Genomic DNA, 143,737 nt, shown 5'->3' with positions numbered 1-143,737 from the left:
GAAGAACAGGGCATAACTGATGGACTGAATTCCTTATACACTTAGTGGTCATAGTTTTGACTATCTGTGGCTGCTTTTATAGTTTTAAAGTTCCTCCCCTGTTAACAGATTATCATTTCACATTGAGAGTGCCTGCCAAAGGAGACACTTTCTTCCCTTTCCCTTCCAATATATAGCCAGCTGGCTGAAAAATCCAAATACACACCAGCCTGCGGGCTGACCCATCAGGTACAGTACATGACTTTCAGTGAGTTGGCTTGGAGACGTCTATTTTGATCCTCAGAGAAATTTTTTTCTGGTTCTAGTTTTATTGTACATCTTTACAACTGAGCTCTCCAACAACTTCACGTAAGTGAAATAGAGCTGTAATTTGTTGAAAAGATCATAACCACTAATTTTAAAACGTTTTTTTAATTTATCTTAATATAGGTGATTGGAGTTGTGCTTCAAAAATTTCAGCAGTTCTGCAGTATTTTATTTGCCAACCATAAGCTCTTTACTTGATTGCACCATGAAAAAGCTGCTAATGAGACTTGGTGAGCACAAAGACAGACTTGAAGAACCAAAAGCCATTGTTTTCAAATGAAGGATACTGAACAGTTTTAAGCCCCAATGCTTTATAATCACCACTGAGATTTTCCCCCCATAACATCAGAATGGCAAGCAGGCGAAAATCTACAACACCCTGCATGGTCCTTGCCAGTGAACAGGATCCAGACCTCGAGTTGGTATCAGATTTGGACGAAGGTCCGCCTGTACTTACACCTATAGAAAACACCAGAACAGAGAGTGTCTCAAGTGATGAAGAAGTTCATGAGTCTGTGGATTCTGACAATCAGCAAAATAAAAAAGTTGAAGGTGGCTATGAATGTAAATACTGTACTTTCCAAACTCCAGATCTAAATATGTTTACTTTCCATGTGGATTCAGAACATCCCAATGTTGTGCTAAATTCATCCTATGTTTGTGTTGAATGCAATTTTCTTACCAAAAGGTATGATGCACTTTCTGAGCATAATCTGAAATATCACCCAGGAGAAGAGAATTTTAAGTTGACTATGGTGAAACGAAATAACCAGACAATCTTTGAACAAACAATAAATGATCTGACTTTTGATGGTAGTTTTGTTAAGGAGGAGAATTCAGAGCAAGCTGAATCTATAGAAGTTTCTTCTTCAGGAATATCTATCAGTAAAACTCCTATCATGAAAATGATGAAAAATAAAGTGGAGAACAAACGGATTACAGTTCATCGTAATTCAGCTGAGGACGTTCCGGAAGAGAAGGAGAATGAAATCAAACCAGACCGTGAAGAAACTGTGGAAAATCCAAGCTCTTCAGCTTCTGAATCGAATGCAAGTACTTCTGTTGTGAACAGAATCCACCCACATGCCGCCAGCACGGTTGTGGCCCCGGCAGCAGTTCTTCCTGGGTTAGCACAGGTGATCACGGCAGTATCAGCTCAGCAGAATTCCAGTTTGATTCCCAAAGTCCTAATCCCTCTTAATAGCATTCCTACCTACAATGCTGCCTTGGATAACAACCCCCTTTTGCTTAACACCTACAACAAATTCCCTTATCCAACAATGTCAGAGATAACTGTTCTTTCTGCTCAAGCAAAATATACAGAGGAGCAGATCAAGATATGGTTTTCAGCCCAACGTCTAAAACATGGTGTTAGCTGGACTCCCGAGGAAGTAGAGGAGGCAAGAAGGAAACAATTCAACGGAACAGTACACACTGTACCTCAGACCATAACTGTCATTCCTACCCACATCTCCGCGGGGAGTAATGGTTTACCATCCATCTTACAGACGTGCCAAATAGTTGGCCAGCCAGGTCTGGTCCTCACACAAGTAGGTGGCACGAACACGTTGCCAGTAACGGCACCTATAGCCTTGACAGTGGCAGGGGTTCCAAATCAAACGAATGTTCAGAAAAGTCAGGTCCCCGCTACTCAGCCGACCGCAGAGACCAAGCCAGCAACAGCAGCAGTCCCATCCTCTCAGCTGGTCAAACATGAAGCCACGTTGGCAAACCCTGATTCATTTGGCATTCGGGCTAAAAAGACTAAAGAGCAGCTGGCAGAATTAAAAGTCAGCTACCTGAAGAATCAGTTTCCCCATGATGCTGAAATTATCAGACTGATGAAAATCACAGGATTGACCAAAGGAGAGATTAAAAAATGGTTTAGTGATACAAGGTACAACCAGAGAAATTCAAAGAGTAATCAGTGCTTACATCTCAACAATGACTCCTCTGCCACTATCATCATAGACTCGAGCGATGAAACCACAGAATCCCCAGCTGTTGTGACTTCACCGCAGAGACAGTCCTGGAATCCTTTTCCCGACTTTACTCCCCAGAAGTTTAAAGAGAAGACAGCGGAGCAGCTTCGTGCCCTTCAGGCAAGTTTTCTCAACAGCTCCGTACTTACAGAAGAAGAACTAAATAGGTTAAGAGCGCAAACCAAACTCACCAGAAGGGAAATTGATGCTTGGTTTACAGAGAAGAAGAAATCAAAAGCTTTAAAGGAAGAGAAAGTGGAAGTAGAGGAAAGCAATGCAGGTAGTTCCAAAGAAGAAGCTGGAGAAGCTTCTCCTGGAGATGAATCTAGTGCACCTAAGTCAGCGAGTACTGGCAAGATATGTAAAAAAACGCCCGAGCAGCTGCACATGCTTAAGAGTGCGTTTGTCCGGACACAGTGGCCGTCACCAGAAGAGTATGACAAGTTGGCTGAAGAAAGCGGGCTTGCTAGAACAGACATAGTTAGTTGGTTTGGGGACACCCGTTATGCTTGGAAAAATGGAAACTTAAAATGGTACTACTACTATCAAAGCGCCAATTCCAGTAGTATCAATGGTCTGTCTTCTCTTAGGAAAAGGGGGAGGGGGAGACCAAAAGGCAGGGGGAGAGGAAGACCTCGCGGGCGGCCCAGAGGAGGCAAGAGAATGAACAACTGGGACAGGGGGCCGTCCCTCATCAAATTTAAAACTGGAACTGCAATACTTAAGGATTATTACCTGAAGCACAAATTTCTTAATGAGCAAGACCTCGATGAACTTGTTAACAGATCACATATGGGTTATGAGCAGGTCCGAGAATGGTTTGCCGAAAGACAGAGAAGATCGGAGTTAGGTATAGAATTATTTGAGGAAAATGAGGAGGAGGATGAAGTTATTGATGATCAGGAGGAGGAAGAAGAAGAAACAGATGACAGTGACACTTGGGAACCCCCACGACACGTGAAGCGGAAGCTTTCTAAGTCAGATGACTGAAATGTAAGTTTTTAATCTGAGTGTATATTCACCGACCACATACATTTAGATCAGCTACCTTGTATCTGTCATCTTCACCTGACAGTGTTTTTTCTAAAATAGTTTCTCTGATGCCCAATAAGAGGACTAGGTGCCATGAGTGTAGCCCAAGAGATACATGATTATCATGTGTAGCCTGATTTTTATGTTGATTATGTTTATTATATAGAGTTTAATGTTGCCTGAATTATTTATTTTTTATGTGAAATGTTCTTTTGCTTTAAGGGAAAGTTACCCATTCTCCAAGAAGGAAGACTGGTGGCGGGTTGAAGATTAACACATACTAAAGATAACTAAAATGTACATATATCTTGCAACCCTCCTTCACTAACGCTTCACTTTTTGCTTATTTAAGGAAAGAATTTAAAAATGAAAACTAAAAAGAGGGGAGAAAGTATACTGAAGGAAAGACTTACCACAAGGGTGAGAATTGCTCAGTTTTAGGGAACTAAGTGAAAATGGGTATCTTTTTTAATGTTTTATTGCCCCCAAACTATCAGATTTTTAACTAGAGTTTAAAATGCTTTATGTGTTAAAATTACTCAACATTTTTCTATTAAAAGCCAAAGGTCTGTTTTAAGCAATATATAATTTCATATTCACTTAGGTGGCATCTGTCTTTGAAAACTGTGATATAAATTATTTCTGTTTTAGAGATCAGTGGTAAATAACAGATTTGATATTAACTCAGTTGCCTAAAATGTCTTTTCATTACTTAATATAAAACAAACCTGCCACCAGCAAAAACACATCAGTAAGTTAAAAATATCTCTCTGTAGGCATAGAAGTGCAAGTAAACGTGCCTTAAATTTGAAAGGTTTGGCACGTTCCTTGAGTCTTAATTCTGTTACAGATTGGAATAATTAAAATTTCACTGTAGTTGCAAATCAGATACCTGATTTGGAATTAGAACTTCAATTCTGAATACTTTCAGAATTCAGTAGCATAGTTTGTTTCTTTTCTGCTCTCTGATTTGGTGTGTTCTAGGATAAGTCTACTTCTTAAAAAATAGTGCAGTTGTCATGAAGTGTTTGTATCTGTCCATCAGTTGTTCAAAAGCATCTTGTTGACAGAAATCATTGCAGTATTTTCAAATATCAGGGGAGGGAAAAAAGACTTAGACCCTCCTCATATGAGCGTATTTACTTATTTCCATAGCTTTTTGCATCTCTACCCCATCCTCTACTTTTATGCTCTTATTCTGCACAAAATTTCCTTAATTTCCCCACACCTTCTTCCATGATTTTATTTATTTTAACAGTTACTTATAGAGAGCTTAATAAGTACCAGGCACTATTCTTATTGCTTAGCAATCATTCTCCAGATTTTCTTTCATTAATAGTTTTTTTTTTTTTTTCAGACAGAAAAATGCACACGTTTTAGAATGAATCTTATTCCAGGTTTTAGAGCATAAATGTATCCTTATGAGTCACAAGAAGTTAAGCAGTCTTGTGTGGCTATATCCTGAAACACCGACCTTCATTTCCTTATGTCAGAAACCTTCAGGACAGGCTTGCTTCTAACACAGATGCAGAAAATATTTTTAACAGGCTCTTTTTATTGCTAAACATAAGAATGTGCACTCAGCCAAGATTACATCAACAGATTTGTTGCTGCAGTGAATTGTTGTTGTTGTTGTGTTGTAGTAACCTCTGCGGTGATTTTGGAGGGAGTTAGAATCTTATTCTAAAAATAATGTGAACTTTTTTCTACAGCTTAGTTTGACCTTTTAAGTTTGTGGATGGTTCTTAAGTTATATATGAATATGTTAATGGACACTATGATCAGAAGATTCACACAAAGCCATGGTTTTCAAAAAAGTTGTATAATGTACATTTACCTGACTTTTGTGGTACATATATTGGCATGCTCTGCTTTTAAAGTATGCAGAAGTCTAAAACTATAAAACCCATTAATCAGCAAGTTATCATTGGCTTAACAAAATAATTTTTCATATTACGAAATGATACACCATAAATTTCATTTAAATACTTCTTCATTTAAGTATGGTTTATTTAGAAATAAAGGTAACCAAAAAAAAAAAAAAAGAAATGTAACCAAAACCTTACCAAAATAGTTACAGGAAAAAGTGATAAATATATATCTCTTTTGCACAAGCTAGCCCTGTATATAAATAGAAAAGAATGTAAGAGTCTTTAGATTTCGTAGTCTGTTTATTATAAATATAGTACTTATTTTACTAACTCTATAGTAAATAGGATTTACTATATATTATATCACATATATTACAATCCTATGAATTTTTTTTATAAATTATTACATGTAGGTGAAAAATGTCTATAAGCAAATCTGGTATGTGCAAAACATATACACTGAAGTTGCACAGAAAATCTACTGCATTATATGTTAATAAGATACATGTGGCAAGTGATCTCAGGATTAATAAGCAAATACAGAGGATGCATTTTAATGGCTAATTTATATCATTTTTGTTCCTAAAAGTGAAAAATGTTAAAATATGGTTATCTTAAAAAGTTTAGTTTTTATTATGTTTTTCTTTTATAGCTGCCTAAAACGTTGGAGGAGAATCATTCTTCAACTCCAGATGTCTGATTTACTGTGAATGGCCCAATCTTTGATGACATTGAAAACGTTTGGGGGCATATACAATCTCAAAAAATAGGATCCAATACCCAAAAGAAATGGAATTCAGTGTTGTGCCAAAGTAAACTACTGCAAATGGCAGAAGTCCTGCAATGTATATAGAACACTAATTAAAAAAACAACTTGTAAAAATTCAGATTTTAATACAGTACATTTTTATTCTGATATGATGGAGACATTCTGATTCTTAGACTTTCTGAGGGAGTTTAATGACCACTAGAGCTTGTCCTCATATTTTTTTCAGCTTAATAGTGTATGTCTCGTAAGATGGGCCTTATTGCCTGTATTCTTTGATACGTGATTAAGCCTATAGCTTTCAGTGACCAAACATTTTACAGAGTATAAAAATTGTTAGAAGCAGGAAAAAGAAAAATCTGATTTATTTCTATGTCTCATTTATCTGGCCCTGCACTAAGATTAAGAGTTGTGCATGGGTTTATATAATTTCAATGTAAGTAAAAAACTATTGACACATGTTGGAGCAAAGAGGTTTTGTGGTGTCATTGGCACTTAATGATTTGACCTTTCATTGAACACATTCATGGATACCACGATTACTATTTGTAATACTCCGTTACTATCTTTCATTAGAAACTGAATTAGCTTTTTTTTTAAACCGAGCATAATCAGTACTGAAGAAGGGAAAGAAACTGGCATAGGAATTTCAAGAGGGTGAAACTCTGAAATAAACGTTGTACCAAAAATGTGAAAAGGAATCATGTAGTAAGTGTTAACTTACTCTTTTCTTACAATCATAGAGAAATCAGAAATGTTTGTACAGGTGTCAAATCAGAGCTTTCAAAAATTATCTTTTGGTGAAATTCTACTTTGTGTAACAATTTCAGTGAATAAAGAAAAATAATTCTGAACTGATCAGAATGAGTTAAAACTTAGCTCTTCACTTATGAATTATGGGAGTGTTAACTGTTAACTCTTGCCATTTCAGGAGACTGAAAGTTCCTCCTAACTCATAAACTTTGTAAAGACCGGTGCTGTTCATTCGTGTTGAGAAGGATCCTTTTCTTTGTGACTATAGGACCATTTTTCAAAATGTGCTTTCTTCATAGAAGAAATGTTCAGTTTCATTAGCTTTGGATTTTAAGATGTTTTTCTGAATGACCAGATGTAGTGGGCTTGGCCAGTTTATTTTGTCTAATTTAATGAATAATAAATAGTAAGCTCTTGTTTTTACCTTAATGTTTTGTCAGCTAATGAAAATGTTATGAAAAAGCCTTGACTATGCATGCTGCTTTCATTTTTATAAACTTTTCATTTTTAACTATAGCTTTATTAGTAATTCCAAAATGCTGCAATTTAGCTGATTTCTTCACTCAGACAGCTGGCTTTGTGGGTGGCTTTTTCATACTACTGTTAACTTTTTAAAGAGAAGCAATGTAAAGACTGTAACAATTTAATGCACTAAACTGTTCTTTCTTTTACATGTTTAAAAACTTCTTAAAGCACTCTGTATTATAAAGATTAAATTGCTCCCTTTTTTAAACCATTGCCAATGTGGTCTGAGTTTTGTTTGACAATAATTTTAATGTTTTCATAATTTGAAATGTCAAGTATTGAAAATGAAACCTTTGAATATATTTATATTATGTTTCCCTTGCAATATGTTAATTTTGTATAGCTGTAAATAACTATTAGTAATTTTCCCCCTGTCTCTTTTATAGACTTGGCACTTTGCTCTGATGTTTGCTGGCTTTTAAATATATTTATTTGACAGAGCAAAGAACTTTTCTCTCCTGGTTGACTGTGTCCTTGAATACAAAATAAAAAATTAGCAGTGATTAGTAGTTTTCAGTGATTTTTTCATTTTTATTAACTGAATTTTTTAATGTGGTAAAATATAATAAAATTTGCCATTATATCCATTTATAAGTGTACAGTTCAGTGACATCAATTATCTACACAATGTTGGGCAACCGTTGCTACTATTTCCAGAACTTTTCATCATCCCAAACAGAACTCTGTAACCATTAAGCAATAACTTTCCATTGCCCCCCTCCCCATAACCCCTGGTAACCTTTAATCTACTTTCTAGATTATCTATGAATTTGCCTATTCTTGATATTTCAAATAAGTGGAGTCATACAATGCTTGTCCTTTTGTGTCTGAATTATTTCATTTAGCATAATGTTTTCAAAGTTCATTTGTATTTAGCATATATCAGAATTTCATTCCTTTTTAATGGTTGAATATGCACGCACATGTGTGTGTGTGTGTGTGTGTGTGTGTGTGTGTGTGTGTGTGTGTGTTCAGCTTGGGTTGTTTCCATTTTTGGCTAGAAAATTGCTTCAGTGAACATCAGCATACAACTCAGAAGACGAGTCCCTCTTTTTAGTTCTTTTGGGTATGTATCTAGGAGTGGAATTGCTGAATCTTATAGTAATTCATGTTTAACTTTTTGAGAAGCCATCAGAGTATTTTGTACAGTTGTCTGTAGCCATTTTACATTCCACCAGCAGTGTACAAGGGTTCTGATTTCTCACTATTCTCACCAACACCTTTTATTTTCAGTGTTGAAGATTATCGTTAGCACCATCTTAGTAGGTGTGAAGTGATACCTCACCTGTGGTTTTGATCTGCTTCTCTCTAATGACTATTGATACCGAGCATCTTTTATGTGGTCATTGATTATTTGTATATCTTCTTTGGAAAAATGTCTATTTGAGTCCTTGGCTAAGTTTTTAATTGGGCTGCCTTTTTGTTGTCGAGTTTTAGGAGTTTTTCATATATCTGGATGTTACACTCTTATCAGATACACAATTCATAAATACAGCCAATTCTCATTCACAGGTTCTGTATGTGCAAATTTGACTACTCATTAAAATGTAATTGTAACCCCCGAACCTATTCATGGCAGTTTTGTGCTCATTCATGTGCTTGCCCATAGTAGCAAAAAATTTGAGTTGTCCCATGTATATGTTTCCAGCTGAGGTCAAAAAAGGTAATGCTTTGCCTCTTATTTTAGCTGTCAGGCTGTAAAGAACCATCCTTTTTGAAATCTGTTTAGTGCCACTTTTAAAATAGTTTGTGTTTCTTTGTTGGTAATTTTGCTGTTTAAAATGACTCCCAAGTATAGTGCCAGAGTGTCTTCCAGCATTACCGAATGCAAGAAAAGTATGACATGCCTTGTGGAGAAGGCCTTGTGTTAGATAAGCCTCATCCAGACACAAGGAATATGCTGTTGAACGTTAATGAATAACCTATATATATATATGTCATATATATATAATATATAATAACCTATTTTATATATATATAAAATAAGGTGTCTAACATTAATGAATAACCAGTATATATCAATATGTATTAAATAAGGTGTCTTTAAGCAAAAACAGGTTTCTCAGGTGGCACAAGTAGTAAAGGATCCACTTGCCAATGCAAGAGACAGAAGAGGAGTGAGTTCAATCCCTGGGTTGGGAAGATCCCCTAGAGTAGGAAATGGCAGCCTACTCCAGTATTCTTGCCTGGAAAATTCCCTGGGCAGAGGAGCCTGGCGGCCTACAGTCCGTGGGGCCACAGAGAAATGACACAACTGAACGCGCACACACACATACACACACACACAAGCAAAAACACATAAAACAAGGTATATGTGTTGATTGATTGATGAAACTTATGACCAGAAGCTCCCAGGATCTTAACCCTACAAGCATTTGTTCAGTATCTGTGGTGACTTTATAGAATACAACTGCTGTGAGTAATGAGAATTGACTGTATTCCCTTCTGTGGGTTGTCTTTTCACTTTATTTATGATGCACACAAAAAAGATGCACACACAATTTTAATTTTGGTGAAGTCCAATTTATTTTTCTCTTTTTTTTGCTCATTCTGAGCAAATGTTTTATAGTTCTTATTGTATAAAAGAGTAAAATACCTATAAATAAATGCAACCAAGTCTTGCTTTCATCTCCGTGGTTGCATTTATTTATAGGTATTTTATTGTTTTAAGATGTTACTGATACTGGAATTGCTTTCTTAATTTCTTTTTCAGATTGTTCATTGCTGCTGTATAGAAGCACACAAAATTTTTGTTTGTTGATCTTTTAACCTGCAACTTTACTGAATTTGTTTACTAACCCTAGTAACTTTCATGTGGATTCTTTAGAATTTTCAATATGTAGCATCATGTTATCCATAAATAGATATAGTTCTACTCCTTTCCAATTTGAAGGCTCTTTTTCTCGTCTAATGGTTCTGGTTAGAACGTCTAGTACTGGGTTGAACAGCAGTGGTGACAGAGGCTTGTCTTGTTCTTGATCATAAGAGAAAACTTTCAGCCTCACATCAAATATGATGTTTCTGTGGGCTTTCATTAAATGCCTTTTATCATGTTAAGGAAGTTCTATTCCAAGTTTTCTAAGAGGTTTTATCATGAAAGAGTTTTGGCTTTTGCCAAATGCCTTCTCTGCATCAGTCGAAATGATCTTATTTTTACCCTTCATTCTATTAACATGATGTATTACATTGTTTAATTTTCTTTTGTTGATCCACTCTTACATTCCTAGGATAAATCCCACTTGATTATGGTGTGTCATACTTTTAATATTCTGTTGTCTCCCATTTGCTAGTATTTTGTTGAGGGTTTTTACACTTACATTCATAAAAGATATCGGTCTTGATGTATCTCTTCTTGTGATTTCTTTATGTCATATGATAAAAGTATGTGTAGTTTTGCAATATATTGCCAAATTATCCTCCAAAGTAGTTATACAATTTTACATTCCTACCAGCAGTGAATGAGATTTCCAGTTGTTCCATATTCTCACAAGCATTTGGTATTGTCAGTATTCTAGATTTGGGCCATTCTATTTTTTTTTTTGGCGGGGGGGGGGTATTCTAATAGTGAAGAAGGCTGAGCGCCAAAAAATTGATGCTTTTGAACTGTGGTGTTGGAGAAGACTCTTGAGAGTCCCTTGGACTGCAAGGAGATCCAACCAGTCCATCCTAAAGGAGATCAGTCCTGGGTATTCATTGGAAGGACTGATGCTGAAGCTGAAACTCCAGTACTTTGGCCATCTCATGTGAAGAGTTGACTCATTGGAAAAGACCCTGATGCTGGGAGGGATTGGGGGCAGGAGGAGAAGGGGACAACAGAGGATGAGATGGCTGGATGGCATCACCAACTCGATGGGCATGAGTTTGAGTAAACTCCGGGAGTTGGTGATGGACAGGGGGGCCTGACATGCTGCGATTCATGGGGTCACAAAGAGTCGGACATGACTGAGTGACTGAACTGAATAGTGTGTAGTGGGATATCACTGTTGTTTTAATTTACATTTCCTTGACTACATACTAATGTTGAACATCTTTTCATATGCTTTTTTGCCATCTGTATATCTTTTCTGGTGAAGTTTCTGTTAAGGTCTTTGACCTATTTTTTAAATTTATTTATTTTTAATTGAAGGATAATTGCTTTACAGTTTTGGGTTGGTTTCTACCAAAGAGCCACAGGTGAATCAGTTACAGATATACCCATGTCCCCGCCCACTTGAACATCCCTCCCACCTCCCTCCCTATTCCACCCCTTTAGGTTGTTACCAAGGGTCTTTGACCTATTTTTAAAATCAGGTTGTTTGTTTTCTTACTGAGTTTTAAGGGTTCTTTCTATATGTTAGATAACAGTCCTTTATCAGATTTGCCTTTTGTAAATATTTTCAGCTGAGCTATAGCTTGTCTTCTCATCCTTTTGAAACTGTCTTTTGTAGAGCAGAAGTTTTTGAATTTAATGAAGTCTAGTTTATCCATTATTTCTTTCATGGATAGTGCCTTTGGTGTTTTATCTAAAAAGTCATTGTCATCCTGAAGATCATCTAAGTTTTCCTGAGGTTATTTTCTAGGAGTTTTATAAAATGCATTTTACATTTTGCATTTATGGTCCACTTTGAGTTACTTTTTGTGAAGGGTGTAAGGTCTGTGTCTAGATTCTTTTTTCTAAAAAAAAAAAAAAAAATGTGGATGTCCAGTTAATCCAGCACCATGAAAAGATGATCTTTAAATATAAAGTACCTTAATGGAATTAAGTTCTCTTTCTTTTAGACTTCCTTTGCACTTTATATTTCTCTTAAGGGGTTCATTATTTTCTATCTTCAATCTTTTGTTCATTAATTGCATTTTTTTACACAGTAGGTACACAGCTGCTTTGACTGAAATAATGTTATTTAGTCACTAAGTCGTGTACAACTCTTTTCGAGCCCATAGACTGTAGCCCACCAGGCTCTTCCATCCATAGGATTTCCCAGGCAAGAATACTGGAGTGGATTGCCGTTTCCTTCTCCAGGGCATCTTCCTAACCCAGGGATTGAACTTGTATTCCTGCATTGGCAGGCTTATATGAATGTTATTCCTTCTCTCTGACTTGTCCTTCTGATGTCACCACCATAGTTGTTGCCTTGCCTCAAGGGCCTCCCTCATTCCTTTCCTGCTGTAGTCAGTACTAACTGCTTCCCCTGTGTCCACCCAACAGGTCTTGGTTGACTATGTACATCTATTTCATTAGCTTACAGCACTTTGAAGGCAGAAAACATTTTAAAAATTCTTTTTAAAGCTAACATTTGCTGAATACTATGTCAAGCACTAGAATGAGAGAGTTAAATGATCTATCTGAATCTCCATGGATGATGCATGAAGTTGCTCAGCTGCTAATTCCTGTCTGACTCTCTGTGACCCCCATGGACTGCAGCACACCAGGATTCCCTGTCCTTTACTATCTCCTGGAGATTGCTCACACTCATGTCCATTGAGTCGGTGATGCCATCCCACCGTCTCATCTTCTGATGCATGAAGTCGATACTATTATTACCCCCACAGTACAGATAAGGAAAGTGAGCCTCAGTTCAGTTGTCGCTCAGTTGTGTCCAACTCTTTGCGACCCCATGAACCGCAACATGCCAGGTCTCCCTGTCCATTACCAACTCCTGGAGTTCACCCAAACCCATATCCATCGAGTCAATGATGCCTTCCAACCATCTCATCCTCTGTCGTCCCCTTCTCCTTCGGCCTTCAATCATTCCCAGCATCAGTGTCTTTTCCAATGAGTCAGCTCTTCGCATCAGGTGGCCAAAGTACTAGAGTTCCAACTTCAACATCAGTCCTTCCAATGAATACCCAGGACTGATCTCCTTTAGGATGGACTGGTTGGATCTCCTTGCAGTCCGAGGGACTCTCAAGAGTCTTCTCCAATACCACAGTTCAAAAGCATCAATTCTTCAGCACTCGGCTTTCTTTATAGTCCAACTCTTGCATCCATACATGACCACTGGAAAAACCATAGCCTTGACTAGACAGACATTTGTTGGCAAAGTAATGTCTCTGCTTTTTAATATCCCATCTGGTGCCTCACACAGGTTCAAATTCACACACCTAGTAAGTGTTAGAGATGTCAAACTGTCTCCAGAGCTCTCACCCTTAACCACTGCCTCTAGTGCCTAGCCAGTGTCCTCACAAAGTTGTTCAGTAAATGTTCATCAAGTTGAACTGAAGATTACGAGTCCAGGAGCCAGGAGAGAAAAAAGCAATGCCGGCTGGTTGTGCCCATAGCTGGTGTTGGCAGGCAGTGTTTGTCTTTGGGACAACAGCCTGTGACACTGGAATGAAATAATCTCAGCAAGAGACAGTACACTCCACAAGCCCTGAGAAAATTTCATTTGGCTCAAGAGTTGCTGACCTGAATAAAAGGGCATGAAATTGAGTTTTGTAGCGGAAAAGAGCAAAGAGGCCAAAATTCAGCTACAAAGTCAGATCATATGACAACCACGGGGGTGATGGGAAAATCCTGTGACATCACGGGCACCAGGCACAGCAAATACAAGAAATACAGCCAAGAAGCTAGTAAGATACAGTCCTCGAAATCTGGGGTCGTTGGATCATCTGCTCATTCAGTAAATGTGTAAGGAGCACATGGTTTGCTCCTACCTGCTTCACTCTCCTGTCTCAGGCCACACACCAAGCTCTCCTGCGAGCTCACTTGGCCTCAGGACTGAGGCTCACTTCCCACTCCTCATTCTTGCCTTTCAGTTTTTCAGATGCTCTTGTTACAGATGTTCTCTTGGCCAGCTCCTTCTCTTCACTCCTGACTCAGCTCTTCAGAGGTACCTTTTCTGACTACCCAGTTACCTGAAGGAGTCCCTTATACATCATCCCTCAAATTTTCTTTGTAGAACTTACCATGGTCTAAAGGTACCTCTTTCATTTACTTGTTCATTATCTATCTACTCACTAGAACCAAAGTTCCATGACAGCAAGAATTTCATCTGTCTTATTTATCACTGTATCCTCGACTCAAAACAGTCCTTGCTTATAGTAGGTACTCAATAAGTTTTAGTTGAATCAGTGACTGTACCTCCTATAAAAATTTACAGAGACTTTCCTGACTGTCCAGTGGGTAAAACTCTGTGCTTCCACTGCAAGGGGGCATGGTTTCTATCCCTGGTTGGGAAACTAAGATCCTGCATGCCTCTTGGCATTGCCGATAAAAGAAAAAAGAATGCTAACTTTGGCAAAGGCTGTTACAAATATTCTTTCCTGGGTGCTAGATAAGTGCAAACTAAAGTCGCTTTGTCTCCTTTCCTGCCGTCCGAGTGTCTGTCATAGGCACTCCCTACCACCTGGCATTTCCTAGGTGTCTGAGGTGTGTTTAACAGTTCCAGAGCACTCTTATACTGGTTTGCACGCCTCTCTCTCTTTTTAAAAGGATTTATTTTAAAATATATTTTTGACTGCACTGGGTCTTCGCTGCTGCACTGGGCCTTTCTCTAGTTGTGGTGAGCAGAGGCTACTCTTTGTTGCAGTGCATGGGCTTCTCATTGCGGTGGCTTCTCTTGTTGTGGGGCATGCGCTCTAGAGCATGGGCTTCAGTAATTGTGATGCACGGGCTTAGTTGTTCTGTGGCATGTGGGATCTTCCCAGACCAGGGATCGAACCTGTGTCCCCTGTATTGGCAGGCAGATTCTTAACCACTCGACCACCAGGAAAGCCTTACTCTCCTCTTTTAAAATATTATTCCAGGGTCTATCAATTGAGGTAGTGGTTTACAACTTGGGTTACCAGACCCTGGGTCCTTGATAACAATCTTTGAGCTGTTTTCATTATTGTCAGTGACCTAACATCAATCTTTCCTCAAGCTTCCCAGGGTCCTTGGCAGTTACTTCTTTGCTTTCATGGAATCCTAACACGTAGTGGGGCAATGCTAAAGGAAAATGAAGCAATTGTTAGTTAGCATATGCAGTTTTATTGCATATGCAAATCCTCCATACTTTGGAGGAAAATAACTAAGAGGGTTCTTAGTGGTAAAAAGACTGGAGACCCCTTAGCTCAGGGAGCCTGAGTTCAAAGGGCAAAGAACTCTCCTTTACCTATAAACTGTCCTTCCATGACCTCCTGATCATTTCAGCAAAATATCTACCTCAGTTAGTTGTAGGGCCAGGAAAAGGATAGACTGGAGGCATCTCAGAACAGGGGAGAGTAGAAGTTCCAAAAGCCAAGCAGCCCTAAAAATGGGAAAGGTGGGGGGCGGGGGGGAAACCCTGCCTGCTTTGCTCTTTACACCTGGGACAGGAATTTTGAATGAACATGCATTACTCAGTTGCTATCCGACAGGCACCTTACCTGCACTCTTTTAATCAACGCCTACTTCACAGATCAGGTACACAGCCAGTGAATAGCTGAACCAGGATCATGAATCTAGACAAATCTGGCGCTTGAGGCCCTTTGACAACATACTGTACTGTCTTTGTTAGGACAGAGCATTTTAGAATTAGGGCAACTAGCTCTTCCTTCTTTTGACTCCATTGCTTCTGGGTGATAATATTATGGATCTCTTTTCTTTCACTTTTCTATAATTTCTAAATTTTTCCTAACTAGGACTTTCCCCTAAGGGTCCTTATATGAGTGAATTCATCAGTGGTTAATGTCTGTAGGCTGTTCTGGTGGAGATTTCCACCAAGGATACAGGAGCTGGTTCTAGATTTGGGGAATCATCAATAGAGAGATGGATTTTGAAAAACTGAGGAGTGAATTCGTTTCTCCTAGAGTTAATGTGTGGAGTAGAAATTTGGGTTGAGAAAAGAACCCTGGAAGAGAAAACCTCCATGTCTATGACCTGCTGTGTAATATGCTGCCATAATACTATGCTCAATACATCACAACTATTTTGTCAACAATTTGTACTTTTTTGTCTCAAGGAACAACTTGAAAGGGTAAGAATTCTAGTAAATGTTGTGTTTAGAGTTCTGGGATCTAGTGTTTTTCTGGGCAGAATTAATGCTCCCTGATTGAGTCCCCAGAAGAAATCTCCATGTCCCCTGTTTTACACGCCCTTGAATTACTGTGTTGTTGTTGTTCAGTCACTCAGTCAGGTCCAACTCTTGGTGACCCCATGGACTGCAGCACACCAGGCCTCCCTGTCCATCACCAACTCGTGAAGCTTGCTCAAACTCATGTCCATTTGAGTAGGTGATGCCATCTAACCATCTCATCCTCTGTTGTCCCCCTCTCCTCCTGCCTTCAATTTTACCCAGCATCAGGGTCTTTTCTAATGAGTCAGCTCTTTACATCAGGTGACCAAAGTATTGGAGTTTCAGTTTCAGCATCAGTCCTTCCAGTGAATACTCAGGATTGATTTTTAGGATTGACTGGCTTGATCTCCTTGCAGTCCAAGGGACTCTCAAGAGTCTTCTCCAACACCACAATTCAAAAACATCAATTCTTCGACACTCACCCTTCTTTATGGTCCAACTCTCACATTCATACACGACTACTGGAAAAAATCATAGCTTTGACTATACAGACCTTTCTTGGCAAAGTAATGTCTCTGCTTTTTAATACACTGTCTAGGTTTGTCATAACTTTTCTGAATTACTGTACCCCAATCTTTATTATTGGTGTGGCTCTTCCATGAAGACACACAGAGATTATTGACTCAATTCTTTATTTCCCAACTCTTAACGACATAATAGTTGATCCTGAGCAAATTACTTAACCTTTCTAAGGCCCCAATTTTTCATTTGAAAAATGAGAATCATTGTGTCTTTCAAAAGTTTTTAGAAAAGTTACAGTAAAATGAAAAAAAAAAAGCTTAGCACAGTTCCAAGAATACTGTCAACAGTGAAAAACTGGTTTTGAACAGCTACCCTGAGGTCAGTGCTTTTTGATGCGTACACGTAAGGATCGCTCTGTCCATCTTCAGAAACGGAGAAGCCAAGTTCTGTCTTCACCTTGTGAATTAGATAAAATCTCAGCTCAACAACTTGAAACTAGCCATGGGCCAAGTCGCGGTCTGGCCTCTGCCCCAAGACTACAAGTCCCAGCATGCCGCGCGCCGGATCTTGCCCGCCCCTTCCGCTCCAGGCACCACCTCCTCTCGATGCGCCGGTGTGGGGCGCGCAATGGAAACGGGATGCTGGCTGCTCGGGGGCGAGTTCGAGGACTCGGTGTTCGAGGAGAGGCGGGAGCGGCGGCCTGGACCACCCGAGTCGTACCGCGCCAAACGCTGCGAGCCGCAGGTGAGAGAGCGTCTGCCTCACCGCCGCCACCGGGCCTGGTGGTCCCGGCCCGACAGAGCTTCAGACGCCCTACGCCCGCGTAGCCTGTCCCCCGAACCCAGACTCTCTTGCCGCCCTGTGCTCACCTGGGTCTCCCTGCCATCCCTCACCCACCAGCCACACCGGCTGAGCCCGACATCCTCTGCCCCCGAGGGAATCCCCGCGCAGTCGGCCATCAATCTGGCGTTCGGCCGGTCTCACCGCGCCTCGCTGGCTTGACTCCCCTACTCTGACTTCCGCTGCTTCTGCAGCCGTACAGTCAGGGCCCCCAGAAGTTCAGCCACCGCCCTCTTTTCAGACCTCAGTGTTGTCTGCTCTCCGAACCGGGCCTGTCCTTGTTCACTGAGTTCCCCTTGCCCACGTTAACCACGCTCAGGTGGTCAAAAACGTTCAATTATATCCCTTTCTCAAGGTGCACCTTAAATTCCGCCTCCTCCAGAAAGTCTTTTCTAACTCCCCCTTCCAACCGCATTATTTTTGTCTTTGACTCCTTTCCCCTCTTTTACCTATTAACGCAGTTGTCAGTATCTCATAAAGCTCTTAAACCCAGAATGCTGGATGATCACAGGATCGTGCGTGCTTAACCTTACGTCCTCCACAGTGCCTACCAGTTCTTGTTCATAGTAGGAACTCTGAATATTTTGCGTAAGTAGAGTATTACCTTGGATTTTTTCTAGTCTGTAAATCTCATCTCACCAATAATAGTTCCTTTTTATTAAGTAGTATTCCAGGCACTGGGCATATATTGTCTCATTTTTCCTTAAAATCCCTATAACATACAGATGTCAGGCACTCTGAAATAACTGGATTGGATTGTATTTTTGTTTTATTTCACTTACATTTCCTCCTCGCCACGTGTAGTCTTTCAGAGTGGCCTACTTGATCCTGTAGACTAAAACCAGGAAACGGACTTTTGAAGTCCTGTGGTACCACATTAAAAAGCCACAGTTGTGAGATAGGACGCTTGGATTCTAGCATTGACTTTACGGGTCAGTAAATTGACTTTCAGAGAAATTGACTTTCAGAGTGTCAGTTCCTTATTTGTCATTTGAGAAAAAAATAAAATAATGTTTGTTGGCTCACAGGGTTATTGTGAGAGTGGAATGATATAATACTTTGCCAGGTGTGATGTGCTGTTTACTTATAAAGTAAAATCCCCCAAATCACTTGTCTTTAGAATTTATTTATTTGGCAAATGGTAACTCTCATAAATTCAGAGAGTTACCATTCACACCTCATTCAAGAAATGAATTCAGGCTTCATTCAAGTCCTGTTGGTTTTCCCAAGTATAAAACTAGGAGTTTGAGTTAGATTTGTTTTCCCTTACGGCTCGGTGTGGAATCAGGTGTTTGTCTTACCAGCACTTCACGTCCTAGTTTTCACCCTTGTTCACAGCTTTTCCCTCCTTTTCTTATCAGAATAGAGTATCAGGGTAGTTGTGATACCCATGCATCTCTCTTAGAAATAGAACCGAGAAAAAAAAAAAAAAAAAAGAAAGAAATAGAACCGAGAAAGTTTGACACCATGGTGAAACCATCACAAATGCAGTTACTTTTGAATTAATAATAACATTTAACTGGGGACAGACCTCATTCAACTTCAGTGTGTTTTACTCTGAGTAAAAGAGAGAACGAGATACTTCTTTGGAGCTGGAAAAACTGGCACACGGAGCACTTTTTGTCATCCCTGTTTTCTCATCTTAGCATTGTTTATTCAATAATTTAAAAAAAAATCTCAGTCTCACTTTTCTTTCTATCCATAGGGTTTAAAGCAGTAGAAAAGTGAATAAAATATTCCAGATGGACTTTTCCTGAAACTTTTCTCCTACAGTACGTTGGCATTTGATTGCATGGAAGCCTCCTTTCAGCCTTAATTTCTTTTCTTTGCTTGGATTCTACTTTTGGCTTTCACACTTTCATAATAGCACTATAATAGCAGTTCTTTCCTATGTCATCTCTGTAAAGAGTTGTCAATCCCAGTTCCATCCACTCTAAGAATTTCTCTGCAGGAAAACATATCTCAGTCTAAAGAACCACTGTGAACTGTGCTAGTTAAATGTAGATTCCCAGGCCCAAATGGAAATGCTATGGAAACGAAATACTTTCATGCTTGTTTAGTTGAGGTATCATATTATTGATATATTTATACTGGTGATAATTTTCATCACAACTGAATCACTATAAAAATTGTCATTCTTGGGACTTCCCTGGCGGTTCAGTGGTTAAGAATCTGCATTGCAATGCAAAAGACGTGAGTTCAACCCCTGGTCTGGAAACTGAGATCCCACATGCTTCAGGATAACCAAGCCTGACGGCTGCAACTGCTGAGTCCACTTGCTGCAATGAAGACCCAGTGCAGCAAAAACAAAACAAAAAACTACTTGTCATTCTTTGTCAGATATTTTCCTGAGTCTTATCCTGGAGAAGTATGTCTTTTTTGAGGTTTAATCAGTTATATATGGGAAATTGTCCCTGAGTCTGGGGTGGAAAGGGCTTCTTAGGTGGCACTTGTGGTAAAGAACCCAACTTCCAATGCAGGAGACAAAAGAGATGTGGGTTCAATCCTTGGGTTGGGACGATCCCCTGGAGGAGGACATGGCAACCCACTCCCGTATTCTTGCCTGGAGAATCCCATGGACAGAGGAGCCTGGAGAACTGTAGTCCATGGGGTTGCACGGAGTTACTTAGCACGCCTGCACATGGGGTGGAAAAACATAATCTCCTTCTCTATAATATGCTGTTTTCACAATTTCTAGTGGTTTTATGAAGAAACAGGGAGCAGCGATGATGTTGAAGCTCTGACTGTCCAGAAATTCAAAGGGGACCTGGCCTACAGACGGCAAGAGTATCAGGTAGAATTTAACATATAGAAGATTGTGCCACTTGAAATGTTCTCTTGTTGTCCGCTGCAGCATATTTAAGTAACAGCGTACTACTAACAAGTTATGAGTGTGTTGCTTTTGAAGGTGAATTTAATCTTCTGTGTGATGTGTTTGTTCTCTGAGAATCCTAAGCATCTGGCCTTCTCCACACAGCTCTGTATGCTTTGTTTTGTTTCCTGTCACTCCAGTATAGAGAGCTTATTTGGATCCTTGTTGATTCTTTATCTCCTCAGTATGCAGAAGCCTCTAGCTTGGATACCTCGTGGGGCCACAGGAGCAAGGCACCCCAAAATGTGTTTTAAAAAATAAGTGGGGGAAAGAACTAACAACTAGCTATCAGCTTGCTTTTTATATCGACTTCATGTCATCTTCACAAGGATCCTATTGTTGTTTTGCTCATGTGAAAAGTGTCTACAGCCAGTTAGTGACAAAACCAGGAGTCACATCCTGGTCTTTTGGGCTCCAGAATGTTTTAATTATATTCTGCAGCCATTTCTTCTCTACCTCTTAGAAAACTAGTACTGACTGAAATGCTCAAGTCTTCCTTTAGTTCACTGTAGAATCAGTTATAACATTACCTACTGCCTAGGAAACACATCACCCCCATGACTGGATTCTCTTTTCCAATTGTGTTTTCTGCCTTTCTCTTCATCCCTTTCCTTCATTTGCCTGTATCTAACAATTATGTGCCAGAAAGCACTGCAAGAGTATTCCAGTATCTCAGAAAAACTGCCATCTACAAATTTTGCCATGAAAAGGGATGTCCAGGAAGGCCAGGCTCGATGCCTTGTTCACCTGGGAAGGCACAAGGAAGCCCTGGAGATTGCCACAAACTTGGTGAGTGGTTTTTGTGCCCGTTTCCATTTGCTTTCTTAGGATGACTGAATAGTTTATTTTCTTTTTTTAAAAAAAAAAAAGGACAAAACAAAAAACAACTTTTTGCTGGCAGCAAAATCTGTGGGTTTGGATTAGCAGAAGGAAATTGTCAGTGGTGGAAGAACTTTATTATGATGAACAGTTTGGAGCTCCAGACATAATCATTTCCTTGTAATATTTTTTCCTATGTTATGCTCAAAATTCTTCATTGCCTGAAAACCTCACTTGCACAGGTTTTACTCTTGTTAGGAGTAAATAAATACTCAGTAAATTACCAGTGATCTTTTTTCTTCTTTAGGTGTTTTGTTGTTGTTTAGATTTTTATTTTCCGAAGTTTCCACAATGAATATGTATTACTTTTATAAACAGGAAAAAAAGGCTGCCAAAAATTGAATAAATATCATACTAAGCCAGGCTTAATCCTTTTTATTGCTGATGGAGCCTGCAGAATTTTTTTTAAGTAATAAAAAAGAGCACTGCTAGATTCTGCTTATTTTCGTTTTCAGATTAAAGCACCTGTAGGTTTTTTGTGAATATTTTATATGGGAGTGAGTTTGAGTCGACCAATCCTAGTTTATAGATGACCAGTTTTCTTCCTTAGAGGGACTTAATGAGGCACCAAGGCACTGATCTTGAATCCTTAGAATCTTGTTGGCCAGAGGTCAGCCTAAAGTATGCACGCAATTGAATTGTCCTCCTCTATCTCGTTAACTCAGAGAAATCCTTAATTTACTTGCCTGGGCTTCGTTTGATAGGACCTCAGCCTCTTGCCATGAGAGGAAACCTTGGCAGTAATATCCTTCAGAACATGGAAAACAGCTGTGTTTTGTTCTTTCCTTTTCTCCCCTCTACTAATTATGGGTTAATTCTGAAAACTGGAAGATAAGATTACCCTGTTAAGGAAGCACATGGCGTGAACACAGTGAACTTGGTGGGTTTTAACAGTGTTCAGCCTCCCTGGTCTGCAAATTAACAGCAACTTGGGTTCTTCCGGTTGCTTTTTGTAGACATCAGTCAGCCTTCCTGCCTTACCTGCCCTTACCTCCCTCTCCCTCTCATCTCCTGGTGTCACTGTTGTGCTTTGCCTTCCCCTGAGGGCCCCTGGAGGCAGCCAGAGTGATGTCAAGGCTGGGCTGTCTCTGGTTCCTTCTAGCTTAGTGAGTCTGTTTCTGTGTCTCAGAGAAAACTGTGTTGCCAGTCAGCAGATGCCATCTGGAGCGCGGGAGCCAGGCAGGAGGAGGGACCAGCTGAAGCCCTTCAGCTCCACTCTCAGGCCTTGGAGGACTGCCCCTTGGGCTCAGGGCACCCTGACAGGCAGGAGTCTTAGGGAGGAAATGGCACCAGAGGCTCGTGGGTCTCACCCCTTGCTTTGGGGTGAGATTGCTTCACATGATCTCAGTGAACCCTGCCTATTTGCATGGTTTTCTCATTTCCTGATACCCTGTGTTTTGTTTTCATTTTAAAAGTTTCTCCCTTCTTATAGACCCTCTTTTTTTTATTTGCTCTGGGTCATTTCTGGATTTTGTTCCAGCGGTTACTGTCCCCTCACACTCTTAGGGAACAGGTCAGCATTGAACAAAACAGACAGGAAGTCCTAGAGTGCCCAGCATGACATTAACTTTACTACTGAAGTTTATTCGTCTTTCTTCTTAATGATTTTTGAATAAAATTTGTAATAGAACTTATTTCTTAATTTAAATACCTTGTAGTCACTGGTAGGCTCATGTGATAAACTGTGGTAAGGAAACTGCTTTTTGATGGTTAATGACTTTTTTTTTCTCATCTGTCACTTCACAAACATTTCAGTCCTACCGTGTGCGCAGTTCTGGGTTCAACGCCAAGGAGAAAGAACCCTGTCCATACCCTGCGTTTACATCACTCACCTAGTAACTAATGGGAGACTCCTAAGCCCACTAACACGCATCGGCTCTTCTGAAGTACCTTTATTCTGTGACTTCTAGCAGGAACTGTTGTAGCTCCGCTACTTACTAGCTGTGTGACGGCAGGCAGCTTATCTAACTTCTCTGTTGTGACTTGGTTGCCTGATCTCCAAAATGGGAATAGCGATAATCTATTTTAAAGGATTGTCATGAGGATTCCATGAGTAAAGCAGTTAGAGTAGTGTCTGGCATATGGTGAGCTTTCTGTAAATGTTAGCAATCATCATCGTCATTGCATTACAGGGCTTGCCATATTCTGGGAAAAATCACACAAACTCATTTAAATGGAATTTAATTTCCAGAAAGTGCTTTACTAGTTGTACTCAGTCATGCTGACTCTTTGTGACCCTGTGGATTGTAGCGCGCCAGGCTCCTCTGTTCATGGGATTTTCCATGCAAAAAGACTGGAGTAGATTGCCATTTCCTTCTCTTCAGTAGTTAGGCCACCCAGAATCGGTGCATCCGAATCATGGTTTGTATGTTACAGACCCCAACACACACTTGTTTTCTCAATGTGAACATGTTTTTATTTGTATTTATTTAAAAATCTTTATTGAATTTGTTGCAGTATTACTTCTGTTTTATGTTTTGGGTTTTTTTGGCCACAAGGGATGTAGGATCTTAGCTCCCTGACCAGGGATTGAACCTCTGCCTCCTGCATTGGAAGGTGAAGTCTTATCCACTAGACCACCAGAGAAGTCCATGGAAATGTTTTTAAACAGTATAGAGCACTATGGACTGGTTGTAGAGGAAAGGTTGCATTTCCTGTAGACAGCCTGTACATGTTGCTTTTCTTACTATAAATAAGACACATGAAGACAACAGTTATTAGATATCTGCTATGTCTGAGATGGTGTGCTCTGTACTGGGAATTCAGCATTGAACAAAAACTCTTTTGGAACTTAATAGTCTGTGGGGGAAGACAGAATACTGAATGACAGTGATAGTGGAACCGGAGCAGTTCTGTCTTGGGAAGGTGTAGTATGACCTGATAGGTGACATGCGGCTTGAGCTCCTTTCTTTTCCCTCGGCATATGGCTATTCCGAGTCCTCCCCAAGCTTTCAGTCACTGCTGTGCCAGTTCCTCCCGGCTGCATGCTGGGTAGTTTTACTCTTATTTCTTGCTCAGTTCTGTGCAGGAGCTTGATCCAGAAACTAGTAGGCCAGATTTTCCTTAGACTTAAAGTCAACTGAATCTCTGCAGACTTTGACTTAGAAAAAGAAGCCCTCACCCACAGGGCTTTTGCCATATGTTAAGTTAGGCAAGAGGCGGTGCCTCAGGTTAAGTAGACTTGAAAAGGATTTTCTCATCAGAAGGAAACCAAGCAACCCCCTCTGGCCAAGAATAACTGGTCTTGATAATGGTTACCAGAGAAGGCATTTGGATTCAATTACGATGCATCATGAAACACTGAGAGCTTCAGGGCCATCCTGTTTAAGATGTCTAAGCCAAGTAGAATTTGGAAATAGAGTCCATTTGAATCCTCAAGGAAATTGCCATTTGGATTTTTAGAAAGCCTGGAATATTAAAATGGAACCATTAGCCCAGGGTATAAAAAAGTTGGCTTGGTTCTTTCAGATGTCTGGCTGAAGACAATTAAGATTATAATGCACAATTGAAAATAAACTGACGCAGAGGTTTTTGGTACTGAGCTTTGCCAAGCCACTTTCACCTGGATTATGTTACTGCTGTGACATTAGGGTGTTTGGGAAGGACTGGTGATTTTTTCTCGGCTAGTGTATATTGAGGAGCCTGACAGGATCAGGGAGTCACAAGAGAGTCGAAGGCGACTGAACACACACATACATTTCTCTAGGTTTATGGTTTCAAATGAGATCTAATGAAAAACACTTAGTTTGCTCTACTTGTGTGGCTAATGAAAGATACTTGTGATTTAGGACATGCACAACTTAGATTTTTAGGCATCTTCATTTTTATATGGGAAACATCCTGTAGTTTAAATGTTTTAACCTTTGTTTTTTCTCCTTAGGAAAATAAAGCAACTAACACAGACCATTTAACCACTGTACTCTACCTCCAGTTTACTATTTGTTCCAGTTTACAGAACTTGGAGAAAACCATTTTATGCCTACAGAAACTGATTTCTTTGCATCCCTTTAATCCTTGGAACTGGGGCAAATTGGGAGAGGCTTACCTGAACTTGGGGCCAGCACTCTCAGCATCACTTGCGTCATCTCAGAAAGAGAACAGTTTCACCTCAAGTGACACGGCTATCAAATCCTCCTTTCCCCGCTCAGGAAAAGACTATCTTTTGTGTTTCCCTGAAACTTTGCCTGAGAGCTCTGTGGAAGTAGGCAGTGGTAATAAGCAAATGAATGAGAAAGCTCTTAAAGATATTAAAAACCGTATGACAGAAGAGAGAGCAGCAGTGTTGCTGGAAACTCGGATGAAAGCCTGTGCCTCTTTTATACGAACCAGGTAAGCTAAGAGTGGATAAACACACATGGTACTAAGGTCAAAATAAGGATTTTATTTTTTCTGATTTTAAGCTTCTAAAAATTCTAGGCTAGACACCTGATATATGTTTTTGAGATTCTTCTCATGGTCTTGATGGGATCCTTTGAATGTGCCCTTTTAGTATGTAAGATTTAAAAAAAGAACTATGCTTGCTCAGGAATACAGCTCATATCACCACTCAAGATAAGAGATTAAGGTTGGCAGATGTTAAAATTGGGGGGAGGGAAATTAAATGTATAAAACATTGACGAAGGAGGAAGTGATATTTTAAGCAAGAGATTTTTCACTCAAGTTCCACAGAAAGCTACCAGAGAAGAAAATCAGATGACCCTGAAGAATCTACCTTGTGGGTGAGGGCGGCTGGTGGTGCCTCCCCTGAGACAGGACAGCAGTGGGCGAGCAGAACCGATTGAGGGTGGAAGTCCAGCTGGAGTCTTCCGTGAGGAGGTGGGGGGTAGAGCTAGAGGAGCTCCAGGAAGGATTAGCGATCAGAGGGAGTGTGAAGAGGCTTTGAAGGCAAGAGCTCTTGTGTGGCCTCTGAGAAGGCAGTTTCAGTCGCGGTGGTGACAGCAGACGGCAGAGGATGGAGGGGTAAATGGACGTGAAATGGAGGGAGCCAAGTGTAAGCCGTATTGTCCAGTAATTTCAAGAGCACAAGAGAGAAAGTGAGGCCGTAAAGGGGTCGTGTGTGTGAGTGTCTCCAGAGGCCAGCAGATGATCTGAACAGTCAGTGAAGGCCAGTCGGGTCGCGTGTTCTCTTGGAAAACTCCAGCAGCCTCCCGTTGCGCTGACTTAACGTGAGCTGGCCCTGCCTGTCTCTCTCACTCCAGTTTGTTTTCTTCCTGGCTGTATTTCGGTCACAGAGATCCTCCTGATTTTTGAACATTTGAAGCTAGTTTTTGTGGCCGGGCTGCCTTCCCCTGGCTAAGCCCCTTTCCCAGATGTTCCTATGGCTGCTTCCTCACTATCTGAGCCTTGGCATGAATGGTGGCTCAGAAAATCTTTCCGACACGGCACTGTCAGAGGTAGACGCCTCGTCCATCCTGTCTTGAATGTTTGCTTCCTGCCCTTCATCACTGCCTGAGGTTAGCTTATTTACCTGTGATCTTTCTCCTTCCGCTCCTTGAGGCAGAAACCTGTCTGTTTTCCTCACCAGTATCCTTCAGTGCCTGGAGGAGTATGTGCATTTCTGGAGGCAGGAAATGAGTTGAACAGGAGAGCTCTGCTTCCGGGTGTAACAGTGAGGCCGGAGGGACATTGGAACAATCTGCACACTCAGTGTTTTAGAAAACAGCAAAGAGAAAGAGCTGTGGGAGGAGACCAGGAGGAAGGAGAAGAGAGGGGACCAGGGCACGACCATAATGGGGAGGTCAGGGGTGAGCCTATTGCAAAGTGGTCATCAGAGGGTCGCTGAATGTTTGGCTCTGCTTCAAGTAATTGAAGCGTGCTGGAGAACCTCATTAGTCCTTGAGGTCGGGCTGCTGTGGCTTCAGGGAGACCGAAGGGTCACAGAGCACCGACTTCAAAGGGACTGCTCCTGGCACTTCTGGGGGAGGAGCTTCTGATGGGGAGACTTGTTCTCTTCACTCGAAATCGTTTGTGCTTTCAGTCACCCAACTTCTACAGGAAGCCCTTGCGAGGTCTTGCTCTCTAAAGGTTCCTTTGGAAGCTTGGTCTATGAATTTTAGAAAAGATGGTTCTCCAGTGTAAAGTTGTGCAATTCGTTGAGAGTAAAGAGCTTTAGGGATTCAGATGAAGGTGAGGACCTTCTTTGCCTAGAAGACTTGCTTCCAGCCCAGTGCCCATGCTGTGTGTGAACGTGTCCTCATCCTTCTCGGGTGCCTCCAGACTAGGACCTGCTGTTTTTCAGGCTTTTGCTTCAGCTTGCCCAATCTCAGCAAACATCGTTTGCTTTGGAGAGGAACTTAAGGACTCAGCAGGAAATTGAAGATAAAATGAAAAGGTTCAGCTTCAAAGAAGACACTTTGCTGTTGATAGCAGAGGTGAGTGTGTCCCCCAGGGTTTATGTGAAATGAAGCATCACAGATATTTTTCCTGGCTCCGAGACCATTTAAAGAAAAAAACAAAAAAACACAGGGCTAAATTGCATCTTCTAGAGGACTTCTGTCTCCCTTCTTCTCGTGCCTTTTGATCACTTAACTGCCGATAGTGGCCTCTTCCTCCTCTGTCCTGCAGCAAGCTCATTTACTTGTCAGTGCTTGTTAGCACCTGCCTGCTTGAACATCAGAAAGGCCCCGTAATTGTTTCATGAGTGCTGAATGAATGAATGTTGACATCTGGGCAGCTCTTTTGTCTGTCTTTCCCTCCATTTGTCCTCATAACAGCCTGTGGGAGAGGCTCACAGAGGCTGTGACTTGCCTAAAGTCAGATTTTAAGTGGCAGAACTAAATGGGAACCCCTCCAGCTTCAAGTCCATTTTCTTTCTGCTCCACCCTGTTATTACTTTGACAGTTGCAGAGAAACTCAAATGTCAATTTTGTTTAACTGATATTAGCTTTTTAAAAAATATGCTAATTGATAAGGATTTCTCTGGTGGTCCAGTGGTTAAGACTCCGAGCTTCCACACTGCAGGGGACCCGGATTTAATCTCTGCTGGGGAAACTAAGATACTGTATGTTTTGCTTTGTGGTCAAAAATTAAAAAAAAAAAAATGCTCTTTAAATTTCTAAACATGGCATTTGGAGATTTTATGTTATTCATGCTAATTCCTTTTAATATGTAATTGAAACTTGACAGCTCAAGCACTTTCCCAGAATAGCTCTTTATCCATATACCTCCTAATATCATTCTTTCAAGAACTGCTGATGGTCTGTCTGTCCTGTCTTCCTTCCCCAGACTAAGCTCTCAGCTGGACCCCTTTTCCCTCTTCTGGGGTCATCTCCCCCGTCTGTTCTCTCTGAGCCTTTTTTCTGCCTTCCCCTTCCATGGGCTCATTCCCTTGGACCCTCAGACATATACAGATAGACCATCTCTCCTGAGTTTACTGAGGTTGCTTTTCCTTCCTCTCTGCTTCCCCTCTTTCTTAGCATTCAGCGCCATTGACCACTCAGGTTTTGTTCCCTCTTCCTTTTGCTTCGGAGCAGCAAAACTGCTGAAAATACTCATCTATTTTTCTCCTTTATTTCTTACCTTTCCTCTGTTGTCTGGGACTCTGCTAGTTTCCTCTGTGTCTTAAGCAGTGACATTCTCTGAGCTTTCACTCAGGTTCTCTGTTCTGTCTCTTTCTCCCACACAGATCATAACCATGCTTGTAGTACCTGTTGTCACCTCTGGGTTGATGACCCTCCAGTCGTATCTCTGGCCCCATCTTTGGAACACTTGTCTCCCATCTCAGATCAGTGACTTATGGAGTCATTAATCCAAGGTGATTATTGATCTGTCACTTCAAGTACAAATGTAAAACGAGGCTACTTGGCAAAACCACCTTTAGTCAGTCTCTGGTCAGCGCCCAGCATGGACTTGGCCATCAGTAAGTACCCGCTGAGAGGAAGCAGAGGGGAGCTAGAGAGAGGCGTGTCTTTGTTCTAGACTTAGTTCCTTTCATCGATCCTACCCGTCTTTCTCCTTTCACCCAGGCCTGGACCGTCCCTCACCGTGGGCCTCTCCCCTCCAGTCTCACCTCCTGCGGGGCCCACCGCCAACACCCTAGTCCCATCGCCTCACGTCTGCTCTCATGGTGACCTCCCGCCTTGGCTCCTCGCTCTCCCTGCAGATCTGTCTTCAACTGTGCTGCTGGGCTCATCTTAAAACATGGCTTTGACCATGTTACCTGCTTACATTAAAAACTAAAATTCGATGTGTCATCATTACCTTAGAGATTGGGTCTAGTTCTGGTGCCTTGATATGATGTCTGAGGCCCTCCTGAGAGTAATCCCAGACTTAGGGCCTCGTTATTCCTTCCACAAACCTTTTGCTTCCACTGGACTAGTCTACCATGTGTCACACACCTGTCACGGGTACTAGTCTACCATGTGTCACACACCTGTCACGGGTTTTCCCACCTCCAGCTACTTACTCTTCTCACCCTCAGAGGCCCAGCCTGTGCTGCACATCCTCCAGGAACCTTCTCCTGAACATTCTGGTCTGTGGCAGTCTCTCCCTCCTCTGAGCTCGACAGAGTGATTGCTGAAATAGCTAGCTCTTTGGGCCGCTGAAAATACAGGAGTGTCTTACCTTTGCAGCTAGATTTCAAGTTCCTTGTAAGACATCCTCTGTTGTTGTTATCCAACTCTTGCGATCCCGTGGACTGTGTAGCCTGCCAGGCTCTTTGGTCTGTGGGATTTCCCAGGCAAGAATACTGGAGTGGGTTGCTATGTCCTTCTCCAGGGGATCTTCCCAACCCAGGAATCAAAACCGTGTCTCCTCCTTGGCAGGCAGATTCTTTACCACTGAGCTACCCAGGAAGCCCTGTTAGGCCTCCTTAGGAGATGTCTTAAACATCTTCGTGTTCTTCACCATGTGTGACAGATTGGAATAATAGTTCTCTGTCTATGAATTATGCACCTGCTGAGCTCTCTTTTTGGAATATTGCATTGCTTGAATATTGCTATTATTCCATTCTCTCTCGCTTTCTATTTTTTAATAAAAAAAATACACTTTTGGTGTTATATCTCAGATTTTAAAATACTACATTTTATTGAGTCCAAGCAGTCATCAGTTGTAAGACACTTCATTAGTTGATGTGCCACCAAAAGAAAAATAAGGTGCTTTTTACACTATGACACAGCAGTGGTTATAAGATACAACTTGGTTTTTAGAAATGTCAAGATAGAAAAATAGACACTGTCTTCGAATTGATGAAATTACCATGCTTTAATAAATCCTGACAGTTGCTACTCATCCTGTCAGCCTTTGCCTCAAACAGTCAGTAGTCTTTGAAGATTTAAAGCCAGTGGAACCCATTCTTTCAGTGGGTGTCTAATCCATTATGATTTGAGTATTCACAAACCCAGAAGACCTCAGGGTTTGTAGGAAACCTAGAGATCATCTAGTCCAAATCCAAGTGACTAGTTCCCTTTACCACATCCCTGCCAAGTGGCTCCCTGACTTTTCATGATGATTGGTGGGAAATGGGGTGGGAAATGTTCACTCTCCTTACCAAATGTGGTCCGATGGCATAGTGGGTTCAGATGCAAGCTTCCTGCAGACGTAGCTTTGTGGGTGTCTTGTCCAAGAGAAGCTCACACAGAATCTGGACCTGGTTCTCTCCAGTAGGGGGCAGTGTTGTGCCTTCAGAGAGCTGGCGTGCTCGAAGGTCTGGGGTTGCTGTGGTGACCATCCTGGAGGGTTGGAGTCTCTCTGGGTCAGGAAAGGGTGGACTCAGCTACTTGCTGCTCAGCTGTTGGCTGCCTTTGACGTCCCTGGAGAACGTCATAAGAAGGGGTCTGTGCTCTGCACAGTAGCAGTTATGTTCCGCCCAAGCCTACTCTTCTGTCACTTCTAAGGAGGAGGAACCCCTCACAGTTGCGTTCTTGCCCCCCGAAGATGCCCTGTGATATACGAAGGTCTGCGCAGCACTCCCTGTGGCCTGAGTGGTACTCCTGCCACATTTGTGCCTCCCTGATGTGTTCACTCAGGGAAATATGAGACTAGCAGTAGGATATTTACACATGTGGTCTTGGATCACTACCTCATAAGCATCTTTTCGTATGTTGAATTGTTAGAGTTGTCCCCTGACTGCTGAAAAAGTTCTGCTTTTGTGAGAAATCCTTTGCACTTGATGACCAGCATGGTCTTCCATTCTGTGTCTGCTGCACCTATTGGGAAAGAGTTTTATCTTTCTTCCCCCCCCCCCCCATTGCAGGTTATGGGCGAAGATATCGTCCCAGAAAAACTCAGAGACGAGGTTCACACAGAGGTCAAGTGTGTTGGCCCCGCGGCCCTGACTACCTTGGTGATCGGGTCTTCGAAAGAGTTTGAAGACAAGTGGTTCAGAAAAATCAAAGACCACGTCCATCCCTTTGAAAATCGGTTCCACACAGAGATACAGATCTTGCCTTAGTGGTCCCTATAAAAACAAAACAAAGAACATCTTATACTCTATTAAGTGTTCTGGTTTACTTCAGACAGAATCCTCTGCTAATCATGGAATATACTGAATTAAAAACAATCACCTATGTTTTATAAAAATGGCTTCTCTCCCAGATAATTTCTACTGTGTTCAGTTTCTTGATTTTTTTGTTTTCTTTTTAGATTTCTGTCATTCACTCGTGTGAGGCCTGCTGCCCCTTTAGAAGATACCTGTTGGAAAAGTGTTTAAAGGGACTTTTAGGAACTTTCCTGGCAGTCTGGTGGTTAAGACTCTGCCTTCCAGTGTAGGGGATGCAGGTTCAGTCCCTGATGGGGCAGCTAGGGTCCCACATGTTGTAGGTGCAGCCAAAAATTAAAAATAAATACATTATAAATTAGCTATGCTTCAATTTAAATGAATTTTTTAAAATAAAAGAGACTTTTAGATTTTATAATCTTTTAAAAACAGTTACTGTGTTAGCAGTGTAAGTATCCATGTTATTTTGGTAAATTCATCCTGAGTGTCCAGGAATGCTGAAATGTGATAGGAAACCATTTCTAGGAAGGGTGCATTGAAGACTGAGATTTACCACACCTCTAAGCCTGCACATTAACCTGCCAGTGTCAGGGAGGCTGCAGAAGACTTGATTACTTGTGGCCCAGGGAACAGGATTTATTATTGTTGTTCGTTGCTCAGTCATGTCCGACTCTTTGCGACCCCATGGATTGTAGCATGCTAGGCTTCCCCGTCCATCACCATCTTCCAGAGTTTGTTCACACTCATGTCCATTGAGTCCATGATATCATCCAACCATCTCCTCCTCTGTCGTCCCCTTCTCCTGCCTTCATTCTTTCCCAACATCAGGGTCTTTTCCAGTGAGTCGGTTCTTCGCATTAGGTGGCCAAAGTATTGGAGCTTCAGCATCAGTCCTTCCAATGAATATCCAGGGTTGATATCCTTGCAGTCCAAGGGACTCAGGATAAGCTTCAGCCTATTTGTGTCCATTCCTTTGCCTCCAAGTCCCAAGGCAGGTGACATACGGGCCCAGACGAATGAGTGTATGTGCGGCGAGGTGTGTTAGCGGAAGCCTGCGCTTAGGAGAGTCGGCTCCTTTGTGACGAGCAGTAAGCAGGCCTACCCTGTGCTCCAAGGTAGGACAGTCTTTTCTAAGGTTGTTTGCTTCACGTGCATCTCTGAGAAGGTAATCTGGAATGAAGGGCCGTAAGTGCCTTGCTCACAGGCTGTATAGAAACGTGAGACCCGTGGAGCTCTGTCCCAGGTGATTATCCTCTCTCTTCAGCCACACAAACTACACTTGGTCCATAACATCATCTTCAAATAGAAAAGGCTTGCTTGAATTATCGGGGATGGAAGAGCTCCCTTATGAGAAACAAATTTTAATAATAGACCAAAACATCAGATATTGCCCCCCACAGCTTTTGATTTTATTTTTCTCAGCAGAAGGAAGAGAATTCCAGCCCTGGGCAAAAAGGTGAAGTCATCAGTATCTCCCATCCACTTCACTGTTCATTTCTCCCTTTCCCAGGCCCCTTCCCAAAAGAGACAAAGGTCTGGTTTGTCCATGCTACAATCCATGGGGTTTTGTTTACAGTTTGAAACTTTTTAGTATGAGTGACTGAGAACATGACTAGCAACTGCCGGTTTAGTCATTTATCTCTAATGTGAAACAAAAGACTTTGTATAATTAACAGACATTTCAATTTTTAGAAACCATTAAGAATGAACCCCCCCCCCCCCACACACACACACAGATCCTCCCTGTTGCCCCTCTACCCCTCCCTTAAGTCATTAACAACCACTTACTGAAGTCCTGTATAGGACAGGCTCTATGTAGTTGCCATGGAGACACTGGTTGCTGTGGAGTTTATGGTCTAGTTGCAGGTGGCCTACAGGAGAGAACCCGAAGGGAAAGTAGTTGCCAAGCCCTTCATGACACAGCCTTGGGCTCCCAGGGGCTTCTGTGTCCCCTCTCTCCAGCTCTGAATGTGCCCTGTTTGTCACTGTTAGTCTTGCAAGCGGGCAGCTCAGCCCGGAACCCGCCGCCCCTTCGTGTGGCTAGTTTGTATTGGGCTCACAGGTCTCCACCTGGTTTCAGCTTCCAGAAGTCTTAATTCCCGTGTGGTCAGTTTCACTCTGTGCTCCTTCCCTGCTCTTTCGCCCCCATGTTGGCCCTTATGATGCTATCTTGTCATCGCCTGTTTTCCATGAGACAAAGCTTAAGCTTTGTAAAATTGTGGACTCGGACTGTCTTATTCATATTTGTATCCCCAGGGAAGAACACCTGGCCTCTTGCCAAATGTTTGTGGAAAAGAATCACTGAATTAATTGGCCAGCATCTTGCTTTGTTTGCACAAAAGGTTAATACCCCAAAGGTCTGACAGTGCTGAGGCAATCTGCCTGGAAATGCAATACATTTCTGTCTCTGCAGCTAAAACTCCTTCCTCCTGCTCATCTGGGGCCTCCTGGAAATGGCCTTTTCTCCCCTCACTTCTCTGGGCTTCCTGTCTCATCCTGGTCCCCTTCTAACTTGGCCCAGACTTTCAACTTGCAGCCCTCTGGCTGTCCTCCCGGGCCCACTGCTGACGTAGTCCTGGACAGCTGAGTGGTCTGCCCACACCCTCACTCCCGCCCCGCCTCCCTTTCCTGGCAGCGGCGTGTCCACACACGTGAGAATCCAGTCTCCTGTACCCCGATACCCCGGCTGTAACGCAGGGCAGGAAAGGGCACCCAGGAAGACTGGGTGTCATCACACACAAGTCAGCTTGGTTATTTCCAGCACAGATGGTGAAGGTGATTAATTGAGCAATGATCATGCTAAAGAAAAATCTCAGGCCTGTGCTGTAACCCCACCCTCTTGTTAATGAATGAATCACTCAGAAGGTAAGCAGATGTGAAGCACTGGGGTGTCTGTCTGCACCCCGTGGGTGGCTTGGGAACCAAGGGCAGTTCTTCCTCTCGTGACTCTCAAAAGGCCTGTCTTCAGTGTTTTCTCCCAAGGTGGGTGGGGGGACACTTGCCCAAAACTTGAGCTGGTGAGAGTCCTTTGTCTTTTATACTCCTACACCCCTGCAATCTTATACTGTAGCCAAAGGGATCTAACAAAAATACTGCTCTCAAAATCCTTCAGTCATTTCCCAAAACCTGAGGCCTGGGAGGCCCTATGTGGTCTGGCCCTGGCCCACATCACTCCAGCTCACTCTGATTTTTTCTCATTTCTTTGAAATCCGCAAGTGGCCTCCCACCCAAGCACTATGCCTATCCAGTTACCTCTAGTTGGAACACTCTGTGGGCAAGCCTCCAACCCTGCCATACACTTGCCATTCCTACAGATCCCAGCTCAAAGGTCACTCTCAGACAAGATGGTTCTGAGTCCAGACTTGCTCAGGTTCCCCCTTTAGATGTCAGAGCGACTGCTTTTTTTTATTCCCCAAAGGTACTTGTTGTTCAGTCACTAAGTCATGTCCAACTCTTTGCAACCCCATGGACGACAGCATGCCAGGCTTCCCTGTCCTTCACTGTCTGCCAGAGTTTGCTCAAGTTCATGTCCATTGCGTTGGCAATGCTGTCTAACCATCTAATGGAATCGACACTGAATCCTTCTTGCAGAGCATGGGCTCCAGGACTGTCTCTGGTTTGTCCACCATGAACCCAGCTTCCTGGACACGCCTTGGCTTTCTGCCCAGTGCTGCCTTTCTGCACCCCAGGCCCTGGCAGAGACAGCCTGAAGCCTGGGGAGCCAACAGCCCATTCCCCCGGAACCCCACTGCCGGCGTTGCAGGTGCCCCGCCTACCTGTGAGGGGCCACATTCCAACAGAGACGTCCTTCATTTTAGGAAAACCTGGGTAGAAATCTATGAAACAGATCCAAGGCCGCTATTTACAAAAGCAATGATTTTAAATAGCAGGTCTCTAGTGCTTTTGAAATTTCATCTATAAAAGTAGTTTCTACACTACTTTCCAAGGTCTTCATATAAAAACAAACAAGCAAACAAAAAGCAGAGAAGATTATACGAAAGAATCCAAAGCTCCAGAAACAAGGGTTCTGAAGAGGGACAGCCTGGGGCTGCTCCAGACCTGTTGTCCCGATTAAAGCGTGTGTACCAGGCGACTTTGCTAATGAGGTCAGACAAGCAAGACAGGCCTTTATCTGCTTGGGGCTCACTGTTCTTTGTGTCCTTTCTCCCTCCTCAGCACAGGGTGACTTGGTCACTGAAAGCTTTGATGAGATATGTGTTCAATCCCTGGGTTGGGAAGATCCCCTGGAGAAGGAAATGGCAACCCACTCCAGTTTTCATGTTGAAGAATCCCATAGACAGAGGACCCTGGTGGGCCCAAGTCCATGGGGGAGTCACTGAGAGTCTGACATGACTGAGCACGCAGGCAACCAACAAATCCTGGTATGGACCACTTGGGTCCTTTCAATCTTGGTTTTAGAATAAGACGTTGTTTCTCAGAACGCCACTCCTTTGTAAAACCTTGACAGAGCATCATTGTAAGAGATATCAAGATAAGATGCTTCCATCGCTATCAAAGATAAGATGCTTCCATAGCTTTCAAAGAGCTTCCATTTCTAGTAGACGTAATAGGACATCCACGTAAGTTACAAATAAGGGTCTGGAAGGAGCATGGACAGTGCAGAGGGTGGGGTATCGAAGAAGTTTCATGAAGGAGGTCATATCTGAGTTGGGCCTGGTGAGGGGGTGGTTTGTACCAGGTCCGCATGGTTTCTCAGTTGAGGGATGAGAGAACGTGAAGCCTGGTCATCCAGGTTAGTGGGTGCGTTGGGATGTGGGAGAGACGAGGCTGGGTGGGTTAATCGGCGTCTGATTATGGACAGTCATGAGCTCCTCGTAGGGAGCTTGAGTTGTTGTGGGGATTACTGAGCTATGGAAGGTCCCTGAGCAGGAGAATGGCTGGTTTAGGCTTGTGCTTTAAACCCACAGATCTGGCGTTACTCTCCACATGTTAAACAATCTTTGTGATTCGTGCAGTATGTGTTTTCTGGGTCTAGGAGATACGAGCACTAGCATGGAGGGTGGAGGTGGGCTCAAGACACTGAGATGTCCCAGCGCCCTGGGGAATCCACACTGTTGCAGAGTCGGTTACCCTGAAGGGCTTCCTTCATGTAGAAAAAGCCAAGTGCTCGCACCAGCCCACCAGCCTAGAAAGTGTCTGTGTGAATTTGCCTGGCACGGGGAGCGGGCCGTGGAAGAAGGCGGGCTTGGCAAACACGCTGAGGGCACTGGCTTCCAGGCTGTGCTCGCCCTCAGCCTTGTGCGTACACTGAACCTCGCACTGCAGCCGCCCCCTCTGGGGCTTCTCCGTGCACTCGGCTTGGAGCACTCTTGTGAGGACCCCCTTGCTCACCACACCCTGCAGAGGCGTGAAGGATGGCGCGTCTGGGTGTGATCTAGCTGTGCCTGAGAAGGCAGCTTGTGTGTCTCAGTGGAAAGACAGTGAACAACCAGGAAAAGGATGCCGTTTATACTTGTGCATATGCCTGCAATATTTACATTCTCCGATAACAGTTTTTCTGACACACATACGCTCTTCAGGAAGAAGCTGAGAAAGTGAGTGACAGTCTCTCATGTCCAACAGCTTCTTGGCCTTAGTCCAGAAAATACAGCACGGGAAGATGTGACTCTGGCACTTCTGGGCCAGGCCAGCAGGGCCAGCAGAGTGGATGCAGGGAGCCAGGGTCAAGGTAAGGGGTAGTGACAGTCGTCCTAGGGTGTCTGAACGTTCAACCCTCTCAGGACCACCGAATTTCCTTGACTAATCAGCATCCGCTGCATCCAGGACCATCCCAGGGAGGCTTGTAAAGATACCTTGATCTCTAACAGGACAAATAGGAAGATAAAAGATCAGTATATAGTGAGGACCAAATGAACACCACAGATCATTTCCAGAAGGAGGAGGCCTGGGGGGGCAGAGGTGATCATTCCAATCAACACCCCGGTCAGTCCTGGCTGACAACCTTATAGGTGGGTAATATGATCCCTGGTTCGGGGACCACGTTTCCACTCTGTCCCCCAACGTGAACATGACCATCATACAATTTCTTCCACTCCCTCGTGTTCTTTCCTAAATTTATTTTTGGCTGCACTTGGTCTTTGTTGCTGTGCACAGGTTTCTCACTGCAGTGGTTTCTCTTGTTGAGGAGCCCGGCTCTAGGGCATACAGGCTCAGTAGTTGTTGCCTTGCTGCATATGGAATCTTCCTGGACCAGGGATCAAACCTGTGTCCTGTGCATTGCATTGGCAGGCAGCTTCTTAACCCCTGGACCACCAAGGAAGGCTGCATGTTCTTTTTTTAAATTTTATTTTATTTTTATTGGTTTATTTTTCTGGTTGTGTCATACAGCTTGTGGGATTTTAGTTCTTCAACCAGAGATCACACCCGGGCCCTCGGCAGTGAGAATGCAGGGTCCTAACCACTGGACCACCAGGGAATTCCCATCCTCTCAGGTTCTTCACCAGGGTGGTTCACGCGGGTGCTGCCCTTAGCTGATGGACGTGAGCCTGGGACCCTGTGCCCGTTGCGGTAATGTGTGTGACACTTGGCGGGTGTGCCTCTGCTGTCGCTGAATCCCATACGGTAGGAGAGACTCCACATGTCTCAGGATGGCCCCCAGCAAGATCGCCTGCCAAGGCAGGTGTAGGTGTGAGTTCTGCCTGGAGCAGAATTAAAGCTGGGGCAAGCCTGAGTTTAGGAGGGTTGGAAACTTAGATAAGGACTTGCTTTGGCTTTCAGCCACTCCCTTGCCCGGTGTGTAAAGCCTACCTAGTTCCCTGGTGGAAATGGCATCTTGGAACAAGAATCCAAGGCTGGGGGCCCTGGGTGGTCCAGCCCCACAAAAAGGAATGGCCCAGCCTCACATCAGCAGGTCCCGAGATTGTATCAGTCAGGCTAGGCTGGACCATGGTGCAGTCAGAAACTGCCCCAAGTCTCAGAGGCCTAAATAGCAAAGGTTTATTTCTTGCTCGTAACTGCTTATCCATTGCAGGTCTGTGGGGAAAGCATATCTTTCTCTTCATAGACACTTAGGGAGCTGGGCTGGTAGAAGGGGGCTCCATCTTGAGGTAAGAAAATCTGCACCTAGGAGCTTAGAAACCTGGAAGTGATCCTCAACACTTCCACCCGCATCCCAATGGCCAAAGGAAACCACATCTGATTTCCCAGAGGGCAGGGATCACGGTGAAATGACAAGGTGCCCAGAGGGAGGAAAACAATACTCAAGAACCCCTAAGATAGCAACAGGGGAAACTGGCTGGTGGAAAGGAATTGGGAGGAGGGCTTGTTCCGACTGCAGGCCCCCTCTCCACCCAGACTGAGCCAGATGCAGGGACAGAGCCCACCTCTGGACCTCTTGGCACCCCGGCAAGATTTCCCTTCCTGAAGCTTTCTCATCAGACTGTGAGATTCAGCTTAGCCCTGGTCATTCTAACCTCATCACAGTGGTCAGCAGGAAAAAGGCAGCATCAGGACCAGGGCTTAAAAAACCTTCAGGAACCAAAGGGCTTTGTTGTTGTTGAGTTTTCAGGAACTAGGGAGGAAAACGTGAAGTGAGGACAGAAACACTTTTAAGACAAAGCAGAGACGCCTCTGCCTCTGTCAGGAGTGTTGTGTTGCTTTTGTTTAGTCGCTCAGGGGTGTCTGACCCTTTTGCAACCCCATGGACTATCGTCCACCTGGCTCCTCTGTTCATGGGGTTTCCCAGGCAAGAATACTGGAGTAGGTTGCCATTTCCTCCTCCGGGGATGCTTCCCGAACCATGAACTGAACCTATGTCTCTTGCATAAGCAGGCAGATTCTTTACCATCTGAGCCACCGGGGAAGCCCGTCAGGAGTGTTGGACAAATATAAACAGGGCTGGGCTGCAGGGAGTTGCCCCCTGCAGAGTGCGACTCAGGAGGCCACATGCATGAGGATCCAGAGGCCACCAGGAGGAAGGACTGTGCCCCCTTCCCCATGCCACACATTTCCTGCCCCACCCCGGCCTCTCAGCAAAGGCAGAGCCTCTGAGCCGGAGAAGGGCAGCAGGAAGGCATTTGCTGAGATGAACTGGTTGTAGTGGGGGCATGGAAACCGGAACATGCTTGCGGGGCTTCTACGCCTGCTTCTCCTGGACCAAAACAGCTCATCACACCCCTCCTCTCAGCCTTTACAGCCTTGTTCCTTAAGTCTTAGGTTAACTGTCATATGTCTGGGAAGTGTTCCCTGACCCCCAAGCCCCCAAACTGGGCTGGCTGGGCCTCCTCTGTGCTCCCTAAACATCCTGTGTTCTTGTTTCTACCCAAGCAGGCCTGTGCCCTCAGGATTTATTATCACCCAAGAAACAAACTGGATGTGCTATGACTCTCAGAATGAAGGAGTGATGGGGCTGGTGAGGGTGCGGCATTCCTGCTTCAGGATGTCAGCAAGCCAGGTGGAGGGGCTGGAACTGGAGGTAGTTGATGCACCTGGTGGCTGCAAGGTCAATGTGGGGTCCTCCCTGCTTGCTCAAGGCTGCCTGAACCACGGCTGCAGGGTCTTCCTCAGATCTGACAACTCAAGCCCCTCGGGATCCAGCGCATACTCCAGGAACCTCCAGGTCAGCCCAAGGCTCTTCAAAGCAAAGAGCTGAGCTGCCACAGGGCCTTGTCCAGCTCCATCCCCTAGATGCCTCGGTTTGCCCCACCCCAGGTGGCCACACTTTGGACCAACCTCACATAATTTCCAGTGGCAGGTTCTGGGCCCCATCCCTAACTCACCGCCCCAGGGACTCTCTAGTATTAGGTTCTTCCAGGGAGGAGACATTCCCATCCCCTCCCCAAAGCATCCAGTATGTCCCCAGACTGTCTCCTGAATCTCTTCCTCCTGAATCCCTGGGGAGTGGGCCACTCCTGGGCACTGGGACACAGGAGGACCTTGGTCACACCCACCCTCTGCCTCAGTGCCTCAGTTTACCCATATGTAAAACTTGGGTTGCCCCAGCCCCTTGTCTCTTTACAGGTTTGGGAAATGTCGATATTAAAGCCCTAGCAGCTCTTTGGAAGAAAGATGCTCTATTTTCATGATTTTGTCCTCTAGCTTTCTGCCCACCACCTCCCTGGAACCTTCTGGAATTGCTGCCTGGGCCATACCAGGGGTTCAGGAAGCAAATCATTTCAGGCCTGGGAACATTCAAACACGGGCAATGGTTTTGTCCAAGTTCCTTTAGTTCAAAGGGAAGCAGGTTCAAAGCCACTCAGTATTGAAGTGGGGTCCTTGAGCCAGAAATATCCAGGAATGCCCAGCCTTGTCGCCGGGGAAGTCAGCTGGCAGAAAGGACTCTTCAGAAATGTGGGGAGGCCTGTAGAAAGGGCCTCCAGGTGTGGGCCACCCTGGGCACCAGGCCCAGGACCTCAAGCTGCAGCCGTGTGGGCCTGTAGGCATTGAGGTTGCTGTAGAAGGCGGGCGGGCCGTCATGGGGCCTCGGGGAGAAGTGGGCCTGTGGGGTCAGGGCCCCCCAAGGGCCGTAGTGGGGCTGGAACCTGGAGGCAAGCAGTGGGTTTGGGGCCAGGGGGCTGCCGGGCCCCGAGGACGTGGACAGACTCCGGGTCCGGGGGTTGCTGCAGGCCGATGGGCTATTGAAGGGGTTGGAGGACGTGCGGTCACTGGCGGAGCTGCTGCTGTCACTGAGGCGGCCGGACGGGGGCCCGGGGGCTGCTCCGGGTTGCAGGGGTGTGGCCAGCCTGGGCGACCTGAGGCCCATGACGGGCTTGGAGGAGGCGTAGAGGTGGCGGAACTCCTCATCGAACAGCTCCACTGGCTGGCCCGTGAACTTGGAGAGGATGTTCCGGTGCACGTGCCCACAGAGCCAGGTGAAGCTGGAGGGAGAGGAGGGAGAGTGAGGGGGCGACGGGGAGGCCGCGGGCACCCTGCTCCGGAGGAGGACCAGGAGGACGGCAGGCGTGCACATCACGCCTCCACACTGGCTCCTCCCACCCTGACTGAGCCCCTAGTGACCCTTCCCATGGATACCCAAGCTGAAGCTCAGAAGCAGCGCGTGTGTGTGTGTGTGTGTGTGTGTGTGTGTGCCTGCACGCGTGTGTGTGAGGTCATTTCAGTCATGTCTGACTCTTCGCGACCCTATGGGCTATTGCCTGCCAGGCTCCTCTGTCCATGGAATTCTCCAGGTAAGAACACTGGAGTGGGTTCCCATGCCCTCCTCCAGGGGATCTTCCCGACCCAGCGATCAAACCTGTGTCTCCCGCGTTGGCAGGTGGATTCTTTACCAGTAGTGCCACCTGGGAAGCCCCAGTGGATGTTTGCACGGAAGTAATTAAGATGCAGAGGGAATCCAACCTTGGGTCTCCTGGTGCTCAGATGAGAGCCCCTCAGAAGTCCCCATGGAGGCACAGAGGGGCCACGTGCTGGCCGAACGCCAGCGTCCCCCCACTGTGCTGCTAGGGGTCACCAGCCTCTGGGGCCGCAGCAGCCCCACCTGTGACATGCACGACATCCGCCTCTCCCAAACAAATGAGGCTCTGGACTGCTCCTTGGATGGCAGGGCTGTGGGCTCATGAAACTCGAAAGGGTGTAGCCAGGTTTTCAGGCAAATGGACTGGAACGGGTGGGAGGGGGAGGGTGAGTCCTATGCTTTGGGGGATGGAAGGAGAATAATGTGGGGGTGGGGGTGGGGACAGGACAGGAGAGATGCTACATGGAAGGTTTGCCTGGACACTGCGGGAGGACACCCTCAGGCAGAGGCCCTGAACTTCCCCCTCATTTACACATTTTATTGAAAACAAAATGCTTAAGGCATTTATGTGTTACTTTTATGATTCCCTAATTTAAACAAATTTCTTTCTATCTCTGATTGAAAACTCTGTTCATCACCCCACTCACCCCTAAAGAGGCAAGTGATAGCACCAAAGACTGTCAGGTTAGTCTTGATAGTCTAACTCTCAAGAGAATCAATAATGCGGGCCCAGGTCTGGCACAGTGGATACAGGAATGTCAGAGGGAGACAGGGTCACTGTGTGGAACAGAAGGGTCTCAGGCTGGGACCGAGGGTCTCAGCCTCCAGGCCCCGACTTGTCTTTCCGCCAAAAGGCAGGTCCAGCTTCTGGAGTCCCCTGCTCTGGGAGGCAGGCGGGGCCCATGCAAGGCTGGGGAAATCCTGGGAAGAACAATAAGGCTTTGTCCAAACCTCACCTCCCGCCCAGGAGCCACCCACACAACCCAGAGAGGCGGAAAGGTAATGCTGGCTCTGGCAGCCGGCTGACAGGGAGGCAGCACACTTGGACAGCAGCACTCTTGGCTACACTAGGAAGTCAATCGTGGAGCTTCCCTGGAGGTCCGGTGGTTAAGACTGCGCTTCTACTGCGGGGTTCAATCCCTGGTCTGGGAATTAGGATCCTGCAAGCTGCACAGAGCGGCCAAAAAAAAAAGAAATCGCCCTGTGTTTTTTGGAATCAGGCTAGATTAGACCAAGCAACTGCGTGCTTTCTGTAACAAAGAAGGTCCAAAGGTGCCCAGGCAGCGTTTCAGGCCCCGCAGCCCTGTGTGCCTAAGCCCCCGCCCAGCGCCCCCATGTCCTTACAGCGCCTGGGTGCTCCCTCCTCTCCGCACTCACTGTGTGCGGGTGCTCCCCCCTTACACCCCAAAGTCCACTCACCCTGTGCTCTAGATCTCACACTTTCTTTTATCACCACCCATGGTGAGAATTTTATTTTCATTGGGTTTTTCTTTTCTGACCCTTAAGTACATAGGGGCTTTCCTGATAGCTCAGTTGGTAAAGAATCTGCCTGCAACGCAGGAGACCTCAGTTCAATTCCTGGGTCGGGAAGATCCCCTGGAAAAGGGATAGGCCACCCACTCCAGTATTCTTGGGCTTCCCTGGTGGCTCAGCTGGTAAAGAATCCACCTGCAATTTGGGAGACCTGGGTTCAATCCCTGGGTTGGGAAGATCCCCTGGAGAAGGGAAAGGCTACTCTACTCATTCCAGTATTCTGGCCTGGAGAATTCCATGGACTTGCAAAGTGTCGGACGCGACTGAGCGACTTTCACTTTTCACAAGTGCATAGAATTGATTTGATCATAATCTTTGACTCAAGACTCATGCCAAAGATCTATTAATGGCACATTTACACTTACATAGCTTTACTTGGTTATTTTTAATAACCTAAGCACCTATGAACAGGGGAACATGGAAGCATATGAACAGGGAAGCCTGCTGCAGTCCACAGGGTCACAAAGAGCCAGACACAACTTAGCAACTGAACAACAAGCATCTACGAACCTACCACCCAAAATAAAAAACTAGCATCTTGACAATGACCTGCATTTACCCACATGGTCCCTTCCAGGAACATGTTTTTCCAGTTTCCCCAAAACAGAAGAAATCATCACCCAGAATCCTGTGTCATAGTTCCCATACTTTCCTTTTGCTATAATAAGAAAAAGTATTATATATTCTCAAAAGTACTGTCAGCCTTCCATATACTCAAGGATGAAAAATATTCAGAAAAAAAGTCTTCCAGAAAGTTTCAGAAACCAAGACTTGAATTTGCCAGTTGGCAACTATTTACATACAGTTTACACTGTTTTGGGTATTTTAAGTAATCAAGACATGAAGTATGCAGGAGAATGTGTGTAAGTTATATGCAAATTGGATACCATCTGATATGAGACACTTGGGTATCCTAGAATTTTGGTATCTGTGGGGATGCTAGAACCAGTCCTCTACAGATGATGAGGAACAATGGTAAATATTTTTATTTTACTTTTTTTTTTTAACATAAATGTCATCTTTGGGGTTTCTTTTTCTCTTAAATATTGCTGATTATTCATGTTATTTCTTATTGCTGTACTTCACTTGTCTTTGTTGTATGATATTCCACTGGGGTCTCTATCATCCATTCTCTCACTGATAGGCGTTTGAGTTGCTTCGATGGTTTTCCTGTTGACCGAGGAAGGAGCACCCTCTCGCACCAGTACTTACACTTGTCTTCTGATGTCTCACAGACCAGATTTTCTATCTAGGAGTGGAATTGCTGGGTAAAACCAGGTGAATATTCAGCTTTAGAGGAAATGCCTCTTTCCAAAGTTGCTGTGCTGATTTGAAAACCCATCGGCGATGTAGAAATTTGTAAGTCCACTATTTGTATGGTCAGTCTTTTTTTTTTTTTTTTTTTTGATGAATGACGATTAGGTATAAAATGGTAACTCTTTCTAGCCTTGATTTGCGTTTTCCTGATCACTGATGATGCTGAACATCTTTTCAGGCGTTTCCTCCTGCATGAAACGCCTGCTCTCACCTCTCGCCCACACTTCCATTGTGCTGTTTTTCATGTGTGGTTTGTGGGAGTTCACTGTGATTCTCAACGCTAGTCTTGTCAGGGCATCATGAAAACCTGTTCCCAGTTTGTAATCTGACATTTCACTTATTTTAAGCTGTCTTTCAGTGAACCAAAGTTCTTAACTGTAGCATAGTCAGATTTAGCAATCTTTTTTTTTTTTTTTTTTAGCAATCTTTTTTAGTCAGTGCTTTTTTGTGTTCTGTTTAACACAGAGGAGTGTCTATGTTAAGACACCTAATCCTTATCCTAAGGTCTAAAAGACATCCATCTCTATATTTTACTAAAAGTATTAAAGTTGTTTTTGACATTTAATTTCTTTTAATCTATTGGGAGGTGATTGTGCGTGTGTGCACACATGTGTGTGTATGTGTGAAGTAGAATCCAATTTTTCACATGGAGAATTTTTCTCCCGGTTTCACTGGGAGCTGGGTTCCCTACAGTTCTCAGGAATGAATGGCCTGGTGTGTCCTCAAGCCCACTGCCACCCTCCTCCTGAAAGTGAAAGTCGCTCAGTCATGTCCCACTCTGTGAAGCCCCAAGGACTGTAGCTCTCCAGACTCCTCTGTCCATGGAACTCTCCAGGCAAGAATGCCAGAGTGGGTAGCCATTCTGTTCTCCAGCAGATCTTCCCAACCCAGGAATTGAACTGGGATCTCCTGGTTCACTTTGCAGGTGGATTCTTTACCAGCTGAGCTACCTGGGAAGCCCTGGTGCCCCCCATATCAAGCCCAGCCTGAGATCCTTGTCAAGGAAGCTGGTGACCCTGGTCCAATCACCCAACCTCTTTGTGCCTTAGTTCCCCCATCTGTCAGTCAGAAGAATGATGCCTCCCTCTACGTGTGACAAAGATTAAATCCCTACTAAAGGTCTGACGGAACCTGGCCCAGGACCTGGCTCAATAAAGTGGTTCTGCTTCCTTCTGCCTTTTCCAAGATCAAAGCCACCCTTGAATGGTGAGCTCTAAGGGCAAATACACATGAACACAGAGAGGCCTGATTGTCCTTGTGGAAAATAAGAGAAGGCCTCCCCCCTCCTTCATCTTCTCTTTCAGAATTCCTTTCTCTGTCCTTTTCGAACATAAGGGAATCTTTTTAATAGCTAAATAAGCTATTAAAATTGTTTAATTTACCACCTGGTGACTCAGGTGGTAAACAATCAGCCTGCAATGCGGAAGACCTGGGTTCGATCCCTGGGTTAGGAAGATCTTCTGGAGAAGGGAACGGCAACCCATTCCAGTATTCTGGCCTGGAGAATTCCATGGACAGAGAAGCCTGGTGGGCTACACTCCATGGGGTTGCAAAGAGTTGGACATGACTGAGTGACTTTTACTTTCACTTTCAAGGCACTTGCCAGCCGCACTACCAGTTCCTCCGAGATGGGGACAGGGGAGGTAACTGCCTAGTGGTGGAGGGGGCCGTGGATATGCCCTCGCCACATCTACGGATGCCACTACGACAGAAGATGGACATACTTTAGGCCAAAGGAATTTGAGAAGCAGGTGCAGGAAGGACTTTCTGACCTCCCCCTTGTCCCTGAAGCTGGTCACACTTTAAATGGATGCATTATCTGGCATATGAATTAATATCTCTATACACTGTCTATATTAAAATAATGAAACATTTTGAAAGTAAAATAGGGCCCCCAAAAACAACAAAGCAAATTGCACAGCTTTAGAATCACACCTGAGAAATCTGAGAAAGGAAATGAGGAAACGTCCTATTGCAATGCAAAGGGAAACCAAGGCACTTAGAAGTGTCTCCCTACCTGGAATTCCTCCCAGGAAGGACCCAGATTTCCCTCTTTCTCCCAGGTGGGTTCTGTCTCCAGCCTCATGTAGGTGATGAGTCCCCAGTTCCCCCAGGAGCTGCTGGTGGGGGCGTGGGCCTGAGCAGTTGGGGCTGCTTTGCACCAACCTCAGCCTTGGCCTCCTCGAAGCCCCAACAGAAGGTGGAACCCAGCGCTTACCTGTACGATCCGCACAGAACGTATCTCCAGTCTGAGATGATGAACTTCTCCCGGATTTGGCCGGAGAACTTCCTGCCTGACTTGGCACAGTACACCTCTCCTTCCACGCTCCGGATGGAGATGTTCTGTGGAAGGGAAGTCAAGGTGTCCTTACTATGTATTTATGGATACACACCTGTCTAGAAAATGTCTGAAAGGATGCTCAGCAAGAGCAAATGGGTTATCTCTAGTTGGTGGGATTATGGGCCATTTTTATGCTCTCCTTGGCTGAATCTTCTAAATTTTCTTCCATATCCTGACATTATTTGAGTAATGAAGAAGAAAAGAAAGGGGAGATGGTAGAATTCAAACAAAGCAGAAAACAGGAGTGATAGGATGCTCTTCTAGTTCAGGCCCTAAGCACATCCCTCGGAATCCTCCCGCCCTCTCTCCCCCGTCACTGTGTCTTGGGGGCTGTGTGTTCCTTATGGCGCAGCTGCACAGCTTTTGAGCAGGATGGGGTTGAGATCCTCTGAATCCAAGTCCAGGGGTGTGAGTTCAGCTGCTTCTGATGGGGAAAGCGATCCCATCACGGGTTTATGGTACCCTTCATTAGTAGGGCTTCCCTGATAGCTCAGTTGGTAAAGAATCTGCCTGCAAAGCAAGAGACCCCAGTTCAACTCCTGGGTCAGGAAGATCCACCAGAGAAGGGATAGGCTATCCACTCTAGTATTCCTGGGCTTCCTTTGTGATTCAGCTGGTAAAAAATCTGCCCGCAATGCAGGAGACCTGGGTTTGAACCCTGGGTTGGGAAGATCCCCTGGAGAAGGAAAAGGCTACCCACTCCAGTATTCTGGCATGGAGATTCCATGGACTGTATAGCCCATGGGGTCACAGAGTAGGACACGACTGGGCCTCACTTTCACACTGCAAGGAAGGGCCATCTGACCTGGACTTTGAGCAAGAAGTAAATGTTTACTATAGTGAGATGGGGGCATGTGTTACCACAGCATAACTTATCCTATCCTCACACAAAGTACCTTTCACACCATCATGGGGCCCTACCTTGAGGTGAGTGTCAGAGATCTGGGCTTTGTCACACATCTCCTGGAAGAGCTCCACGCCTCCCTGGTCCAGGAGCACACAGACGAACACCCCGCGCTTGTTGGCCGCTTCTAGGATGTCACAGAAGATCTCCACGTCTGTGAACACGTCCATCAGGATGGCCAGGACCTGGGCCAGGGCAGAGGGGTCAGACAGCAGAAGGTCAGGGCCAGGTGCTAACTGGTTTTGGCCTAACTCCTCAGTCCCAGCGGGCCTGGGAGAGCTGGTCCCGTGAGTGCTGCACTGGAGGTGGTGGGGGATGACGGGGCAGGACTATGGACGCATGCAGAGCTGCAGCGGGACCCTACCCCTCGTCTCTGGCCACTCCTCATATCCTCTGGCCTCTCTTCCCACTGCTGGAGTGGAAAGTGCAGAGGAGAAAGGAGAGGAAAGCAAAAAGAGGAGGCAGAGAGGTGGAGATGAGACCAGGCGAGGTGCTGGGGCAGAATCACAGGAGAGAGACAGATTTACAGTTATGGGTTCTCAGCTGTTTGGAGCTCGAAGGCACTCTATGGCCACTGGCTTTCAAATTTTTTTTTTTTTAATCAAATGTTTTTAAGTCTCAAACCAGACCCTTGTGGAGACCCCAGGAAGTATAAACTAGACTGGATACTGAGCTGCCCCAGTGGGTGGAGAAGGGAGTCCTGCTCAACCAGCAGGTACTGCGTCGTCCGGCAGAGCAGAAACTCGGGGGGTGAGGGGGTCTAGATATCCAGTCACAGGGAGAGAAGTACGTGTTCCTGCCAGGCACCCATTCATCCAACTTGTGCCAACAGCACCCCAAGCTCATTTTATCTTATTTTTGACCACGCCGCAAGGCTTATGGGATATTAGTTCCCCAGCCAAGCATTGACAAGTAGATTATTCAGCAGCCATTAAAATGATCATTATAATGATTACATAGAGACTATAAGGAATAGTGAAATGTTTAAGCAAAACTTGCTGCTTAGTATAATGCTCACCAAATATCTATTAACAATTAACTAAGTGAAAAAAGAAAACAAAGGACAAAATGCTAGCATGTCTACTATGATTGCCAGCGAGGAAAGGAGGTGTATACGTAGACAAGTGCAAAACCAAAATGGCAGTCATATTTGGCTGGGGGACTATGGTGATTTTTTTCTTCAATGTCACCTGTAATAATAATGTTCTGCCACTTTTCTAATAATTACAATACATTTTTTTGGACCATAAACACCTGGAAGTAGCAAGAACAAGAAGAGTGTCACAGAGAGAGGGGAAGGAGTTGGCTGGCACCTACATGGAGCTGACTTGCTGCTAAGTTGCTCTGGGTGTCTGGACAGTGGAGGGGACCACTGAGAAATTGTTCACCCTGGGTTATAGGTCACTAGAGATGTTTAGAACTACGGCTCTGTTAACACACAGTTAAGTACATGTGTGTGTGTTAGTAGCTCAGCCATGTCCGACTCTTTGTGACCCCATGGATGGTAGCCCACCAGGCTCCTCTGTCCATGGGATTCTCCAGGCGAGAATACTGGAGTGGGTTGCCATGCCCTCCTCCAGGGGATCCTCCCAAGCCAGGGATCGAACCAGGGTGTCCCTGGGCAGATTCTCTACCGTCTGAGCCGCCAGAGAAGCAAGCGATTAAGTACATGTACACATTAAAGCTTATGGCACCAATAACTCTGAGGACCTCTCTCCTGAAAGACAAATGCCTCCTCCTCCAAAGTACTGGCAAAAGAGACAATTCTCTCCCCTTAGGAGGTCAGTAAATCCTCCCAGCTGTGTCCCAGTGAGTCCCTGTTTCCCAGAGCCAGGCTGGTAAGTGGGTGACTAATGGACAGAGAAGTGTTTTTTGTTGGGTTTACAAAAAGCCCAGCATCCTAATGTAAGGGATGCTTGAAAGGACAGGCTTATGCGCATCCAGGTTCATTTTGTTTGCCTCCTGTTGGCACTGTCTCCCAGCTGGATTAATTCAAGGTCAGTAACCTCTTCCAGGGGCTCCCCAGGTGACATTAGTTAAAGAACCTGCCTGCCAGTGCAGGAGACATGAGACTCGGGTTCAATCCCTGGGTCAGTAAGATCTCCTGGAGGAGGGCATGGCAACCCACTCCAGTATTGCCTGGAGAATCTCATGGACAGAGGAGCCTGGTGGGCTGCAGGCGATGGCCTGGCAAAGAGTAGGACACGACTGAGGTGACCAGCACACAGGCATGCAGCTTCTTCCATCCCCTGTGTGAGAGTCCCCCCTCACAGGGCCTGGTGAGCTGAATGATGAAATCCCAAAAGGTGCGTCTACATTTTAACCATCAAAACCATGGCTGGGACCTCATTTGGAAAAAAAGTCTTTGCAGATGCAAGTAAGACTCTCAAGCTGAGATCATCCTGGACGTTCTGTTCATGTGTGCTAAGCTGCTTCAGTCATGTCTGACTTTTTGAGACCCTGTGGACTGTGGCCCACCAGGCTCTTCTGTCCATGGGATTCTCCAGGCAAGAATATTGGAATGGTTACCAATTCCTTCTCCAGGGGACCTTACTGACCCAGGGGTCGAACCTGCATCTCTTACGTCTTCTGCATTGGCAGGTGGGTTGTTCACCACTGTACCACCTGGGAATCTTCTGAGGGCCAATCAGACGGACCAGCATGGAGGCATGGGGTTGGCTGAGAAGGAGAAGGAGGTACTTCCAGTGCTAAGGAAGGAAGTCAGCCTGAGACCACAGCCTGGCTGGGCAGCTCTGGAAATCTGGAGCCTCAGAGAGATGGAGGGACCCAGTCAGGGGGCTGCGGGTCTGCTGGGGCAGTGCCTACAAGCAGCATTCATCCTGCGGAGACCTCGAATCATGGCTGAGGACCCTCCACTACCAGCCAGGCAGACGTGAGTTTCTCATGGGCTGGAAATCCCGCTGCCTTGGGGAAGGCAGGAGGCGGGGAGAGGCGATTTGGGTCCTGATGGGGCCACCAACCATGTTGGGGCCAGTTGTTGGAGGCACTTACCACCCCACGCCCCACTTTGTCATTTGATTGCTACTCTTCCCTCTTTCTCTCATAGGTGCTGATACTCCCTTAAAAAACAAAACATAATTTTCACTCTTTTTTTATTTATGCCTCGCGGCATGCGGGATCTTAGTTCCCTGACCGGGGATTGAACCCGTGCCCCCTGCAGTGGAAGCGTGGAGTCCTGGAGTCCCTGATGCTCCCTTTTTGTGTTTGCTTTTGGTTGATGTGTAATAACTGCAGCAACGATTTCCTGAGCACCTACTCTCAGCCATACGTTTGTTTCCTGTGACCTTCACAACACCAGGACCCTGCCTTCCCTGGTGAAGAACAGGGGTGCAGAGATGTTAAGTAACCTGCCAAAAGCCTCAGGGCTGGAAGGCTGGAGATGCCCTAGATCCCAACCCAGAGCCACCCTCCCAACCAGTCTACTGTGGGCTAGGAGAAGGACTCATCTCAGTTTACATCAGATGCAGTCTGTCCCTTCTCTGCTTGTAGGTTAGGGATGGGTAGGGAAGGAGAGTCAAGCCTGAGAGGGTTGGGGGACCCCAGAGAGCAGAGCTCAAAGAGAATGTGGGCAGAGAGGGCCCAGGTCGACCCTCCACCATCACCTATCTGCTGACCACAGGGTGAGGGGCCAAGATCCCTTAGAAAGGCAGCTGCGAGAGGCCCATCCGCTCCGATCATGTGCCCCCCGCTAGTGTCACCTCTGCTGTGCCTCGTGCTTCTTGCCCTCCACACCTTTCTGCAGCAGTGACAATACACCAGCGCTGAGCCCCAGCACCCAGAGCGGAAGAGGGACTTACTCTAGGGAATCCCCGTGCGAAGGGAGACCGGCCAATTGCAGATCCCAGGAGGATGGTGGGGGCGAGGGGTGGGCAAGGAGCACTTCCACTGGCCTTTGGAGGCCACCCCACCCCATCCTGGTGGGACTGGGCTCTGATGCCAGTGGAGGCGCCCTGTTGCCCGTGACCTCCGCAGGCCTGGGGGGCTGGACCCCTCTCTCCCAGGTCTGCCCCTCCCTCAGTGGCCCCTGTCAGAGGAACAACCAGAGAGCTCGCCATGGGGACCCTGGTGGTGCTCAAGGCCCTGGAGTCCCGGTTACTAGGTGTGGGGCGGGGGGGCACGCTCAGCTTCCTGGGTGCGTGGTGGGGTGGGGGCAGGTTTCCTGCTGGGTCCCATCCCTGGGCCTTGTTCTCTGTTCAGCTGCTCTCAGGGCAGGGGCTCGGCCTGGAAAGGTGGTCCTTGACACCTAGGGGTGGGGCATGGAGCTTCTCTGGAACCAGCTTATAGCTGCCCCTTGCTCCTCTGCATTGCCCCACACCCCCACCACCTCCCCAGGGAGCTGGGTGGAGTTTTCTTTCTGCAAGGAAAGGGAGAGAAAGAGGAATCCCGGCAGGGCTGGGGGGGGCCTGTCTGTTCAGGATCTCCAACGCTTTGGCCTCAGGACCTCTTTACACTCTTAAAGATTACTGAGGCTTCCAAACAGCTTTGTTTATGTGGATTACAACTATTGATATTTGTCATATTAAAAACAAACTGAGAAAATGTTTAATGTTTATTAAACATTATTTTAAAACAACTAATATTTGTTACTTAAAGCAAGATTAAATTCATCACATGCTAACATGAATAACAATTTTAAGGCAAAAATAACTATACTTTCAAAGCAACAACAACACAATGGAGTGAACAGAATGGCATTATTTTTCAGTTTTGCAAATCTCTGTGGTGTCTGGCTTAACAGGAGACAGCTGGTTCTCATATGGCTCCTGTAGCAAACTGCTGTGATGTGTTGTTTGCAGGGAAGCATATAAAGATAGTCCAACCTCACACAAATGAGTGGTTAGAAAGGGCAGTACCTCACAGACCCACTGGAGGGGTCTTGGAACCTTTGGGGATCCTGGACCACACTTGGAAGATGGCTTATTCATGTTTTTTGTTCTCTGTATTTTGTGATACTTTGACATCCCAGGGTTAATTTATTATTAGAGATGGCAAACACCTTGCCTAGGAGCAGCCTCTGAGATGCTAACCAAGCAATCCAGACCCATGTCCCAAGCCTTCGTTATCTAACTCTCCAGCATCCTGACAATATTTCCCTTCCCACCCTAAATCACCCCAGTGCCAAATACAGGACAACCAGGGACCACCTGTGTCTCCGAGCCTGCGGAACTATTCAAACGAACCAATTCTCAACAATTTACCTCGCCCGCCCTGCCTTCCCTGCAAAACCACAATAAAGACTTATGCCCATGCATTCCCTGGCTCCTCTGCCACCGCCCCCCCACAAGACTCTGGTGCTCCCCACATGGCCCTGCATGGTGTGCAGTGCCTCCTGCTTCTGCTGCTAAGTCACTTCAGTCGTGTCTGACCCTGTGCGACCCCATAGACGGCAGCCCACCAGGCTCATCCATCCCTGGGATTCTCAAGGCAAGAACACTGGAGTGGGTTGCCATTTCCTTCTCCAATGTGTGAAAGTGAAAAGTGAAAGTGAAGTCGCTCAGTCGTGTCAGACTCGTAGTGACCCCATGGACTGCAGCCTACCAGGCTCCTCCGTCCATGGAATTTTCCAGGCACGCGTACTGGAGTGGGGTGCCACTGCCTTCTCCCACTTCTAGGGAACTACAAGTAAAGTCCTCTTCCTTCCTGATAGTCCTTTCCAGGTCTCCCTGCCTCCAGGGCATTCAGCCCTCTCCCTCCTCTTGACCTCTGCACTCGACCCACCCTAGGCCTGGAGTTCCTTTCCCTCCCTTCTCTGCTCAGCAAACTCTTACTCAGCCTCTGAAACTCAACTCACAGGTCACCTCTTCTGTGAAGCCTGCCTTAGTCATGCTCCCCTCTGCTCCCAGGCACAGAGGGTTGTTCAAGCCCAGTGTCCCCTCCACTGCCCTAAGGGCAGGTGGCTGGGAGGAGGGGTGCCTCTTGCTGGGTGCAGGGCCTGGCCCATGTAGGCTTCATGGAATAGAGGGATGAGAGCAGAACGGGAAACAGGGAGAACTCCTGCTCCATAGGGAATGTAAACTGCTCTGGGAAACACCCCGCAGGCTGGCTCTGTTCATCCCTCTCTGTTCTCTTCTGGGGGGGCTGAAGCCGTAGGACAGGGGGAACACAAACCTGTTCCCACCCTCCTCCTCTGTGTGGGTGCTGCCTCCCATGGACCGCCTGTGACTGGGGATCCAGCCTCCCTGGCATCCCTGTGGGAACAGGTCAGTGGTCACTCCAGAGCTGTGTGTGTGTGTGTGGTGTGTGTGTGTGTGTGGTGTGTGTGTGGTGTGTGGGAGTGATGTCACAAACTGCCTGCCGGAGCCTGACAGCTAACAAAATGGGTGAAGGTCTTCGGGGCCTTCCTTGACTTTGTTGCAGTTTAGTTGCTCAGTTGTGTCTGACTCTCTTGCCACCCCATGGGCTGTATGGCCTGCCAGGCTCCTCTGTCCATGGGACACGCTTTTGAGCAAAGTCTGGGAGCTCGTGGAGGACAGAGGAGCCTGGTGTGCTGCAGTCCGTGGGGTCACAAAGAGTCAGACACGACTGAGCGACTAAACAACGAGAACAACGTCAGGGCCTGGGACGAGAGGGACTGGTGAAGAGGGCGGTGAAGGTGACCCACCCAAGGGGTGGCCTCAACTCAGCACCCGCAGAGCCAGTCTTCTGACTTGCTAAGAGGAGCTGGGAATTCTTACTGTTAAGTGGAATCTTCTGATTTTTAAATGTTGTCCTAAATTTGTAACATGCTGTGTGGACAGAGCAAAGGACAGCAGCAGGCCTCCAGTTCACAGGGGTGAAGAGAGAGAAGCCTCCCTCTGTGGGGTCAGGGGAGGAGAAGGATTTGTCGGGGGTGGGGGGGGGACAGTGTTTCACAAGCCCTCACCTGGCTACTTTCCAGGCGCCTCACTCCCCCTTTAAGCTGCAGCTGTGGTTGAGAATTTCGCCACCACCACTGGTCCCCGCCCCTTGGGAGAGCTCTGAACTTCAGCACAGAGAGGCCAGAGGTCCTCTTAGGAACAGGCCCTGGGAGCTGGAAAGGACCCTCGTCCAGTGTGGAATCTGGGGCCTGGGGAGGCCCAGGGACTTGCCCTGGGTCATGCGGCCCACCCCAGGCAGTGCGGGCACTCCTGACTGCCTGCCTGAGCCCATCAGCAAAACATGAGCAAAACGTGAAATATTGCTCTGAAGTAGCCCAGCAACGTCAAAGTCGATGCTCCACCACTTATTACCTTCTATTTTGTTGTTCAGAATTCTACTCCCTCTCTTCTTTTAAGCACAGCTTCCCCAATGCTGGTGGCTTCTTCTGGAACCATAAGATTTCACACAGGGACCTTGGTCCAGTGGCTAAGGCTCTGCACTCCCAGTGCAGAGGCCCCACTTTCGTTTGCTGGTTGGGGAACTAGATCCCACATGCTGCAACTACAATCAAAGATCCCATGTGCTGCAATAAGATCAAAGGTCCCATATGCTACAACTAAGACCTGGTGCAGCCAAATACATAAAGATTAAAAAAAAAAAAAGGATTTCACACAGTATTGGACTTGAGAGGGGAGTCCATCATGAGAATGGGATCTTAGCAGAAAAGGAGCTTAAATATCAATTTATTCTTTTTCGAGTTCTTTTAAATATAACAGAATTAATGCTTTGGTGGCTCAGATGGTAAAGAATCCGCCTGTGATGCAGGAGACCCAGGGTTGATCTCCAGGTTGGGAAGATCCCCTGGAGAAGGAAATGGTTACCCATTCCAGTATTCTTGCCTGGAGAATCCCCATGGACAGAGGAGCCTGGTGGGTTACAGTCCATGGGGTCACAAAGAACTGGACATGACTGAGCGACTAACACGCACACATATGCATGTAAAGTAAATAATTTGAGTGGTGAGACAGGGAGACCCTTTACAGATAACAAAGTCTTCTCCTGGGAGGCCATTCTCGCCCCTGCCCCTCTGCAGTTTTGGGAGGAGAGGAGGCACCCATACCCTTCTGCTGAGTAGTCCCTTTGTGCACATGGGTAGAACGACCCGCTCCCCCATTCCCGGGCCGACAGGGGGCAGCCCCTGTGGATCCACAGCTCCAGGAGCAGCAGGAGAACTCCTGACCAAGTGACAATCTCCGTGCCGTAAATTCTGCCAGCTAAGCTCTGGTCTTGAAGGATTTTTCTTCCTCTAAAGTCACCTATTAAAAGGTAAATGCTCTGGAGAGGGAGAAATCTTTTCTGCTGCTTCCTCTGTCCTCTGCCGACCACCAGCTGGATTCAAGCACTGTGCTGAATTTGTGGACCGACAGGCTCAGACGAGTCCCAGAGGAAACGGGACAGGTTTGCGTCCCAGTGGAGCAGCCCCTTCATTCAGAAGCACAGACGCGAGGCGCCTCGCCTAGCCTGGGGAACTCTGGAAAGTCTGCCTGAGAAGGGGGCTCAGTCCCTTTTGGTCTTGAGGAGTAGGTGTTAGAGGAGATGCCAAGAAGGTGAGGGGGCTCCAGGCAGAAGGAACAGCATGTGCAGAGGCCTCAAGACAGAGCCTGGTGAGTTTGAAAATCTCCAGGTCACCCAGGATTGAGTGGCAGAACAGGGGAGAGGAACTGGAGGGGCTGTGAGCCGCGTTTCGGAGTCAGCTCTTCCCAGTGAGGGAAGTGGGAGCCTCTAAAGGCTCCAAGCAGTAAAGGGGACAAGTTCAGTTTGAAGTATAGAAAAATTGTCTACAGGGACTCCCCTGACTGTCCAATGGTTAAGACTGCGCTTCCACCACAGGCAGCACAGGTTCAAGCCCTGGTCGGGGAACTAAGATTCTACAGGCCATGTGGCGTGGCCAAAATGTAAAAAGTGTTTACAGCAGCTTGGAGAGTAGGTGGTCGGGGATCGAGATGGGAGAGGAGAGTCAGAAGGGAAGCTATTGTAGGAGTTCCAGTGATGCGTGGCCAGGAAACCCAGATGGTGACAAGGGGGAATTTGGAAGTCAGTGATCTAGGGCCAGGCAGAGAGAAACATCCCTGGTTCCACCCTACGCTCCAGTCATCTGGACTGCATGTCTTAGAGCAGGAGGCACCCCTTTCTCCTTTCCTCCAACCCCCCACTCCCACTCCCACCCCTGTGGCCAAGGAGGCGCGGGCTCCACCATCGATACCTGGCTGGTCCGGGTGATACAGCGGCGGATGAGGTCCCTGATGTTGCTGTGCTTGTCTGTCTGGAAGTACACGGTGGCACTGGACTTCTCCTTCAGGTAGGGCTTCTCAGCGGAGGCCCAGGTGTGCAGCAGGGCCGGCTCGCTGCCCTCTGAGGCCACGGGGAAGTAGGTACCTGATTGCAGGGAGCAGGAGTCGAGCCCCTTGGAGCCTGCCTCGGCCGCCCCTGGGGGCTCTGGGGCACAGGGGGGCTCCTTGGCCTGGGCCTGGATGTACTGGGCCTCCACGGAGGACAGGAAGTCCACCTCGCCTTCCTGGCTGAGCGCCTGCCAGTAAGCCTCGGGACCCCCATCCAAGAGGGCGTCTGTGGCCAGCCGGGCGCTCTCATTGTCGCTGAAGTCAGCCCTGGCTGGCCGGACCCACTGGCTCTTGACATCTTCCAGGCGTTTCTGGATCTTGCCCACGTGTCTTGCCCGGCTCATGCTGCCCTGATCCTGAGTTGTGGTGGGGGGCGGGGAGGTGGGGAGCGGCTGGCACCTGAGCCCTTCCTGATGTCAGGGCCACACCGCCCAAGAGGAGCGGGACTCCTGGCACCTCTGGGAATCACCCGTTCCTGGCACTGCTGTGCGGCCTGCAGCCAGGAGTAGCTGCTCCGAGGAGGTGGTTTACTGCTGTCCGGAGCAATACTTCACAGGGCTCATCACCCACTGCCAGGGGTTGGCTTATCTCTGAGCAATGCCCGCCCTGCCCGCCGGCCAGGAGGGCCGGCTCCTTCATGCCTGGGCACACTCAGCCCTGGGAGACTTCCTCTCCTCCCAGCAGTCACAGTGAACCAGCTTTCCAGCTTGTTGTGCAATTCTCCCTGAGCTCCTCAGGCCCCACTTACAAAGCCAGCAGGCTCTCCCAGCTCCGGTGTCACCCTGGTGCCTTGGGAACCCTCCTGAGCTCTTCAGTACAGATGTCGATTAGTTCAAAGACAACAGTTTTCCTGCCAAGTTCCTGCGATCCTGCGTCCATCCGGTCCCTGTGTGAGAAGGGAAACTGGATGCTTGCCAGGCAGAACTGTTTGCCTGGTGTTCCTCCTTTCTCTCGGTGACTCCCCAAGTTCCCAGACCTCCCCATCCCCTGGAAAAGCCTTCTCTCCCATCTCTCTTTCCTTCTTGTGTTTGCCATGGTGGTGCTTGAGCAGAACCACCAGAGAGGTACCAATCCTGGGGCCAGCAGTAGGCTGTTGGAAGTGTCTGCTTGGAATACTATCTGGAGAATCTTCAGTTATGTCAGACCCACGGACCAATGGGATTGGTTGTTCGCAGTGCTGGAGGGGCAGGTGGCCGCAGGTGTGTTTTAAGTAGATGAACCCCTAAGGGGGAAGCCACATTTTCTTTCCAGATCAGGGAATCATCAATTCCATGTCAATGGATTGCAAAACCTAGAGTCCTAGTGTTACCAAATCAGGTCTCGCTGCTCGACACTCAAAAATCAGTTCTCCAGATAGAGACAAACGTTGGTAAAAAGGAAAAGTTGCCTTTAATCAGAATTCTGGCAATTTGGGGAGATGGTGGATGCAGTGTCCCTGTAAAACCACCTCCTGATATTCTGCTCAGCCATGAGATTTTTAAAGAGAAAAAGGGAAGTAGTCTCAGTTACTCTATGAGATAAGGACTCAGGTTCATCACTGTCCCCCACTGCATGCAGGCTTGTTGACCTCTTGTGATCTTTCTTAAGATGCAATCTTGTTCACACAGCTTGTTCATGAGATGACTGAAGGGGAAGTTAGGGAAGAAATCTGATCATCTGTTAAGTACTTATTCTTATTTAATTTCTACTTCTTTGATCTATGGAAAGACCCAACAGATTAGGCAAGGTATTCTGTGACCAAAAGACCTGAAAGGTGTGCTAGGGCCAGAAGATGAGTAGAGCATGGGGGTGCCTCTTTAAAGTTGGTGACAAGACAAAGGGGTACCTCCTGCAAGGAACTCTTTCCTGCCAAAACAGCTGTTTACATGACTGTCTTTGAATGGGTTCTTTCAGAAAAAGACTCCGAGGCTAGGATTCCAGTACAAGGGATCCCAAGAGGCACTTATGGGGGGGCAGAGGAGTGAGACAGAAAGGGGAGGGGAGCTGCTGCAGGTGTGCTAAGGAGCAGGTCACCGTCGTGGACATCTGGGGTTTATGAACATCTGTGGGAACACCTGAACTTTGCGGGTGGTGCTAGTGACAAAGAACCCGCCTGCCAGTGCTAGGAACGTAGGAGACGAGGTTTGATCCCCAGGTTGGGAAGATGCCCTGGAGGAGGGCATGGAAACCTGCTGCAGTATTCTTGCCTGGAGAATCCTCATGGACAAAGGAGCCTGGCGGGCTACTGTCCATGGGGGAGTCAGACACGACTGAACTGATTTATCACACACATGAGAACAGCTGGCCTCCACACCCTCTCCCTTCCCCCAGACCCTGGTCATGCAGGTGGATTTCACCTCTCGCCCACGTTCTCCTCGAGCCTCCCCTCCTCCATCTCCTCTGGTCCTCAGCCTGTTCTCCAGTCTGTGTCACCGCGTCCGGTCCCCAGTCTGGTGAGGGGATGATAATCCACGGGATTTGAGCTGATTCCCTGCGAGGCTCAGAAGCTCTCAGCTACCTGGCCCCTTGAGTACCGAGTCCCGAGCCAAGTGCTGGAGGCCCTGTAGGTCTGCGATGTGTGCGGACATCCTTCACTTGGCTGTCATCAAGTCCTCCCCGCACCCTGGCTCTCTGTGCTGAGGGACACTCAGAGGATCAGGCCTCCCTTCACAAACGTAAAAGGCACGGTTCAGAGGAGGGGAGTAACCTGCCCAGCTAGGGAGTCCCTGGCACGATCCCTCCAAAGCCCATGTGCTTTCTGCCAAGCTTCACCCTCCCTCCCCTTCCCATGCCCTTTTCCACTCAGAACCAGCCAAACCTTCTTTTCAGTTCCAGAAAGTGTGTAAGGGAAAAGGGCAGGGACTTCCCTGCCGGTCCCGTGGTTAAGACTTTGCCTTCCAATGCAGGGGCATGGGTTCGATCCCTGGTCTGGGTGCTAAGATCCCACCTGCCTCATGGCCAAAAAAACAAAACATAAAACCGAAGCAGTACTGTAACAAATTCAATAAAGACTTTAAAAATGATCCACCTGAAAAAAAGTCTTAAAAAAAAATAGTGCTAAGGCTAAGGAACCATGGTCTAGGGCCCTCACCCATGTGGGAGATCCAGTCCCCTGTCTTTGCTCAGCCCGCCCCCTCAGCGGGAAGTCCTTGCTTCCACCATCATGGTTGATTTAAATCCTTCTCAGCGTTCAAGGTCTTCCTGAGTCCCATCCATGGGAGGGAGGCTTCTTAACTGCTTCTCCCCTGAGCTGACAGGGTGCTTCTAGAACTTGCCTCAGCCAGTCTTGTAGTAATGATAGGTACACTGTTTCATCTTCCCATGACGCTTAATTCCTTGACTGGTGCAAAGGCAAAAAGCTTCCATGCCTTTGGAATCAGGCCCAGCTGGGTTCAGACTGTGCCTAAGATCATATGTGACCTGGGGAGGTAACTTAGAGGGCCCCCTGGACTTGACTTTTCTGTCCATATAATCACAGAACACTCAGGGAACATGTTCTAAGTACTAGGTGCTATTCTATGTGCTCTGCGTGTGTTAACTCATTCAGTCGTCACAGCAGTCCTGTGAGTAAGTGCTGTGACCATTTCTGTTTCATGGATGAAGGAAACTGAAGCACAGAAGTTACCTGACTAACAAGGTCATCTGACTGGGAGGTGGCAGAGCCAGGAGCCACAGGCCGGTGGTCTGGTCCCCGTGGTGACCACAGCGCCTTCTGTCTCTTTCACAGGATGAACCTCAAAGGTGTGAGATCTAAGAGAGAAGGCATGTGTGATAAGTGGTCCAGCCTTGCCCAGTTTCTGCTCCATTCTTCAGTCTAAGACAGTGCCAGTCTGTTCTCTAGGATGTTGTTGATATTATATGACATACTGCATCCTGCCACAGCCCTGCAATGTGTTTTTAAAATGAGGCATTGGGTGGTTGTTAGTCGCTCAGTCGTGTCCGACTCTTTGCAACTCTGTGGACAGTAGACTGAGGCTCCTCTGTCCATGGGATTCTCCAGGCAAGGATACTGGAAGGGGTTGCCATCTCCTCTTAGGAAGGGTAAGAAAATTCCTCAAGGGCCCAACGGCAGAGCCCGGATTGGGTTTGTCTCCAGAGACCTTATTTCTATCGGCACCCAAATTCTGGTAACTGCGGGTGTAAATGAAAATCTCCTCCTTCCTACTGTGAGCAATTTGAGGAGGGGCATGGGGGACTGGCAAGACATGACTTAGCTTCCTGGCACCCCAGCACGTCTCCCACTTTGGGGCTGGCACAGAATAAGCATTTAACCAATGCTTGTTGGGTGAATAAACGGCTCAGGGCTCCTGGGGCAAAGGCCAGCTTACACAGGCAGAAGCTACTCAAGTAGGAATCCAGAGCTTTCTGTGGGGCGGCCCAAGAACCTGGAGGGACAGGGTGTCTGTTTGACTCGAGGGGCAGCTGCCACCCTCCCCCTGCCACTTCCCCATCAAGGCCTGCACCAGCATGAAATTTGTACAGTCTCATTACCCAGTGACCCAAGAAGTGCAATTAAGTTGAAAATTAGTTGGCATAATTAATTAGACGGGTAAATAGCTCCCTGTCAACACCAATCAATCCATGCTGCATATAATCAGCTCAGCCCAGGCAGGCAAGGAGCTCAAGCAGCTGCTGCTTCTGTGGCCTGGGGTGGGAGCGGAAATGCGACAGGGTGTCCAGACAGGAAATGCGACAGGGTGTCCAGTTCCCCTAAACCCCACGCCTCTCCAGGTCCTTCCACCACTGCCTTTCACGGGATCAGCCTCCCAACAACCTCCTATCAGTCTCCCATCCTTGGTACCCAGCAAAGCCACGACTTGATTCCTAAGGGCCCACAGTCCATGGGGTCACAAAGAGTTGGACACAAGTTAGAGGCTGAACAACAACACAGCTGCAAAGCCCTTTGTCCCCTCACATTTCCTACTTTTGAGTTCCTGATTCCTTGCCCGAGAACTCTGACATGCATAAGAACCACAAGAGCTCCCATTGTTTTTTGGCTAATAAATTTGCAGAAGCTTTTTAAAAAATTAAGGTATACCTTAGATGCAATCAAAAGCACCCTTGTTACTATACAGCTTTATGAGTTTTGAGGAATGGGTACAGTGGTTTGGACTTTCCTGGTGGCTCAGTGGTAAAGAATCTGCCTGCCAACGCAGGAGACCTGGGTTCGATCCCTGGTCAAAGGAAATGGGAAGATCCCCTGAAGAAGAAAATGGCAACCTACTCCAGTATTCTTGCTGAGAAAATCTCATGGACAGAGAAGCCTGGTGGACTACAGTCCTTGGGGTTGCAGAAGAGTGAGACACAACTTGGCGACTAAGCAACATATAGTTGTGTAACTGTAACCAAGCAGGACCCTGTGTGGCCTCCCTGAGACAGACCTCCCCATGTCCCCCACCTGCCTCTTGTTTACAGAAAATCTGTAGCTTCCTAGGCCTTCCTCAAGTTCCAAAGAATAAATGTAACCTGAAAAGTGATAAAGGGCAAAGCAAAGGAAAACAGTGAAGCAAGACAAAATCATAGTTAAGCCATTGAATAAAGTCAAGGAAATCTAATGCCTCCTCAAGGGCTACAGATAATATTATGAGCCATGTCCTTGGAGCCATTTAACAGATACTGAAACCCCCATCAGGTAGAAGAGTTAACTCTATGATACCCACATGCATGTAGACCCCAGACCAGCTAGAATCAGAAAGTTGATGATGTTGACTCTAGATTACCTTACCACCAACCAATCAGAAAAATGTCCACGAGCTGATCACACACCCTGCAACCCCTCTCCCCTATTCTGTCTTTTAAAACCTTTTCCTGAAAGTCACCGGGGAGTTTGGGTCTTACAACCACTAGCTGCCTGGGCTCCTTGCTTGGAGTCCTGCAATAAAAGCTGCACTCTCAGAAAATGCCCCCTTGTAATCAGACTTTCACCCTTTGGCCATCAGATTGTCAGCTAAATTAGTCGAAGTCTCTAAGCTTTAAATTATGAGCCAGATACTGCAATTTTGCCGCAATGTGGTTGTGCAATTTCAGGCACAAACACTACGTTTGAAATACAGGTGCAGGAAGAGATGCTAGAGATATGATTTGAAAAGATTAAAGTGTAAGAAGCCTAGGCCCTGGATGCCTGACTACTTCAGGTCAGACTCATGATACCCATTAGCACTGTGATGAAGGTGGCCCCATGACTCTGCACCCCAACACAGCTGGGGGTGCCAGGACACTCACCATGACCTCTGACATTGCCATGACCCCTGCCATTGCCATGACCCCTGTTGGAACTGTGGGCAAAACCACTACCCTGTTCCAGGGCTGAACCTGGAAGGGGTAGGCTTAGGTCCTTGTGGCCCCAGGGCTACTGGCACCACAGCTACCACCACACCTCACCTGTCAGAATGCTGGAGTGGAGGGCCCTGAGAGGTGAATGCTGTAACCCTCTCCTCTGGCTAGGGGACCTTGCTGTCCTCCCCACCCTGCATGTGCAGCATGGGAGATGGCTCTGAATGTGTTTCCAGCCAGGTCATAGAAAGGCCTGCTCGGTTACTGAAATCAGAACCTGCACATCTTTGGAACTAGGAACTAGGTCTTTGATCAGACTAAAATTTGGAGATCGAGAAATGAACCCACTGCAGCGTCTGCCCTCAAGGAAAGAAAAGCCAGTACAGTAGAATGTGAGAAGCCTTTTATGTCATCATCAAATGCTCAAGGGCCCATTCTGGGCTCAGCACAGCTTAGAGTGTGACCTCGGCTATGGCCTTGCCTACAGTCCAGTGGGAAAGACAGCAAAGGAGAGTCAGGACATTGAACTGGGATGAATGTTAAGGTCACGGGAACAAGCGAATACAGAGGAGGGAGGCTGACCTAGCCTGGGGTCAGGAGACCTTTCTGAGGTCACGACAGGTGGGTGGAATTATCTGGGGGAGGTGGGAGGGAACGGGTGCCCTGGGAGTACAGACACGGAGTGTGTGCTGGGGGTCGGAGGCAGGAGGACGGGTGGGAAGGCTTGAGCTCCAGCGGCCAGACCTGCGCGGGGTGGGGTGGGAGGGAGGGGGGAAGGGACAAGAGGACGTCCGTCTTTATCTCTTGGACAGTGGGATCCGCAGAAGCTGTTAAGCAGGACACAGAGAAAACTGCTGCCACTGGCCTCAGCGTGGAGAGAACAGAGGCCCTCAGGGAACACCCAGCGGTCAGGGGCGAGGCCTTCCTCCCCCGGCTGCTCTGTCAGCGTGGCTCGGAGCAACGGCTCTCAGACGCTTCCAGCAACCCGCTGACTCACACAGCGCTGTCCACTCGTCCAGTCAAAGCCCGAGCTGGAAGGGCCATGGCCCGCTGCTGCCCGGACCAGACGACAGAGGTAGCTGGCTGCTCCCTGCAGGGCGTGTCTGAGGAGAACTTCCTCCTCCCGCCCTGCCCTCAGCCTCTCTCAGCCTCCCTGGACTTGCCCAGCTAGCTGCACCCTGGCTTCTGGCTCGTCACAGCCAGAAGAACCAGATGAGAGCCGCGGGCCCGCAGCCAAGTCCTGCCACGTCGCGGAGCCCTGCCTGGGGAGGGCCGGGCCTGGGAGGCCTCCGCCTCCTCCCAGGGCACCTCCGCCCCAAACCGGTCCCTCCTCTCCGCCTCCCTCCTTCCCCAGTGACCCCTCCCCTCACTCAGCCTCTTGTCCTTGTGCAGTCGTTCAGTCGAGTCCCACTCTCTGCAACCCTTTAGACTGTAACCCACCAGGCTCCGCTGTCCATGGGATTCTCCAGGCAAGAACACTGGAGTGGGCTGCCATTTCCTCCTCCAGGGGATTTTCCTGACCCAGGGATCGAACCCATGTCTCTTATGTCTCCCGCATTGGCAGGCGGGTTCTTCACAACTAGCCCCATGTGGGAAGTCCCAAATTATATGGTAGGTGAATTAGATTTCATTAAAGCTATTTATAAAGAAAACCACATAGTTTAACTCATTAAGTTTTGGGTAGTTTGTTAAGCAGCACCAGTGCAGCAATAGCTGACTGATACACTATGTGTGTGATTTATAATGAGCATGGGGTATTTATGTAATAAAAATAATGCAAAATCAGAATTTACTGGGTTTCCCACTAACAGGCCCCTTTCCTGTTTTCCTGCCCAGTGGTGGCACCAGGACATTTCCGGGCATGGCTCCTCTGAATCTGGAGTGAACTTCGCTTCTCTATTCTTGGCAGTAAACCAGAAACAAGTCCTGGATGATCCTGTGGGCTGTGTCTCCACTCGGCTCCCTCCCTGAGCTCTCTGCAGCCTCTCCAGGACGTGTTTTTATTTCCCCAGGCCTGGATTGTCTCCTGGCTTTCCAGGTGGTTTCCCTGCCAGGGTCTATCCAGGTCACAGGGAAAGAATAATCTGCAACATGTTTCCAGTCAGTTATTCTTCTTAGCCAGCCCTGAGCCTGCCTTTCAACACACACACACACACACACACACACACACACACACACACACACACACTCATCTGTAAAATAGGCTTAAACAGCCTCTGCTGCCTGTCAGATCAAATCTAAGCCTCATCAGATGTCACCTGGACACGTACCCCAGGAGTATGATGTGATGATGTTCAAAATTGATCAACTGGGGAAAGAGTTGCTGTCATTGGTCAGGCTAAGGCTTCCTTCCTGTCTCTCCTCCACATCTGGTCTTCCTTCATCTTAAGGATTTTATTGGAGGTGAGAAAACTCCAGGACTGCAAATAAAGGGAATGTTCGATTCAAAACATGGGTTTAGAAGTAGAATACATGGACTCTAATGACTAATTATTTCGGCTTCTAAATCAAAACTTGAGAGGACATACATAACCAAGATGATAGATGGAGGAGGGGTGATTGCTCAGAATATGACTTGAAACTGTTGAAGGAATGGAATTTTGTTGTCAACACAAAACTCTTCCCATCGCTTTTCATGTCTTCATGTTAGCAGTGTGTCAACATTTACACCCGTAAATATAAACAACAGGAATGGAATTAATGCTCATTTTCTCATTCTAGAAAAAGGGAATGGCCCTCCACACAGACATGAATTAAATGGGAATAAAAAGCTGCATCCATCTCATGGATATTTGTTTCAGATTTTCCATTTTTCCATTTAATACTTATTCTTCAAATCCATAAGTATATTTATGATTTTTGATTGTGTAGTAACAATAATGATGTCAATTAAGAAAAAAAAATGACACAGAGACTTACAGCCACAAAGGAAATTTTCAATGTAGGCACCTATTTTTGTTGTTAAGAGGCATGTTAGGGTTCTCAATAACAGACTTCTAACATAGAATATGTATTATATGAAAATACCATTCCAGGGGTAGGAGTAGAATGGAAATATTAGTTCTGGGGTGAAAATAAATTTAAGTTCAGTTCAGTCATGTCTGACTCTTTGCATGCCAGGCTTCCCTGTCTGTCACTAACTCCCAGAGCTTGCTCAAACTCATGTCCATCAAGTTGGAGATGCCATTCAACTCCTCCTGCCTTCAATCTTTCCCAGCATCAGAGGCTTTTCCAGTGAGTCAGTTCTTCGCATAGGTGGCCAAAGTATTGGAGCTTTAGCTTCAGCATCAATCCTTCCAATGAATATTCAGGATTATCTCCTTTAGGATTGAATGGTTTGATCTTGAAGTTCAAGGGATTCTCAAGAATCTTCTCCAACACAACAGTTCAAAAGCATCAGTTCTCTGGTGCTCAGCTTTCTTTATGGTCCAACTCTCACATCCACACAAGATTACTGGAAAAACCATAGTTTTGACTACTGGAATAATTATAAACAACAAATATTAAAGAAGAGCTTATCCACGTGTATTTAAAATAGATTACGGTTTGCATGGGATCCCTAAGGCACTTCAATTTCACTGGACACCTTTTGTTGTTTTTTTTTAATCTCACACGCAGTTATATTTTTAGAAAATCAGCATATACCATCTCGTGGAAGTTACATCCTTTGTAACTGAATTTACAACGACAACGTTTAGATATCAATTTAGCATTAATAGAGGAAGTATGTAGATGCCTTTCAAGATTATTTTAGGAGGTGCACGTGAGGAAACACTTCTGGAAACTGCTACTGTGGCGGGGGAAGCGCTGGTGAGAGCTGTGAGATAGAATTCTGCCTCCCTTGGCTACAAGTGGCAGGTCCGAGTGACCTCTTTGTGACTTTGCGCATCAGTACGCGTAGGGTAACAACGATACTGACCCCTCCAGGTTGTTCCCAGAAGGGAAGAGCCGCCCCCGGAAAGTTTCTAGCCGAGAGGAAGGAACCTCGACTCCGCCGAGTGAGTGGGGAGAGGTAGGGGAGAAAGAAGCGATCCTGGGAGAAAATGGGGATCAGGTTACTCAGAGTAGGTGACCATTGACCCGGCTGAAGAAGGGCGAGGAGGAGATGTCCGCCCAGAAAAAGGGCCTGGTGAGGGGAAAGCCGTGTCAGGAGGAGGGAACAGCCCTAGTAAAGGCCTCGAGGTGGGAAGGGCTCGCTCCGAGAGCCCGGGACCCCACCCCCGGTTCCCTGCCTCTCTTCCTCACCGCCCCGCCCCCCCATCCTCCCCCACGGTCACCTATCATTAGGCAAGCCTGGGGGTCGCTGTTAATACCGAACTTTGAGTCCTTTCTGTCGGACTCAGTCAGGGCGCCGAGAGCCGTCGGGTTCCCCCACCGCCTGCAGAGGTGCCCAGAAGCTTGGGCAGATAGCAAGCGGCCTTGAGGCAGTAAGGGAGTCAGTCCGCGCTCTTCGGGTCCGGAGATCTGGGTGAAACCGCCGTGACACCCCCAGTGTGCGGTTTCTCGGGAGGTCCCTGGATTTCTAGGGTTCTCGCGTGGGGGAAGAGCTTCCCCCAGGATTGGGAGGTTGTGGGGTTCCCACTGGGGACCGTGATGGTGGGGAGAGCACCCACAGGACTGGGTATCCAAGTTACAAGTTATCCAAGTTACATCCTGTCCACGAGGTCTGGGATCCAGGCAACCTACTCCATGCGCGACTCCCCCTGTGGAGACAAGATAAGGCTCTAAGAAGCCCACCCTTCGTGGCGCTGACCACACTCCCAGGGGTCGCTTCCTCAAACGTAGCGAGATCCAGCCCCCGCCTCACCCCATCCTCCCCCCGGCTGTGTTCTCTCCCGCAGCTCCCGGGAACTCTGATGCCTACTCGTAATACTATTTTTTGCCACTTCCTTACACTCCTGTTACCAGTTTCCCCCTTAACATCCCCCAGTTCTGGCGGATTTAAAAATTCCTCTCCAACACTTCATAATGAAAAAATTTCAGATAAACAGAAACATTGAAAGAATTTTTATCCAGTGAATTTTCATATCCCCATCATCCAGATCTACATTAACAGCTTACGACTCTTGCAGCCTCTCGCATTTCTCCACATCTGTCCTTAGGCTCGTCGGTCCATCAAATGGTCTTATCTTTTGAAACACTTCAAACTTGGAATCTTCAGTAATCACTCCTGCAAAGCCCTTCTGTTAGCCAGTCGTTGGCTGGAGTTCAGTCTTAGAATACATTTTTAAGGGTAAAATTTACACGCAGCGAAATATACAGATCTGAAGTGTGCTTTCCTCTGGATGACTTTGGATACTACATGGAAGAGTTTTTTATTTTAATATTTATTTTAATGTGTATTAGGAGAAAAATAAGCCCCCGTTTTCCATTTGTAACTGTGACATATAGCGGCCTTTAACAATGAATGTATTTAAATGAGCTGATAATTAACATAAAGGGCCGGGGTAAAAGAGGGGAGAGGACTTCCAAGATGCCGAGGCTGCGGCTCGAGGTGTCGTTTCCAGTGCTGTGGGCGCTTCTAAGAGTGGTTTCAGCCGCCGAGCTCCGAGCAGCGGTGGAAACTTGGGGCGTCAGAAGGAGGTGGGCACCATGCTAGACCGGGGGCTTGTGGTGAGGCCGGAATAGTGTACATGTGTTGTATGTTTTCAAATCATTATGCTTGTGGGCCCCCACTCCAGCTGATTGAGGCTGGGAATATCTCTGTGCTCAGAGCACCCAGCACCGGGCCAGGGACACGTAGGTACCCAAGAAGCGTTTCACGAGATCACTACTGTGCAAACGTCTTGTAAGCACTCTACAAAAATTAGAGTTTACAAGAGTAGGAAGAATCTCGCGGCCCAGGGTCACCCCTACTCAGCGCCGAGGGTCCAACAAGCCGCAGTGTTTGTTGATTGATAACTAGACCATCAGGCGGAAGAAGACCAGAGAGGCGTGGGTGGTTCAAATAAGACAGGCGCCGGGGCGGGAACTTCGGTGGCCTGGGTCAGAAACTCTGCGGAGAAAAACGAAGCCGTGATTTTCTGAGCATGCTCACTGGGCCGCCGCAACAGCCTCATTATCCTACTCCCGGAAGTTACCAGTAGGTGCCTCGTTAGCGCAGTAGGTAGCGCGTCAGTCTCATAATCTGAAGGTCGTGAGTTCGATCCTCACACGGGGCACAATACTTTTGCTCGCTTTTTTCACCCCTAGAAAGATGGGTCTTACTTGCTTGTGTAGACCCCCAATGCGAGGACGTCCGCGCCACCAGCGTGATGGGCTAACCTCCCCGAAGTACCGAGTGCTGCCCTGCGGGCTGCAGCGTCCTGGGCCCGGGTGGAGGACTGGAAGGGAGGCTAGGGCATGAAGATAAACGGCTGGGGGTGGATGTCCACGTGAGGCAGCTTAGCGCGCCGTGGGCTGGGTACCGGATGAGCCCCTAGGGAAGATACCCACTCTCACCTCTAGCGCTTCGGGTCCGGGTACCCAGGAGGTGCGCTCACTCCGCCATCCCGCCCTCCACCGGGGATCCTGCCCTGGCCCCTGAGCCCTGTTGGTGGCGGGGATGTGTACAGCCCAGGGTGAGGGAACCCTGGGGAGCTCGCGGTCCCGGAGGGCGCTGCGGACGCCGCTGGGTGCAAAGCCCCCTAATGGAGGCTTCTGGGGGAGTAGCTGGAACGCAAGGTTTCCCGGGGAGGGTCCTGATTATTGACACTTGGCCGCGAGGAAGGGTGGGTCGAGGCGACTGTGGGCAAGTGGGTGCACTGTGCTGAGAGGCCAGACCGCGCTCGGGCGCTGAACACCCTGTGAGCAGGTCGGGTTGCAGAGCTGGGCAGTGGCCGGCTGTGACGGGGTCTGGGGGAGGGCGGTGTTAGGGAGGGTGTTCAGGCAGCAGCCCGGGCATAACCTGACAGGGACTGTGCTGACGCTGCGTTTCCAGCTGCTGCTGCGTCCTAATGTTCATCCATGAAGTTTCTGATAATTCAGTCATTCTAAACAGGTCAAATAGCAAATTAAGATCTGATGTAATAGGGCAGAACCCGTGTACCCTATTGCAAGTTAATCACCTCAAGGATGCTGCCTATAAGCTTCAATTATACACAATGGCCCATCTCTGGGAACCTTGCCTTCAAGGTAATGAGCATTAAGCTGAAATACCTTTGTTTAGCTCACAAGAAGTCTCCTGACCAGGCCCACCTGTGCAGGAGAGTAGGCAGAAGAAATTAGCACAGCCTCTTCTGAAGGCTAACCGGAGCCGGAAACGTTTGGCTTCACGCCCTCCCCTTTTAGTATAAAAGAAGCCTGAATTCTAGCTTAGGTAAGGTGGGTCTTTGGAGTCCACCATCTTCTTGGTTTGGTGGCTTTCTGAATAAAGCCGCTATTCCTTGTCCTAGCGACTCCTCTCTCCACTTATTGGCCTGCCTTGCCTTGCCCCTCATGGCGAGCTGGCAGTTGGGGGTTTTGCGGATAAGGCCCTAGCAGCTGGCAAGACCACTTGTCCTGAGGCTCTTCCTTCAAAACTCCCCAAAGCCGCACTGGTTGTTCCAGCGCTGGGTAGTTGGAGCAAGGAATCAATATTTGGGAGCAGACAGGCTCCAAACAGTAAGGTAGGTCTCTCTGAGGGTGTGTACAGTTGGGAACTTTACTTCTTCTCCTTCTGGGGCTTTTTCTCTGGAATAAGCCAATTTGTCTTGTCTTTGAGTGGGATACCCTGTTGGAGAGAGGAAAGAATTGGACTTCTGCCTAATTTGTGAACCAGTTCATTTGTTTCTTTGGATGCTAGCCTTTATGTATGCAGTTTGTGTTTTGCTTGTCTTTAATTCCTTTTTTTTTTTTTTTTTTAAATTTTGCTAAGTGGGGTCTCAGTTGGGGCACTCGGGATCTGTAGTTGCTGACCAGGGATCGAACCCCAGCCCTCTGCATTGGGAGCTCAGAGTCTTAGCCATTGGATAACCAGGGGAAGTACCTGTCTTGGATTCTTTAATGTGTTTGTTTGGCTGGTCCGGGTCTTAGTTAGAGCACGCAGGATCTTTGATCTTCTTGCTGCACATGGGATCCTTAGTTGTAGCATTCAAACTCTTAGTTGCAACAAGCGGGCTCTAGTTCCCTGACCAGGGATTGAATCCAGACCCCATGCATTGGGAGCATGGAATGTTTTTGATATTTGGACAGACTTTCCAAAGATCAAAATCTAAATGAAGTTCATTCAGCCACTGTCTAACTTTGAGGTTTTCCAAAGGATCCCTGGAACTCCTAAAATTATGTGTCTCCATCTCAGAGAGAGGATTATTAAACTAATTAGGCTTATTTGGTGTGTTAAATCACTTGGGAAGCATTGTTAGATAAGTGGTGGTAAAACTTCTTACTTTGTATTGTATGGGTAAACAATTATTATTTAATAATCTACACATCTTAGAAATTATATGGAACTCCTACAGTTCTGGTGTGTGCTAGTAAATGATATCAGGCATAATTTTAGTAATTATCTTATACTGTATGTCACAGCAGTAACCATGTTTCTTTTCAATTGCATTGTAATTTGACTGATGCCAAAGCAAAAAGGCATCCCTTAGGTAAGCAATTGCTATTTATGGTTCTACGGTGGCTTTTGAAGGACTCTATAGCTATTTTGTGAAGAAGCAGGGAAGAATGATGAAATCTTTTATGTGCAAGCATTTGTACTATTACATCAGGGGAAGTAAGAAAAGGAAGGGAATAAAAAAGAGAGTGAGGATACGTTGCTTCAGACATTAACTCCTCCAGGTGAGCTAGCTGTCCCAGCCACTCTGGCCTTTATGCCAATATATCTACCCCTGCTGGTGGCTCAGCGGTAAATAACCCATCTGACAATGCAGGAGCCATGGGTTCGGTCCCTGAGTTGGGAAGATCCCCTGGAGAAGGAAATGGCAATCCACTCCAGTATTCTTGCCTGGAAAATCCCATGGACAGAGGAACCTGGTGGGCTAAGGTCCCTGGGATCGCAGAGAGTCAGATATGACTTAGTGACTAAACAACAGCAATCCAACCCTTCCGTCACCTTCCATGCCTGTCCAGACTCAATTCCTGACCCTAGGGCTCTGGGGCTCAGGACTTCCCCTTCTTCTAGGACTAAATTAAAAAAGCCTGTGTTAGTGTCTGGGGCACAGGAACTTGGCTTGGTGTCATCATCTAAGACCCAACAAGGCATCCAACTTGGGCCAAGAGCCGTTCCCTGGGCAGGGCAATTTTCACTGCCCTTATCTCACATAGGGAGCTAAATGCAGATGACTTACCAGCTGCGTTTGTCAGATTTGTTTAGTTGGAAAGATCACAATCCTTCTTTATAGAGAGGATTCTCTATGCTTGAAGCTACAGTATGCCTGAAACTAGCATGATATTGTAAATCAACTATTCTTCACTTTAAAAAACAGAAAAACAAGAGATTTTGAATCTGGGGATGAGTCTGTGTTAGTCACTCAGTCATATCTGACTTTGTGTGACCCCTTGGACTGTGTAGCCCGCCAGGCTCCCCTGTCCATGGAATTCTCCAGGCAAGAATACTGGAGTGGCTTGCCATTCCCTTCTCCAGGGGATCTTCCCAACCTAGGTATCGAACTTGTATTGCAGGCAGATTCTTTATCATCTGAACCACTAGGGAAGTCCAGCGATGAGTTCAGGTTTGGAAAATGGGCGACAGGCAAGGCTCTCCATTGTGGTGATGTAATCTAGCAGGACTCCATGGCGCCTTCCTGAGATAGACTTTCCATGTCTTCTGCTTGCTTCTTCTTCCTTTTTTTTTTTTTTTTTTTTAATTTTTTTGTCATTTTAAAAGAATCATTTTCTCTGCTTTCTTCTTATTTGTAGAAAAACTTTACCTCCCCCAGTTCAAAGAGTGAATTTAATTGGAGAAGTGAGAAAACACAGAATTAAAGGAAAACAGTCAAGCAAGACAAATTGTGGGTCCATTAGACAAATGCAACGACCTTTAGCTCCCCATCAGAGGCCATAGATAACAATGAGTCAAAGTTTTTGAGCTGTTCAGCAGATGCTGAAAGCCCAGCAGGTGGAAGAGTTAACTGTATGCTGCCCACAAGCACATAAAACCCAGATAGGTTGGAACCAGAAGGTTGAGGTTACTCCTGATTACCTCACCACCAACCAATCAGAAGAATGTCCATCTGATTGGTAAGAGGGTTGTGGGGTAAGCTGATCATATATCCCACAACCCTCTCCCTCACCCCATCTTTAAAACTGTTCCCTGAAAGCTACGGGGGGAGTTTAGGCCTTTAGAACATTAGCTACCTAGACTCCTTGCCTGGTGCCTTCCAATAAACACTGTGCTTTCCTTCACCACAACCTAGTGTGGATAGATTGACTTTACTGCATGCAGGTGAGTGGTGGACCCGATTTTGGTTCAGTAACAATGACTCAAATCTGGTTTTGGGCCACCAGATCTTAAGATTTCCTGTTAGATATATCAAGCAATATTTAGTAGGCTTCTTATCTGTTTCATTCTTGGGAAAAACATAATCTTTGATAGCCAAGGATCACTTAATACTTCTTCTCTGTTGCCTGCAGCTATGAATGGTGATCTTGGTGGCTCAGACAGCAAAGAATCTGTCTGCAGTGTGGGAGGCCCGGGTTTGATCCCTGGGTTGGGAAGATCCCCTGGAAAAGGGAATGGCTACCCACTCCAGTATTCTGGCCTGGAGAATTCTATGGACAGAGGAGGCTGGTGGGCTATAGTCTATGGGGTCCCAAAGAGTTAGACACAATTGAGCGATTAGCATTGGCAGTTAAGCCACTATCACTTGGCCTCTGCTTCATGAATCCATCACATCATCCCCACTGAAATTAGGAAGCATATCAGTAGGCATCTTTTTTAAAAAATTAATGTTATTTTTGGCTCACTGGGTCTTCGTTGCTGTGCATGGGCATTTTCTAGTTGCAGCTAGTGGGGGCTACTCTTCGTTGCCGTGGGCTCTGGCTTCTTATTGTGGTGGCTTCAGTAGTTGTGGGATGGGGCTTAGTTGCCCTGAGGCGTGTGGGACCTTTCTGGACCAGGGATCAAACCTGTGTCCCTTGCATTGGCAGGTGAATTCTTAACCATGGGACCACTAGGAAAGTCCAACAGGCATCTCTTGTCACAGAGTTTTCCAAATTTTCAGGTACTCCCTTCACTCAGTGTCTTAAGAAGGGAGTGTCTTTAGGAGGAGAGTGAAGTGCGTATGTGATAGATCCACTCCTCTGTTGGTGCCTTTCTATAGCTTCATCTGCATCACACTAGGGAAATTCTGGCATCTCCGAGTGGTTAAGGAGGCCAACACTGAAGCCATTATTCTGTCAAGCAACCAAGTAAGCTTTTAGAGATGCTTTCAGTTGCATGAGAGTGCCCGTGATCCATTCATGGTCTGTGAGCTCCAAATGCCCTCTTCAGTGCCGGCCCTGCAACCCTGGATGGGACCCTTTCTGCTCGTCTCCTGTGTGCACGGTGGTAGGCTGCCAGTAGAGGGCGCTGGAGGACACTGCGGAAGGAATGGGGCTTCTCTGTCTAGCTCAAGGGGTGCTGCTTTCTTTATTCTGGTTTTCTGCTTTGTGGTCCGGCGCGGGTGCAGTGTGTGGGGACACCCAGTGCTGCCCTGTCCAGCCGTGTGCCTGGAGCACACAGTCTCTTAGGGACTTCACAGCCCAGCCTGATGACTGCTTGGCTGTAGTCTTCCTTGGCATGTTCCGTTCTGGTGCCAGAAGCAGCACCCTGGCCTGCCCTTAGCTCCTGGCCTCCAGCCTTGGTTTGTGGGTTCCCCAGTGGGTGGTTCCCCATTGTCCCCAGCAGGGGCCCTTGGCCTTGCTTTGTTGATAGAAATTGATGAGGACAGACAAGAACTTCCGGCCGGGCTTTACTGGGGCCCCTGCTGCAGCAGGAGGGGGTAAAAACAGGGGCCCTCGTGTGCTCCCTGAGGTGGGTGAGGGTAGGGGCGGGTCCAGGGGTCAGGCCACAGGGTGGCTGAGGTGGTTTGCCTGCCCCTCTGGTGGTGCTGTGCTTAGGGCACACGTGCAGTACCCTGCTTTGTCTCCTGACACCCAGTTTTTGCTCTCAGTTCTCAGAAGTGGCAGTTGGGTTTTTTTGGTCTTTTTGTATCTTGTCCATAATTTGTCCCAGCCGTGCATGTGTGCTAAGTCGCTTCAGTCTTGTCCAGCTCTTTGCTTTCCTTCCCATACAATCTGAAAATCCTGAACAAATGTCAAAAAGAATTCACTGAGTCAACAGTATTAAAACTCTTAGGTGTGCACCATTTCCTACATTGCCAGAAGCATAAAGGGATGTTGTGCTGTCACTGCAGTTGTGTCTGACTCTGTACGACCCTATGGACTGTAGCCACCACCCCCTCCCACCCCTCAGGCACTTCTGTCCATGGGATTCTCCAGGCAAGAACACTGGAGTGGGTTGCCATGCCCTCCTCCAGGGGATCTTCCCGACCTAGGCATCAAACCCACATCTCTTACGTCTCCTGCATTGGCAGGCGGGTTCTTTACCACTAGCGCCACCTGGGGAGCCCCCAAATGTGCTTGCACACAGTTATTTTGAGTCCCTTACAGCTTCTTTCTATTTTGTTGATGGAGACATTTGTCCAGGGGCAGGCACCACAGCACAGGGTCCGGGTCCCAGCCTGTCTTACTGGACCCTCCCCTTCCCAACATGGCCATTGCTGGCCAGGCCACACACCGCTGACGGCACTCAGGGTCCTGACTCCCCATGAGCGTTCACTCCGCAGCCTTGGAGCGCCTGCACCCCAGAGACTTACTCTGCTGCCTGGGTGGGCACGTGGGCCAGCTCTGGGCTGGGCGGCCCACCAACCCTTCTGCTGTCCAGTGTGTCTGAACTTGAGCCTTGGGGAGAGAAGGGTCTCTTTCTGAACTTGTCCTTCTTTGGGTACTTTCTCAGCCCTAGGTACCCTTTAGTATTAAAAAATATATATTTGGCTGTGCTGGCTCTTATTAATAGTTGCCATACTCAGGATCTTTGTTACCACGTGTGCTATCTTTTAGTTGGGGCATGCAAACTCTTAGTTGTGGCACATGGAATCTAACTCCCCAACCAGGAATCAAACCGGGCCCCCTGCATTAGATGCTCAGAGTCTTAGCTGCTGGACTACCAGGGAAGTCCTTCCTTTGGCATTTATATAGTGTCACAGTTTAATAACTCTAGACTTCTGTTCAAATGATCTGGTTTATCTCCTGATTGGACTTAGCACTGATCTGAGATGAATCATTAAGAATGTTAAGTGCACCCACATTATTAAGTTAAGCCTTTGCCAGTCTTCATAGTTATTACTACTGTAATGGTCAAAGTGGAGTCACTGTGGAAAAGCCTTGGCAAATGTTCAAATCTTGCTCAACATCAGAGAATACATACCAGAGAGAAGCCATGTGAATGCAATAGATGTGAAAAGGTATTTAACCAAGTCAATAACGTATTCGTCACCGTTGAACCCATACTGGACTCTTTAAGTGGAGTCGACATGGAGAGGAATTTAGCTGAAGGCCTGCATTTCTCCAACCAGAAAGAAACCCTGTGAATGTGATATGAAAAGGTCTTTAGGAACTGCTTTTCTCCAGCTAACTCAGAGGAGTACTGGAGAAAAGCTTTGTGAATGTAGCCAGTGTGGGAAGAATTTTAGCCAAGCTCAGCCTTCATTCAATTCCCAGAGAATTTATATTATGAAGGAACGAGGGTCAGGTTGAGGATAGACTGTCAAGAGACAGGGAGAGATAATCAAAAATTTACTTCATTAAATGTGATAACCTTTGAAATGACAATCAAACCCACACGACTGAAGAGACTCAGCCAAGTATCTGAACTCTGCTAAGCCAGTGACTTTATCAAGATTATTATTGGGAGAATTGTAGGCTTAGAGAAAACCGGAAGGAGGAATGTATTAACTTTATGTGATTGAATGTATAACTCACTTTCACCGGATGAACAGAAACTTTTTGAAGAAGTTTAAAATATTATAAAAGAGGACTATGTGTAGTTTGCAAAATCAGTGAGTGGATGTAAATTCTAGTAAAAGAGGACTTGAAGCAGAGGTCAGAAACGCAATAATCAGCTAATTCTAGTTGGCAGAATCACAGTATTTATTTAGAAGTCGAATGCTATTGGCGAGGTAGAGATTGCTCACCTAAAGTTCCCATCACATCCAAAATATTTTATATCCTGTGATTTTGATGTCACACACACCAGCCTGGACCATGAAGGCACATTTGCACCTACCTGAAAACAGACAGAAAGATAATGAGGCTGACAAGGTGCTCCTGGGAATCCAGTGCCTTGCACAGTGATGGGATATTATCTGAGGACTTTGGACAGAAGAGAGCATTTGGGTTATCATAAGGTTATACTTTGTGCCAAAAAAAAAAAAATACTCTTCTGTACAGTGCACTGTATGTTAAGCACTATGCCAGGAACCTGACCGTGTGCTATTTCTATGCTCCTTTCAGAAATGGGTTCAGGGAACTAATCTGCCAGCCAAGATGATGAAGCCGGGAGCAGCCGTGCTGCGGAGCTGAGTCGGTGCCCTGCGGAGCACAGAGACAGCGGCCGGGGGCGGTGAGTGCGGTGGGGTCACCGGTGAGGGGCGCCAGCTTCTGGGGATGGAGGGGCCGCGGGGCGGGCTTTCCCCACTGCTCGTGCTCTGGAGCTGCTGCTGAGTTCAGGTCCTGGGTGCACAGCTGTTGAGATGCTGTCCTGTTCTTTATTTCTCCATTTATCCTTAAAATAAAACCTCATCCACTTAAGCCCCTGAGGTTCATGCTGGTCCCTGCAACCTGAAAGGGCCTCATACAAAGCTTTAAAAGCTTCAAATATTTTTTTATTGTGAAAAGTATAATAAGCCATTTACAAGTCCGAAAGCACCAGAATTAAGAACACATAATTTTTATATACACATTTTTCATACAAAAGGTTGATCTTTATAGGCATTTAAAATAAATAATCTGAAAATCAGCAGCACTGATTGCAAAATAAGTATCTTGCAATCAGCAGCACTGATTGCAAAATAAGTATCTTGCTCTCTGACTGTCTCAAGGTGACCAGCCTCCTATGTGGCCAAAAGGTGAGGCGTTTGACACCTGTTCTGAGCCTGGGTGGCGAGTCTCCGGCGGAGGTTCCTCACTCTCTCCATGAGATCCTGTTCCATGGCGTCCCAATGCATTTTTCTCTGGTTTAATGAAACTTGGAAACAAAATTTAAAATTAACAATAGTTAGTTTGAGCAATGGTATAGCGTTTAAAGATAAATATGTTGCAAAGACCAATAATGAAATGAATATTCGAAACCAAATTTCTTACACGGAAAAGCCTAAGGTATTACCTGGTTCTATGAAGTTCCATTTACAAGTCAAATATTTGGTGTATTGAATGAATGCTATTAGAGAACTTATTTGCTTTTGGCTATCTTTTTTTTGCAGGGGGGAGGAATATAGATTAACTTTTACATCAGGTGGAAAGCTTGTCTAAGAGAGAATCTGAGTTTTTTACAATAGTAAGTTTCTTCACCATGGTGTTTATTATAATGAGAAAATTCCAGGGTGCCAAAATTAATAGTGAAATATATACCATGACCACTTTCTAATGATTCAATATATAAATCAAGTACTTTTTACAATGACCAACATAAGGCAAGTCCAGAATCAAGCTTAGAACATTACAATGTGTCTAAATGTAAAAGCCCTTTCATGTTGATTTAGAGGGGTAATAAATCCTGGAATTCAATAAAGAAGTAACTTAAAAACATACTTCTCTGAAACTTAGTTACATACCCGAAGAGCTTCAATTTCTGAAAACTGTTTTCCCCCAAGGAATAAAACATTTATGCTTTTTCATTTTGTTGCCAAGTAAGAAACTTGCCAAATGTCAACTCGATTTTGAAGTTTAGAATATCTAGTTTAAAATTCTGATGTGTTGGAGTAGAGAACAGTTGAGAATCTTCTATACTTTCATCTGCCTTATGCATGACTTTTGGTTAATTTCATATCCTGACACAGTGTTTAGAGATGCACATAAGAGTATGTATGTTAGTGAATGTATTTTATACCATACTGGAACACATGACTTGTTGTTAGGTATATTTTTTATAAAGCTGGTCTTTTGGGGACATCCTATAAAAATCTGTTCTCCTAAAAGAACTCAAAGGACCTTGTGAAGTTCTGCTTCATTTACATGACAGTTTTATTGGAGAAGCTGGTTGAAGAGTCTGAGTTTCCTGTCCTCTCCCCTCCTTTTAAAAACAAATCAAGTCCTTTACTGGGGAAACTGTTAGCTGCTTTATGGGCTAACGCTGTGACTGCATTTCTGAAAGATGTTTCCACTCCATCCCATCCCTTCCAGAAATAAACAAAAAGCTCCAGTGAATCAAGTCAAGGGATCAAAAGGCAACTCATCAGCACAGAGCCCTTTGCCCTGAGCGGTTCTGAGTGAGCTGGCCCCGCAGTGCATCTCGGAGCGCAGAGCAGGCTCATGTTTCCAATGGTTGCTGGAGGCAGCTCCAGAAGAGTCGAGAAAACGCAAACATGGAATAGCTTTGAAAACTAATTCTGAGATTTTCTTTTCACAAGGATGTAAAAAAATAGTTATGAATACCATTAATTTAGTCAGTGAGAGACTTCTATCAGCGCCTCCAGCTATGTTTGGGCAGCAGTGCTGGTGCTGAAGAAACAGACTTGCATTAATGATATCTGGCAAACTGTCCTTCCTTGGGGTTTGGTCTGACCTAGTTTTTCCCCAGCTGGAAACTTGAGAATCTTGCTGCTTCCACTTTAGGATTTCCATGGTCAGTACCCTGGGAAACTGGTCTCAATGTGCTGTAAAGATAATTTAAGCCACAATCTTGCCTTGTTATTGTTTAGTCGCTGAGTCATGTCTGACTCTTTGCCACCCCAATGGACTGTAACCTGCCAGGCTCCTCTGTCCATGGGATTCTCCAGGCAGGAATACTGGAGTGGGTTGCTATTTCCTTCTCCAGGGGATTTACCTGACCCAGGGATTGAACCCATGTCTCCTGGGTTGGCAGGAGGATTCTTTACCACTGAGCCACCTGGGAACCCCCACTGTTGCTTAAACATTGCTAAATCTAACGTGATAGGAGACATTTTTCTTGCTCATTGACTTACTCTGTGTCAAGGACTCCATTTCAGAAATGTCATTTAATTGTGAGGTTCTAGGCAGACAGCCTGAGGCGACCTGTTCATCTCGGCACTTGGGTACTACTGTTATAAAAGTGGGAAAAAAACCAAAGAGTGGATTGTATAGAAAGCCTTGATTAATTCCAAATGGTCCCTAGTAAATTAAAATTGCCAAGGATAAAAAGTCCCTTACTTTTCTGCTTTGGGAAGAATGCTGTCACCATTCAAAAGGCAAGCAAAGTGCAGTTACTGAGAGTTAAAAGCTGAACTGAAAGTAAAGTACTTTAAAAAAAAAAAAAACCTTTAGCGAAAACAAAAAAACCAACAGACAACTGAAAAATACAGGTGCTAGGTCAGAGATCCCAAACAATTGCTGGGAGAGACTATGAAACGTGGTTAGCAAGCCTTTCTTGAGAACAACTGGGAGCTGATCACTGTCGGCTTTACCCAAGCGGGACCTGATCACAGGCCACAGCAGACCAGACGCAGCGACGGGCAAGTTTCACCTGGGCTTCTTGAGACTGGGAAGCATGGCAGCATCCCACACCTAACCAGCGCCTCCTGTTTTTTATCCTCATCCTTTAGATTTGTTTTTGCTGTCTCCTAACTCCTACAGCTTTACATCCAATAAGATATCAGAGTCTTCATTTTTTTCATCCTAACGTCGCTTAGGACACCCCTTCCTTTTTATTCCCGTCACTAGGGTCCAAGCCTCCACGAGTCGGACCCAGACTGCTCGGGTCACACAGAGTCAGCAAGATGATGCTCCCTTTACCTGGGCTCAAAAACTTCAGCTAATGGTTTCAACTCATAGTTTTAGCTCAATGAGTCTTTACGATAATGTGTGTGCATGCTAAGTCGTGTCGACTCTTTTTGCAACCCCAACTGGAGCAGGTTGCCATTTCCTTCTCTAGGGGATCTTCCCGACCCAGGGATCAAACTCCTGTCTCCTGCATTGCAGGCGAATTCTTCACCACTGAGCCACCTGGGACATGTGGCAGCCCAAGACAATGGATTACCAAATGACTGATTTGAACTGGTGTCAGGGAACAGAATATGAGTTATCTTCAAGTAATTGAAGGGCTATCATGTAGCAGAAGTAGTAAGTGCATTCTCCAGAAGAGTTTAACTGTAGTTGATTTACAGTGTATTAGTCTCAAGTGTACAGCAGAGTGATTTGGTTGTGTATTTTTTCATAGTCTTCTACATTCTGGGTTATTACAAGATACTGAATACAGTCCCCTGTGTCGTATGGTAGGTCCTTATTTCATATACAGTAGTGTGTGTATCTGTTAACCCCACACTAATTTATCCTTCTCCCCCTGCTCCCCCTTTGGGAACTGTAAGTTTGTTTTCTGTCTGTGAGTCTATTTGTAAATAAGTTCATTTGTATCAGTTTTTTAGATTCCACAAGTGACTGATATGATACTTGACTTTCTCTGGCGTACTTCACATGGTATGATAATCTCTGTGTCCATCCATATTGCAGCAAATGGTGTCATCCTTTTTCAAGGCTGAGTAGTATTCCATTGTATACATGTACCACATCTTCTCTACCCAGTATCTGTCAACGGACATTTAAGTTTGCTTCTGTGTCTTGGCTATCGTGAATAGTGCTGCAGTGAACAATGTGGTGCATGTGTCTTTGAATTTGAATTTCTGTCTTTTCTGGATATATGCCCAGGACTGGAATTGCTAGACCATATGGTAATGATATTTTTAGTTTTTTAAAGGTACCTCCACATTGTTCTCCATAGTGGTTGCACCAATTTACCTTTCCATCAGTTGTGTAAGAAGGTTCCCTTTTCTCCACACCCTCTCCAGTATTTTTTAAGAGACTTTTTTGATGGCCATTCTGACCAGAGAATGGGCTTCCCTTGTGGCTCAGCTGGTAAAGAATCCACCTGCAATGCAGGAGACCTGGGTTTGATCCCTGGGTTGCGAAGATCCCCTGGAGAAGGGAAAGGCTACCCACTCCAGTATTCTGGCCTGGAGAACTCCATTGACTTTATAGTCTGTGGGGTCAAAAAGAGTCGGACATGACTGAATGACTTTCACTTCAATAACCAGAGAATAGTTTTTAATCAGAAGATTTACAAAAAGAAGAGCAGATTCAACTATATATATAAGGAAGGAACAACTTTTAAATAAAATAATGGTAGAAAATGGAATAGGGTAAGGAGCTCACAGCTCTGTTAGTCTCCTGGCAGAGGCTGGGCAGCTACTACTGCAGAGATGACTCAGTATCAGATCCTGCCAGGTCTGAGTTCGCACAGCTCCTTGTCCCTCATCTTTCCTCCCCAATCCATCCTGCCCACGGCTGCTTAATTCATCCTTCCAGAGGGCTGGGTTATAAACGCAAAGGGGCCGATGGTTCCCTCCTTTGCTCATAGCAATGTTTCAAACACTGCTGAGCAGATTCACCTGTAAAACTTTAGAACAAAAATCTAGCTTTCCAGTTTCTATCTTAGATCTATGAAATTAAATCACCATTGGTGAGGCCCTGAACATGTATTGTTTTTTGAATATGTATTTAAAAAAAAATAATTTTGTTTTGGCTGGCTGGGTTTTAGCTGCTGCGTGGGCCCTTCTCTAGTTGCGGTGCCTGGAGCATGGCCTCTCGTTGCGGAGCGCGGGCTCCAGGGCGTGTGGGCTCAGGGGCTGGGTTCCCGGGCTCTAAAGCACAGCCTCAGTAGTGGTGGCACACGGGCTTAGCTGCTCCATGGCACGTGGGATCTTCCTGGACCAGGGATCAAACCTGCATCTCCTGTGTTGGCAGGCAGATTCTTTACCACTGAGTCACCAGGGAAGTTCCTGAATATGTATTTTTTAAAAAAACAATTTGAAAATAAATAAATAAAAAAACAATTATAATGCACCTAAAAAATTGCTGGTCACTTGCTAATTATAACAGAAAGGTAAAAGGTGAAAGTTCTTTTTTCTATACTTCTTGTACTGTAGCTTGCTTATTTCCTTCACTTAATTAAGGTATTTATTTTAAAGCCCCAAAGGTGATTCTTATTATTTAAAACGATCTTGTTCTGAAGTGGTACTGCATGTACCACGCAAAATTCAAAAGGAGCAAAAAGGAACAAACTAAATTTCCTTCCTTTCCCTAACTGCGTTCCTTGCCTGGGAGGGAAGCCCTGTACTCGGTATTCCACAGGTCACTCTGCTGTCTGCTGGGCTGGTAAACAGGATGAAGCCCAACTGCTCAGCCTGGCACTGAAGGTCCCTGTCACTCTCTCGAACCATCCTTGTACTGAAGCCCTCTGCTCCAGTTAGCCGAACCTGAATCACCCTGACAGGCAAGTTTCTGCTATTGATTAATTACGTTTAACAAGTCTCTCTCAGACAAGGTGGTACTAGTGGTAAAGAATCTGTCTACCAATGTAGGAGACACAGGAGATGCGGGTTCGATCCCTGGATCGGGAAGATCCCCTGGAGGAGGGCGTGGCGACCCTCTCCAGTATTCTTGCCTGGAGAATTCCATGGACAAAGGAGCCTGGTGGGCTACCATCCATGGGGTCGCAAAGAGTCAGACATGACTGAAGCAACTTTTATATAAGGATAGTTCATGGAGGCTTTAATTGGTGAATCCACAGAAACGGTAAGGGAAAATGATGTGTGTGTATGTGTGTGTTCCTGAGAGAGATCCTTAGGGAAGCCTACAAACCATGAGGAGTTAGAAAATGGTATAATACAATGTTAGAACTGTAACAAAATTACAGATCACCTAGTCTATAATCTTCTCATTTTACAAATGAGGAAACACCAGGAAACACTTTCTACTAAACACAGATTAAACAGGAGTAAATAAACTAACCAGAAGGACCCAGCTTAGTGACTCTGGCTAAGTTTATTTAAGTCTTGTCTTCCTTTACCGTGAAGCTGGGACTAGGTGTTCATGTCACCTCACCATGAGATCCTCCCTCCCTGAAAGGTCCTCCCACTGCTCCAGGCTCCTCCCTTTCTTCAAGGCCCAGTCATTTTAAAAACCTGGTCCAAAGGCTCTGCCTGGCCACCAGCATTTACTAATGTCATTAAAACAATAAATTTTGTTAAGATAATTCACTTACCACAAAATTCACCCCTTTAAACGGTACAATGCAGTGTTTTTAGTACACTGAGGGTTGTGTAATCATCACCACTAATTCTAGAACACTTTCACCATCCCCAAAACAAACCCCATATGCCCTGGTAGCCCACTCCCCTACCCCTCCCACCTGCAAACCACTAACCCGTTTCTGCCTCTACAGATTTGCCTATTCTGGGCATTTCATGAAGAGAATCATGTAACGTGCGGCCTTCTGGTCTAGCTTCTTTAACTTAGTATAAGAATTCTCAAGGTCCATCCATTTTGTAGCATGAATCAGTTAATTCCTTTTTATTGCAAAATAAAATTCCTTTGTATGGGTATACCAATTTATTTTATCCATTCCTCATTTGATGGGTATTTGGATTGTTTCTCCTTTTTTTGGCTATCATGAATATTGATGCTGTGGGCAATTCAGTATACAAGCTTTTGCAGGGATATATTTTCAGTTCTCTGGGTATGTATCTAAGAGTAGAACTGCGGGATCACATACAGTCTCTCTGTGTTTAACCTTTTGAGGAACTGCCAGTTTCCCGAAGTGGCTGTGCACGTCACATTCCCACCAGCACTGCTCTGGTTTGGCTGGACCTTGCCCACAGCTGTTAATGGATTCAGTTCAGCTCAGTTCAGTCGCTCAGTCGTGTCCGACTCTTTGCGACCCCATGAATCGCAGCACGCCAGACCTCCCTGTCCATCACCAACTCCCAGAGTTTACCCAAACTCATGTCCATCGAGTCAGTGATGCCATCCAGCCATCTCATCCTCTGTTGTCCCCTTCACCTTCTGCCCCCAATCACTGCCAGCATCAGGGTCTTTTCCAATGAGTCAACTCTTTGCATAAGGTGGCCAAAGTACTGGAGTTTCAGTTTCAGCATCAGTCCATCCAATGAACACCCAGGACTGATCTCCTTCAGGATGGACTGGTTGGATCTCCTTGCAGTCCAAGGGACTCTCAAGAGTCTTCTCACACCACAGTTCAAAAGCATCAATTCTTCGGCGCTCAGCTTTCTTCACAGTCCAACTCTCACATGTTAATGGATTATATCAATGCTAACTGATCGTGAAGCTGCATCTCATTTTTAATTTTTTTCCCATTTGGTTTTGATTTGTATTTCCCTTGGGCTTCCCTGGTGGCTCAGAGGTTAAAGTGTCTGCCTGCAGTGCAGGAGACCTGGGTTAAGTCCCTGGGTTGGGAAGATCCCCTGAAGAAGGAAATGGCAACCCACTCCAGTATTCTTGCCTGGAAAATCCCATGGACGGAGGAACCTGGTAAATCCACGGGGTCGCAAAGAGTCGGACACGACTAAGCGACTTCACTCACTCACAGTGACTAAGTTAGGAAGATCCCCTGGAAGAGAGCATGGCAACCGACTCCAGTACTCTTGCCTGGAGAATCCCCGTGGACGTAGGAGCCTGGTGGGCTACAGTCCATGGTGTTGCAAAGAGTTGGATATGAGTGAGGCAAGTTAGCATGCAAGCACAACAACTAATTTAAGCTGAACAGCTCTTCATATGTGTGTGGGCCATTTGAGTATCTTCTTTGGAGAACTGTTCGAATCTTTTGCTCATTACAAATCTGGATAATTTTATAAGACATTGCTATTCAGCTTCAACTTAACTTGATGGGCCTGGGATTTTAGGGGCAGTGAGGGCCACTCACATTGTCCAGAAGGTTCTGTTTTCTGGGAAACAGTAGGAATTTCCTCCCCATTGCTAACAGAGATTGGCACTAGGCAATATTTAAATAACCAGTCTGTTGTCGGCACACTTGCCTGTTTCCACTTCCTGTGCCTCCCTTCTAGCTCTGAGTGACAAACCAAAGCAAGCACCTGTGATCAAAATGCCATTGTCCTAATTACAGCCGATTATCCCCTGGTTTTAGGATTAAATGACATGGATTTAATTTCTACACCCTGATTAAGGCAATGATCAAATCCTAATACATAAGCCTTTTGAAGATGGATGATTATCAACCAAACTCTCCCTGATTGGTGAAACTTAAGGATGCTGACAAAATGTAGGTGACAGAACAGGAAGACACCATGGAGGTGGAAGAGCCAAATGTAGGAGACTATGGATGCAGGCAGTCGTCTGCAGTTTCTTCCCTTTTACTGTCTTCTAAATTCAGAGGTTCCTGAAAAGACTCAATTGTTTTCTTCTAATGTAGGGGTCAGTGTGACGGGGTTAGGGAGTAAGGCAGCCCCAGTGGCTGGTGTCTTCTACAAGCAGGTTTTAAACATAGCATGCCTAAGGGCTCTGAGTACTATTTGAGACTAAACTCAAAAGCATGAGAGGTAATGAGGGGTTTCAAAAGCAGCCTAGTTAAATGAGCATGATAGCATCTAATCTCTATTTTTACTTTTCAAATTTGTGCACTACAAAAGTAATTAAGAAGGTAATACACAGTTGCATTAGTCATAAAAGCTCTGAACTGGACACAGCCCAATGTCCAGCAGTTACTGAATGGATAAATAAAACACGAAATACCCACACAGTGGACCAATACTCAGCATTAAAAAGGAACGAAGTACTGATACCTGCTACAACATGGCTGAACCTCAAAACATTATCTAGGTGAAAGAAGTCAGATACAAAGGACCACATGTTATATGATTCTATTTACATGAAATTTCCTCAGCAGGTAAGTCTACAGAGACAGGCGTAGATCAGTGGTTGCCAGGGGCTGGGAGGAGTGACAGGAAATGGGTTATGACTGCAAATGGGTATGGGGTTATTGGGGGTGCTGAAAATGTTCTAGAGTTGATTGTGGTGATGGCTGCAGCTCTCTGAATATATTTAATACATGGTAATACAATACCATTGAATTGTATACTTTGTATAGGTGAATGGTATGGCATGTGAATTATATAGCAATAAGGCTGTTATTTTAAAAAGTAATACATACACTTTTTATAAAAGACTGAAACAATATAAGGTATAGTAAAATAAATGTTCCCTGTATCTGTAGTTTTAGAATTTTAAGTTACAATTTTGATTTTTCATTGAATGCCACTGTAAGTTGAAAAGTGAAAGTCGCTTAGTTGCGTCCGACTCTTTGTAACCCCATAGGCCCCATACAGTTCATGGAATTCCCCAGGCCAGAATACTGGAGTGGGTAGCCTTTCCCTTCTCCAGGGGATCTTCCCAACCCAGGGATCAAATCCAGGTCTCCCGCATTGCAGGTGGATTCTTGACCAGCTGAGCCTCAAAAGAAGCCTTGCACCAAAACCTAACATTTGATTAGATCCTATAATGAGTTTCCTTGTGCTACTTTCATATACTGCTGTTCTGAGGACCAGTTATTGGCAAAGCACACTTTTTTTTAACTAAAATTAACTAGATATAGCACTTTGGCAACAAATTATATTCTAGTATATTAAGGGGATGCCCAGGACCATGAAACCATGGAATAAGACAGAATTGTATAGGATGGTTGAGAAATTTTTCTTGGAGCTTTTTTTTTAAACAGCCTCACCTCCTCAGCCCAGTCTTCCTGACCAAAAAATAGTAACTAGTGATTATCTTTCAGCTGAGCAATAATTTGACTAAAAGTGCCAAAACACATGTAAGAATTTATCCATGATAAGAGACCATATAAAATGAATGGATGTATAACACTGGGAAGGAATGCTCACCTTTATCACACGGATGCTGAGCATCATGTATCTCTTTCTCTAGGAACCATCTTCTAGATGCATCTGAAAGAGCAGCAGTTTTCTTTTCTGATTTCAAATGAAAGTCTTTTTCTTCAGCTTCCTCCCACTAGATACAAATTAATGAAAAAAAAAAAAAAAAAGACATAAAGATTGTGCTAAATTCAAGTTCCTACAGTGAAATAAGCCTGTTTGTTTCCTCTACTTGGTATCAGGTAATTTGGGTCCCTATCCTGACTCATTGGAAAAGACCCTGATGCTGGGATGGATTGGGGGCAGGAGGAGAAGGGGACAACAGAGGATGAGGTGGTTGGATGGCATCACTGACTCGATGGACATGGGTTTGGGTAAACTCCGGGAGTTGGTGATGGACAGGGAGGCCTGGCGCGCTGCGATTCATGGGGTCGCAAAGAGTCGGACACGACTGAGCAACTGAACTGAACTGATCCTGGCTCAAGACTGTTGAAGAACCTTGAAAGCAGAGGCACTTCTGATGTCCCTACCACTCAAAGCCTCAGTGCCACATAAACATGTGGGTCCCAGCTGTCACTGAAATAATTCATTTCAGTACATTTCAGATCCCAAATATTGAGGAATTGAGGTGTTTTGGGTTTTGTTTTGTTTTTGTTTTTTGGAGTTTTTAAAATTAATGGGTGGAAAGGTGTCCTTGTGAATGAAAGACATACTCCAGAAAGCTGTGCAGAAAAGTTGAAGGACGCAGTTTTCCTGATGATCTTGGAGACAGGATACCAACCCTGGATTGCCTACTCCAGACTTCTTCATGTGAAAAAGAAAAATATTTCTATCTTGCTTGTAGTTACAGTTATTTTGGGTTTTATTACTAGTAGTTCTCTATATATTTCCTAACTTTTCAAAGTCTTTTATGTTATTAGTATAAAAAATTCTGTAAATTAAAGTGCTAATATACAATGAGCCAGAACCAATACAGGAAGCTAGAAAGTTGAGACACTAATGTAACTTAGAAAGACACTCATTCTTGTCATGTCATTCTTGCATGTGTGTACACCAAGTTGCTTTAGTCCTGTCTGATTCTTTGCGATCCTATGAATTGCAGCCTGCCAGGCTCCTCTGTCCATGGGATTCTCTAAGCAAGAATACTGGAGTGGGTTAGTCATTCTTAGGTGGCATCAATATTGGACTTTTCTGAGCAATACCTATTAAAATTAGATCATATTTAAGATATTTTCAAAAAAAAAATTATTTGGTTTGATGCTTTTGCCACTTGATTACATACTATTTCAAGATTTAAATAATTAACAAGAAGTTTATAACATCATTCTTACCTTTTTAGCTTCCCCTTCCATCATGGCATTTAATACTTCTATTTCTTTCTTCCTGTTTTTCCGAAGGAGTTTAGCTATTTCCTGGTAACATTCATTTCGGTGTAGATCACTGCACCTTTGTTTATGTAAAGCTTGAATTCGCCAGTCAGTATTTAGACATGCTTGTTCTGCTTTCGCCAAATTTTCTTCAATTAACTAAGAATTTGTAAATTTCAGAGACAAGATCAGCCTTGATTACATAAAATACGGTACGTCCATTCAGTGTCTCCAAGTGTCGTACAGATGTTCACAATCCTGGCTGCATATTAGCATCACCTCAGTGTTTAAAACAAACCAATGTCCAGACTCCAGCACAAACCAACTAAATTGATCTCTGGAGCAGTTGGATACTGGTACTTCCAGAGCATTCTCCAGGGGGTTCTAATGTACAGCCAAGGTTGAGAACTTCTAGGCTAAGGGGCAGGGAGAATTAAACAATTTCCATGTTTTAATCTTTTGAAAAGGAGTCAGAAGAACTTATCTAACAGACTGGACAAAAGCCTGTAAGGAAAAAAGGTGGGGGGCGGTTATTACTGGGGAAACAGTCAAGGGACAGAACAGAGGTCGGGAAATCTTACACTTATTCCTGGCTTTTGGGACAAGGCCCGGCCCTGCCATAGACCCGTTTAACAGTTTGTTAAAGGGATAACAAAGCTCCTCCCTGAAGGCCTCAAGTTCCATTTCAATTCATTTAAGTCAGCATTTCTGAAAGGATACTCCCCAAGAAATTCTGTAAGTTTAAGAAAATTTCTCAAAGATTCACAATGTACCATGTATCTTCAAATCTGGCATGAAAAAGCCTAACTTTTAAGACAGCTTTTTCAATACTTGTCATCTCCATTTTATTTAACACTAAGTTACTGATATTCTACAGAATACACTTGGAAAACGCTGGCTTATATACCAGGCAGAGACCTGATGTTTTGCAACTAATCTACTCAGGTATAATTTCTAAGACTTAACAATGTAGGACAGTATCATTCACAAAGTTATTTCCCTTGCATAACTTCCCTTGCAAGTTATTTCTTGCAAGTCTTGAAATTCTCAAGGAGTATAAGACACATGGGTATGCTGTCAGTAAAGTAACCTGCAAATAAAATAATGTTGAGTTTCTAGGAATTGTGATGACTGAAAGCAAAGAAACTAACTTTATAGGGCTCAATATTGAATTCCTTCTTTAAAAAGAACAGTAGATGGAAATTCTCCCCTCTATAGAGACACTAAAGTTACCATATTTACCTTATGAATTTTTTGGTTCTGAGTTTGATCGGTTCCTATCAGTCTATGAAACATGTGTTCTTCAAGATCTGCTTTCTGTCTATAGGCATCTGCATTTTCCCTCATTTCTTTTGCAACAGCTTCTTGATTTCTAGAGAGATTCTGTTAAAAAAAAAAAAATCACCAATTGATATAGTAATAATGCTAGAACACAAAAATGATTTTTCTGTTTTTTAGAATACCTAAACTATAATCATCTAATTTTCAAAGTAAAGAGCAAACAGTGGTGAGTGACATCAGTGGAAATAAGAGTAAAGACTTCTGAAAATTCTCTCATTTCTAAAAGCACTGAGATCACTGGCAAAACAAGCTTTTTCAGAACTCTGGAAACTAACTGAAGGCTTGCAGCGATCTTGGGAGCATTTATTCATAGAAAAATGGCTGAATCTCAGATGCACTTTATGGCATTTTAAACTTGTGTTATTCCTATTCCATGCCACACCTAAGTTCTGCTATTGGCCTTGAAAACTGTAGGCTGCCAGTCAATGGAGGGGACAAAATGGAGGTCCTTCAAACTCTCATTCCCAGAGAACTGTCATCACTTGACCTGGAAGATCCTCCTCCCAAAGCTGTTTTTATTTGACCTGACTCAGAACTCATGTACAGCCTTTCCCTGGGGATGTCTGCTGAAAACAAACAGGGGAAACTGTTGAATATCGTGGCTGTCTGAGGCACTGGATCAGAGAGCAAACAACAGGCTAATCAAAAAGCTTGGTAGGAAAAGCTGGGGAATTAGATGTCTACACGGGGCTCTGAAATGCTCCAGTGGATCCCTGGCTTTAGAAGGCTAGGTGCATGTGTAAAAATGTGCACATGCCAAGGGCTGTGTGAATGCTCAGACCTGAGAGGTCCTAAGCTTTCAACTCAGGTGAATTGAGGTTTCGTAAAATCAGGAAATGAAAAGAGCTGTCAACTGCCTAGCTGAGTGTGGAAGGGGTGTCACAACGTGACGCACACACAGCCCCTTGGCAAAGGCTGGAGGCTTACTGCTTCAAGGGACCTAAGGAAATCTTTGTCCAGTCACCAGGTTACCTGGGTAGAGATTTCAGCAACTGTGCATGACAGAAAATACTTTATAGAATTTAGAAAAGTCACTAAGCAAAAAAAACAACAAGAAACCCCAGGGAAAGAAGAGAATCTGATTTCCAGATTTGTCCTATTATTTAAAATATCTCGTTTTCAACAAAAAATTACATGATATAATAAAAACTGAGAAGGTATGGTCCTACATACTCTGAATAGACATTAATCACATGACCTCCAGGGAAGACAGAAAAATGGAAAATTAACACATGAGAAGATGCTTGACATCATTAGTCATCTGGTAAACAATAAATCTAATTGAGGAACATTCTATAATATATCTGGCCTCTATGCTTCAAAAATATAAATGTCATAAAATATAAAGACTCAAGAATGGTTCTAACTTAGAGTAAAGAGACATACAACTGAAAAAATAGATTATCTTAGATTTCATTTTGCTCTAAAGGACATTTTTAGGACAACTGATAAAATGTGAATAAGGTTTTTTACAATAAATAATGTTAATTTCCTGATTTTGATCATTATACTATGATTATGTAGCAATCCTTGGTTTTAGAAAATATAAACTGAATTTTTTAGGGCAAAAAAGCATCAAGTCTGCAACTTACTCTTAAACAGTTCAGAAAAAAATGTGCATATGTGGAGATTGAAAGAGAAGGATAATGCAAATTTAGCAAAATGTTAATATCTGAGAAACTAAGAGAAAAATTTTTGAAATTCTTTGTATTTTTCTTGCAAATGTTCTGTTAATTCTGAAATCATGCTTCTGGTGCCAGCACCCCACCTCTCCCAAACGATAGTTAAAAAAAATAAGCTTAGTCAAGTGAATTAATTCTAATTCAAAATCATAAGAAACTCAGTGACAGTGTCTCTGGGGCTCAGATTTAGAAAAAGTTCAGTGTAGAAACTTAAGAAGAGATTTAGTTAAGAATGGATGCTATGTTTTAAATCTTATTTAATGTGAGCAACAAATAATCACATGCATGTTTGCATATCATATGCAAATACCTGTTACATATTTGTAGTTATCGCTGATTTCAAACTCAGTCTGACTTTAAGAGGGTTGAGAGAAGAGAAAACTTATGGTTTCAACATCAAATAAGTGAGTAACATAATGCTTTTCCTCAATAATAAATATTTATATCAGTACCAAAGTTCCTTTTTCCAGTGTCATGGAAACTGAATTATATGTGCTAAGGTAGGTACCTGATGATTTGATTCCAGAAGGTTCAAATTTAAAGTGTGCTTTACAGCTCTTGTCTGATTTACCTTATAGGATCCGTGTGAAGTACTGGGTTAATTTTGCAGTCACTATCACACAGATATAAGAAAACATAGTAAGTTAGTAAAAGATCCTGACGCAAAATCTGGGGCTTACATCTGGTGCTTCAGACACTAGAATAAGTTGTTAAGAGAAATATGAATTAAAGAATTACAACAAGCTCTGTGCATTCTGGCTACCTTACAATCCTAGATGACACTATACTCTTCTTGAAAAAACACAAACAAAATGAACATTAAAAAACCTTGAATAAATACAGCCTAAAGAGAGTATATACAAACTCTGGTTTTCTTACACTGGAAATGGTTGATTTATACCTTCTCATAAAGTCTTTTTTGTGATTCGAGTTCCAGATGTCTCATTTCCAGGTCTTTGGCTGTGGCAGCAATTTCTCGATCTCTCATGTGTACCTATGGCCAAATCACAAACCGTGAATATCAAAAATAACAAAAATAATTTTTGTTTAATTTAGTAATCTTATAATATGAACAAACCACTAAAAGCATTTAAAAATAATAGATATTGGGTTTTTGAGGCCAGAGTTATTCACAATATATTAACATTCACTGTGGAATCCAGAAATAATCTCTTGAGTTAAAGTTAAGTGTAATTTTCTAAAAAAGAAAGCACAATTACCATATGCTCATTTGCCCAGGCTGGGAGAACAGATGGCAGTTCTTTCCATATTACATTAGCCATATTATGAGTTAGAAAAACTTGAGCAATTTAAATTCACAGTGGATGAAAATATAAAATGTTTAATCTTGTTTGATATAACATTTATTTAATGTTCTTTTTGATTAAACTTCTGTACTTTTCTAAATTCAGTTTGGCTATGAGTAACTCCAAGCCAAAGTGTACTGTGGTCTATTCCACCTGTGTGTGCCCTGCTTGGAATCAGTCAATTTAAAGTTTACCTTTCTCCAAAATTTGACTACTTGGAAGCATTTCATGCCTATACACTAGAGGGTTTAGATAAAGGACTCTTTACATAGAGAATCTTGGGAAGTGTCTTAAATACTTGGCTGCCTAAAGTCCTCATTTTTGGGAGGGTGAGAATAACACAATATGTGTTTCAGAACAAAAAGTAAAACCCATTAGCATCTAATCTAAACATATCATCTAACCAATAAACAGTTAACGACTGCATTACTATTTCTGCGCACAAGGCAAAGTGTTAGATATTGCAGGCACACTATCAAATATAATTAGACATTGTAAAAATGAGGATACAGTGGGATGTGCAAGGACATACATCCAAAGAGTGAAAAAACCACAGACTGAAAACCAGTTCAACTTAGAGGTTCTTGAGATAGCAACTAGCTCAAAGGTAGGGATACTTGAGTTGATGGAGCAAGAGTAGTTACAATGCTAAGAGGCAGAGGAGAAGTTTAGCAAAGCAAAGAATGCTTTTTAGGAATTTCAATTACAGAAACTCTTCAGCTTATGAATTTTCAGAGATACAAAGAGCTATGTACCACAGCAGAACAGATCAACTTTGCTTGTTACTAACAGATGTGTCACTTTGGCCCCAAGAAGTCTCTCCTGCTAGTCCCTGAATTGTGAGTAGAGACGCTCCTGCAGAGAAGTTCAGCAGGCTCAGAGCTCACTGTCAGGACCGGAAGCTGAAGGGCAAGAGGCTGGAAGGGGAGGCAGAGGCTGATCACGCCCTGAAAGGACTCGACAGGATGCTCTCACCAAAAAACTGCCTTCACTATCTCAAAGGAATAAAGAGATCACAGAGTTCTAAGCCCGCAATTACTTTTGGGGAAGAACAGACTTTTCTAGAATAATGAATTATCAACCTCATTTACTAGATAATTAAAAGCAGTCATTAGATTTTAAAGACAATTTAAAATTAGTTGGCTTTAAACAAAGCATTATCTCATGCTATAAAAAGAAATAAGATTATTAATATAAAAATATTTCATATGTGATCAAAAGCAAGTTTGAAACTCTAAATTAGTTTATAAATTCAATGCAATCCTAATAAAAATTCCAATAGGATGGGAGGATTCAGAGAGAGAAGGAGGGAGAGAGAAAATTTTCAGTCTGTTTGAAATGATAAACATTTGAGAATACTGAGGAAAACTGAAAAGGCAGACTAATTGTGGTAATGAGGCCTACTAATTAGTAAAACATTACACAGGTGTTATTCCAACTGTGGTACTGGCCTAGGAGGAGATCAAATTTATAAGGGAACTGAACGTTTAATAACTATCAGCTGACAAATGACTTTTGCTAATATTCAACAAACGCTGTTGGGAAAATTGATGTGCCTTTGGAAAGAAGTAAGCTTGGTCCCTAACTCATTTCTTACATTTATCAGTAATTTTCAGACATCAGGGACTGGCAAATTTCTTCTGGAAAGGGTAACAGAGTTAAATACTTGAGGTTTTGTGGGACGTAGTTTGTTTCAGCTGTTCATCTCTGCCATTGTAGCACAAAAGAAGCTAAAGGAATATGTAAACAAGTGTGACTGTGGTCCAATAAAACTGTGTTTATGGTCACTGATACTTGAATTTCATATGTTTTAAAAAATCTAATATGATTTTCATGCCATGAAAGATTCTTTGATTTTCTTAACCACCGAAAAATGTTAAAACAATTCTAATTTACGAGCCTTACAAAACAGGTGGTCTTGTAAGAGTCAGACATGCTGGTGCACAATAATCTGATCCTTAAGACAGAGATTTAAAAAAAACAACAGAAAAACACAGAACTAGAAAAAAACTGCATAGGTGGTAACAGGAATGTGCTAAGTCGCTTCAGGTGGGCCCAACTCTTTGTAACTGTATGGATTGTAGTCCACCAGGCTCCTTTGTCCATGGACCTTCCCAGACAAAAATACTGGAGTGGGTTGCAATTTCCTTCTCCAGGGGATCTTCCTGATCCAGGGATTGAACCTGCGTCTCTTATGTCTCCTGCACTGGCAGACAGGCTCTTTACCACTAAAGCCGTGGTAATACAACCTTAAATGGGAAGGTTAATAAACATGACGCAAAACCTAGGCATCATAAAAAACTAATGAAGTTGGTTATCCAAAAAATAACATATTTTACATGATGAAGACAAGACACTGTAAACATCCTTAGAGATGTGCAACACAGGAGAACGCAACACAAGGAGAACATTCACAACAGACGGAAGGGTGAGTGCCCCGACCTGCTGCTGGGTGGCTGCTGAGCGCTTAAAACGCGGCCAGTCCTGACTGAGGGCTGCGGCAAGTGCAAACACTACTACATTTCAAAGACTTGGTACAAACAAAAGGCAAAACACCTCAAAGATGTCTGTATGGTAATTACGTATTGCAATGATAATTTAAAATACATTGAGCTAAATGTTATTAAAATTAATTTCCCCTATTTAGTACTTTTTAATGTGGCCATTAGAAAACTTAAAATTACCCACATGGCCCACGTATTTCTGTTGGACACTGCTGCCCCAAATGATAAAAGAGCCTGTGTAAACTGGCAGGAAAAGGAGTGACTTGGTAGAAAGATGGACAAATGATTTAGTTATGCAATTTATAGATCTACAAATGGCAAATGAAAAGATAGTTAACATCACTAGCAAAAAGAAGAATAACAAAAAAAAACCCCAAAACCAAAACCCATTTTTCACCTATCAGATTGGCAGATAGTAAGACTGATACACTCCAAATTGACTAGGGCATGAGTAGTCTTATACTCTTAAAATAGCTTAAGTGGTTTCATTTTTGGAGGACAATTTGACATTCCTTGGAATTTACTCAACAAAAATGTATGGAAGTCGTCAAAGATTTGTACTGAGAATGTAGTCTGGCACTGTTGTGTACAGCAAAATACTGCAAACAACCTACATATCCAACAGCAGAGGATTAAATAACCAATGATATGGCCATAAAATCGTATACTATACAACCATAAAAAATAATTTATCTCTGGGGGTGAAATGAGAGAAGAGTGGAGAAGGTCCATTTTTAACGCTATATATTTTATAATCAAAATCTTTTTAGACTGGCTATGTGTAAATTTTTATATTAAAAAAATATTTCCCTTACTTCACAATTAACTTCATGGTTAATTGATATTTCCATTTTCAAAGAACCAGTCATCAAAGACCCTTATCAACTTGACTCATTTTCCTGAAATTTCTAAAATATTTAACCATTAATAAAATACAAAAGAAAGTAAGAATAGCTGGGGGATGGAAGAAACTATATAAAACTAAAGGGGCTATTTGGTATACATTTTGAAATCTAGGAACCATATTTAACTTGAAGGTGTTTGTTACATTTAAATGAGAGTAAATGGAGATAACGTATGAGTTAAGAATAATAAACCTTTCTCTCAATCTCCTCATCCAGTCTTCTCAGCTCCATTTCATGCTGATCTTGTTGAAGCTGCAGGAGACGTCTTCTTGCAGCGTCTTGTAAGTGCATTTCCTTTACTTTCAACTCTCTTCTCACAGCAGCTAGTCTTAAACACACAATACATAAGAGGAATCAATAAAATCATTTCCGAATGTGTATTTAAATGGAAAAGTGCTATGTTCCACAACAATGAAAGGCCTGAAACCTATTTTAGCCTGCTTTCCCAATTTAACTGGTGCCATCGTAACATGGCTATTTTTATAATACAATGAAAAGTGCTCAGTTAGAAAACAAGCCTGCATTCATGAAAATAACAAGTGTACATGACTACAGCCAAATTATAGCTAAACTGGCTACTTCTTCATACTTAAATGTTCTCTTTAATAGGTCTACTACTCAGATCACTTCAATACAATTGATATATTTGAGAAAAGAATGTAAAAAAAAAATACTCCTATGTCACCAAAGATTATGTATGATTATTCTTTTAGAATTTTGCAGAAGGCTAATGGCTCAGTTCAGTAATTTTTTTAACCTACACCAGAAATCTGTTTCATAAAGTCCTATCCAAAAATAATCAATAAACACTTACAAAAGTGATTTTCCCAATAATTAGGGTTAGTGTTAATGCTTATCCCATAATATTAATCAACTTAAACATTTTGCCTTATGTTTAAGGCAATACTTACTTTTGAATAGCATACTTTTGAATAAGCATTTAGTACTTCTTTCCCCATCCTCCAAAATATGAAATGCACGATGAGAATAGCATTCTATATTTCAATTTTTAAGTCTCACAGGTATGTTTAAAACACAATTTTTAAAAATTATGGAAAAAAATCACACTCCTCTTTTAATTTTAAAATTTTCCGTAATTTTTAAAAATTGTGTTTTAAACATACCTGTGAGACTTAAAAATTGTCTCTTAATCTGTGTGACTTAAAACTTGAAACATATTTACCCAGCACTGTGGTACAAGGCATTTGTGTCCACTGTAAAATAACATTTCTAAATAGCAATATCCTTCAAGGTACGTTAGATCATGTATTACTTCTGAATAATCAGAGCAAGTTATATCACACTCAGTATAGTTTTAGAATTACATTTTACTATAGACCAATTTTTTTTTTTTATAGACCAATTTTTTGAAAAGTGTATTACCATTTCTTTTTATTAACTTAAATATATGCTTAATGGAAATAGCAGAATTGGGTAATGACATATATAGTGAAGCTATATATAATTTCACAATAGTGAAAAATGAAAGAAATACAAATTATTAAAATAACTCAGATGTCCAGCTTTTTCCAAAGTGCTAAACACACCTCTGTCTTTGCTGTATCATCTTTTCCTCCTCTTGTAAGAGTATTTCTCTCCTTGTTTCCTCAGCTCTACGAAGCAGTTCCTGTTTTTGGTACCAAGCTTCATCTTCAACTCTTTGCTGGTCGACTTCAGCTTGCATGTCTTCAACTGCCTGCCTAAGTTGATAATGTTTATTATTGTAACAAAAAACAAACAAGGAAACAGTAATTTAAGTTCAAGAACAACCACAACACAAAATGCACACCTGATTAACACGTAATTGTTTTGCTTCTAGATGCAAAAAATCTTTAAAGATATTTCCTTCAAACTCTGATTTTATGCAACTACTTAATAATTTACAAGCATTTTTCATAAAACCTTTATAATAGATTTTGTTTTCATCAAAGAACAACCAGTATTACCTCTCTCTTAAGTAATCCAATTCATCATTCCGTATTCTTTCTCGTTCTTGTGTCTGATAGTCCACAATGAATTTGGGATATTGATTAAACACTGGATATTGCCCTTTTGTCAGCGCAACAAAAGCATCAAGCATGTTGTCTGGATGGATATCAGTGGGTGTGGTATCCAGGAGACGATACACCTCTCTAATTACAGCACTTATATCCAGGTTATTCCGATGGTGAAAAAAATACTGGAAGAAAACTTTGTGATTAAACTGAGATTTACAGAGTAATGCAACTATAGTCATGCGTTATATAAAAAATTATATAACAAATTTTGTTCATTGAATAAAACAAATTTAAACATGTAAATGTGAATTTAGCTTTAAGAGTTTTTTTTTTGTGTGTGTGAATTCACTGAAGCTTTTCTTAACCCAAGTTTCAAAATGAAGGTCCAGTTTCATATTCTCAAAAATGTAATAAAATTACACAACCATATTATGAAATTGTGAAATAACACTTTTAAAATTTTAACTCAAAAGTGAAGGCTTCCTTTATAGTAACAGAGTGTTTCAACAACAAAACAAATTCTTCTACTAGAATTTATTTATCTTCAAAATACAAAATAAAGAAATTCAAACCTAAATTAGCCTTTGAAAACAAGTTTGATTTTCAAAAAAAATCTGACAGTTTCCACATTATCTCATTTCACTGGCAGATCCAAGTTCTAATATACATACACACATACATGCATATATGTATGCATCCTGTGCTTATGAAGTGAAAATAAAATTTGATAGAAACCACAAAATAAGTAACAAACAAGCAAAACCAACTTACTTCATCCTGTCTACCAAAAGAACCTCTCCATTTAAAAACTATCTCCAATGCTTTCTGTCAATCACTGTCCTGCTAAGCCTCAAAATTCTCATAGTTACCATCCTGCACATGTAATAAGCAACCAGATTATCGCAGACCAGTCAACATGCACAGAATGAACGACTACTCAATTGTTAAACATCCTTTAAATAGGCAAAAAGCATGCAACTCCAATATTATCATGAAGCTATGATTTTAGGTGATCAGTCAGGCTATAACTGACTATAACTATGAAAAGGCAAGGATGCGGTGGTGTAACTTGTTCTCCGCTATATTCTTACCATCTGGCACCAGGACTTGACATACAGTAGGCACTCAATAAATAAAATGGGTTTTTTAGTTGAAACAAATGAAATTTGAGAACTATGACTTAACAAGGATATGTACCTCAAAATCATCTTTACGCTTACAGTTGAGCAAAGGTGCTCGAGAACATATGTTGTAGGCCGCAACAGTCATCAGGAGGAACGAAGGATGGTTGGAAAAGACATTATCGAATAATTTCAGCCACTCCTCTCTTGTCAGTACTTCTGAGAACACAGTTTCAAGAAGAGGCCATGCATACAGCTAAAACAAATAAGAAAAAAAAATGTAATAGTTCTTAAGGGAAAAGTCATAACAGTCATTGCTAATGTGCTCATGTTTGGTTTAGATACTAAAATCATTACATTAAGAACATAATTATGAGAAGAACTACCCTAATTTGGGTTCTTCTTTACAGACTTTCAGGAAAGCAGTTTAATGAAGAAAAATAATGGAATATTGTTAAAAATATAACAGTAGTATTTTTTTATTATAGACTTTCAAGAAAATAGTTTTATTTATACCAGAACCAATGTTAACTTCCAGAGTAAGCTATGTTATTCTAAAAACCTTACACTTCTTACCTGGGAAGTTACATCATGATTTATGAAGTGTTGCAGGAGTTCCTTGTCATGAAATGCCAAAACATTTTCTATCATACTAAGAATATTGATAGGAGGATTAGGAAAATATTCAAACCAGTGTTGACACCAATTGACTATGAAGAAAAAAATTGAAAATTTATCTTTACCTTTCTATATCATTACAGGGTTTTGCAGTTCTTAAATGTATCTACTTTTATGTCCTCAATATGCCCATTAATAAAGAAAACATGACTTTTAAAGTTCTAGAACAATAGATTTTACACATACATCATGTTAACATGGTATTTTAAGTTTATAGAAGTTTTCCAGTTTCTTCAGAGCCAGTCGATGAGAAAGTGTCAATTAAATGAACAAATCTTCCCGAAATATTCCTGATGGTAGCTACAACGCTCCGGTTCCTGCTGACTTGCGTGCAACCTGTATTTAGATTTCTCCTGGTTAACAAAATGACCCTCCTAAAAGAGCTCCCTATTTAAAGTCTTCAATACACGTGATCAATGCTAAATGGTAATCTCAAAGTAAGAGTCCCATTTCTAGAAGACTGTTCTGTAGCCATGGTAACAGGTAACCACTAGGTCTGGTTTTAAATCTAATTGATCAACAACTCATTTCAGTAAACTTGACTTTGAAAACCAACCTGTCAGTGACAGCAGCAGCAGTATCCTCTGAAACTCAGCCAAGAGAAAGCAGAATTGATTCTGCTGAAGAGGCTTCTAAGGCTGACTTTTTAACTCACTCTCACTTAATAACTAGCACAACCCCCAAAATAGTCTTTTCCAAAAAAACCTCAATAAGATGGTCATTTTTGCTCAGTGAACCTATGTCTAATCACCTCAGCTCTATGTAATTATTTAAATTCTGATTTTCTATTTTAAATACTGAGCTGTGGCTACATGTTTTGCTAAGATCTTTCTCAAATTAGCAAGTGAAAGGTCTGATCAGAATACCGGATTAATAGTTGATAAGGTCCTTCCAATTCCAGAATTACATTATTTCATTTATTAGTTAAGGAGTTAGATTTGAGTTAATAATTCAGTCATAAATAAAATCTTGCAAAGACTAAGCTTTTAAAGAAACATTTCAGCTTCTTTAACTGCTGCTTTTTTTGGAGCGGGGCGGTATTTTTCTTGTATTTTAACTGCTGCTCATTATAAGTTAACTTTAAAAGAAAAACCCAGTTCAGCAACATCTCCTTAGGTAAATACCTACAGTGTCCCAGACACTGCTTGTTCTGGGAATTTTATTATTATTTTTTTTTTGTTCTGGGAATGTTAAAACACCATGCACATACCCAAAGCCCTCTTGTATCTGCTGCTGCTGCTGCTGCTAAGTCGCTTCAGTTGTGTCCGACTCTGTGCGACCCCACAGACGGCAGCCCACCAGGCTCCCCCGTCCCTGGGATTCCCCAGGCAAGAACACTGGAGTGGCCTCTTGTATCTAATCTTCATCAATAGAATAGCTGTCTTCAATTAAGCAAGAGGGCACTCCTGTTTTATATAGTAACTGTCTCTTCTATTCTGCTGGGCGCCACCACACAGAAATAGACCTAGAGACAGCAATGACCAAGAGCAGGATGGAGACATGATCACTGCATGGAGGCCCTTCACTAAACCTGAAGCATCTCCTCCTGGAACCCTAAAGAGTGATTAAAACTGACCTTGATCAACATGCTCCAAATTATACACAGAAGTAACTATATTCCTTCACAAGTTCTTCTTGGCCCCAACTAGACCGTAACCTGAAAGCCAAAGCAACGGCTTATCCCCAAACCGGGCTAACATTTAGTTGAAGCTCAGTTTACTGAATAAAACTAGTTTGAGACCCTTGATGAAAATCCCTAGCTACTCAGGCTGTCATGAATCTCCTAGATTTAGATTTCATGTTTAGAAGAGAAAAATCAATTTCCTTAGTATATAGTCATGTGTTAGTTACGTAACAAGATTTTACCGGAAGTAAAAAAATACATAGTTGTGCATGCCTACCTAAATTAGATATAATCTGTCTTTCTTATGGTAAAATATAATTTGCCATTTTAACTATTTTAAGTGCACTGTTCAGTGATATTAATTTTATTCACAATGTTGTGCAACCATCACTATTTCCAAAATCCTTTCCCAAGAGCAATTCTGTACCTACTCAGTACTAACTTCTCACTTCCACTCCCCGCCCCACCCCAGCCCCTGGTAAACTTCTAATCTATTTTCTGTGCCTTTTTGAGAAATTCCACATAAATCTATCCTGTGTCTAGCTTATTTCACTAAGCATGTTTTCAAGTTTCATCCACGTTGTATAGCATGTGTCAGAATGTCACTGTTTTTGAATAATACCCCGCTGTCCTTGCGACCCCATGGACTATACAGTCTATTGAATTCTCCCGGCCAGAATACTGGAGTGGGTTGCCCTTCCCTTCTCCAGGGGAATCTTCCCAACCGAGGGATCAAACCCAGGCCTCCTACATTGCAGGTGGATTTTTTACCAGCTAAGTTACCAGGGAAGCTTGCATATATACACATGTGGTTCATCCATTAATAGACACTTGGGTTATACCTATCTTTTGGCTATTTAAGACTAATGCTGCCAAACATTCATACACAAGCATATACTTGAGTCTCTGTTTTCCGTTCTTGGGAGGATATCCCTAGGAGTACCATTGCGGGGTTATACAGAAATTCTGTATGTAACTTTCTGAGGAACCACCAAACTGTTTTCCAGTGACTGCACCATTTTACATTTCTATCAGCAAAGTATGAAGGGTTACAATTTTTCCACATCCATGCCAACACTCGTTATTTTCTTTTTCAAGATTACAGGCATCCTAGTAGGTGTGAAGTGGTGTCTTGCGTGGTTTTGATTTGCATTTTTCTAATGACTAATGATCCTGAGCATCTTTTCATGGGCTCACTAGCCATTGTACATCTTCTATGGAGAAATGTCTGTTCAAGTCCTTGTCCAATTTCAAACTGGATTGTCTGTCTTTTGTTTTCCTTTTAAAACTCTCAGTGTTATTGGCAGGGCAAACTAGTACAACCTCTTTGCAGAATCAATCAGAATATTCATATTTTATAATACCATCCTGGGGTTCAACCCAAAAGAAATTATTATAAATTTATGAGCTTGAAGCTAGTCACAAAATTGTTATTTTCAATACATAAAAATTAGAAACAACCTAAATGTCCAACAGTAAAAGATTAAACTAGAACATGTACATTATGGAATATTACAATACAGGGTAAAATGTCTAGAAAGTTTACACAAATAAGAGAAATGTATATAATGCATTAAATAGAAGTAGTATAATTATAAAACTAACCCCCTGAAAGTCTAACACTTGGGGGATACACTTTATGGTATACCTATAAGAGGAAATACTATATATAGGCAAGAAATTATATTTTAGAAGACATTTAATGATTTGGGGAAAATGCTCTTATATTCACAAATATATTATCAAGACTCTCTAAGGAAGAGGAATATTCATAACTTTTCTTTTGTAAATTTTCCTATATTTTCTCCAATGATGGGTAAAAATTTATTGAAGCAAATACAACATAATAAAATAAACAAAAAACTGTCAAGAGAAATATACGAAAAACTCACAAGATATATGCTGGGATCTTTTAATTTCTACTTTTCAGAATTTTATTGTTATAGTTGAGTGCTTATCTCCTTTGTACAACAAAAATACATATAAAATTGGTTATTTTTGTTAAACCAGGCTTGGTTTAACTTGGATCCAGTTTATTAACCATTTAGTTGACCTGATCTTACTTATATTAAAAAAATGACTCACTTTTTTAGTGTATTACTAGATAATGATGAAGCAGTAAACATATGGGAATACAAGCTCTAGGTTCTGACTGCCTGGGTTCCAATTCCTATTCTACCACTAACCTCATCATGGAGCTCAAGGCCTCTTCATCTCCAAAGAGGAGATAATAATGAGTAACCCCTACCTCACAGGAGTCCTGTAGAGTTAAGTGAGTTAATAAAGGCAAAACACTGAGAACGGTACCCGATACACAGAGTTGTCAGTAGAGGTAATAACCAAAGGATGATGAGAATGGGGCCACGTCAGGCATCGTGTGCGGAATGCTTCACACTTACTGCACTCTTCTGAACAATAACTGACTTTCAATTAGTGAAGCACCTGCTTCCTTCTTACTAACAAAATCTAGCCTGTAACAGTATCATCTAAAATGCAACCATCTAAATTTTATTTAAGTAAAAAGGTTTATTTATGTGTTAATGTCCAAATTGTCCATTTTATGCTCTAGGTCTGTCTCATACTAGAACTGTTAAACATTGCAAAGATGAAAAGATATCAGGAAATGGTACAAGTATCTACTCTTGGTTTCATATTTTACTTACTTATAAGCGTAGCAACAACTTCAAAACAGATGAGCTGGTTGTTCTGGAATAATTTTACAAATGGAAATGCCAGAAGTGGAAGATATGGTGTGTCACTAAAAATGGTGGACCAGTGAGCTAATGCAGAGAGGGTTCTGCGAATAAAATAGGGAAATAAAGACCAGAAAAGCTTGCTAAAATTTGACTAAATAATATATTCAGATTACAAAAGACAATATAGAAGGTCAATTTGGTGAAACTTGGATTTGCCTGTTTTCCCACAATGAGACTGAGGATATAAACTCTTGGCAAGAATATCACAAAAGTGATGTGCAATAATACATAGGTAAGATTTTTATTACTGGTAATTTTAAATTTGATTACTTGGTTAAGAAGGTGTCTGCTAAGTTTCTCTACTATAAATCACTATTTTCTCCATTTGTAATTAATAAGTACCTTGGGGAAGATACACATTGCTGCAAAATACTGAACATACCTCTGTAATACTCTGAGTAGCTTCCTGCTTTTGATGGGGTATTTCTTCTGAAGGTTGAGAAATGCCACATGAATGCCTTTATCTATAAGGTTACTAAATGCTGTATGATTTTCAGGCAGCTGTAGCAGTGAGCGCCAAATGAACATTCTGAAATTAAAACAGTTTTAACCAAGAAAAACTGGGGGGATAAGACTGATTTAACATGTAAGGATTTAAATTTTACCTGTATTTCGTTGGAAATTCACCATAGCCTTTTAATAAGATTTGTAAACGCTTTTTGTTTAATCCATCTGACAACTCATTCTATAAAGAGAGAAAAAATAATACCAATAGTATCAGTAAGTCCACTGTGGCTTTCTAACTTTAGAACACAATATATAGTAAAAAATATTTTATATCATGGGACTCTCTCCACACACACAAAATCTTTCTCTCTCCTGAGTGTGTATATACACAACACATAAAGTTTATGACATATTATTTACCCTATTATAGGATCTGACCAACTTTTTCTGTCAACAGAGAGTAAATATTTTAGGTTTCAGGTCAAAAGGCAAAATCAAGGATATTATATAGACACTTATATAGATGCTTATATAACCATTTAAAATGCAGCCATTTAATAATGTAAAAATCATTCTTAGCTGTGCTTCCCTGTTAGCTCAGTTGGTAAAGAATCCTCCTGCAATGCAGGAGACTCTGGTTTGATTCCTAGGTCGAGAAGATCCGCTGGAGAAGGTATAGGCTACCCACTCCAGTATTCTTGGGCTTCCCTTGTGGCTCAGCTGGTAAAGAATCTGCCTGCAATGTGGGAGACCTGGGTTCGATCCCTGGGTTGGAAAGATCTCCTGGAGAAGGGAAAGGCTACCCAGTCCAGTATTCTAGCCTAGAGAATTTCATGGACTGTGTAGTCCATGGGGTTGCAAAGAGTCGGACACGACTGAACAACTTCCACTTCATCCTTAGCTTGAGCAGCCAGGGGTCCCTGCACCCAAGCTAAGCTTGGGTCCATGGGCTGCCATTTGTTAATCCCTGTAGCAAGAACAGTGTACTCTATCTTCCTCCTTCTCCTGCTCTCTTTTCACTTTTATTTTTAATTCAATTTTTATCTTAATGGGAAAATATTTTGTAGATTTAAGAATTATAAACCCATATGTATAGAGTATCTCGTTTAAGCCTAACTATACAAAGCACAAGAAACCTTCCGGCTTCCTTTCTTTGAGGAAATGGAAAGGTCAGTAGAAGTTCCCCAACTTGCTCAAGGTCACAGATCTGTTAAGTGTTAATTCAAGACTCAAAGCCAGATTTTCTGACTTAGTTCAGTGTACTTTTTACCATAAGAAACAGTAATCCAGTGTAAGAGGGAGGTGAGGGACAGCCTGAGATGACAGTGAACGAAGATTCCCCATTTGGGAGCCACGGACCAGACGTCAAGGGCAAGTAGCCCAGACCGGAGCAACACGATCCATGAAAGAGACACGTTCACTGCTGTCATCGCCAAGACACCTGCTGCCATTGAAGCCTCTTTAGACAAAGGACAGACGCCCAGATGAACTGGCCTGAGTTTCATCCACTCTTGTCTCAACCATGAGCTGATGAAGTCCCTAATTCCTTTCTGCGTCCTGAAGCCATGATTAGCTGAGCACATGCCTTTCACCCACAGAAGGGACCTACTCTGACCCACCATTTAGAGCTGGCTAAGGGTTTCCAAGGTGGTGCTAGTGGTAAAGAACCTGCCTGCTAATGCAGGAGATGTAAGAGACTTGGGTTTGGTCTCTGGGTCAGGAAGATCCCCTGGAGGAGGTCATAGCAACTCACTCCAGTATTCTCGTGTGGAGAATCCCGAGGACAGAGGAGCCTGGCAGGCTGCAGTCCAGAGTAGGACATGACTGAAGTGACCTAGCACACACACACGGGTTTTTAGAAGCCGCCTGCTCTCTGACACATTTCTGTGGGCCTTCCACCTGTAATGCAGACCAAGTGCGGCCAGATGCCCTCACTGTGGTGTCACTTCTGCTTCCCAGAAGTCAGTCATGACCGTGCCCGCTAGTTTTCCCAGGAAAGCCTCCTGAAAACTTTCAGGAAAGCTCAAGCCAGATTATGTCTCAGATATACCATTCAGCTCCTTTTCTCACTAGTGCATCCAACTCAGAGGGTTAATATGCTCCACTCTTTACACAGCTAGCTTTGTGCCTGCTACTTAAGGTTTTTAAAACTAGGCAATATTTTGTTTAGGGCTACACTGTAGAAGTGATAAAACTACAAAGAAAACCAAGGACATATTAATGTAGAAGTGGGGACAATGGTTACGTCTGTGGGACAGGGAGAAACATGTGATGGGGGACAAGCACAGAGGGGACTCCAAAGCTACTGATAACACTCTATTTCTTAACGTGGATGTGAGTATGTCCAGAAGAGATTGCATGTGGCAGGTCCGAGACTGCTACCCTTAAAAAGGCCTACAGGTTGGTCCCTGGTCTGTATCCGTATACCTGGGTTTTCAGGAAGTTTCCACCCTCCTCAGAACCAGTGGGAGCAGCTCATTGTGCCTAACCTGCACAGTGTGGTTTAAGCCGACCACTGCTTTCCGTGTGGAGTCCTCGTGTGGAGTTTTGCAATGAACTACACAGGGCTGCCTATAACCAGCCTCCAGTGAAAGCCCTGAGCACTGAGTTTCTACTGAATTTCCCTGGTAGACAACACTTTACACACTCCTCTTTTGAGGCAAGCTTCACTTTTTAAAACTGCTTATAGAAGAAAAGAAGCTGTCAAAATTAATGTGAAAAACACCAACAGTTGGTAAGAACATGAAGCGACTAGAACCCTTAAATACCTCATGGTGAGAATATGGATTGTTTAGATCAACCACCTGGGAAACTCTGACAGTATTTACTAAAGCTGAACATATGCACAGCCCATAAGCCCGTAATTCCATTCCTAGGTTTATACCCAACAAGAGACACATCCTTATGTTCACCAAAGATGCACTAGAATGTTCACAGTAACACTGTTTCTAACAGCAAAAAAAAACTAGAAAACTACTCAGATGCCAACCAACAGCAGAATGGATAAAAGCATGGCTTATTCATACCAGGGATTTCTATACAGATATAGAATGGTTTGTGACCACATGGATCTCTCAGATATGACACATGAAAGAAGCCAGACACAAAAGAGTACCAACTAAATGATCCAATGAACATAAGCACAAAAGGGGCAGAACTAATCTAAGGTGTTAAAAGACAGGAGACAGCTGTCCTTGGGGTAAGGGGCGAAGTGCCTGGAAGGGAGCAGCAGAGGGCCTTCAAGGGTGCTGGGGAAGGCTCCATTTTTTGATCTGGGTGCTGACAGTGCAGGTGTATTCAGTCTGTAAAAATGTACTGAGCTCTCCATTTATATGTATGTGACTGATTTACTGTCAGTAAAAAGTTTTAAAAGGTCCTGAAAATGCTAGTAGTTTCTCTATTGTTGATATTTTCCTTCAATTCCAGAAAATAAGGAAAGTACAAAAATAAAACCTATGAAGAAGATAATAAAACTGACTGAAATAGCTAATTCTATTAGTAACTCAGTCTTTCCTATAGAGTTTTTGAAATAATACATAAGTACCCATATCTTTTTAAAAGTGGCTCAGATGGTAAAGAATTGGCCTGCAATGTGGGAGACCTGGGTTCAGTCTCTGTGTTGGGAAGATCCCCTGGAGGAGGGCATGGCAACCCACTCCAGTATTCTGGCCTCGAGAATCCCATGGACAGAGGAGCCTGGCGGGCTGCAGTGCATGGGCTTGCAGAGAGTCAGACACGACCGAGCGACTAAGCACACAGATAACCAAACGTATAGTTCTTGTAGCTTGCTTTTTATATTTAACATACTACAATCATTTCCCTTTCCTCTTACATATTCTTAGATTTCTATTATAAAGCTCTACCATAATTTATATTGATTAGTTACCTAACGGTGGACATTTTGGTTGCTTCTAATTTTTTCTTGAATAAATAACACACACACACAAATTCTGAAGAACAATTTGGCTACTATGAAAATTTTTATGCTCATGCTCTTACTTAAAAATTCTTCTACAGACATGTTTGTGCAAATGTTCAAAGAATAGCCACTGCATCACAGAATGTATTAACAGAAGACTAATATTACAACTTAAATGCCAGTGAGCAGAGTTCTAGTGAGATAAACTAATGTACATCCATAAATGCAATACTATGCAAATATTTTTAACTGCTGTAGCACTACCTGCACTAATATAAATAGTTAATCTGTTAAATGATAAGAGCAAGTTATAAGACAGTAATATAGTATGACTCCATTTATTTAAAAAAATTTAAAGGTAACAGACACAGATATATACGTATATATTTATACACAGAAAACTTCTGAAAGATGAACAGTTATTAACGATGATCTCCTCTGGGGAGTGCAATGAAGAGTGGGCTAGGGCACAGAGAGAAAGAGAAGTATACTTTTGGGTTTTGTCCCTTTACAGCCTTCTCTGCCAGATAACTGTTAATATAGGAGGCAAATGTGATTTTAAGTTTTCTAGGAACCATGTTAAAAAAGTCACAAGCAGCAGGTAAAAATCAAATTTAATAATTTAACCCAATGCAATAAAAATGTTATCATTTGAAAACACAATCAGCATAGTATTATTAATTAATATGATGCTTTTCCTTCTTTAGGGGTAGGAAATTAAGTACAAACTACTATATATAATAAGCTTGTTATATATATAATAGTATAGATATATAACAAGATATACAGCACAGAGAATATAGCTAATATTTTACAATAGCTTTAAATGGAGTATAATCTATAAAAATACTGAATCACTATTTTGTACTAAAACTGTAAATGAGCTGTACTTCAATTCTTAAAATATTTTACTTGCTTTTGTTCATAATAAAATTTCAGTATCTGATGTGTACTTCACACATACACATTTCAAATCAGACCAGCCACTTGTGACTAGTGGTTACCATATTGGACAGTGAAATTCTATACTGTTTGACTTAAAAAAAAAAAGTATGCATTAATTTTATATTAAAAAGACTTTTAAATTTTATATTAAAGTTTTAAAAAGCATGTTATAATTTCAGTTACAACTTGCTGCTTTTCTAAAATTTTCCTTTTAACTCTTAAGGAAGAATGATGATGGACTAGGAATCATGAGACCTGTTTACAGCAGTCATGACAAATGAAAAGTTTAATATATTCTTACCTCTTTCTTTTCAAAACTACCAGTCAGGTCTTGTTTCAATATTCTGGTCTGTATTTTGCTTTCCCTTGATTTCACTGGCCGCTGTACTCTTCCTGATGTCACTTTCACCTTAAAATCACCAGAATTCCCTTTCTTCTTAGGCAAATCCTCAATCACTTTCACTAAAGGAGGAGGTGGCTAAAAAGGAGGGAAAAAAATCCAGTGGCTATCTTTAGAAAACAGACCTGCAAACATAGTATTTAAAACTTTTATTTTGGTCAATTTAATACTGTGCCTTGATACAAAAAGTATAAATAAAGTGTCTAAGAATGTTTCCTTGTTGACTAATGAGTCAAAGCAAATTTCTGCCAAATTCAGATCTTGATTAACAAAGATAAATAGAATTGAATGATTGCTTGAAAGCTTGCCTTAAGTCACACAGTATCAATCCATCTTTTATACCTGCACAATAAAAGCTCATAGGACAGTAGTAATCTGTAGCCCATGGCCCTCTAAAAGGCTGACAGAAGCACCCTAGTATTCTTTGGGCTCCAGTGAAATTTCTTTTGGGGAAACTGTCACGTGACTTTCCTCTGCAAGGACAGCACCCCTGCCTCTGTCCTTGGTTCCATTCTCTAACTTACATGGAGATGGCTGTCAGTCCCTCGGTGCATCAACAGCTTCAGAGGCCGTGCAGACGGCACAACTCAGACGCCAAACCCTCATTGTGATGGGGCTTATCAAATAGGAAGATAAGCCTCCAACAACTTCAACTTACTTGACTAAGACATTTCCTTTATGATAACACTTTCTTTGAAATAAAACGATCATCCTTGTTCAAAGGAAATGAGTAGGTAAAGTACCCCCTGACTTTCTCAGTTCTAAACATGACTAAAGTACAATGACTTTCACAGGGTGTTTAAATGTTTGAGACCATTATGGCTGAGTGTTTCCTAAGTAATTACCCCAGGCCCAGATCAATGACAGATGGATCTGTGTTTTTTAAATAATTTTTTCTTGAAGTCAAAGTGGCAATGCCTCTTATATGAGGACACAAGGAAAACCCCAGAAGTCCAAATGAACATATGAGATTTCCAAAAAACACAAATCATATGCATCACCTTGAATCAAGCTGTCACGAAAGCCAGAACAGTGTGCTTCCATGATGATGTACAATGGAAATGAATCACCACTCTTTGGGAAAGCTCTTTGATGCAGAAACCAAACTTTTTTGACCTCCTTCTCCCTCACCCCCAAAAGAAATAAGGAGAACAAGGCAAACATTCTGACTCGTTTTAAATAGCAGACTATAAAAAGACTACTTTGAGGTTTCAAACAAAACTTTTTCCCGTGTTGCCTTCAAAGGTTCAGGACTTCTGCTTTTGAAGGAGCAGCAGTTGGCTGCTCACTCAGTTGCTAACTTGTGTCTGACTCTTCTTATGAGCCCCTGGACTGCAGCCCACCAGGCGCCTCTGTCCACGGGATTTTTCCTGGCAATCATCCTGGAGTGGGTTGCCATTCCTTTCTCCAGGAGATCTTCCCAAACCAGGAATCAAACCAGTGTCTCCTGCACTGGGAGGCAGATTCTTTACCACTGAGCCACCTGGGAAGCCCCTTGCTTTTGAAATTTACCCCTATGACAGGAGACCAGGAAAACATTCTCTATTGTCAACTGCAGTATGTAACATTGTGAAGTGTATAAGAGTAGGTAATGAAAATAATACATATGGCACTGCTATTGTACTTTCGTTTTAAAATTATTAGGAGAAGTATTTAAAGTTTTAACTGTATCAGTAGGGTTTTTTTTTAAATAGTGGTTTTCTGGGATGCATTATTATTTATTCACATTTGAAAGAATATAAGAATAATGCAAAATATAGTAGCAATAGCTCTGACCAAAGAAAAAGTACAGTGACTACTTACTCAATGATTCAATTCTTTGTCTATGAAATGTAATTAATAAGTGGTCTGACTTCTGAATACTACCCATCTTTAATATCCTTGAATCAGTCCATTCTTCTAAATCATTATCAAAATACTAATTCTGGTGCCACATTTTTCATAGTCCTTGCATAAAAGAATCTCCCAAAAGTTGAAGCCTGAGATATGACCTGAATTGTCACACCTCAGGAGAGTTGAAACTTCAGCATAGAAATAGGAATTAGCTTACTTATTATCAGCAGACTACCAGAAATTCTTCAATGGCAAGAAAATAGGGCTTGAAGGAATGGGACATGGTTAATAAATTTTGTATAAACCTGGGCATTTTGTAAGCCTGGAATAGCCACAGAGACACTGGTGGTGTTGGTAATGTGTCAAAAAAATTATCCTACTTCTGTTATGAGCTAGCTTTTCATCAATCTGATCTCAATTTGCTTAACAAATAACAGAGAGGAAGCCAATGACATGCTTATCTTGGTTTTTCTCGGATCTCTATTTCTGTTAATAACATTTATCTAGCTCTTATATATTCAGCTAGGTTAGTAACTCTCATTAAGTACAAATAATGTTATTAAAATTTTTTAAGTCGGCAAGAACAGTAGAGTATAATTCCATATGTTTAAAGAAAACGTATTCACATGTGTACACGACACACACACACAATTCTCATTATTCGCAGTAATGTTTTACAGAGTTGCCACAACACTGAGTTAGTGAATACTGAATTTCACCAGCAGACACATTCACAAATGGAATCTGTGAATATACAGGTTGACTGTATACATTTACATGCATAGAAAAAAAATACTTGGTAGGCATACATTTCAAAATCATCTGAGAATGGTTAGACTTATTGAATTATTTGCTTATCTGTATCTTTTGGCTTTTCTCTGTAATAAGAACTTCTTACTGATGAATTCATTTGTAGGGCAGCAATAGAGACGCAGACATAGAGAAGGACTTGTGGACACAATGGGGAAAGGAGAGGGTGGGACAAATTGAGAGAATAGCACTGAAACATATGCATTACCATATGTAAAGTAGCCAGTGGGAATTTACTATATGACACGGGGAGCTCAACCCAGAGCTCTGTGCCATCCTAGAGGGGTGGGATGGGGTGGGAGGTGGGAGGGAGTGGACATAGGCCTATCCATGGCTGATTCATGTTGATGTGTGGCAGAAACCAACACAACATTGTAAAGCAATTATCCTCTAGTTAAAAATGAATCATTTCTTTTTAAAAAGAACCCCCGACCCCCACAACAACCACCCCAGAAAAGAGAAGGAAACAATCTAAGGTAAAACTTGCTTTGTTATTTGATGCAACAAGCCAGAGAAATTCTAGATTACCGTAAGAGAAGTAGGAAGTATATTTTCAGATGAAATGTGTAGTGTAACAACAGATGCAGAAATGCGCACGGTGTCTACAAGGGACAGTAAGAGAAGCTGAAAGCACGGGGAAATAGTAGGTAGAAAGAAGAACAGAGAAGACCTTGAGAGGCAGGCAGAAGCATCTGAACTTAATGCAACAGGCAAAGGGAAGGAGGCCACGAGAACAGCATTGTTTTAGATGATGAAAGCCTTATTTTAGAAAAATGGCAGGTGGAAGATGATTGATGAGGAGGAGCAGGCACCAAGGGCTCTGAGTTTAGGTATATCTATTGAGATTACTACTATTGGAGAGCAGTCAGTGAGCACCAATACAAGGATGGCCGACATGGCCAACAGGTGGGCCACGTACAGATATTTCAGATTCAAGGAGTACATGACTTAGTATTGACTCGATGCAGGAAACAGGAATAGACATAGTCATAGGTGCTCCAAGGTGTCCAGCTTGCAAGATGGGAAGAAAGAGAAAAAAATGAACAGACTGGGATTGCAGACCTTTTTCGGGAAGCAGATCAGAAGGGTACCTCAAATCGGACGAGGACAAAACAGAGGTCTTTGACAAAGGCAGCAGTTTAAGAACAGAGCATAGGTTGCAAAGTCTGGAGACATGGCTTTGGGAGTAAGAGCAAAAAAAACATATCCAGAAAAAGGGATAATGGTGCAAAGAAGTTAAAAAATTGTAACAGAGCTTTTATTTTTGATGATAAAACTTTTAAATCTTAACAGAAAGGAGGGAAGCTTACTTGATAACATACCTTATTTATTTCTTTCGTTAAAGTCTGAACTGAGTATATGTTCAGACTGCCATTTTCCATAATAGATGCAATGTACCGTCCGTGTGGGCTAATTACTGATGAGCTAATTCCGTCATCAAGGCTCCCAATTTCAAAGAGAAGTTTACAAGTCTGTATATTAATAAATCTCATAATACCATCCTGACTTAGCACTCCAAGAACCTAAGAGTAGAGAGAAACATGTGAGTTCCTAAAACACATTTAAAATTCAAAAGTCTCAGATGTTAACTTGACTTATTATGGTGATCACTTCACAATATATACATACAAATACTAAGTCATCATGTTATACACCTGAAACTAACATGAAAATGAAAGTGAAGGTCGCTCAGTCCTGTCTGACTCTTTGGGACCCCATGGACTATACACTCCATGGAATTCTCCAGGTCAGAATACTGGAGTGGGTAGCCTTTCCCTTCTCCAGGGGAATCTTCCCGACCCAGGGATCGAACCCAGGTCTCCCACATTGCAGGCAGATTCTTTACCAGCTGAGCCACAAGGGAAGCCCACAAATATTGGAGTGGGTAGCCTATCCCTTCTCCAGTGGATCTTCCCAACCCAGGAATTGAACCAGGGTCTTCCTGAGCTATGAGGGAAGCCCCAAAACTAACATGTTCTATGTCAATTACACCTCAATTTTAAAAAGTCAAACTACACACATACACATGTGTGTATTTACATATGTTCTCTCTTGGGGGGGGCATGCAGTGGTGGGCTGGAGGACAGTCGGAGGAGACCATACTCGCAGAGAGCCATGATGTTTATTTAAAATCCCTAATCATGGCTCACGCAGATTTGCTCAGTTCAGGTCCAGATAAGCCTGGCTCTAACCAGAACCAGTAAGGAGCCTATCCTGGAGACTACAGAAAGGTCAACTGAGACTCTTCCCTTCCCACAGGCAGGCCTGTCTCCACCAATCCCTCCAGGGGAAGCAGAGAGGACTACAGTTCTTCACTGTGACCCCACGCTGGCTGGCAGAGTGGGGAGGGTGGAGGGTTTGTTTCCCTTCTCCATCCTCAGCTTGAGCAGAGCTGACAGCCGTCCTGTTGCCCCACACAAACCTGCGACCTCATTGTTGTAACCAGTATTTGGGTTGTGGAGGGAGAAAGTCTGTGAGCTGCAAAAAAGGACCGTGTTGGGGCGGGGGGAAGTCCGGAGGAAGTTAGTCTTTTAAGGGGGAAAAAAACAGCTGTAACCCATACAACTTGAAAAATTAAAAACACATACTAAAAAAGCTTAAACGCACAAAACAATAAATCCCTCCACTGCTTCGTCTACAGGTTCTTTCCCCAGGGCCAGGGGCTGGTAGGCAGTGTCACCAGGTGATTTTGTGAAACACTGACATCCCTTGTTATGTGAAAGACTACAGTTTGGAGGTAGTTGGAGGCAATTTGAAGGTGACAATCTAAAAAGCAAGCTTTCTGTTGATCAGATGGTAGGAATCCCATCATTCATTGATGCAACTTCTCTGGAAGGCAATTTGGCAGATCTATCAAAGCTACAGATGCACATAATGCTAGTACCAGTGTTTAACTCTGGGATTTTATTTTACCCTTCAGACAGGATGTGTGAAGTGACGTGTGCAAAAGTGATGCAGTGCAGTATTATTTGTGCTAGAACAGAACTAAAAACAGGTTGAGTGCCCAATAATAAAGGACTGGTTAAAAAAATTTATACAGCTGTACAAAAGAACGAAGTTTTCTACTGATATAGGATAATCTTCAAGGTAAACTAAGTAAAGAAAAAAAATGCAAAATGGGAAAAACATAAGATTATATAACAGCAGTGGTTTTGGAGAGTGAGTAACTGGGCAAATGAGAGAGAAAAGTAAGAGTTCACTTTATGCCTTTTTTTTTCCTTACATTTTCAACCGTGTGAAAGCATTATCTACTCAAAAAATTAAAACAGATATAATATACACACACATACATCATACATATATACATAAAACACACACACATATAAAATTTGTTAATGGCAAGACCCAAGATTATTTAAAATAAAGAAGTTAAGGTTCAACTGCCCAACTATTAAAAAGAAAAAGGGTGTGTGGAGGGGGAGCACTTTGTAAACTAAGGCTAAATAGAATGAAAATATGTTTCATAGGCTTGAGGCAACCTGTTATGATAGATAAAACACAGCACAACAAAAAAGCAAGAAAATTCCCATTCTGGTCCTACTTTTAATCCTTGTAACTAACAGCAGTGTTGACAAGTCCCCTAGTTTGATGTCACAGTCTGTGAAACTGTGCCTATGCTCAGAGAATTCTTTAAGGATCAAATAAAAAATAGCACACTTTATCACTCTGTAAACCAGAGTATGACATAAAGTATACCAATTTTAGGGAAAAGGGTGAATTATCATTAATATATAGAACCTAAGATGTTTCCATTTTTCAGTTTTAGGCTCTTAACAAGTTTTTGGCAATTTTAAATCCTTGAAACAATCAGGCTGCCACAAGTTAAATAAGAGAACTCATATAGTGCAGAAATTGATACGATTTTTCCAAAAAAGTACTACGTTACTAACCTTTATGTTACTAACCTGATTAGAACCAGCATCAAAACTATCAGGAAGAAATTCCAGATGGCGGATGGCACGAACTTTGGTGGGCATCTGGATAATTCTAAATAGCTGTTTAGCTTCCAAGCACCACAAATGAATATGATTTGATTTGCCCCCTGCAGCCAGGATTCGGCCATCCCTGCAGAACAAACAGCTCTGTAAGACTGGGTGAATTATTTACAGTGGCACTGTCCAACCTGATCCAGTATCATGATGGAAATGTTCTCATCTCTGCTGTCCGAAACAGTCACTACTGGACTTCCCTGGCGGGACGGTGGATGAGAATCTGATGCAGAGGCCACAGGTTCCATCCCTGATCGGGGAAGATTCCACATGCTGTGGGCCACCAAGCCCGTGTGCTACAACTATCGAGCCCTCGCTCTAGAGCCTGACAGCCACAGCTGCTGGGCCCACGTGTCACAACAGGAGAACCCACCACAATGAGAAGCTTGCGCACTGCAAGGAAGAGCAGCCCTGACTCACCACACCGAGGGAAAGCCTGAACCCAGCAGAAAAGACCAAGTGCGGCCAAAGATAAACAAACAAAAACCCAAACAGTAAGAACCAAAATAGTCATTATTAGCCACATGTGATTCAAAGTAAAAGTGAAATCGCTCAGTCGTGTCCGACTCTTTACGACCCTGTGGGCTATAACCTACCAGACTCCTCCGTCCATGGGATTCTCCAGGCAAGAGTACTGGAGTGGGTTGCCATTTCCTCCTCCAGGGGATCTTCCCGACCCAGGGATCGAACCGAGGTCTCCCGTCTTGCAGGCAAACGCTTTACCCTCTGAGCCACCAGGGAACTAAAATGTGGCTAGTACCTCTGAGGAAATTAATTCTTAATGTTTATTCATTTAAATAGGTGATGCTACAGAGCTGGGGAAGGAGGAAGATCTACTGCAAGAATGATGTGAATCGGTCACAGGGTGACCTGGAGGAAGAATTCCATGCTTGTCAGTATTGCTGACTGGCTAATACAAAAATGCTGAGATAGGAATAAGGTTAGTATATAAGGAAGAACGAGAAGCAATATTCAAGTGTGGCTGAATACTTAAATTAGATGGGGAAGGAAATAAGATGAGAAAAGGGAGGGAAGCCAAGACCAGAGGGCAAAAGACCTCAGAGGATATGGCGGGGAGTTGGATTTTCCTAACAGCAATGGAAAGCCTTTCATGGGAGTTCAATAGGAAATGACTAGAAGCACTCTAGCTGCTTTGCAGAAACTGACTTTAGGAAATGAGATTAAAAATAGATCATGATAACCCTATATGCAAGACACATAACCCTATATGCAAGACAGAAAAAGAGACACAGATGTATACAGTAGACTTTTGGACTCTATGGGAGAAGGCGAGGGTGGGATGATCTGAGAGAACAGCATCTAAACATGTATATTATCAAGTGTGAAACAGATCACCAGCCCAGGCTGGATGCATGAGACAAGTGCTCGGGGCTGGTGCACTGGGATGACCCAGAGGGATCGGGTGGAGAGGGAGGCGGGAGCGGGGATCAGGATGGGGAACACATGTAAATCCATGGCTGATTCATGTCAATGTATGACAAAACCCACTGCAATGTTGTAAAGTAATTAGCCTCCAACTAATAAAAATAAATGGAAAAAAAAAATAAAATGATACAGAGGAAAAAAATAAAAAATAAAAAAAAAAAATAAAAATAAAAATAGACCAACTAAGAAAACTATATTTCCAGGCAGCAGCCTGGAAAAGGGCTTCCCTGGTCGTTCAGTGATCAAGAATCTGTCTGCAAAGACACAGGAGACATGGGATCCCTGGGTCAGGAAGATCCCCTGGAGAAGGGAATGCCAACCCACTACAATATTCTTGCCTGGAGAATTCCATGGATAGAGGAGCCTGGTGGGCTCCAGACCATGGCGTTGCAAAGAGTCAGACATGACTGAGTGACTAACACACACACATCATAGACAAGGGGTTGTATCAGGAGGGTTCAGAGCCGACCTGAAGATAATCTCACTGGTCAAAGATGAGAGAACCAGAGCATCACTAAGAATAATAATTTTAATAAGTAAAACCACGTCAACTATGCTTAAATCCATGAGTTTACAAAGATTAAAGACAAAAGACCTTCAACGGCCACCTGTGAATATGCCAATAAACCAATCCATTATTTTGGGAAAAAAGGTTTTCTTTTTTAAAGAGGAAGAAATCAAGCATTTTATCCTGCTTTTCCTTTACTAACTGTACAGCAAAGTAACCAAAGAATTGATGAGAGGAAGTTTCTTTCTCAAGGAGGTTCCAGTTAATAAGGGAGAAGGAAAGACAGGATAGTTCCATTTTGCTAACCTCCAATGCAACACAGGATATCTAGGTGATGATCACCAATGACCATTAACATCACAAGAAAGAGTTCTGTGTTCCTCCAGATGAAAGGACACCAACCACCTACAATGTCTTCTTGCTCCCAAATCAAACCAGATCAGATCAAGCCTCCAACTCACAGGAAATATGACATAACCAGTTTATAGTAAATATAGATGAGAGAAGATCACATTAAATAGCATCACAGGGATGCAAAGAGCAGAATCTAGAATATAGAAAACTACAGGACAAATGACCAGTTCTTTAACAAATTAACTGCAAAGAAAATATAAAGAGAAATACATCAACCAAGGCCACGTGTGAACCTTATCTTGTTCCTAACTTGAACAACCAACCACAAAAACGATTATTAGACCAATCGTGAACTATGAATAATAATTAGACATAGTATTATGAATTTTTAAAGGTGTAATGATAGTACCACAGTTGTGTTTCAAAAAGGGTCCCATCCTTTAGGGATACACACTGAAATATTTATGCATGAAATGATACACTTGGGCTTTGTTTTACGACGACAGAGTACAGAAGTAGTAGACAGTTGCCAGTGGTAAAGAGTCTGCCTGCTAAGGCAGGGGACACAGGTTTGATCCCTGGGTTGGGAAGACCCCCTGGAGGGGGAAATGGCAATCCACTCCAGTATTCTTGCCAGGAAAACCCCACGGACAGAGAAGACTGGCGGGCAGTTTATGGGATCTCAAAGGGTTGTACGTGACTGAGCACAGGCAGAATTACAGACAAGATAGGAGTGGCTATTAGTTGATGCTTATTATAGCTAATGAGTGTACCACCCTTAGGATTTCATATGCTTTTTATATTTTTGTGTACAATAAGTAAAAAACTTAATACCATATCTGAGATCATATCTTAGTTTAAAGGAAACTTTTGCTCATATGACAATAAAATACTGAAAGAAAATTTATAAAATTTCACTGGAAGTTAAATTTCATAAAAATCCTCAGTGTCTCAAAGTGAACATTACCTGGTCACGGCAAACACTTTGTATAATATATTAGAGCTTTCAGGTGGAGCTGGCAATTGATATTTGCAAACAAGAGTATCACATTCCCAGGCGAAGATGGAATTATCTTTAAAACAGCTGAGGATGGTATTACTGAATGGTAGAAAGAAAACCTAAAAAGGAAGGAAAAATAGTTATTGTTTATATAAGGATCATTTAACCCTCTTTAAGTTTAAAATTTACAAGTAGTTAATTCTTTCTTAAAATTATTTTTTCTTAAACTGGAGAAAATACATTTACAATACATGCCAGGGGATAAAACTGATATTTTATATACTATTATAAAGTAAAGGAAAAGGTAAACTCCTTTAAACAAAAAATAGGTGACTATAATGACAAGTTTATCCATAAAATACTAACAATTCTTAAATATTTAACCTTATAAAAGATTCAAATGAAAATAAGATACCATTTTATGTGTATCAAATTTACTTTAAAATAATGCACACACTACACAAAACACAGACCAAACATATACACAAAATATACATAGTGTATTTATAAGTTATATACTAATATACACTATTAAATACTAACAACCAAGTGTTAAAAATATTAAATGTTGGTGACACTACAGAAAAAGGAACTGTGATACACTCCTGCTGGTAGTAAAAACTGACTAAAGATACTGTATATGTATCAACAGTCTTATATTTCTTCTGAATAATCAATCTGCTCCTAAGGGTTAATTCTTTGAGAAAAAAACAGCAAAATGCTTTAAGATAAATGTGTATAAATGTTTGCTAAGCATTATTTGCAAAAGTAAAAACTTGAAAACAAATACATGATGTTAGAGATTTTATATTTTAGCAGGGATTCTCATATTTTATTAGAGATTCAATTTATTTAGTGTACAATTGAGACTGAAATTGGTGGAAAAGCTGAAAATGTCATTTTATTCTCATAATTTCTATTTCTCTATTACATAAGCAGTAAGCAATGCTTACTTCAATAATATAACATTTTAATTAAAACTGACCAATATTTTCTCATAAATTTCAATGGCTTCAAATAGAACTTTGTGTGCCATCTGTGTAAAACACACAGAGGGAGGTAGGAAAGGAAGCAAAGAACATGAAAAAAATTCAATACCCTAAGGACAAGCATTCCTAGCTATCCCCTCAAAATAAATTCCTGCAAACAGCTAATAGTTAGTTACAGCTCTACCTATTTAATCTTTTTTTCCTTTATTTTCCCCTCAATACAGCTTTGGTCTTCTATTTTATTCCTCTGAACCACAGAAGAATTATGATTTCTTTATACACTCATCTGCCCACAGGAAATCTACCCTGAGACCCCATGCATGGAACCCCAAGAGACGCAACATCCGTCCCAGCTGAAGAGACTTGGCTGGTTCTGAACAACAGCGGGCAGAAGTCTTGTCTATCTTGCTTATTCTTGTGTGGTCAGTGGCAAGCACAATGACTAGAACTTAGTAAAGGTGCGCAACAGTTTTTTGTTGAATAAATGAATGAATATACCTTTTTCTTACTAAGTTGTATAGTATATGCATCTTCACCTTTAACAGTTTATGTTGAGTTCTAGGTATTTGTTCTTTGGTTCTATCCAGATCAGCCTTCTTAACTGCATTAGAACTAATTATAACACTTTATATTTGAACACATCTTCTTGTGTCTACTGCTGTGTCTTTACAAGCTTTATTATTTTTAAAACGTATGACTGTTTTTGTGTTGGAAACAGAGAGGGGCAGGGACTCAGAGGAGGCAGAGCACCTTTAAGGATTTGTTACCTTTTATTCTGACATCTTCACAATTTCACTGGTGTCAGAGGGAGTGCTACTAACACATTCTTTGGGGATGAAGTGTTCAGCGTCTCTAACACTGGACTAGAGTGTCTCTGAGTATTCAGAATCTAGATGTAACCATCATCACAGTAGTGAGAGAGATGTCCAGAAAAAAAGGATCAACACTGCATCTACCGTGGCTTTCCCCAGTGTTACAAAAATAATGGGTCAATAAAGCATCCACATGCAATATGGCAGCCTTGAGACTAATTTGTATTATTGTCATCCAGTTATTATATATAGTTTTAATGCATTAAATGCATTAAAACATTACTATAAAAATTTTAGGGAATTGTAAAAATATATATTTATATATTATTATATATAATACATTATCTCTTTTTTGATAATAATGCTAAAAAACATACATGCATGCATACAAAATGTACTATGGAACACACTGGTTAATTAGAACAATCTACTAAGGACTAAAGCCATAAGACTCTAAAAGATACTAGCTCAACTACATCAGATGCCGAGGCCCTTGCCTGATCTAGCTCCTCCTCATTTTTGTCCTTGGCTCACTTTATCAAAGACAATCTGGCAGGCCTTTTGCCAACAGTTCCATTATATTAAGAAGATTTGTAATATGAAGGTCTTATAGAAAGAACTCAGTGAATACATTACAATCTATAATGAATGCATTAAAACAGTGTCCAATGTGATGTCAAAAAAAGTGTCTTGAAATTTTTATTATAATTAGCAGTATTTTTCTAGAAAAGTAATAAAGTTTATTCCTACTGGGAGAAGCAAAAGCTTAAAAGTTAATGAGCATCAGCTGCTATTTTGAGGAATAGCTGTGATAGATTATTGCCTACATGATTATTCATTACTAGATTTGTAATTTTAATTGCCAGATTTTAATGATTATAAAATTGTTCCTAATGAATCACGTCATTATTTAGATAGTGTCATCTCCCGACAAACACAAAATGCTTAGAAAAAGCTTCATGAGCACTAACAAAATATACTTTTTGAAGGTTGGCTGCACCTTTTCCTTACAAAATATGAAAATCCTAGGCTTCTCAATTCACTTTTGAGAGGTACGTGAATTCTTTTCAAAGTTGAAAGAGATCAGGATAGTAGTTAAGAGAAAGTTAACAGTGAAATGTACAATTCGGCAAAAATTTAGTGCGTGCCCATTCGTATACAAAGACTAAGCTTAGTGACACACGATTGAGTGTTCTCTGATGCCATCATCAGAAAACCTTGTCTGATACATACTGACCCACACTAATCAGAAATCTCAGGATTTATTCCAAAATCTCCAGCTAAAAGAGCTAAATGTCCTACCTCCTAGCATCAACAAAAGAATGAAAATTTCCTAACTCGAAGAAACGTAATTGGTTTATCCGAGAGCATAATGGAGCCACTTCAGAGTAAACCAAGCTTCAGCTCAGAACTGCACCTCTTTCACAAGCTACGTGACACTGGGCAAGTTACTTACTATTTCTAAAGTGCAGTTTCCCCAACTGTAAAATGTGGATAATTGTATCTACCTTTCAGGATTATTTAAGCTTAAAAATAACAAAACAAAGTGTTAAGTACATAGCAAGGACTCAACGATTGGTATCTATTACTGCTGCTGTTTAGTTGTTAAGGTGTGTTGGACTCTTTGCGACCCTATGGACCGTAGCCCGCCAGGCTCCTCTGTCCAAGGGATTCTCCAGGCAAGAATCCTGGAGTGGATTGCCATTTCCTCCTCCAGGGGATCTCCTGACCCAGGGACTGAACCCAAGGCTCCTAGCGTCTCCGGCACTGCAGGTGGATTCTCCACCAGTGAGCCACCTGTGGCATTGCTATCTATTACTACCAATTACCACTACTGCTAGGTACAAAAATCAATGGAAAACGGATGCAGCGTAAATTCTTTAAAAACATTTTGAAGTCAAAATCAACTATCCACTGATAGTTTCTAATCTGAAACCTTTAGGGAAGATGTGTTCCAGAATTCAGAACTACTTATGATCTGAGAAAGGGATCAAACCTGGGTCTCCCGCATTGCGAGCAGATTCTTTACCATCTGAGCCACCAGGGAGGCCCAATACAACGCATATTCTATAATATTATGCAGAACTCTCAGTGACTTGGAGCGACACCCCATACTCAAATATATTAATATTTCAGCCTCATGTCAACTTAGTTCAGATTTTGCTGCCAGATAAATTCCAATCAGATTCTGCTACCAAATGAGTTATTAAAAAACATCTGGGTGTTTGAGTTGCTAATAAGGGATTATGCATCTATTTAATATAGTTCAAAAGAAAAAGAATACAGTTACCTTATAGCTTTTTAGAAGATACCTAGTTGCACTGAGGTAATTCTATAAAGCTGGATAATAGATAACAAAAATAACAGCAATATAGAGACAGTAGCAGCTGCAGCTAACTTGTACTAAGCACTTACTGTGCACAAGCTTTGTGCTAAGCGCTTTACACAGATTATTATATTCAATCCTGAAACAAACCCTAAGGTAAGCACTGTTACTATTTCCATCTTATACACAAGGTGAATAGCTTGTCAAAAATGTTTAATGTGAATCTACTCAAGATTTTAGACTTAAATTCAGTTTACAAGATCAGTAGCATCAGCTGCTACTTTGCAACAAAGGTTCATTAGTCAAAGCTACGGTTTTTCCAGTAGTCATCTATGGATGTGAGAGTTGGACTATAAAGAAATCTAAGCATCAAAGAATTGATGCTTTTGAATCACGGTGTTGGAGAAGACTCTCGAGAGTCCCTTGGACTGCAAGGAGATCAAATCAGTCCATTCTAAAGGAAATCAGTACTGAATATTCATTGGAAGGACTGATGCTGAAGCTGAAACTCCAATACTTTGGCCACCTGATGTGAAGAACTGACTCACTGGAAAAGATCCTGATGCTGGGAAAGATTGAAGGCGGGAGAAGAAGGGGACAACAGAGGACGAGATGGTTGGATGGCATCACCAACTTGATGGACATGAGTTTGAGCAGGCTCCAGAAGGAGCTGGTGATGGACAGGGAAGCCTGGTGTCCTGCAGTCCATGGGGTCGCAAAGGGTCAGACACAACTGAGTGACTGAACTGAACGTACAAGGTATCAGCTGAGAAAACAAGTTAAATGATGCAATGAGGAGATAGTAACACAAATCCACAATGTGTGGCATTTTCCAACACAACTAACTGGCCTGGCTTCTTAAAAAAAAAAAAAAATTAATGTTATGGGAATAAAAGAGAAAAGGTGGGAGACCATTTTAGATTAAAAGAGCCATCATAAATGAAACCCATATCATCATGTGTTACCATGCGTCATCAATGGAAAAAAAAAATCACAAAATTTGTATTTAAAATATAAAAGCAGACTCAGCCATAAAAAAGAACAAAATAATGCCATCTGCAGCAAATGGATAGACCTAAAGATTGTCTTACTGACTGAAGTCAGACACAGAAAGACAAATATCATCACTTAAATGTGGAATCTAAAAAAAATGGTACAAATGAACTTAGTTATAAAACAGAAGTAGAGTCACAGATGTAGAAAACAAACTATGGTTCAGTTCAGTTTGGTTCAGTCGCTTAGCTGTGTCTGACTCTTTGCGACCCCATGGACTGCAGAATACCAGGCCTCCCTGTCCATCACCAACTCCCAGAGTTTACTCGAACTCATGTCCATCGAGTCGGTGATGCCATCCAACCATCTCATCCTCTGTCACCCCCTTCTCCTCCTGCCCCTAATCCCTCCCAGCATCAGGATCTTTTCCAATGAATCAACTCTTCGCATGAGGTGGCCAAAGTACTGGAGTTTCAGCTTCAGCATCAGTCCTTCCAATGAACACCCAGGACTGATCTCCTTTAGGATGGACTGGTTGGATCTCCTTGCAGCCCAAGGGACTCTCAAGAGTCTTCTCCAACACCACTGTTCAAAACCATCAATTCTTCCACGCTCAGCTTTCTTTATAGTTATGGTGACCAGGGGATAAAAGGGGGGAGGGATAGACTGAGAGACTGACATATACACACTACTGTCGGTAAAACAGATATCCAAAAAGAATCTACTGTATAGCACAGGGAACTCTACTCAATACTCTGTAATGGCTTATATGGGAAAAGAATCTGAAAAGGGATTTCTGTGGTGTTCCAGAGGTTAAGAATCTGCCTTGCAACACAGGGGACGAAGGTTCGATCCCCAGTCAAGGAACTAAAACCCCACGTGCCTCGGGGAAACTAAGCCCACGCACAATTACAGAGCCCGTGCACAACCTCTGAGCCCACATGCCACAACGAGGATTCCGTGTGCCTCACGAAGACCTGAGGCAGACAAATAAATAAACAAACAAACGTTTTTTAAAGAAAAGAATCTGAAGAGTGGACATGTGGATATGTATAACTAACTGACTCTACTGTACATCTGAAAGTGACACAACATTGTAAATCAAATATACCCCAATAAAAATCTAAAAATAGAAAACCACAGTAAAAATATAAGTTTAATAAAAACTTGATAAGAACTAAAGTCTTGCTTTTAGTTTATAATTACTTCCTGTTTTCAACAGAATAAGCCAGGAGTGACAACCATCAGACTCATCTCCAGTTCTTGTATGGCCAGGAGAATGAGTTTTATGTTTTAAAATTCTGTCATTTCAGGTGGTTATGTAAGTACACACATATCCTCAATTTTGCTTTTTGCCAGCAAAGCCAAAGATATTTACTATCTAGTCTTCTGAGGAAAAGCTTGCTGGTAACTTATAGACTATAATATTCTATTGTTTTAGAACAATATACTTACATGTATATTGCATATTGTATTTAACTTACTACATTTAATTTTATCACTAATATTTGGAATCCTATTTTTTTAAACTAAAATGTCTAAACGACCAAGTGAAGGTTAATACTGGCAGCTATTCAGTGTATACTATTCTAGTTTCATGGTAAAAATAACAGATGGTTTTTGTGTCATTGTTTCATGACTCTTTCCACCGTGGGTTCAACTCTCAGTGTTCTCTTTCTTAGCCTTTAAAACAATTAAAGTGTTAAAGCAACTGAAGAAGAAACGTACTAAGGCATTTGGCCTAAATACCTGATGAGTAAGCTGGCTATGACTTGTATCTTTTTTAAATGATTAAAAACCCTGGGATTTTTGTGGAGACTACAAAATAAGATTTTGGTTGAGATGAATTGCTAGTTGTTCACGCTAATAATCAAGAAATTAAAAGCAATACTGCATGTATAATACAACCTGAAGCAAAATAATTAAATGTGAGATGCAATCCTGAAAACAGCACTTAGCTAATCAAATAGCAAAAAAAAAACAAACCCTAAAAACAAAAGAAATGGCTTTTTAAAAAGTGATATATGTGTACAATGGAATACTGATGAGCAATACAAAGGTACAAACTACTGGTACGTAAAACAGCAAGGATGAATCTCAAAAACATGATGTTGAATGAAAAAAGGCTTTACACATACCATTACTGAAAAGCTCTACTGTGAAATTTTAGAACAGATAAAACTAACCAACAGTAGAAAAACAGAGGAGTGCTTATCTGGGAAGGGATATGATGGAACTTTCTGGGATGGTGGTAACTATAGGTTTGCACATTACAAATGTATATGCATTTATCAAAATTTAACAAATGAATGCTTAAGACATGCATTAAAAACAAAGTTTACATCAACAAATACTAAACCTGATTAAATGCAGTTAATTAAATGCAGGCTGAAGCACTGATGGGCAAGTATACTGATGCCTGCAATTTACTTAAAAAAAAGAAAGTAAGTTAATAAACTAAGGGACAGACAGATCCATAATATAGTTTACTACTATGTAAGTATGGTAAGGGCTTCCCAGGTGGTTTAGCAGTAAAGAATTTGCCTTCCAATGCAGGAGACACAGGTTAGATCCCCAGACACAGGAAGCTCCCCTGAAGAAGGAAATGGCAACCCACTCCAGTATTCTTGCCAGGAGAATCCCATGGACAGAGGAGCCTGACAGGCTACAATCCATAGTCACAAAGAGTGGGACACAATTTAGCAACTAAACAGCAACAAAGTACCCTACGGTGCAGCAGGATCTAGGCGGTGGGTGTACATGTGCTCACTGTGAGATTCTTACAAATCTATACATTTAGACTTTTTCATAATTGGGTTAAGAAACAAAATCAACCAGCCAAGTAAAAACTATCACGTAACTAAAGCTGAAGTTACATACTATAAATAATAAGTTTTGCTTGTTGCTGACATAACCGAGACAAAGTAAAACATTACTTATAACATCTGTACCCTGCTGGTCCAGAAACTAGCCTGAACAGCACCGCAGACCAAGACGCGCTCCGTCCACTGACCTTCTGTATTCCCACAGACTGGAGAATATTCAGCTTTCTTTTTCTCTGGAAGGTATCCAAGTCCCAGAGCTGTGCTGTATCAGAGGAGGTGGTAATGGCATATCTCCCTGATCCATGCACAGAGATGGAAAACACGGATGATTCATGCCCTCTCATCCAGCTAACCAGCTCCTTGGTGACTGAGGGAAAAAGGCAAACAGCCATACAGGTCAAACCCGGCATTTCATCCAAGAACAGATTCAACTGATGGCCAGGGATCACACGCGGTCCCTTCATCTCCACTAACGTCTAAAAACAATGGAAGCCTGTGACTGGTTGATGAAGTGCGCTGGGGGACACGGTAGTTACGTGGATTATCAGGGAGGCAGGAGGAGATGAGGCTGAAAGGGGTTTAAGAACAGTCTTGAACGTGACATGACAGAAGTCTGGGCTTTCTCTTGAAGTGGTTTTATATGTAAGAATACCGTATCTGGGCTGTTTCAGAAAGAGCACTTTGAAGACATGGTGAATATACTGGAGAGGAGGGAGAGATCACAAAATGACTAGGTAATCTGTTCTGTGCTAACCCAGGCGGCAGATGAGGAGGGTCTCTGCTAAGCACGTGGCAATGGGGAAAGGAACAAACTGAAGAGCTACAAGGGAAAAATCAAAGGACTCAGTGATCCAGTGGCTCCAGTTTAGTTATGTAAACAGGAGGTGATTCTACTATGTGACATAGATACACCAGGCGGATCAGACTTAGCAGTGTGAGAAGAGATAACAGATTTGATTTTTAAAAACTGATTCTGGGTGTGTGTCTGCATGTGTGACACACAGGCAGAGAAAAAAGGTCTGAAAACACCAAAAACTCCCCAAGATAATTATCAGTGGGTAGTAAAACTGCAGTGATTTTTATTTTCTCTTTACATTTTTCTGGGTTTCCAAGTTTCCTATGACAGGCATGTTACAGTTTATGGTCAGATTTGGTTTGTTCCTCCAGAAAGATGCACCTGGGGAGAAGAGCCAGAAAGCCAGATGTAAATCTGGGAAAACATTAAGATACAAAGTAGGTCACACTGAAGGCAGAGGAACAGATAAACTCTTGGGAAGGGAGGATCTGCTTCCAAACACCAGTCTGAAGTCTGGCGTCACTTAATGGGCAATTTTTCATTGGCCTTCAGTGAGAAGAGAAAAATAAGGATAACAAGATGAGTTTTCCCCACATCTAAATGTAAAATACTACCTTTAAATTTATTATATCCTTCTAAGTCTGTTAAAAAACTCCATTTCATGAAGTGATGTGGTTTTTTCCAACGTCAATGAGCAAAATTAAAAGATGACAACCTATGTGGGCTCCTCTACTTTTTCTTTTTAATTGGGTGAAATACCCAACTGGAGTGGGTTGCCATTTCCTTCTCCAGGGGAACTTCTCAACCCAGGGATTGAACGTGGGTCTTCTGCCTTCTAGGCAGACTCCTTACCATCTGAGCCACCAGGGAAGCCCCATCCAAAAGTCTAGGAATCACAAAAGAAATCAGAAAAGTAGACCCAAGAGAGGTTAATAGTAAGAAACTAAGACTTCTGAAGTAAGCTAAAATGTTAAAAGCTATGAAGAAACAAAATGAAAAGTATAAACAGGATTTATAAGATCAGAGGTTACTAGAGACCTTGGAGATAGAAGTCTCAGAAGCCTGGAGTGGGGGGCGCGGAGGAAGAGGCAAGAGTCAGAATCCATGCACGGACGCGGTGAAGAAGCAGGATTTGGCAGTGAAGAAAGGGAGGCAGCTGGGGAGGTGGGAACATCTAAGGAAAGGGCTTTGTTACGAGGGGTTTCGATAAGACAGGAGAGGGTATAAAAGATACAACTAAGATGAGAGAAGAGACTGATGGAATCCAAGGGAAGCAGTCACAGATCAGTTTAAATACTTAGTGTATCAGAAATTCTGTGTCAGCAGTGTTTGTAATACCCAAAACTGAAAACAGTTTCAAATCCACCAAAAGGTAATAGATTAAACATTAATAATCATGGTATAAGGAATTCCCTGGTGGCCCAGCGGTTAAGACTCCATGCTTCCACTGCAGGGGGCAAGGGTTCAATTTCCTGATTGGGGAACTAAGATCCCACAAGCCTGCAGGGTGAGGCCACACAATAATAGTAATTGTGGTATTGCAAGCATTTCTAGAGCAGAATTATTAAGTATTGATCTTAAACACATAAATTTTTCACAAGGGAAGGAAGTGAGTCTACCAAATGATATAGATAGGATGATCACAGATTTGTTAAAATATAAAAAAGGCATATGCAGCAGAGAACACAGATTGCAGAGATGGGCCCCTGATGTAAAAGCACTGTCTGTCTTCGGGCATGATTGCCTTTCCTTCCTGCAGTGAGAGGGTGGTAGTGACTGGGAGTAGGGGCCTGCAGCAAGACTCCCAGACTATAAATCCTGGCTCCGCTGCTTACCAAGCTGTGGAAACCTGGTTAATTTATTTCTGTGCCTCAGTTTCCTCATCTGAAAACTGGGCATAACAACAGTAACCATCTCTGTGGGTTACTATGATCATTAAAATTAATAATATTCACAGAACAGTACCTGGCAAGGAGTAAACACTATTTAAGTGTTAGCCAACGCTATTATTACTATTCTTATAGTTTACAATCTTTCTAAATGTTGTATCTGATACATTAATAACAACAAAAAACAATGCAGTTGAGATTTTTCTTAATAATAAGTTCAATTTATAGAACTCTTTAGTTCTCTATTAAAAAGTGTAATGTGGCAAAAAAATATCAATACACATGTAAAATTTAAAAAATATTTATTCTTGTACATGTGCAGTAAGGAATGTGGCCTTCAAAGAGAGGTATGCATGGCCTTTGTCCAGCAAGCTCTAAACCCTTGGAATTTCCCCAGTGGTGGGAGTGTCTCTGTTATCTGTGGTAGGTCCCTGGACAAAACAGATGGCCTGTGCTACTGACAGAACCTCAGAGCGGGGACTGACCACACCATAACGGCCACCCATGTGAGTGATTAGAAGTCTCAGGCTTTGGGTCTCACACTATCAGCCCAACCTCCAGAGAGGAGGAGGCTGGAAATGGAGTTCAACCAAGCTGGCAACCCAGCACCAATGCAATGGAGCCCCAATAAAGACTCAAGAGCCTGGGTCAATTTCCTGGTGCGGCAATGCTCGGCGCAGATGGCCACATGAGGATGCTGGGCGGGTAATGTGTCCCTGGGGATGACGGAAGCATCCCTTTTGGGAGCCTCCCAGGATCCACCCTAGGCGGCTCTTCCTTTGGCTGGTTTTAATTTGTATCCTTTTGCTATAAATTATTTTTAAAAAACTATAATCATAAGCATAGTGAATTCTGTGAGTCATTCTACTGAATTCTCAAACCTGGGGGTAGCTGTGGGGAACCCTGAATTTGCAGCCTGTTGATCTGATGTGAGGATGGCCCTGGGACCCCCAAACTTGTGGCCAGTGTCTGAAGTGAGGGCTGTCTTGTGGGTTCTGCTCCCTCCCCTCAGACTGTACAGACTGGCCAACTCCCTGCAGTATTTCCATCTACATTTCACTCTGCTTCAAAAAATAAATAGAACTTCTTACCTGTATCAAAACATTTAATAGAATAATCAGCTAACGCCACAAGGAATTCAGACTTCCGATGAAGATTAAAGGCCAGAGCTGTGCAAGCTTGTGTTGTTCGCTGAACAAGATTAAACCTAGTAAGAGATTACTGTGTTAGTATCAGAATTTCTTCCAATAACCGTAAAACTCCACATCAGCGGAGTCCTTAGAGAAGAAGAAAATGAAACCCAGGAAAATGAACTCCCATTTTGGGGGAACAAAAGCAGACGACAAAGAGTGCTACCTGCCATGGAAAGGAGTTTGGATCTTACTTACAATGGATGGGAAGCCATCGAGAACTTTTGAGCAGACCAGAATCACGGCCAGGCATGACTTTTAGGAAGAGGATTCTGGGTATACAATGGAAAGGAAGAATAGAAGAGGTGTCAGAAGTCAAGGGGAGAAAGGTCTGGTGATGCATCAAACGGGGTGAAGAGGGAGGAATCAGGAATCCCTCACATGTGAAGTGGAGATAAAAAGATGTCTCATAAGGCTGTCATGAAGGTTAAATGAATACATGATGATTAAGTGAAATAATGTATGTTTAAGTGCTTAGCAGAGTACTTGGCACCTAGCTAGAGTTTCATTAACCAAAAAAAAATGAAGTTTTCAGGCTCAGGCAAAAGAGGAAGAAGTGTGGCGGTAGGAAATAGTAATTCTAATTTAAAACAGGTAGCATTAAGGACAGGGAGACCTAGCACGCTGCAGTCTATCGGGTTGCAAAGAGCTGGAACGACTGAGCGACTGAACTGAACTGAACTGAACTGAACTGATTAAGGCCTTTGAAAAGCATTTACAGTTGTGCTGTTCAAAAGAAATGGAATACAGGCCATGTGTGTTACTAAAAACTTTCTAGAAGCCACATTAAAAGTTAAAATATATAAAATTAATCTTAACATATTAAACTTAATTTACTGTGTATCTAAAATATTATCATTTCAACATTTAATAGAAAATTATCAGAGATATTCTTTTTTCTCACAGTGAGTCTTCAAAACCCAGTGTATTTTATACCATCAATGCATCTCAACTTGGCCAAGCGACCTCTCAAGGGCTGAGGGCGGTTAGTGGCTACCGAATTAGACAGTGCTATCTAGAAGCTCCCCAGTGGGTGGGAGAAGCAGGTCTGAGTTAACAATGTTCCATGGCAGCTGAAGCCTGAGGCTTGGTGGTAACGAGCTGATTAAAAAGAATACCGAGAATATGGAAAGAAGCATGCTGGGGACAAACGCCCCAGTAGCAGGACAGTAAGGGCAAAGACAGTGGAAAAAGTCAGCAAAGCAAAGGGAAAGTCGATCTCAGAGGCGGAAAAGTCAGGAAAGAGTTGTACCTTGAAGCAAAAGAAAAATTTCATAAAGGATGGAAGACAAGAGTATTTAGTAAGATGAGAACTGAAAAGAGACCACTGGATTAAGCGATCAGGAAGACTGTGAGTGAGCCCACTGTAGTGGCCTTTAGGATTAGACAGGCCTGATCTCATTTCACAGCTACACCACATGTACCTATACTCAGATGTGAATATTTACAGAGAGAACAGGAACAGTGGACAGAATAAAAGAGAGGAACATTCAGGGTGCAAAGTCCCATGGGCAGCCACAGAAGCTAGAGATTAGCAGTGTTAGAAATAAGGATCATCTAGTTTTACAAACTAGTTTTTCAAATGGTTGGACTTAACAGATATATTTGAGTTGTGGTGGGAAGAAGGCAAGGAAGCTTGAGGGTGTCTATTTCCCCATGAATCAGGAGACTAGGTAATCAGATTAAGAGTAGAGTCTGAACACAAGGAACCACAGAAATTGGTCAAGGTTTGGAAAACTCAGAGAAGAATGGAACGACTAAATGACAACAGATATAAGCAAATGAAGTACTAGCATCATTGATGCTGAAGTTCATTGCTCTATAATGGAGTCAATCAACAATTATTTTTATTTTGTTTAGTTTGGGATTTTTATTTTATTTTGTTTAGTGGGAGCAAAGACACAGGTATATTGATTTAATTGGAAACTGGCTGCGTAGTTACGCAAGAGTAATGGGTGGGAGAATTGTGACCATTAGGTAAGGAGTGGAAACAATGATTAACACATTTCTACCCAGAAAATCACAGACAGATAAATCATTTATGAGCTCTTCTTTTCCTGAACTATTTGAGAATAGGTTACCGAAATCACATTTCCTATGAGCAAGGAAATGTTCCTATATAATCACAATAAAATCATCAAAATCCAAAAATTACATCATATATTACTACTATCCAATCCCCAGACCTCAGTTTTGTCCACTGTCCTAAAAACATCCTTTGCAGCAAAGGGATCAGTCCAGATCCAAGCCTTGACTTGTCCTGTGTCTAGGCTCCCTCTGTCTGCAATAATCTTCAGACTCTCTGCATCTTTCATGTCCTTGACCCTTGTGAAGGTCACAAGCCAGTCTTGCTATCCAATGCCCTTAATTTAGCTCTGCCAGCTGGTTCTGCTGATTAGACTCAGGTCACCTGTCTTTGGCAGGAATATGACAGAAGTGACATTATGTTCTTACCACTGCACCCTATCAGGTGGCACACAAACTTTGATTTGCCCCACTACTGGTTATTTTAACTTTAATCCTTTGATAAGGTGGTATTTGCCAAGCTTCTTCACTGCAAAATTACTGCTTTTTTTCCTCTTTAATAAGTATTTTGGGGGGAGGTACTCTGTGACTGCAAACATCCAATCTCATTAAGTTGTTGACTACAGCATGAATTCACAGATTTCCATTTTATTCAGTGGGTTACGAGCCACCACTATCATTTATTTTGAAACTCACTGTCTCCAATCTGCCTAGAGAGAGCTCCTTCAAGGTGACATTTCTGTACTTTGGACACATCTCCATCCTTCTTTGACAGAGTCCTTCTTTCTGGCTACAAAGTGTTGCAGGCTTATCTTGTACCTTCCCTGCCTCCATCCTAAAACTGGCTGTTTCTCCAAGGAGCCCCAATTCCTTGAAGCAGACTGATAATTAGAAAAGAACTGGGCACTGGGTATATTCATTACTACTGGGGTGTTATTGTTTCCAGGCCCTATGAGTGAACAAAGCTAGGAAATTTATGTCCATATAATTTATTCACTTTCTCATACACACACCTCTATTTATTTTTATGTCTGTCTATATATATTCAAAACCAAGGATTCATACAGATAGAACCAAATCCAATCCAGGTCCACAGGGTTTAGTCTAGTTTTCTCCTTTTCCATATCCATAACTCCGCTTTCCAATAGTCAGGAACCTGGCCCCCATTAGCCTTGGTACACTCATTTGACCAAAGCCTCCGTCTTTCCCATGACTGCCCCCATCCCCACACAGACACTTTCTGACTCTCTGGCTGGGCCAGCAGTTTTCCCTTTCCACCTACCCCCACTCCAGCGATGACTACCTCGATCAATTCCCACCTAATTGCATTCTCACTCAATTGTTTGGTAAAGGAAAAGAAGAGGAGGAAGAGTGATGATCAAGTCTGTAAAGATTCCAAGATCTAGTTCACTCTGACAATAATGTACTATATAAAGGCCACGGTGCTTTTTCTAAACAGGTACTAGACATTAACTGATAAACTAGCAATAATGAAGCTTGAAATTTAAGGAAAAACAAGCTATTAGAGACACTGTTAAAACGAGAACTTTAATTCTCTTAAAAAAAAACCAACCATTTTTATCTTTCTATTCTTTCTCACTTTATTGCATCAGCACTAATGGCAGAATTTTACAAAGCATCTGAAATATAGTAAATATTTAATAAATCTTTCTAAATGAATAACCAATAGTAGGTACTAAAATAGTCCAGAAAGTAATTACTTGGTAAATATCCAAAGTATTTGCTCACCTGTTTCCACACAAGTCAAAAACATAGATATTTCCGTGATGGTCCCCAGCAATTAAACAATCACCTGAGCTATCAAAAGCCACGTTCAAAAATCTTAAAACTTTGGGAAGGTAATCCGAAGTGTTGTGAATGATGTTCACTATAATTCTGCCAAAAAACAAACAAAACAAAGAACCATTAAACTCTTTGTCAAGCATTACTTGTTATTATGAAGACTATGCATTGTGTAGTACACCTCACTAGTTTTGAAGTTTTTTGCCTACCCCTTCTTCCCTCTTCTACTGCTCCTCCTTTCCTAGAAGCAACCATACAGTGACTTCTGCAAACTGTACAGGATGTTATTATCAGAGTTGCTACTGTTGGTTTATTCATCAAACACCTAAAAACTCACAAAGCATCAGACACGGCATAAGCCAGGAGATAAGGGTAGTTGACAGACCGAGGCCCTGCCCTTATGAAGCTTTCAGTAGAGTAGAAGAGACAGACACTAAAAAAATAGTTTCCCTAGTGGCTCAGTGGTAAAGAATCTGTCTGCCAATACAGGGAACACGGGTTCCATCCCTGGTCCCGAACGATTCCGCAGAACATGCTGCAGAACGACTAGGCTTGTGCATCAGAGCTATTGAGCCTGTGCTCTAGAGCCCAGGAACTGCAACTGCTGAGTCTTTCCACCACAACTACTGAAGGCTGTGCCCTAGAGCCCGTGCTCTGCAACAGAAACCTGCCCACCACATCTAGAGAGCAGCCCCTGCTCGCCACAACTAGAGGAAAGCCCACGTGGCAACGAAGACCCAGCGCGGCCAATAAACAAATTACTTTTTAAAAATTATTAAAAGAATAAACACACACATGAGCAGATTCATAAGCTGTGATTAAGTGATAGACAACAGGATATGATAAGAAAATGTATTTCTGACCAAGTAGTTGGATTGTTACATCAAGCAACAGACATAAACAATGAAGTACTTAATGAAAAGTAGTCTTATATAAATCATATGTAAGAAAAACTTCAATTCAATATCCTAATTTTAAGATACCCTGATGAGATTTTGTTTTTGTGACTCAAGGGTGTTCCAAATGTACATGAATTTTATTTTCAAGTATATCTGTAATTGTTGTTCAGTCGCTCAGTCATGTCCAACTCTTTGCAACCCTATGAACTGTAGCACACCAGGCTTCCCTGTCCTTCACTACCGCCGAGAATTTGCTCAAACTCATGTCCGTTGAGTCAGTGATGCCATCCAACCATCTCATCCTCTGTTGCCCCCTTCTCCTCCTGCCCTTAATCTTTCCCAGCATCGGGGTCTTTTCCAAGGAGTCGGCTCTTTGCAACAGGTGGTCAAAGTATTGGAGCTTTAAGCTTCAATCTAAAAATATGATTATATCTGTCTAAAGGTATTATTTTTTGAGAAGATCAAGTACCTATATCTGCTGAAAAGAAAACTTACAAAACTTGCAGAACCAATTAACTCCTTAAAATAATACATGTGTGTATATCTGGGTCATGAAGACCAGAGTAACCCCACTCTCTCCTGCATGCATGCATGTTAAGTCGATTCAGTCATGTCCAACTTTGCAAAACCCCATGGACTATAGCATGCCTATATCCCATACCCTCTGTCCATGGGGTTCTCCACACGAGAATATTGAAGTGTGCTGCTGTGCCCTCCTCCAGGGGATCTTCCCAACCCAGGGACTGAACTCGTGTCTCTCATGTTTCCTGCATTGGCAGGTAGGTTCTTTACCAGTAGTACCACTTGGGAAGCTCACTCTCTCCTGCAACAAGTTTTCAAATCATGAAATTTCTTAATTGACTTTTTATGAATTTGAATTTTAATATTAAAAACAATTGCCTCATTACTTCATTTAAAAACCACTAAATTAAGTATATCAAACATTTTCTTTACTTTATTTAAAAATAAGGCTTTTCCACAGTCATCAAGACAGTATGATACTGGCACAAAGACAGAAATATAGATCAATGGAACAGAATAGAAAGCCCAGAGATAGATCCATGAACCTATGGACACCTTATCTTTGACAAAGGAGGCAAGGATATACAATGGAAAAAAGACAACCTCTTTAACAAGTGGTGCTGGGAAAACTGGTCAACCACTTGTAAAAGAATGAAACTAGAACACTTTCTAACACCATACACAAAAATAAACTCAAAATGAATTAAAGATCTAAATGTAAGACCAGAAACTATAAAACTCCTAGAGGAGAAGAATATAGGCAAAACACTCTCCGACATGAATCACAGCAAGATCCTCTATGACCCACCTCCCAGAATATTGGAAATAAAAGCAAAACTAAACAAATAGGACCTAATGAAACTTAAAAGCTTTTGCACAACAAAGGAAACTATAAGTAAGGTGAAAAGACAGCCCTCAGATTGGGAGAAAATAACAGCAAATGAAGAAACAGACAAAGGATTAATCTCAAAAATATACAAGCAACTCCTGAAGCTCAATTCCAGAAAAAGAAATGACCCAATCAAAAAATGGGCCAAAGAACTAAACAGACATTTATCCAAAGAAGACATACAGATGGCTAACAAACACATGAAAAGATGCTCAACATCACTCATCATCAGAGAAATGCAAATCAAAACCACAATGAGGTACCATTACACGCCAGTCAGGATGGCTGCTATCCAAAAGTCTCCAAGCAATAAATGCTGGAGAGGGTGTGGAGAAAAGGGAACCCTCTTACACTGTTGGTGGGAATGCAAACGAGTACAGCCACTATGGAAAACAGTGTGGAGATTTCTTAAAAAACTGGAAATAGAACTGCCATATGACCTAGCAATCCCACTCCTGGGCATACACACTGAGGAAACCAGATCTGAAAGAGACACGTGCACCCCAATGTTCATCGCAGCACTGTTTATAATAGCCAGGACATGGAAGCAACCTAGATGCCCATCAGCAGACGAATGGATAAGGAAGCTGTGGTACATATACACCATGGAATATTACTCAGCCGTTAAAAAGAATTCATTTGAATCAGTTCTAATGAGATGGATGAAACTGGAGCCCATTATACAGAGTGAAGTAAGCCAGAAAGATAAAGATCATTACAGCATACTAACACATATATATGGAATTTAGAAAGATGGTAATGATAACCCTATATGCAAAACAGAAAAAGAGACACAGATGTACAGAACAGACATTTGAACTCAGTGGGAGAAGGTGAGGGTGGGATGTTTCGAAAGAACAGCATATATATTATCTAGGGTGAAATAGATCACCAGCCCAGGTGGGACGCATGAGACAAGTGCTCGGCCCTGGTGCACTGGGAGGACCCAGAGGAGTCGGGTGGAGAGGGAGGTGGGATAGGGGACCGGGATGGGGAATATGTGTAACTCTATGGCTGATTCATGTTAATGTATGACAAAACCCACTGAAATGTTGTGAAGTAATTAGCCTCCAACTAATAAAAAATAAATAAATAAATAAATAAAAATAAAAATAAGGCTTTTGAGACTCACTGGATGAAACAGTAAAATTATTTCTATCTAGTTCCTAACAAAGATTCTTGGCTTGACCAAACTTTAGTCAGCCTTCCGAACCTTCTCCTAGGCCCATCGGTACATTCCCTTGAAAAATCTGATTTTAGCAAGCCTGCTCAGTCAGTTTAATCAGAGCCCCCTACCTTCAATACCATCATTCTTGACACCTGATGGGGTTCCTCATGCTCCATCATCTCCCAACTGCTGTCTGATCACTCTGGCCCATCTTCAGCAAGAATCCTGTGAGGTAGATTTACCCCAGATGTTTTCTCTTGGTAATTTTCCATCCTCTGACCCCTACCTTGCTCTCTGTCTATAACTTACCTCTTGCCCAGGCTATATTTTGAACCGAGCCCAGAACACATCAACTCCAGTCCTACACTGAGACCTTGCTTCCTCTCTTGCAATAATAGTCTTGAATAAAGTCTCTTTTCACCACTTTAACTACTGTCCAGCTCTGGTTTTTCTCTGACATTCCCCAAGCGGAGTTGGGAGAATAAATGTATTGAGACAATAAGTAACAACATCAAGATGTTCCCTGGCAATTAAACTTAGACCAAGCAAGGACTTTTCCCTCCAGTCTTTTTTCTATGATGTTTACTATGTGTGTGTAGATTACAAAATTACATGATCATTGTTCAAAATATGGAAAATATAGAAAGACACTAATAATTTTACCATCATGACATAATCACATTTAATAGCAAAATTCTGTCCTTCTGACTTTTCATATAAATCACACATGCAAGTATTTATTTTAGAACTGTTTTTCAATGGCTCATAATTTGCCTGATGGTGTTCCTCAGTCCTTAAACATAACAAAAACATCAAATATTTACTGAATACCAAGATACATGAGACACTAATTCCCGAAGACAACCTTGCTGTTAAGTACGATTATCTTCACTTACTGCCTAAGATTAACTTGCCCAACGTCACAGAGCTGGTTGGTGGACAATTACTTCAACTGCAGTCCAAGGGACTCCACATTCAGCGCTTCCCAGCCCCCTGCCCTTCTCAACATCATAACAATGGGTGTTAATGAACAAAAAGAAACTATGTTTTAGTGGAAGGAACAGATAAGGACATTTTCACACAAAGGTGAGTCATTTTCTGAATCTTTATGTGTATCTAGATATTAACAGTAAAAAAAAAAAGTATTGTGGGCAGGCATAATTTTTAGAACATTTAGAGAATCTCAGAAGCAGAGGTGGTGTTGGGACTTCCCTGGTGGTCCAGTGGCTGAGAATCCACTTTCCAATGCAGGAGACGTGGGCTTGTTTTAAAGTAGAGGTAGTATTTACATAAACTCCAAATTTGGGAGTGAAAATCTACATGGAAGAATTCCTGTTCCAGACAAAATGTTGCTTCAATGGAGATGATGGGATGGCAACATTGCTGGGGGACTGAGAACAACCAGAAACCAAGGAAGCTAATGGTATCATGTGTAGCACTGCGCTTTTGCAGTTGGCACTCAAAGTCTACTGATTCTTTGAGGAGCAACCAAAGAATCAACAGTAAAATTACTAAAACGAGAAACACATGAAACATGCACACAAGTGAGGCAGTAAAGTCAATGGCATCCTAAGGGATTAAAAGCAGTAAGATTAACACGGCACCAATATGGCACCACTTTGGGACAAAGGCTCCCATTAAAGTCACACAGGAGCATCAAACAAGACAGAGACCAGGGAAAAGAAAGAAAAGGAAGAGCTGGGAAGGAAGGGATGAATGGGCAGAGCAAGGAGGATTCTTAGAGCAGTGAAAATATTTTGTATGAGACCATAATGGTGGATGGGTCATACATTTGTCCAAACCTACAGAATGTAGAACACAAAGACTGAATCTTAATGTAAACAGTGGGATTCGGTTGGTAACCATGTGTCAACACAGGCTGAGCAACTGCAACAAGTGTACTGCTCTGGTAGGGGACATTAAAAAAGTGTGACTAGGCGTGTGTAGAGGCAGGAGATAACATGGGAAATCTCTCTACCTTTCTCTCAATTTTGCTGCGAACCTAAACCTGTCCTAAAGAAACAAAGTCTATTTTTTAAAAAAGCAGCACCAACGCTGACCTTACTAAGAGGCTGACCTACGTTGGATACACATTAATGCATAAACTCCGAGAGAACCAGAAGTTTGTTCCGTTCCACAACTGTCCCCCAGCGCTTAGAAGCTTGGCAAGGAGTAGGTGCTCATCAAATAATTGATGACTAGAATGCTTGCATGCCTGACTGCTAACAATGATTCAAGGAAGGATAAGATTCAAGGACGGCATTTGGAAGAGGAAGAAGTGCATTCTTCTCCGGCCTCCGTTCCTCCTCCTGAGTTCTTTCCCAGATGTTATAATTAACAAATAAGTTACTGAGGATCTACCGCGTGCCAGGAATACCACGGGGATTCTGGGCTAATTAAGGCAGGCAGTCCTGGGTACCATTAGAAGCGCAAATTCCCCAGCATAAATCAGGCCCTCCACGCTGATCCTAATTGAGACCCCTGTCTCCAGGACTGGGAAAGGAGATCTCTAAGGATCATCAAACTCAAGCTACCTGCGTTTATCAGAGGTCATCCAACCCCGGGATCACGAGCAGGATAAGAACCAGAAACCCCGTGCGGTTCCCCGCATCCCCGCCCGAAACCACCCCCCCCCCCCCAACAGACCCGCAAACGCCTCTCCGAAGCCGCGGACCCGCCCCTCGCCAGCCTCCATCCCCCTCCAGCGCGCGCCTCCTCCCGCCGCGGCCTGTACCCGTCCCGAGTGGCCGGGGATGGCTTGCGGTGCCATATCTTGCCGCTCTCCTTGCTGCCCAGGTCTGTGCTCTGCATGTCGCAGCTCCCGCGCGGCCGCCGCCGGGCCGGACAACGGTCCCGGCGCCTTCCCAGCAGGCGCCGCGCTCCCGGCCCGGGAAACTTGAAGCGCCGGCCGAAGCAGCAGGGATCCCCGCGTAGATCGTATCAACCCCGCGCAGGACGCCGATATTTCTATTTACAACTAATCGGGCCTTCCCTCCCAAACTCCGCCCAGCCGACCCTTCCCGCTCCGGACGATGGAATCGGCCAACGACCTTCTCCCTTAGGCTCCGCCCCCTTTCGCGGTCCGCCTCCCAAAGCCTTCTGGGAGTCGTAGTTTTCTTCAGGTGTAACGTGGGCGCGTGGTATCACCTTGGGAATTGCGATCTCTGGGCTCCTCGGTGGGTTTTAGACTCCCAAGGGAAGCAAAGAAAATAATTTTCCCCGGTGGCCCCGGATTGTGTTTCATATTGCGTTTAGGAATTAAGAAGT

General features: G+C 43.2%; 4 protein-coding genes and 1 non-coding gene across 11 annotated transcripts in view; 3 read left to right on the top strand and 2 right to left on the bottom strand.

Moving 5' to 3' along the window:
* Nucleotides 1–7,738, top strand: part of ZHX1 (zinc fingers and homeoboxes 1) — a 23,168-nt gene extending 15,430 nt beyond the window's left edge. For both annotated transcript variants that reach the window (XM_065902856.1, XM_065902855.1), the window contains exons 3-4: nt 430–3,281; nt 5,844–7,738. In XM_065902856.1, the coding sequence (XP_065758928.1) occupies nt 657–3,278 (2,622 nt within the window). In that variant the 5' untranslated portion in view covers nt 430–656 and the 3' untranslated portion in view covers nt 3,279–3,281; nt 5,844–7,738. The remainder of the gene's footprint in view (nt 1–429; nt 3,282–5,843) is intronic.
* Nucleotides 7,739–17,315: 9,577 nt separating this feature from the next.
* Nucleotides 17,316–31,820, top strand: C12H8orf76 (chromosome 12 C8orf76 homolog). Of its 4 annotated transcripts, none has more exons than XM_065903120.1 (6): nt 17,316–17,455; nt 20,250–20,345; nt 21,069–21,212; nt 25,258–25,631; nt 27,541–27,673; nt 31,495–31,820. In XM_065903120.1, exons 1-6 carry the CDS (start codon nt 17,339–17,341, stop codon nt 31,690–31,692), a joined length of 1,062 nt encoding a protein of 353 aa, XP_065759192.1. In that variant the 5' UTR covers nt 17,316–17,338; the 3' UTR covers nt 31,693–31,820. The 4 variants fall into 4 exon arrangements, with proteins under 4 accessions (XP_065759192.1, XP_065759190.1, XP_065759193.1 ...); XM_065903118.1 differs by having other exon boundaries at nt 25,183–25,631; XM_065903121.1 differs by lacking the exon at nt 31,495–31,820 and adding an exon at nt 29,267–29,508 and having other exon boundaries at nt 25,183–25,631.
* A 9,218-nt stretch (nt 31,821–41,038) lies between these two features.
* On the bottom strand, nt 41,039–57,814 carry FAM83A (family with sequence similarity 83 member A). Its single transcript, XM_065903345.1, has 4 exons — nt 57,164–57,814; nt 48,060–48,227; nt 47,016–47,140; nt 41,039–41,573 (listed from the first exon to the last, which is right to left on the bottom strand). Exons 1-4 carry the CDS (start codon nt 57,641–57,643, stop codon nt 41,039–41,041), a joined length of 1,308 nt encoding a protein of 435 aa, XP_065759417.1. The 5' UTR covers nt 57,644–57,814.
* Nucleotides 57,815–69,639: 11,825 nt separating this feature from the next.
* On the top strand, nt 69,640–69,712 carry TRNAM-CAU (transfer RNA methionine (anticodon CAU)). The gene has a single exon. It is a non-coding gene; the product is annotated as a tRNA-Met (tRNA).
* An 8,645-nt stretch (nt 69,713–78,357) lies between these two features.
* TBC1D31 (TBC1 domain family member 31) lies at nt 78,358–143,441 on the bottom strand. Of its 3 annotated transcripts, none has more exons than XM_065903222.1 (22): nt 143,205–143,441; nt 136,939–137,085; nt 133,066–133,181; nt 129,478–129,656; nt 121,312–121,463; nt 117,938–118,112; nt 115,370–115,570; nt 111,306–111,482; nt 106,299–106,378; nt 106,076–106,222; nt 105,601–105,734; nt 101,212–101,345; nt 100,712–100,891; nt 99,464–99,696; nt 99,065–99,217; nt 97,710–97,845; nt 93,703–93,795; nt 91,021–91,161; nt 89,743–89,937; nt 88,421–88,547; nt 80,678–80,773; nt 78,358–78,741 (listed from the first exon to the last, which is right to left on the bottom strand). In XM_065903222.1, the coding sequence occupies exons 1-22, from the start codon at nt 143,279–143,281 to the stop codon at nt 78,608–78,610; spliced, it is 3,207 nt and encodes a 1,068-aa protein (XP_065759294.1). In that variant the 5' UTR covers nt 143,282–143,441; the 3' UTR covers nt 78,358–78,607. The 3 variants fall into 3 exon arrangements, with proteins under 3 accessions (XP_065759294.1, XP_065759295.1, XP_065759296.1); XM_065903223.1 differs by having other exon boundaries at nt 117,953–118,112; nt 143,205–143,440; XM_065903224.1 differs by lacking the exon at nt 80,678–80,773 and having other exon boundaries at nt 143,205–143,439.
* Between the last annotated feature and the right edge of the window lie 296 nt (nt 143,442–143,737).

This window comes from Muntiacus reevesi, chromosome 12 (assembly GCF_963930625.1).
Source record: "Muntiacus reevesi chromosome 12, mMunRee1.1, whole genome shotgun sequence".
Lineage (NCBI taxonomy): Eukaryota > Metazoa > Chordata > Mammalia > Artiodactyla > Cervidae > Muntiacus > Muntiacus reevesi.
Note: the sequence above shows the minus strand (reverse complement) of the source record. Positions and strands in the feature narration are given on the sequence as shown.

Coding starts and splice junctions, on each gene's coding strand:
- C12H8orf76 (XM_065903118.1), top strand. CDS start 17,339: ATGGAAACGGGATGCTGGCTGCTCGGGGGCGAGTTCGAGGACTCGGTG. Junction 17,456..20,249: donor CCAAACGCTGCGAGCCGCAG/GTGAGAGAGCGT, acceptor CACAATTTCTAG/TGGTTTTATGAAGAAACAGG. Junction 21,213..25,182: donor TGGAGATTGCCACAAACTTG/GTGAGTGGTTTT, acceptor TTTTCTCCTTAG/GAAAATAAAGCAACTAACAC.
- FAM83A (XM_065903345.1), bottom strand. CDS start 57,643: ATGAGCCGGGCAAGACACGTGGGCAAGATCCAGAAACGCCTGGAAGAT. Junction 47,141..48,059: donor TCTCTGACACTCACCTCAAG/GTAGGGCCCCAT, acceptor TCCCTTCCACAG/AACATCTCCATCCGGAGCGT. Junction 41,574..47,015: donor GTTCTGTGCGGATCGTACAG/GTAAGCGCTGGG, acceptor CTCTCCCTCCAG/CTTCACCTGGCTCTGTGGGC.
- TBC1D31 (XM_065903222.1), bottom strand. CDS start 143,281: ATGCAGAGCACAGACCTGGGCAGCAAGGAGAGCGGCAAGATATGGCAC. Junction 137,086..143,204: donor TCCCCGGCCACTCGGGACGG/GTACAGGCCGCG, acceptor GTTTTTTGGCAG/AATTATAGTGAACATCATTC. Junction 78,742..80,677: donor AATGGAGTCCTTGACACAGA/GTAAGTCAATGA, acceptor TTTGTTTCCAAG/TTTCATTAAACCAGAGAAAA.